The sequence below is a fragment of the Eleutherodactylus coqui genome, chromosome 13 (genome assembly GCF_035609145.1).
Source record: "Eleutherodactylus coqui strain aEleCoq1 chromosome 13, aEleCoq1.hap1, whole genome shotgun sequence".
Classification (NCBI taxonomy): domain Eukaryota; kingdom Metazoa; phylum Chordata; class Amphibia; order Anura; family Eleutherodactylidae; genus Eleutherodactylus; species Eleutherodactylus coqui.
In genome coordinates this window covers 85,770,700-85,914,878 of record NC_089849.1, presented here as the reverse complement: position 1 = coordinate 85,914,878, position 144,179 = coordinate 85,770,700, and the positions used below count along the sequence as shown (strand labels likewise).

Here is a 144,179-nt window from a genome sequence, read left to right as displayed (position 1 = left end):
ATTCAGCAGGGGCGCGTCACCAGCATAGACTGCTGACTGACACTGCCCCAGCCCCCTGCATGATCCCTGAACACTAGACAGGCCGGTATTTTGTCAACGCCTGCCGCAGTCCCCGGGGCCCGACAAAAATACCGGTCTGTAATAGGGCCGGTAAAATAAAAATACCAGCACCGGCCTGGGCGGTAAGAATACCGGCCAGGCCAGTGATTTACCGGTCGGGTGGCAACCCTAGCTCCCATAGCAGCCTATTGCAGGGTCCGTTGTCGGACCAGGAAGATAGTTTCCTGCCCGCTTTTACACCGTGGGAATACGCCTGTGTGATCTGATGCATTGGAATCCAATGCATCAGATGGTGGCGTATATCGGCCAGCTGTGAAAACGGTAGCTGATATACGCTCGTGTAAATAAGCCCTCGGTGTATTTACAGGGACGAGTGCGATATCACTGTAATATTTACCTGTGAGTACAATGCGACTTTTTCAAATTTTTTTTTTTTGTCTGCCATAGAGAATAATGGGCGACTCTTAAACAGAATCTCCCCAAAACAGGACATGCAGCAACTTTTCTATCTTGAATACGGCCATCAACAGTGATAATTCGCTCACTAGTTGTTTTTGTTCAGACCAACTAAAAAATAGTCACTAAATGACTTGTGGACACGTTTGCCTGTACACCTCCCCCATGGATGATATCTCGGCGAACAGCTAATAAACAATCACCGCTGGTTGTAAAAGCTTTTGAACAACTGTCGTTTGCACGCCTCAGCGAATTTCCTGAGTGACTGAACGATAGTTACTCCATGTAAAGGTGCCATAAAGTCTTCTATCTTATCTATATTTGCTTTGCAATAGAAAGCTGGCTATTTTTCCCTGTTATCGGCCATTTAGCCTGGGGCAAGGCTGACTATTATGTAATTATCGGCCTGCATGATCCCTGCTTTATCTCACATATTCCAAGTGTCTCAACAGCTCCTCTTATAAAGGTACCTTCAGGGCTGGCTTCTGGACGACTGTCTCAGTGGGCCCCTTTGCAGTGTGTCACAACACATGCAGCGGTGCATACAGTGGCCATATAGTGATAGATACTAGCTCTACATCGGTGGTTTGCAGACCATATAAGTGATTACAGTACTGTTATATCCAGAGATCACAGGTGACGTCCTCTCTGACTGGAGTCATTCAGTTCCGCTTTTCTTCTCTACCCGCTCCAGACCGCCATGATGAATTCTCATAACCACAATGTCTCTGTGGAATTTGACACAGACCTTTTTGGTGCCTTGCTTTTCCATCACCCACCCTACGTAATATACACCTTTTACGTAATACCTTCTATTGTACCCAAGATGGTAATAATTCCCCCTGTTGTGGGGCAATTCATTGATATGTCCATCCAGCTTCTCACATCCCAATAATGCTCCCCTCTCAGACTCTGGTAATTTGGCGAAGTCTCTTCTCTGTGTTGTAGAGGCGTCTAGTGGTCAACAAGCTCTACATAAGCAGAAGAGGTCTCTACACACCAGGAGCTTCCGGATGCTGTTTAAACTGAGCGATGAGCTCATTGCTGATCTTTTATGCTGCATAAACGATGGCCGAACAGTTAATTGCTCATCATTCAGTTTAAACAGCGTTGTGCTATGTCAATGGAGAGGGGCGGGGGAGTGAGAGGAGAGAAATCTCCTGCACTGCCCCGCCCCCCTGCTGGCCGCTCCGTGAGCGAGCCAGCTATACTAGCTCCTGTGTGTCAGCACGGGAGCAAGGAAACATGGATGAGTGTCAGGCATCGTTTGCCCGACAGTCGTCCCGTGTAAATGGACCTTTATACCTAGCCAATTGCTACAATTATACAGAATTTTGTACAGGAATGGAAAGTGCCTGCAAAAATCTTATTTTTATTTATTTCTTTTATTGCGTAAGTCGATAGGACTTCCTATTGTTAAAATCGCAGTGCATCGTAACTCAAGTCTTTGCATTTCGATGCGATAAAAAGGAGGCTCCATAGGGAAACATGGGAGATAAAGAATCGCACATCGCTGAAAAATAGTTTGCTGTGATATATATTTTTTTCTTTCTGGCAACACCGCATCAGTAAAAAAATCGCTAATAGGAAGGAAACCATTGAAAATCATTGCTTTCATAAATCTGCTTTTACTCACTCTCGCATCACGCACAAATCCTGCATGTGTTTTTTTTGTTGTTTTTTTTAAATGCCCATGTGAAGCCACCCTAAGGCCTCATGCCCACGGCCGGGTTGGATTCTGCCAGCAAAATATTGCAGCGGAATCAGACCCAGTGCCCCCCCAGAGACCCTATACTCACCTCTCTGTATCTGCCGCGAGTGTCTCGCTGCGCAGCGCGTGACGTGGATTCTCGTGGTATTTCCATAGTGCTCGCAGCGGAAGTATCGCGGGACGGACGGCTTTCACTGACTGCAATGGAAGCCGTCCACATGATTTTCCGCACAGAATAGAACATCCTGCGATTCTCTCCCGCGAGTGGAAAATCAGTTTATTTCTACTCCTGAGCATGGGAGAAGCGTTTACCACAGCATGTCTATGGATGGACATTGCTGCTGGAATTCGCGCCGGGTGTTTGACCGCAAATTCCGTAGCGATAATCCGTTCGTGGGCATTAGCCCAAAGGCAGTGACTTAGCAGCCAGGCTCCTGCTCTAACTGCCATGGGTGGAGAAACCTCAGATCCTGGCAATTTACCTCCTTAGATGCCACAATCAGTAGCAACGGCAGCATGTAGGCAGATGACAGGAGGTGAGGGGGCAGGCCCTTTCTGTCAACAATCGGCAACCCGCAGTCTGATTGCAAGGTACCAAACTGGTTCCCATGGTACCCAGAAGCTTGACAAAAGCCTCCATGTCTGCCATGTAGCTCAACCTATTAGACCCCGCCTCCAGTAGAGTCTAACAGGCTGTCATAGGCTTAGTAGAATGCACTACATACGTAATGCAGTGTACTATTCAATCAATCACATGTTCAAGCCCCCTTCAAGGAGCCTAATGAAAGCTCCCAGGGTTGCCTATCCAGGAAAAACATGGCTGCTTTATCCCGCCGCAGAATTTCCGCCCATGTGCAGCGGGCCTAAAGTATTGCAGTACAAGCGATCTAACTACTGCAAAGTTAAGTCCCCTACAGGGACTAAATAAAACATGTAGAAAGTGGTTTAATAACCCTATTAAACTGTAAAAAATGTATGTACATAGTTAAAAATAACTTTTCCAATGGAAGAAAAACACATATTTGGTATCAGTGTTCGTAAAAAAAAAAAGTCCAAACTTTTAAAATATCACAATATTTATCTTGCATGGTTAATGCCTTTTATAAAAAGTCAGATTTGCAGTGTTTTCGGTTACCCTGGCTTTAAAAAAAAAATACAAAATTGAAGGAAAAAGTGATCAAAAAGAGTAAAGTATCCCAATAAGAAAAAATACAGCTGTCCCCACAAGACTAGACACTAAGGATTGAGGCACATAAATGGGGACTTTCCTTATACCTCATTGGGTCGTATGAATGTCCAAGGGAGTCCCTTGCTCGGGATCCCCTCTGAGCCGAAACTGAGAGCTGCTCTTAAGTGTGCCTCCTGTTTTGGTGAATTTGAGTTGCCTTTGTATTACATGGACAGTATGGTTAGGACTTTAACTTTTTTCAAAATATTCGTTTTCCTGATGTTACATTTCATGAACTTTTGCCTATATGTTTTCCGGTGTTTTCTTTTGGTCACGTAAAAACCTCCCGCACCCAATATGTCATTTTTGACATATCCGGCAAATAACAAATGGGAGTTTATAAGTTGTAAAACATATTAAAGAAAAGAAGCCTGTCCACTTGGAAAGGGTTAACAAGCTTGAATACAAGAATTTCTGCCGGCAAGGTTACTAGGTGCAAAGTTTAAATGAGTCCCAGAGGACAGGTTTTAATATTGTTAGCATCATCAATTCACAATTCTCCTGTCTAATGGGATGTATTTTATCTTCAGATTTCATGCTTCAGGCTAAAACATCTCGTTAGGTGTAGAGGTCTTTTTTACAACGTAACATTTTTGAGAGTTATATGCTAAGTCATCGTTTGCCACCACAGGCTTTCAAATTTGAAAAAAGTCATAACCCTAACGGACAGTCATTAATGTGAATGGCCGCCATGTAATATTTCCCCTGTCAAAACAGTTGTGTGTTTTTTTTGGGGGGGTGGAAAGTGTGGGACACGATGAGGTCAGCTGATTAATGCAGTGGCAACATTCGCATGGGGGCTGTTTCTGATGAGACTGCTGCTCTTTAATATTACAATTTTACACATTAAACTAAGGATCACATGTGTCAAATGTGTCCTGTGCACCAAATCTGGCCCACCATGTCATTTTATGCAGCCCTTAATATCTGGATACAAAGAGCCACTTCCAGATCAGAGGGTCCTGAGCTGTGCCAGGAAGACCCTCTGGCACACTGTGGACTTGTTTGTGGCCTGACGCTAGGTACCAGATCACGGCTGCGATTTTGGTCCTACATTACAATGTTGAGTGCATGCAGACTGAGCGTTGTAGTTGTTAAAGCAGCCCATGGACACTCTGGTATCTGCTTCCCTGTTTGCTTCTACCAATGCGCTTATCCTGTAATACAGCGCTGTTTTATGGGGCTTAGACCATGAGGCGGCTTATACATCCTGGCTGGTCCTCGATACAATCCTGCAGAGGAGTCTGTTCCAGCCCGCCTGGCTGTACCATGAGAGCCTGCTGCACGGATCGGAGAGGGCATTGTGTTATAATGCTGCCTAACCCAGTGAGTAAGGGCTCTGTTTTTCGGGAACCTCATACCAGGTTCTGTTAACGCCCATCTTTCCTTTTCTAAGACTCCCTGGAAGTCTAGAGTCAAGTGTTTGTGTTGGGTGAGTTGTGCTGCTGTTCATGGCAGTCCGCATTCTGTAAATGATGCCATAAACACCATGCAGACTGAGTGGTCTCAAGGAAATACTAATTCTCCAATGCTGTAGTCTAGTATCAAACAAATATCTTAATCTAATTGCCTGGTGAGCGAAAATATTTCGATTTCCAATGGCTGTTGGATGAAGTCTGGATGCAGAACCTGGTTTCATGATGCTGGTAGAAAATGTTGTACTTTTTATATAGAGCTCCCTTTAAATACTTAATTGTTCCATCCCATTCAACAGACCATCAAGAATGGCCCACCAGTTCCCAGCACTCACTTGTGAGCAGAAGAAGGAGCTCTCAGAGATTGCTCAGCGTATTGTCAAAGATGGCAGAGGAATTTTGGCAGCAGATGAGTCTGTGGGTAAGTATATATGTTATACTGTACATAGTATAGTGGGGCACCATATAAACGATGGGCCTACCCATTAAGAACTGGGCTTTACACCCAAAACAATAGTCCCTGATAATTGTTTCCTTCTCCTTGAACCTTGGGTCAATTTCCTACCTCTTGTTTGTTAACCATATATCTCCTCTGGAGTCTTGCACAGGTTGTCACCAATTGGTAATAAAGGGGATTGGACCAATCAGGTCTGGGCCCACAAGGGACCCTTTTAAAAGTCCATTTAAACTAGTGGGGTAATCAGCACTGAGCAATAATAATGTAGAGTATCATGAATACTCTAATGGTCCATTCCTCTGTCCACCTCCTTCTGTGTCTTTAGTGCAATATTCACTAGCTGGAATACATCTTATAGGGAGTCTTGTTTCCAGTACATTCTGTTCTATGACTTGATTTAATGACATGAAGAGATTCTCTAAGAGTGAGCTGTTTCTTCATTGGAGATATCTGCCCTGTTTAGATTGAAGTGATCCTGTTAAGATACAAGTAACCAATCTTTCCCCTCAGGAACCATGGGCAGCCGCCTAAAGCGCATCAATGTGGAGAACACAGAAGAACACAGACGGCTGTTCCGCAATCTTCTCTTCACATCTGATGTCAATCTGAATAAAAGCATTGGTGGGGTCATTCTTTTCCATGAAACACTGTACCAAAAGTCCAACAGTGGTGTCCCATTCCCAAAACTTCTCAAAGATCTTGGAATTGTAGTAGGAATGAAGGTCAGTCTTCTATCGTTTGATTTCACTTCTAGAGCGATCAACAGTGGCCTCTCTCGGCAATCTTTCATCTGCTCTGTCTTCCACAGGTAGATAAAGGCACAGCTGCTCTTGCTGGCACTGATGGAGAGACTACCACTCAAGGTTAGTACCTACAATAAATGGCCACTCCATTAGAGACCCCCATACTATGTAGTAGTGTGATGGACCTTCTCTGGCCTTCAGAACCACAGTGGTTCGTTGTGGCGTAGATCCCACTAGGTGTCGAAATCATTCTGCAGAAATAATGGCCTACGCAGATGGGCGAGCTTCCTGCTATTGTCACAAATTAGATGGGGGTGCTGGCATGCTATGAACAGCTGACAGAATGATTCTTAATCTTTAATACTGACCCATTTCACCAGTGACTTGTTTAAATCCACATTATCCTCTTTCGCTGGATGGCTTTCCTCACTCTCACTAGTCTTTGTTGACACCGAAAGAACCCACAAGGTTGGCATTTTTTGAGATGCCGGCCCAGCTAGTTTTGTACTGATGACATGCCTCATTTGACGTTGCCCAAACTGCTCGATCTTCCCATCTGATGTGGATTTTGTTGTACTATGGGGTCATGTATCTAATATCCATACAGGGAGGCTTGAATCGTGAAAGGGAAGGTGTCTAAATAATTGGCCATTCAGAGTAGGTTTCTAAGGAACTGGTCCTCACCAACAACCTTCTTGGTTTCTTGTAATCCTTCTAAACATTTGGTTGCTAAACTTTCAGGACTGGATGGACTTGCAGAGAGATGCGCTCATTATAAAAAGGATGGTGCTGACTTTGCCAAGTGGCGCTGCGTGCTGAAGATCTCGGACCATGCACCATCAAGCCTTGCTATTTACGAGAATGCCAATGTGTTGGCAAGATATGCAAGCATATGCCAACAGGTAATTAGCAACTTCTTTCTTTCACATCTGTCTGTTTTCTAGTTGCTCTATAGCTTGGCTTTTGGTCATATGTCTTTCATTTGGCACGACTAAAATATCACTTTTCTTGAATTCTGGTGCTAATGATCTGTTTACAAGGAAAAGAGCTGATTCACTGCATTTACCTAGAAGCAGCGAATGCCACCACCCCACCAGACCTTGTATTAAAGATATAAAAAGTAGCCTGGTCAAGACTGAAGTAGAGCTAGCATAGCTATTGTATCAGTATATTGTATTATGGTCTAACTTTTTTTTATTGGCAGCAATGTTTGTGTAGACTATGTGCAGCCATTGTTGCACCTTCACTCACCACCTTCACTCACCATTTTTATCATAAAGGAGTTCTATGCTTTGAATAATCCCTTTTTGTTAAGGATCTCAATGATGAGCTGATCACACGGTGTATCACTGCCCAAACTTGTTTGGAGGACCCTAGCAGCAAGTTTTCAGTTCCCTACATTAGCACCACTACAGGGGAAATAAAATGGCCTCTTCTATTAAACCACGTCTGTCAACTTAATGTGCTGTACTGCCTAAGCATATTGCAGCTACAGGTCCATATTCTCACTTGCCTAAATGGCAAAAAATATTTTGTGCCGTTTTTGGCTAACAGGGCCCCTGAAAGAATATAGCAGTCATGTTTATCTTCCTCCCCCTAGGGCAGTGATGGGCAACCTTTTGAGCTTGGTGTGTCAAAATTCGCCAAAAAACGGAGCATAACTCGGCTGGTGTGTCACTTCGAGAAAAGATCCATAAATTCGTGATATTCATAGTTTAAATAACAAATGTATAATTATAATTGTAATGTATAACTGTATTTAATAAACCCAAAACACCCATAGCACAGGCCCTCCCTCTCCCAGCCTCCCCCTCACTTATCTCAGTAATCATGAGCCCCCAGCAGGGACAGCGGCCCCCAGCAGGGACAGCGCCCCCTTACAGTGCCCCTTCCCCCCCCCCCCCCCCCGTGGTGACTGCCCCCTTACAGTGGGCCTCTCCGGGGTGACTGCCCCCCACGAGACCCACATACTTACCTCGTGGATGCTCCGCTTCTCCTGTGCCCGGCGCGCTACCAACAGCGATTATCACCGGTGCACACAGTGTCGTCAGTGTGTTGCAGGATGCCTCCTCCCCCGGACGTAGAACCAACAGGTAGGAGACGTCGGGGGACGGGGCGAGGAGGATCCTGGCTACACACTGACATCAGTGTGCGCCGGGCTCAGCGCTGCTAGTAGAGCTGGTTAGTGAATACCAGCAGGGGAGTCACTGCCCCTGCCGGTATTCATTAACGGGGTGAGCGGCCGCGTGTCAGCGACTATGGCTATGCGTGTCATAGGTTCGCCATCACGGCCCTAGGGCGATGACTGACAAGCTACTGCCCATAGTCACTTCAATGGATATAGCCCATGGACCGGTGGCACCAGATGAAAGCGGGCACATTTTTGTATTTATTCACAACGCCTTTAATCCCCAAATATGCCATTTTTTTTCGAATGGGTGTCAATAACTGGGTTTATTGTGATGTATCGAAGCTTGGTACAGGTGGTCTGTAACGGGTATAGTAGATACTCAGCTGTCTAATAACCGCTGGGCTCTCATCGCAAGCCCCAGGATCAGAGCTAGCTGAACAATCATGGTAGCCCTGGCGCCCCCAGACTGACATGTTACCTGCATGGCACACCTGGGGCTGTTTGGAATACGCTGCTCAAAAACTTGTAAGGATGGGAAGACTAAAGGTGCTGCTGTCCTAGTTACACTACAGAGCCAGCGGGCAATACTAGTTACAGGTGCAAGAAGAAGCTCTAACAAGTTTGCGCCAAAAGCCTAATTCTTTGATCTGCTTCATTTAAACTCAGCTGTCAGAACTGGTGGCAGAATTTAAAGGGTTAACAGTTGCAATCTGAGCCACCTCTGAACTCAGCAGTTGCAGGTGAGGGTTGACTGTCAGACTGGGAATTACCTGCTGTGTATGGAGTGGGTTCGGCTCCTGAGCCCGCTCCATACACAGCATATGCAGTGGATGGCTATATATGTTCCAACTGCACAGGATATATGCAGATAGGACACATATAGCCGTAAGTGTCACAAAGGGGTTAAACTATATTAAAATCTGTCAATGATCAGGATGATCCTGCTTATCTGCCATTACGCCATGTCTTTACTAGTTTCTGCTGTTCCAAGGTAGAGAGGGGTTTAATGAACCGTAGGTTGGGTCTTTATGCTATCTATCTGACTTTCAGAATGGTTTGGTGCCAATTGTTGAACCCGAAATTTTGTCTGATGGGTCCCATGATCTTCAGAGGTGCCAATATGAGACCGAAAAGGTAAGTCTGACCAACACTTTCTGTAAAGCATGTTGGGTGTTGTAGTTCATGAGCGGCCTACATCCCTGTTAAACATTAACATTTGTGTATTTTGCATGCTCAAGCTTATGATTACTGTAAGGGTAACGATGCCAAGTGGAACATGGACCCAGAGATAATGTGTAGTCTGGGGATACTGTCTGTTCTAGCCATTTATACGCCGTAACCTCCTGTCCCCTGTAGATAAAATCTCAACAATAATGTAACTTGTAGGCCGGGTTCCCACGGGACAGAAATCTCGCGGCTTGGCCGCACCGAAAAGCCACGAGATCTCCGCAGGAGAGCCGCAGCTTCAAAACCCGCGGCACTTCGCCACGGGTTTTGGATTGGTTCAGCCTCCAGCATTCCGTTGTGGCTTTCTCTCCCCATAGAGGAGTGAGGCCGTAACGGGGGAAAAAAAAGAATTAACATGCTGCGGCTGTCAATTTCGCGCCGGTTCTGCCTGGCTTTGCTGTGACGGATTGGCCACCCCGCGTGGATGAGATTTTTGTAAAATCTCGTCCACATGGCTGGCTACTCCATGGATTAGGAGCCGTGGGTGGACTTGCCGCACGGAATTTCCACTGCAAATCCGTCCTGTGTGAACCTAGCCATACAGTCAGTGATATAACATGTGATATTGTATTGTACAAAGCCATTCAGGCTGCACAAGTACTCCTTGATCGAGTAGAAGATGGGAGAGATCTCTGTATTGACCCCTGATATATTTATACATGATTAGGTCGCCCCTTAGTTGTGTTTCTTTTTTTTTTTTCTAAACTAAATAACCCCAATTTTGATAACCTCGCTGGGTATTGTAGTCCACCCATTCCGTTTATTACTTTGTACCCACTCAAGCTCTGATATGTCCTTCTGGAGTACCGGTGCCCAAAACTGTCCACAATATTCCATGTGTGGTCTGACCGGTGACTTGTAAAGAGGAAGAACCATGTTCTCATTGACCCCTTCTGATGCCCCCCATGATCCTATTTTCCTTGGCAGCAGCTGCCTGACACTGGTTGCTCCAGTTAAGGTTACAGTTAACTAACACCCCCCCCCCACCCACCCCCAGTCCTTTTCCATGTCAGTGTCCCCAGTGGTTTCCCATTTAGTGTGTAATGGTGACATGTATTCCCTGCTCATGTGCAGAACCTTACATTTATCAGTGTTAACTCCTTGAGAGGCACGCCTGGAAATTTTCCGTGAGGAGCTCCACTGCCCATAGCGATATAGCCCGGAAGATTTCTGGGCTATGTATCACTATGGGAGCTGCAGAGCACAATGCCACAAGCAGTGGCATTGTGCTCTGCCTGCACAGTCCCCCAGAGAACCAGTGCAGGACTTTGAAATAATCAATATTGCCGATCTGCTGGCAATCTCCTGCTTTTTATTTCAAACTCCTGCACTAGTTTGTTTACAGGTTGCCATAGAGACCATCGGCTTGTCAGAAGCAAGCCAATGGTCTCTGTGGCAGGCAGAGCTGGTGCTTGGCTGTCAGAGGACAGCCAGGCACCAGCTCTTACAGCAGAGATCATAGAAAACCTCTGATCTCTGCTGTGTTAACCATTTTTAAATGCTGCAGTCTGTGACTGCAGCATGTAAAGGGCTGTCACTGCAGCATGTAAAGGGCTGTCACCATTTGACCCCCGGAATGTGATAAAGTAAAAAAATTAAATAAAAAAAAAGTATTAAAAAATAAACAAACACTTGTCTCCCTTTACTTTGTAAAAAATGAAAAATAAAATCACACATGTGGTATCCCTGTGTCATAATGAGCCAGAGAAAGTTAGTACATTATTTAACCCCTTAATGACACGGACCCTTTTTTTTTTTTCCACACTACATTCACCGTGCGGGAAAAATAATGCACTACTTTGATCGGACTTTTATGGACGTGGTGATACTAAATATGTATTTCTTTTGATTTAGATTTTTTGATTTTTTATTATAGATATGGCAAAGGGAGGGTGAATTAAACTTTTGTTTATTTTTTTTAAGTGGGAAAAAGTCGTGAAAGGAAAAAACGATTACAATTTGGTATTGGCATAATCGTACCAGCCTGTAGAATTACTTTAATATATTATTTATACTGCTCAGAGAATATAGTGAAAAATAAAAATAACAAACATGCCAGAATTACAGATTTTGATAATCTTGCCACTAGAAAAAATGGAATAAAAAGCGATCAAAATGTTACATGTTCCAAAAAATTAGATAAATGAAGACTGGCGTTCATCCCGCAAAAAACAAGGCCCTTTAGGGCGCCAGCAATGGAAATCAAATTAACGTGACACAAAAGCAAACCTTTAAGAAAAAAAATGTTTTAAATGTACAAAAATAGCAAAACATAAAAAAACTGTATAAACTTGGTATCACTGGGATCATGTGACTCAGAGAATGTCATCACACTATTTATTCTGCCTGCTGAACGCCGTAAAAATGAAATCTAAAAAACAAATGGCAGAATTTCTTCACCCTTCCCCCCCCCCCCCCACACACACACAATCTCCCTACAAATTGTTTTACAAAAGTTATACAATACATTATATATACTCAATGATGCCATCAAAAAGTACAACTTGTCCCGCAAAAAACAAGCCCCCATATGGTCGTGTCAATGGAAAAATGAAAAAGTTATGGCTCTGGGAACGCGACTGGAAAATTAGTTGAAATTAAATGATTAGACCATTTAAAAAAACCTGCCCTGGTGGGTATGACAGGGTGGTAAGAAACCCGCCACTCAAGGGGTTAAACCTCATTTGCCACTTTCCTGCATCAACTTATCCAGATCCATTGGTAACCGCACATGGATTGGGTCTGATATTGCTGCCCAGTCCCATTAAAGGGCTTTTCCAGGACCCCAATATTGATGATCTATCCTAAGGCTGTTATCACTATTGTAGTCCTGGAGTACCCTAAGTGGAGCTGAACTGTAATGTCAGACACAACCCATGGGCAGGTGTGGCACTGTTACTGAAAGTAGCCATTTTTCTTGTAATTCTGCGCAACCTCTTCAAGGGTTTTGATTGTGTGATGAGAAAAATGGCAAGATCTTTCTGCTTGCTTGATTTGAAATTTTTTTTTTTTTTGTCTAGGATTGAAAACCCACCCTAATTGAAGCCTACTCACAAAGCTGTTTGTTACATTGTATCGATGTAAGGAATAGTCTGGTTTAGGCCAGCATGAACCTCTATCCTGCTCTGCACTTTATGCTACACTTTTTCCTACAAAGATACATTGTAACAGATTGCAACTGAATCAGCAAGACAAGAATGTGATGAAGTGCTATTAACTGACAGCAAGCAGGGATCTTGAAAATGAGAAATTGAACTCATTATCCAAAGATTAGACTTTTTGTATAAAAGCTGTAATATATTGATTGATTTGAAATGGTAAACATGCTGTATGCATGTGCGTCTCTTGCCACAGGTCCTGTCCGCAGTCTACGCTGCTCTCATCCAACATCACGTATACCTTGAGGGAACACTCTTAAAACCAAATATGGTTACAGGCGGACAGTCCTGTCCCAAAAAATTTACCCCAGAGCAGGTCGCTATGGCAACTGTTACAGCTCTGAGACGAACCGTTCCTGCTGCAGTACCTGGTAACAAAGCCCCTCTCTGCTTTTTGCTGAGCTTTGTGGGATATACTATCCGGCTGTCTTCCAAATTCCATCTTTTTCTCTTAAAAACAATAGTCCAGTGACAAGGGGTCTTCTCTGGTGACCTTCAGGACACTGCTTTCTGGTCAATGTACTTTAAATGCTGCCATGCCTTTGATGAATCTACCCTAACATCCTACAAAAGAGATTGCATAAACCTAAACCTATTTGATAAACCTATTTAGGTCCCATTGTTGGCATTGCTTTCTTTAGAGGTCCTGTATCAGAAGCAATGTGGACTCTTCGTTTGGGTCTGCTGTGCCAGATTACAGGCGGACATGCAGATCCTAGCCAGGTTACACCGAAGTGAATCAGGAAAGGGTTGTCTGCTAACTAGAAGAGTCCTTCATTCTAAGTGGGTTACAGGTTGTCCTGCTGGTAGGACCCCTCAAATCAGCTGTAAGCCGTGGAAGAACTTGGCTGCAAGTCTTCTATTTGCTTACAGTGCCACCACAAAAATGAAACCTGTTCCTGACCCACATCACAGGCCCCTCGCTAGCTAAGCCAGAAACCTACTGCACACTGAAGTGCAAAAACCCTGAAACGGCTGTCTGTGTATGGATTCTGGCTTCGCTTTCAATTCCCAGTTATTTTTACAAGGCTTGTATAAAGAGTTTAACACTTACTTGTAGGAATGCTGCCTTCCAATAGGTGGTGCTGCAGAGCTATTTTCATCTCCCTTATTTGCTGTTCTCATTGAAATCAATGAGCTGTATATGCAATTTATGGTCGTGTGAGGTCCTCCAGTGAAAGACGCTCTTTGTAACGCTCCATGACATACATTATTACATCATAGATGCTCGAAGTTTGTATGAAGGGGGATCGGGGGCTAATTCTGCTCCATACATGTCTTTAAGAGGTTAAATAGTGCATTCTCTATGGGAGACCTATAGTCCTAGAAAGAAAGCTGGACTTACAGGACACTGCTTTCATCTTCTTCCTTCTCTTGATCTTAATCTCCTTTCCTTTTATATAAAACTCCATATATTTCTCTCAAAGCAATCTGTGTGATTCTATTTTGCAATGGACTTTTCTAGGTATTTGCTTCTTGTCCGGAGGACAGAGTGAAGAAGAGGCATCCCTCAACCTGAATGCTATGAACCGCTGCGATCTTCTACGTCCTTGGCGCGTGTCATTCTCTTATGGCCGTGCTCTGCAGGCTTCAGCACTCTCTGCCTGGGTCGGAAAGGTAGATAATGAGAAAGCTGCCCAGGAGGCGTTCCTCAAGAGGGCTAAGGTCAGTACGGATGTGACGACTACAGATGCTCTTACTCTGGAAATAGAAAATGTTCTTCAGATCTGTCACTATGTAAATGAATATTGTAGGTACCTCATTGACTTGCCCATACACCACAATATTACCACCTCTATTGGGGCAAGTTATCAAGCTCTGGTGCTTGCTTTTGGCAAATTCTTGTCTTGGTCAAATAATTTTCTCGTGATCATCTGAGATGGTGCCAATAAGGGACTTCAATACTTGGCTGAACTATATGATCATCTAGATGTACCAGTGTATGACTATTTGCTTGTGTATTGCAGATTAACGGCCTGGCATCTCTTGGAAAGTATGTTCCATCTGGATCTTCTGACTCTGCTTCTTCTGCGTCCCTCTTCCAACCAAGCTACACCTATTAAGTTGTTCTCCACTACCCTAACGAGCTGTCTTTATCCAAAGGGCATGCTCCAAGTTCGTACACTGAGCCATTAATATAGGTTGCCCCAAGGAATCGCATCCTCTTCAGTAGAAAACGTTCAGGTGGTTGGTCTTTAAACTTTAAAATTCCATATGGAAATGGTATTTGGTGCTGTGGGGTAATGACTCCTGCTGGAAGAAATGATAGCATCTGTACAAGTGAGAGGTATATGAAAGGCCGTGTGCCTGAAGATATTGGATATTAGACCATCAGACTCTTGTCTTGCAGCTATCTAAAGAATGACAAATGTTCGAAAACACGACAAAATTAAACACTTTCTATTAAAAAACACTTGTTCGTTTTTTTGTTTTTCATTGAAATAGGATACTCCTTGGAATCGTATAATACACACACTGAATAATGCATAAAACTCTTGATTAATGGAAGGGTCTGTTCTTTCTATGTGATGGCATTTCAAATGCTGCAACATACAGACCTTTGCCACTATTGTCAGGCAGATACTTTACAAAAACACCAACAAACAGGCCCATTTTCCCAATACTGACTTCAGTCAAAGTAATGTTTCTTGAATGCAGTAATTTAAGGAAATTACCTGATTTTATTTTCGAGCATGGCTAAGGCTCTGCTTACATTGCGTTACGAGTCTTCTGTTGGAGATATATGTACAGAGCCACAATGTATACCCTTGACTGGAGGCTGCAAAGTATTCCACTGTATAGGCGTATAGTAGGATAAATCACCCATTCAGCTGCTCTCGCTCTCACCCCACTTCGTTGATTTATGCTGCATCAGAAAGTAATAGGGGCTTAACTGTATAGCGTCCATGTAGTCGGGGGTCTCTTCCTGCACTGCACAGTTTTGTGTTCGGGCAGACAAGTGTTTAGCACGCTCTACGGGCCTCTCTAGCTTGGAATCCAACAGTTCCCACTCTCTATAGCATCAGACTCAACTATGAAGGGGTCACTTACAAAAACTCTGACTCTGAATGCTCTTTCGGGGACTTCAGCTGCTTTTGAAGGTCAGTTGGATTCTGTATAGGCAGGTAAATGTTAATGTAGTGATCTGATCACTGAGGATCAGCTCTATAGGATGACTGTCCATCAATGGACAATTATGTCACTGAAGCTTTACCTGGGACATGGATGTCTGACAGAGGCCTGTGATGGATGCAACCATAGCCCATAGATTGAGTTTTCTCCTGGATACTGTTGTACGGGAATAGTGGAGTCTACTATGTTAGTCCATACTTGATGTATATCAGCCAGAAAGGGACAAAAAGGACACTCCTTCTGGCCTTCGTATGGCTAACGTAGCCCTATAGACACATACTGCATGTACGGCAGAAGGCTTTCCAGTGCAAGCTCAACACGTGGACAGGGCCTTGGCTGAAACATCGTACGTAAACTGTGAAGCAGATGTACATCGGTATGTTTAGGGTCTACTTTCAGATCCATTTTAAGGCCTCATGTCCACGGCTATATTAATATTTAAAATCCGCAGCGGTTTTCCTGCACGCGGATCCGCGCCCCATAGGGATGCATTGGACATCTGCAGGTAGTTAAATACCTGCAGATGTCATTTTTTCCTGCAGGCGCGGATCCGCGTGCGGGGAAAAAAAGCCACACGCTCCATTTGAGGCCTCATGTCCACGGGGAAAATCGGGCCCGCCGCGGATTCTTCATGGAGAATCCATAGCGGGTCCCTCCTGCCCCGCGGACATGAGGCCTAAAATCAGAATAAACTCACCTGCTCCGGACGATGCGGATCTTCCTTCCTTCCATCGTCCGGAGCAGGTGAGTTTATTCTGATTTTAGGTTTCCCGCGGATCCGGACTGCTTCCATAGGCTTCAATAGAAGCCTGCGGGAGACCCGCACGAAAATGGAGCATGTCGTTTTTTTTTTTGGTTTTTTTTTTTAATGCTCCAGAAATTTTTTTCATTCACTTTTATTGACCATCTGCAGGTATTGAAGCCTATGGAAGCCATCCGGATCCGCGGAACACCCATACCAGAATTAAAACTCACCTGTCCGGACGCTGCGGATCTTCCCTCCGTCGCGGCCAGATCTTCTTTCTTCGGCCCAGCGGATGTGCCAGGCGCATGCGCACGGCATGCTGCCGGCACGCTGAGCACATCCACCGGGCCAAAGAAAGATCTGCAGCGTCCGGACAGGTGAATTTATTATATTTAGCCTCATGTCTGCAGGGCAGGAGGGACCCGGTGCGGGATTCTCAATGAAGAATCCACGGCGGGCCTGATTTTCCCCGTGGACATGAGGCCTAATTCTTCTAGATGCTCTTCCCCCTTCTTGAGGAGAGCACACTGTTCCACAAGTCATAAGTTTTAGGGTACATTCACATCTAGCTATAACATCAATGGTCCCCTCTAATCAATGGCAAGTTGTGCTCCAGTTTCCACATTGATTATTCCCAATGGTACAATTTGTCCACTCACACTTTTGCAACAGCAGCAGAAACTGCTCAAAATTGTGATTCCCTGCCACCCATAGTGGTATGCCAGTAGTTGTGCACTCTATAATCACTCATATTGACAAAGTGGAAACAATCTTGAAAATTTTGTAACTTAGTTTTTCATTTTTCAAAAAAATATATATTTTTGCTTTCTGGTTACCCAAGCTAACAAAATTAAATAAAAAGTGATCTACCCTAAGATGGTACTAATAAAAACTACAGCTTGCCCCATAAAAAATAACCCTTCACACAATCAAAGTTATGGGTCCCAGAATATGGTGACTTAACCCCTTGAGTGGCACGCCCGGAAATTTTCCGGGACGAGCTCCACTGCTCGTAGTGACATAGCCCGGAAGATTTCCGGGCTATGTATCACTATGGGAGCTGCAGAGCACAATGCCACAAGCTGTGACAGTGTGCTCTGCCTGCACAGACCCACACAGAGCAGTGCAAGGGCTTTGAAAAAGCAGCAGAAGATATTGCCGATATGTCGATATGCCGGCAACCTCCTGCTTTGTTTACAGGTTGCCATAGAGACCATCGGCTTGTCAGAAGCAAGCAGATGGTCTCTGTGGCAGGGAGAGCTGGTTGTTAGCTGTCAGAGGACAGCTAGGTACTAGCTCTTACAGCAGAGATCACAGAAAACCTCCGATCTCTGCTGTTAACCCTTTACAAGCTGCAGTCTATGTGACTGCAGCATGGAAAGGGCTGTCACTGCAGCATGTAAAGGGCTGTCACCATCGGACCCCTGGAATGTGATCAGGGGTCCTGATGAGTCCCTGTGGAAGTCCCCTAAAGGGACAAAAAATAAATAAAAAAATAAAAAAAAGGTAAAAAATTGTTAAAAAAAATTATAAAAACACTTGTCTCCCTTTACTTTGTAAAAAATCAAAAATACAATCACACATGTGGTATCCGTGTGCGTCGTAATGACCCAGAGAAGGAAGTTAATACATTATTTAACCCCTTAATGACATGGCCCCTTTTTTTCTTTTTTCCCCATTTCTTTTTTTCCTCCCCCCTGTTTAAAAAAAATCACAACTTGTCCCGCAAAAAACAAGCCCTTATATGGCCATGTCAATGGAAAAATGAAAAAGTTATGGCTCTTGAGACGCAACTGCAAAATTTGTTGAAATTCAATGATTAGACCATTTTAAAAAACCTGCCCTGGTGGGCACGACAGGGTGGTAGGAAACCCGCCACTCAAGGGGTTAAAGCAATTTTTGTTTGCTAAAAAAAAAACACCTTAAATCGAATACACATTTGCTATCACCGTACCAAACCACAGAATAATGTCCATGTCATTATTACTGGATTGTGGATGCTCTAAAAACTAGCCCCCCCCCCCAACCCCCTAAAGCAGGGGTCCCCAACTCTAGTCCTCAGGGCCCCCCAACAGGTCATGTTTTCAGGATATCCTATAGTAAGAACACCTGTGGCAATGTCTGAGGCACCAACAATAATTACATCACCTGTAATACTGAGGAAATCCTGAACACATGACCTGTTGGCGCCCTGAGGACTGGAGGTGGGGAGCCCTGCCTTAAAGAATGGTGTAATTGCACTTGTTCACTTAACCCCATGGTATAAGTAAAATTACAACTCATCCTGCAAAAAACAAACTCTCATACAGTTTTATATACTAAAAAATAAGGTTATAGCTGTTGGAAAGTAGAGACAAAAAAAGGAAAAATTTCTTAGCTTGAAGGGGCTAGCCATGTGTGGGTGTAGGGGGAACCTCCTGTAAGAAGGCGGAGCGCTCGCCAACATGGCACAATACAGGTGAGCAGTAACATTGTAATGGCTAACGGCACTGGATTCGGCAACTGACGCAGCTCTGCAGGGAAAATCCTGAGGGCGGGTTCACACTAGCGTCTTTGTGTGAGCGATATGCAGTGACTAGAACCCATTGATTTCGGTAGGTTAGTTCACAAGTGTATTTTGGGTGTGCGCAATTCTGTTGTGCACATAACATGCAGCATATCCATTTTCCTGCGTATTTGCACAGGGAAATGGAACATATCAAACTAATCAGCCATTTCAGTGTACGGGACAGTGGCTGCGGATTTTTTGCACATATAAAGTACAATAAAAACCCAATTGCGTGTCCAAATGCACAATAACCGATGCGCAAAAACGTGGTGTAAATCCGGCCTTAGGCTAGATGCATATGGATGGTTTTTAAGTCTGCTTTTCGCAACAATTTTTTTTTTTTTTTAATCCAAAATCTGATGGAAATGGTATGCACAGCGGCTTTTGTTTTACTCGACTATTCTGTCTGCTGCCGCCAGCCCCACTGAAGTCAATGGGTGATATCGCAAGAAGAATGGACATGCTGGGATGTGTTTCCTGCATCGCAACACAGTGCCATGCAGGGAAACATCGCAAGTGTGAATGAACCCATTCAACAGAACGGCGTACATATTTCTGTGAGATTTGTGCGTCTCGCAATGCACAATTATCGCCATTATGAAGGTGTCTTAAGACGCGCTGGATGATAAGACATCCCACGTCTTAGAGGAGGGAAATAGGGGAAAATATTTTGAATTCAACCAGGGACAGTGCAGGGGACAGTTCCGGGCGCCGGAGCAGAAGAGATCTGAAATACCGAAGTTCCATGTCACAGCGTCGCTTGTGTGCAGCAGGAGAAAGGTAGGAAGCCGATTGGTAGGGGCGGGGAAGCAGCAGTTCCCGCTGGCACTCACCACCAATCAGCGGTACATAAGGGGCGGCAGTGCAGACCCATGAGATCCAGTAAATGATGGTATGTTTGTTCACATGACAGCAATCTAGTTTGCTCAATCGCACGTTGAACCCTCAATCACGACTGCCAGCTTGAATCGCGGAAGGTTCGTTCACCCCCACTATGGGCGGAAGGAAAGTGCGTCTTATAGGGCGAAAAATATGGGATGTGTATATGAGGTTTAGAAAAACCTTTCCTGTTTTTAACATTAAAAAAATCTAAACACCCCATTTCCAGAAAAAATACATATACGAGGTGCTCAAAAAGTTGTCTGTAACCCAAAATGGTACCAACAGATGACAGGCAGGGCTTAATAGTGGGAAATATACAGCTGCCTTCCGAAGACCCCAGGCTGCCATGGCAACCGAATGGCACCTTGCTTTGGACCATTGACAGATCGCTCTGTCAGGCCATTTAAATGCCACTGACAATCCTGGCAGCAGCATCTAAGTAGTGAAACGGTGTGCCGTGGCGGCTGAGCGTGCGCTGTACCTCGACACCCACCATCGGTGGTACATGTATGCAGATGTCCTGAAGGGGTTAATTTAGTCTGGGATTTGCTTTTGTTTTGTGGGTCCCTATGTATTAAGGGGGTCAGTGGAGACTTTTAGGTGTTTGCAGGGTCTAGAGATTCATTATTTTGTAAGGTCTGATCTGCGGTATCGGGGCTCATTCACACAAACGCAAATACGCGGACCAGATTCTCGCGCGAGATTTGTGCATTATACAAATATGAACCTCGTTCTTTTGGGTGGGGTCATACACGTGCCCGTACATCGCCGGCGGCAGCATCGCGCCACGTGCTAGTGGCGTGCTATCCCTGAAGTGATACAAAAACGCCTAGCATCCACAGGGATATTGTATGTTGCGAGCACGATATCGCACTCGCTCGTGTGAAGTTAGCCTTACACATGCGCCTGATACGCCATGAATAGAGACCATTGATTTCAATGGGATCATTCACAGCTGTGCATGTTGCATGTGATTTTCGGTTGTATGAACCCCCACCACCCCCAGAAGAAAAAAAAACACGGCATGCGCTATATTGGTGGATATTATGCATCGAAATAGCCCACTGAAATCAAGAGGTGTGGAAGTCCGCAGTAACACAGGAAACCGGCATATTTGTTGCGATTTCCATACAAAATTGATGCACTTTTGTGTGTTTTTATTTTTACATACGTAACAAAACTGTTCGGCAAAAACATGCAGGGAATCGGCGAGACTGCCTGTATGAGAGCGGCTTAGGGTGCAGGTTTTTGGTGTATTATTAGGCGGCTGTACGTGTGCTTACGGGGGTCTGCTGATGGTGGGAGCTGTATTACAGGGCAGGGATGGGCTGTAGCACACAGTACAGGTTTTGCCTGGTCGGCACTGATGTGATATCTGCCACACCAGCTTATATATGAAATACTACTGAGAAGTCCAGAAAGATTCCCCATGACTGTTTTTACAGGGGTCAGGAACGAAAATGCTGCCTTCCAGTAGGTGGCGCTGCAGAGGTAATGTTCCATCTCCCTTAGTTGTTTTTACATGTGAACAGCCATGGCCGCTGATAGTAGAGCTAAAACTACATCTCCCAGCATGCAACGCACTCAGCATACCACTTACTTCCTGTTCCGCCGGATGTCGCTGTGCTCAGCAGCTGTCGCTGTAGAGCTTGGCAGAGAGAGGTAAGAAGTGTGAGAAGGTCCCGGCAGTGTGTGCCATGTCCACCCCGCACCCCCGCCGGCTCGGGGAATCTTCTTAACCCCTTAAGGACGGGATGGTTTTTTGCATGATGATCTGTAGTTATTATTGGTACCACTTTGGGTATATATTCTGTATTGTAAAACTTTTATTAACTTTTTTTGAGAGCAATGAGAAAAACCCCTCAATTATTTTTGTATAGCGTTATTCAGGCAACATAAATGACATAACCTCTTTTTCTGCGGTCGGTGCAATTTACAGCGATACCAAAATTATGTATATATTAGGATTTTCGATTTTTGTACAATAAAAGCACTTTTTTGGGGAAATACATTTTTTTCTACATCGCTGTATTCAAAGTCCCAGAACTTTTTTTTTTTCCATGGGCGGAGCTCTGCAAGGGCTTGTGCTTTTTTTATTTTTACTTAAAGGGGTTGTCCCGCGCCGAAACGGGGTTTTTTTTTTTTCAACCCCCCCCCCCCGTTCGGCGCGAGACAACCCCGATGCAGGGAAGTAAAGGAAGTTTACCGGAGCGCTTACCTTAATCCCCGCGCTCCGGTGACTTCAATACTTACCGCTGAAGATGGCCGCCGGGATCCTCTGTCTTCGTGGACCGCAGCTCTTCTGTGCGGTCCACTGCCGATTCCAGCCTCCTGATTGGCTGGAATCGGCACGTGACGGGGCGGAGCTACACGGAGCCGCTCTCTGGCACGAGCGGCTCCATAGAAGATTACAGAAGACCCGGACTGCGCAAGCGCGGCTAATTTGGCCATCGGAGGCCGAAAATTAGTCGGGCTCCATGGGAGCGAGGACGCCAGCAACGGAGCAGGTAAGTATAAAACTTTTTATAACTTCTGTATGGCTCATAATTAATGCACAATGTATATTACAAAGTGCATTATTATGGCCATACAGAAGTGTATAACCCCACTTGCTGCCTCGGGACAACCCCTTTAACGAGTTGGTTGTTTTTTATTGGTACCGTTGGTACACGTGTGTCTCTTAAGTCCATTAAAAAATGCCCATGCGCGCCGCTCATTGCATAAATACTCTTACGCCTGTGTGACACCGACCTTAGGAATTAAAAGGGTTTTCCAGTGAAATACTATTGATGACGTATTATAAGGATCGGTCATCAATAGTTGATCGGCTGGGGTCCGTCGTATGGGACCCGACCGATCAGCTGAGCGGGTGCAGGCTGTCCGCACCGCAATAACACAGAGGTCGGAGCGGAAGTCTCTGCGCCGACCTTAGTGTAGTGTCCAGTGCTTGTAACTGCAGTATGCCTCTCATTGAAATCAATAGGACCGCTACCTGCAGTTACAAGCACTGGCCACTACACAGGAGACGGAGCAGCAGCAGCTTTCACTCCAACCCCGCTGTATCCCGGCACTGACAGCCGCTGCTGCCTGGAACATCCCTTTCCGTTTATTCTACACACTGCAGTTACATCATCTTATCCTCTCATGTTTATACCAATAATAAAGAAGTCAATTTGGCGCATCTCAGAGTGATCCTGGCAGGATCCTTCTCTATGGTGGAGCTGCTCATAAATGCCACACGTTATGTCAGTTCTCGGCGTTTCATGGCAATTGTTGATCAAGTAGATATGACATACAGATGTCACATTTTATGGTAAAACACGTTTAACTGGGTAGAATATAATCCGTCCCGGCAGAACATGCGGGCTGCTGGGGGAGCCTCCAGGAGGCACTCGCCACGTGCGATGCGAGCGGACAAGAAGAGATAGCAGTATTCACCGCAGTGTTACAGGCCTTACGGAGGTCATGTGATGCGGCAGTACCGTCTACTAGTGACCCCGTATACACATCGCTCCGCCTTTAGGGCTTCTACACACGGTTGTTTTGCGCACGTAAAATATAAACCGAGAATAGATACGTTTTTCTCGTTAGCGCGTTTTGTGAGATTGGAAATAATGTAGAACCTGCTCTATCGCTCTGCATTTGTGCAGCAAAGGCTTCTATAAAAGTCTATTGGAGGTCCGCGAGGAATGTGTGAAACGCTGCGCAAAACCGTAAAAAACACATCTGGGCCTTGTTAAGCGAACAGCCTTGTAATCTACGGAATGGGTGTGTTATGCGCAAAAGAGTGCCGGACTATCCACAGACACGCGTGCAAATCCACCCCATCCAACCTCGCACATGCGCAAAAAATGTGCAACGGCAGGCGGTTTTGTGCATACGCCCGTATGAAGAAGCCCGTGCAGTTACCCAATTCACACAGTAGTCTAGGGGATGTGGCTGCATCACGTGGGCCCCCGCTAGTAGTGACAAGGGCCAGGGGTCTGGCCGGGACACTGGAGCATCAGTGCAGGATACAATGGTGGGCTGCAGGCCGTCCTGGACGCCTTCTCTCTCGCCTACAAGTGCCGCTGTGTAATGGGAGAGGCGGAGGGGCTTTGTCCTTCTACCTCCGCAGAGTCTGGTGCCCTCCAGTTTGACATTGTACAATACTTTTGTTCCAGGGAGTCAGAGGGAGACCTCCACTACCTGTCGGGAGACCTGTGGATGAGGGGGCGACACTCGTGAGGGCCGTGATGGAGCTGTGGAGCCTCGCCAGAAGCTGATACTGCTGCAGCGATGGTGAGTATTGGGGCTCATTCACACAAATGTAAATACGCAGCCTATCGCTGTTTTTTAGTTCCATTAGCTGTTGGGAACGCTGGGTGACGGCCGCTATCCCCTGCGCTCCAGCTCTCACACAGGTTGTCATCGCCATGACCTGGTTTTATACTAGAGCGGTCTCGATGACAGCCTTCTGAGTACTGAGCTTCCATAACAGCCGGGACACGGGAGCGTATTCTTGCATGCTGGCCATTCAGAGAGACGCGCCTGGTACGCCATAGCGAGAGACTCACTGAGTCATTGCTGCCTTCTGTAGCTAATTGAGGGGGTTAGGCCTGGCTCACACGGGCAGGTTTGATATGCGGAACCTGCGGGAGATCTGTAAATCAAGCCGCCCGCAGGGATGTATGGGCACCTGCATAGCAGCTTTTTAGCATGCGGATGTGATTTATTTTTTCTGGAGTGCGGGTTGATATCGCAGCATGCTTTATCTTCCTGTAGATCCAGGCGTGCCCGTATACATGCGCTGTGCTGAAGAAAGAAGATCTGGCCGCCACGGAGGAGACCCGCGCTGGATCCGGAGAGGTAAGAAGCTGCCTTTTAATGTCTATTTCTGCGGGCATGCACAGATTCGGCTGTGGGAATCAGCAGCCGAATCCGTGTGAGACTGGCCTTAATCTTCCCCTACGACATCCTTTTAGGACTTGCTCTTCGGGCTTTGTGTTATTAAATAACTCCTTTTTTCATCTGAAATATTTTTTTTTATTACTTATTTTTTTTACCCAAACTCTCCTTCCCCGAAACCTTTATCCACCCCCCCATATAATGCTGAGCAGCCGGAGAGATCATCATCACAATGAAAGAGACTGAAAGAGAAAAAGGCGTCTGTCGTGATTTGTGTTCACAACCACCAAATATACAAAAATCCATATAAATAGACCTGAAAAACCAACACGGGTTTTTTCACCAACATCCAAATCTAAGAACAGGCCCAGCGTTTCCTGTTAGGCTGGGTTCACACTGGGCAGATTTGCCGCGAAAATTCCATCCTGCGGCTGCTAATCCCGGGATTGGCCAGCCATCTGGACGAGATTTCTCAGAAATCTCGTCCACACGGGATGGCGAATCCGCCGGCCGCAGCATGTTCATTTTTTTTACGTCTTCCGCTGCGGCCGGCGCTCCAATAGAGGAGCTCAGTGCCGCAGGTTTTGAAGCAGCGCTTCTCCCGGCGGAAATCTTGCAGCTTTTCGCTGCGGCCACACCGCGAGATTTCCTCCGGGAATTCGGCATGTGAGAACCCAGGCTAAGTATGACATCCAGGACAACAATGTATCAGGTGCGGCTACTAATAATGTCTAAAGCCGGGCTTATTCTGCTTCTAATGACATGTAGAGCTGCCGGCCCTGACATATTCAGTCACTGTGCCCCTAGTTCTTCCAACCTTGCTTTTCAAATGGATTCCTTTTTTTACTGATATTTAAAGGAGTTTTCCACCGAGATATTCTTGATGACCTATCAGGATAGGTCATCAATAGTTGATCGGCCGGGGCCCGCCGCTCTGAACCCCGACCAATCAGCTGTGCGGGCGCATTCTGTCAGTGCCGCAATAACACAGAGGTCATGGCCGGCGCTTGTAACTGCAGGCACAGCTCTTATTGAAATAAACACAAGCTGTACCTGCAGTTGCAAGCGCCGGCCTCTACATGGGAGGTTGGCGCGGAGGCTTCCAGTCTGACCTCTGTGTATTTGAAGCGGAAGCCTCTGCGCTGACCTCCTAGTTGCAGCTCCACCGGTAAAGGTGAATGGTCTGTGCGAGGAATAAGTATCCTAGAGACTGTCCGATAAGTCCTTACCCACCACCAGATCTATCCGTGATAGTGCTGCCAAATATCCACGTATTTGGCCCTCCCAGGAAGAGGACATACTTTGCTGGGGGGGAGTGGCCTATACTGTCTTCAATGAGATTCAATGAAGGAAAGTACACTAAGTAGGGTTGTGAAGTAACACATGTAGGAAAGCAATCCACCCATATCCAGCATAAATCTATACTCAAAAAGATTATTAAACAACTGAGAAGGGAGAAAAGAATCCAAGCCGTATGAATGACCAAAGCTGTATAGCTGAGAACAGGTTGGGGCACCAGTCCTCCATGGAACTCTATTCACGGCATGTCATAGTAATGGTCATGTACCGCTCTGGCCACCTCAATCATCAACTTTCCGGAGAAGATGTATCCAGACTGGTTGAAGGAAGGTGAGCGCGGACGTTCTTTAGTTGGCAGGTCTCTGCAAACGCCTCTCATGGTGATCGTCCACCTCATCTCCCCTTCCAGTTTCTCAAAGAAGTGTCTCTTCATTCGTAAATACCCGTAATTTGGCAGGATACAACAGAGGGGATGTTTACATCCTATAGTCTGTTTAACATCGTGGAAGGCTGCCGTTCACTTTGTAAGTAGAGGGGGAAAAATTCCCCTTACCTTATCACACCCACCCTTCTTATGCGGCGCACATCTGGATTGGCAGATCTTCCATAGAATCCCCATGAAAGTGTTTGCTACCAGACATTGTGGCCCTGCACATCCAGTTTCCAGGGTAGCTCCACCAACTTTCTTGCACCATTTCTGTCCTTAATTTTTAGTTTTCTACAGGAAAAATGGACACTCTGTTCCCATCCACAAGGAGCTCTTTTATATCATGAGCTTTGTGCAATATAGTGTCGCTATCCTTAAAATGTAAGAGTTTAACCAGAACTGAAAGTGGCGAAGCCCCTGGAGGAGGTGGTCTCGTAGGGATCCTGTGGGCTTTTTCCACTTCACATAGGGGTGACAAAGACTCCTGGGAGTCCCGCCATCTTGGGAGTCCCGTTCCTCCTCACCTCCAATGTTCCAGAGGGATCTGTGTGGCAGATCATGGCACAGCTGATTTCTGAGGACACGACCATAACGCTCTTATCAGATGTCGATCACTGCTTATAAACCCTAGAAGAAAGAGAGTCCCAGCAGCACTTGTAGTGCACCACCCTTGTGGTTGGATCAATTTAAGTGGATGCAACAGCCTTACCAGAGCCAGACCACCTCTGTCAGGAATCTTCAACCAATAAAGAATGTGGCAGCATCCATAGGTGTAGAAATGATAATAAATGTATTCCCCCATATTTTTTCCGAATAGTGGACTTATATTTTACAGTCCGAGAACAAACGTCTGTAGTGGTTTCCCCTACATATGCAAGGCCACTTGCCCATGTAGCCTTGCATATGTAGGGGAAACCAAAATAGTTTTGTTTCGTTTTGTGTTGTAGATATTGGAGTACATATGGTCGATCACGCTCACCCAGGCACCTGGTTTCAATTTGCATACATTTAATTACTCACATGGGACGCCGCAGTGTTACGCTATGAAACCGGAGGTTGCCATGAAACCGGAGGTTGCCAGGATGGAAGCGGTTCGACCATACTTTGTAACTATGTATATTGATGTATTGTCTTGATGTGTCCAGGGAATTTTTATGAATGGGATTATGGGACGCCTGGAAGTTGAGGGGCACGTCCTTTTCTATATGGTATGCTATTTAAACACTGCTTGTGATGGATTCAGGTATGCTTGACAAAGGTCTAATTACTGACCGAAACGTCGCTATTTGTTACTATGGGGGAATACATTTATTATTTCTACTCCTATGGATGCTGCCACATTCTTTATTGCTCATAGACCCTGTGACCAGGATATATCCCAAGTAAGAACTGGAGCTTTTATGAGTTGCAGCTGCTCAGATCCCTGGCCAAGCCTTTTCCTCCATAACCCCTTAATAAGGGAGGTCCACAGTCACGACATCCATCTGCTGGCGACGGCATCAAACTGCTATGCAGAGCATCTCTCTATGATGGTCCCCTATGGTGATGCCACAGAGTCCTTCAGCACTTGCTGCCGGGTTCTCTCAGATTACCACTGATTGCTGGTGACCGTATGATCAACATATATTTGGGAAGAACACCTTTGCATGTTACCTATAACATGCCATAGAAGGGGTACCACTTTCCGAACGCTCTCTTAGCACTCTAAGCATGTATATGTTGGGTATACCCAATATTTGTGCGTGCCGTGTGGTGGTAAACGCGGTGAGTATGGATTTACCCTGGCGGGCCGCTACATGTTGAGCCCGGACTCATTTGGTCTTTTCACTTTTGTAGTTATTGACAAACGATCTGCAATCAGAAGATGGAGACGCCGGGAAAAGAGCGTGAGTCTGCAAAGGGGGAGCCCAAACGATTCATCATTCCTTCTCTGGAACCAGAGGAAGTCCCGGTGAGAAGAGTTTATCACTGTTGTTTAACCCCTTAAGGACATGGGATGTACAGTTATGTCTTCTGCGTTCGGGGTTTGTATGGAGGGGGATCAGGAGTCAATCCCGCTCCATACAATGCGGGTGCTGGCTATTGCTCACAGCTGATGCCCATCAGCAACCATAACTATTCTGTGGGTCAGTCTGATTATGATGATACAAAGTTTTTCATATATTGTTTTATTTTTATTTTTTGCTGTAACTATTTTCTGCTGTCAGAACTCCTATATAATTCCATTAACATAATTGTATGAGTGCTGTTTTTTTGTGAGACACCCTGAAGCTTCTATTGGCTCCATTTTGGAGTGCGTACAACTTTTTCATCGCTTTTTATACCATTTTTTTCTGGAGTGAGCAACAAAGCACAATTCCGGCGCTGTGTGTTTTTCTTCCAACAATGTTCACTGTGCAGGACAAATAATGCGTTTCTTTGATAGACCGGGCAAGAACTTGTGATTGTTTGATTGCTTATGCATTATAATGTAATATCATAGTGACTGGCATTCTACCAAGCCACGCCACAGGCATGCCTTTGATAGTCAGTCAGCCATGGCAGCGCCCCAATGACTGTTAGAACAGAGGGATATAGTCCACTTGGGCTCCTGTTAGCTTTACTTTGCAGTGCTTGTGGAGAGATGAAGATGGGCTGTCTGATAGTATACCATTCCAGTGATCGGAGGTCTCGCGGCCCGTTCCCCAACTGATCACAACTAACTTGTGTCTATAGTAGTATAGTTAAATGGTAGGTTCACTTTAAAACCCATCATGACCCTTCTGGGGTAAATGCCCTTCCTGCCATGTTGTGGACCTTGACGGTTCCTGTAGGATCTTTGCCCCTCTCCCTTCTATCTAAGGGTCCTTTTAGACGAGCAGATTCTCGTTTGAACCAGTGAGTGACGTCACCATTCAAACGGGAATCTTCAGTCTTTCACATTTGCTGTAAAAGAGAACGACTGAACAATCGCTGTTTAAACCAAACTATAACCGAATGAGCCAGCGATGATTTTATGCCTGCAGAAACTGGAATGATTCTCGCTCGTCATACAGTCGTTGGCTCGCGTTTAGACAAAATGAATATCGCTCACTTTCACTCGTTTGAACAATTTTTTTGGAACAATATCTTTCCGTCTAAACGCGGCGTAACGCACTGGATTTTGAGAGCTTGGGATGGGTCTCCTTAGCCTCAAACTCCCTCATATGACTGGGAGTAAAATATGGAATGACTTGGAGTATAACTCAATGCCAGATGGCTTCTCCGCTTGCTTTGGGCTTCAGAAGATGCGTTCAAAGAAAGGTTATAAGGGTTCTTGATGAAATGTGTGACAATCCTGAGACTTTGTGTTTTGGTGCTAGGTACGGTCCCTGTTCCAAGCCCCAGCAGCCGGTCAGCCGTCCAGCGTGGGGTCCACTGGAAGTTACGCAGATTACATTATTCAGGAGACCAAGGTTCCTGGATGGAAACGTCCGTGCCAGAAGCCAGATGTGGGCTCCGGCCAGAAGCCAGATGTGGGCTCCGGACAGAAACCTCAGAGCGAGAAGTTGTCCTCGAGCCTAGAAGTAAATGTCCAGCATCAGGAGACACATTTGGGCCCAGAATCAAAATCTCAAAGGGAGAACACAGCCTTGGCCCCAAATGTAAGTGAGGAGGAGAGTCCCAAAACTGTCAGCAGCTCATCTGCAGGACTACCAGCTATTCCAACTCTGAGGCCTGGAGGCGGGAGGAGCTGCATTGTGGTCAGCCCTCGACAGGTAATGCAAACCAACAAAGCCCATTAAGGGCTGCTTAGCATTTCCTTTCATTTAAAGGGGTTTTCTCGGCAGCGTCAGCTGTCACAGCCAGGATGCATCGGGGGCAGGGTGGAAGTTGCTGCTCCAACCCCTGTGTAGTGGCCAGCGCTTGTAATTGCAGGTGCAGCTCCCATCACTGGCACTGACGGTCAGCGCTGCCTGGGAAACCCCTTTAATCAAAACTGATGCACAATATATCATTATAAGGCCTTATTCAAATGGGTGTTTTTCTTCTGTTCAAATACAGTATGATTTTTTTTTTTTTTTAATTTGGTTAAACTTGCAAAGAAATAGAACACATTGATTTCAATAACTATTTCAATGTCCTTTCTTGGTCCAGTTCTTCAACGAAAATCGCCCATTCAAGTCAAGGGTTGTGTTTTTAAAAATAAAAAAAAAGCATGATGTGAGTGTGATCCATTTTTAATGCAGGCAAATAAGGGGACTTTGCAAATAGCACACAGCATGAAAATCGCACAAAAAATCGTCCCATTTTCCACAGATCGCACTCGCCCGTGTTAGTAACACCTTGGGGTGCAGGCGCAGGTTCTCTGATCTACAGCTGTAAGTCTGCTGCTTCCCTTCTCACAGATATGAATGGCAAAGTTCTGATTACCTATAGTCGTCTCCAGGGGCGCCTAGACATGTTGATCTGTTCCATATCCATTTATGTTACAAAGGTTTCCCAGGACTTTGATACTGATGGGCTATCCTCAGGATGGTTCAGCAGTAATCATACGGGTCTGACTCCTGGCACCCCTGCTCAACTGAATGAAAATCCCACAACGCCCCGACTGCTGGTCCTCATCATTATCAGGCACGTTGCTGTACATTTAGTTCTTGGATTGCAAGTCTGTTACATTTACTTGAATGGGACTGGACTGCAATACCAGGCACAGCCACTACAAAACGTATGGCACTGTGTGGTAAACATTGAAGGGGACACCACGCTTCCTAGAGCACCACGTCTACATTGGTCATCTCATCAGTGGGGATGCTGGGAGCCGAAATACCACCTATCTGATACTGATGGCCCGTCTCCTTGAAATAAAATTATAGTTGCATTTTAAATGGCTGAACTTTGTTTCCACATTGCTTTACTTCTCTTGTACTGACAAGGTGTTTACAGTGCACTGCGCTCTGCGCCATTCACGTTCTGGCTTGCTTGCTGATAACCCAGTGAGCCCCGTGCTCCCTCCAGTGTCGCCTTCTCCCTATGACCATGCAGCATGGCTCCACGATTTCGCCTTTGGCTCCTTAGTCCATGTATGTAGGAGACAAATGATATTTTTTGGTCGCAGTGGCCACCGCTTTAGCTCAGGTGTTCAGTTCTGCAAGTGTTTCAGCACTTTGTTAGTTTCCAACAGCTGCAGTGGTCTTTGGTGTCTGCATTGAGTACGAGGGGCCGTGGGGGACACAGCGGAGACTTATCAAACTCTCTAAAACAAAAATTGTCTTTGGTTCCTACAGCAGCCAATCACAGCCCAGCTTAGTGACGAAGCTTGTTTGCACCTTAATGACCAACTAGTTTTTTTCTGGGGGGGTTTTCATCGTCGCATTTCAGGAATCGTCACTTTTTAATTTTTCCAGCGACGCAGCCGTATGAGGGCTTGTTTCTTGCAGGACAAGTTGTATTTTTTTGTATGGCATCATTTTGGGTATAATGTGCTGTATAGATCTTCTAATAAGCTTTTTAGGGGGACAAAAGAAATTCCGCCATTTGTTTTTTGCTTCGCATTTCTACAGTGTTCAGCATGCAGAATAAATCCTGAGATCACCTTACTCTCCGGGTCGGCACGGTTCCGGCGACACCAAGTTTATACAGTTTTGTATGTTTCGCTATTTTTGTTCACAATGTGTCGCCACATTCCAAGAGCCGGAGCATCTTTATTTGTCTATCGATGAAGCTCTATGGGGGCTTGTGGTTTTTTGCGTGATGAACGCTAATCTTCATTTATCCCATTTTTGGGAACATTTTAATTGCTTTTCATTAAATTTTTTTTTCTAGGGACAAGATGAACAAAACCTGCATTTATGGCATGTTTTTTTTAAATTTCTAACAGTGTACATCAAATTTATATTGTTTTTTTTCTTAGGGGGATTTTTTTTTACAACTTTTTCACGCTTAAAAAAAAAAGAAAAATGTCTGTATGTATTTTTTATCTCTGCAATCAAGACCTTTTTTGTTAACGCTGCTGCACAAAGCTTTTTTTGCGGCATGAGTCTTATATTGTAATGATACGATTCATTGATTCATATGATGTTTTGATGTTTTCTATTCCATTTTTGGTAACAGGCAATTTTTTTCCGCCATTTTTTTCTTGTATTTTTTATGTCACCCATATTATGGGTTAAATAATGAACTACCCATTTTCTGTGGGTTATAATGAATGCGGTGATACCAGATTTGTGTTTTTGTCCTTTTTTTTTTCCCTTTTCCACATAGCAAAGGGGGTGTGCGTGCGTGCGTGCGTTTTTGTTTTTTTTTTAATTCTTTTTTTTAACTTTTTTATGTTTGTCCCACTAGGGGACTTAAATATCACCATCTTTTATCAATCTTATAATACACTGCTGTATTTCAGTATAACAGTGTATTATCAAGCCTATGAAGTGTATTATCAGTCTGAGGCTGAACTTCATAGGCCACCGTAGCTGGCAGACCCAAAGAGCATATCGAAGTCTCCTAACGGCTGCCGTTAAGGCCTCCTTCACACGGGCGAAAACGTCGTGTGATTTTGCTACAAATCGCATGTAAGAGAAGCCCATGCTTTCATATGGGTTCCTTCACACATAGGATGTTTTATAGCATGCGACAACCCGACACAAAAACCTCACCGGTCTGGCGATATCCCCGCGACTCGTGAGGTTTTGTAGGCCATGTTTCCCTATGAGGCCTTCCTCTCTGTTGCATCGCATGACAACCGTGCGATGCAATGCAACTTTGACAGTAGCAAATGCTACTGTCAAAGCTATAATCTAAGCCCTAACTGCAGGAAAAAAAACACACATACATCACCTTAGATGCGCTGTCAGCCCGGCCGCAGCTTCTCCCCAGGTCCCGACCCTGATCTTCTCTTCTGGTTGGGGTTTCAAAAATCCCCACCTCCTGGAAGCACTGGCTGTGATTGGCTGACACTTAGCCAATCACAGCAAGTGCTCGATGAATGGCAGTGATTGAACTAATCACAGCCATTCTTTGAGCACTGGCTGTGATTGGCTAGGCGGCAGCCAATCACAGCCAGCGCTTCCAGCAGCCGGGGATTTTTCAATCCCCGGCCAGAAGATGAAGATGATGATCAGTGCCGGGACCTGGGGAGAAGCTGCAGCAGCGCCCAGGACAGTGCAGGAGAGGTGATGCATACTTTTTTTTTCCCCTTTAGTTACAGCTTATTTTCAGGGTAGGGCTTATATTTCAAGGACCCCTACCTCCCCCCCCCCCCCCGAAAATCCTCGCATGTTATGCTACAAAGTTGTGCTACGGGATTGCCGCAAGAATACGCAGCGATATCGCACGGTGCAGCGACGCTATATCGCTGTGATTTTCTTGTGGCGGTGCTGTGTCGCCTGTGTGAAGGAGGCTAAAAAGGGATATGGGCTGTCATGAGGTGTTAAAAATGAAATCTATGCTCTGATTGATTGCTCTAGGCAACAAAGCCAGTTTTAGTTTTTTACACCGTTAGTGAGTCACATGCAGCTTTGTCCGAACCGCATTCATGTTACCATATTAAACGCAGAGGAATCCAAATAACCCCCCTGCAGCAGTCGTAGATCACACAGCAGGAGCCTGGGGACAGCTTCCCTTTAAATGCAGGGAAGACGAGATGTACCTGAAGTTCAGTACAAGATAAGTCAATCAAAGTTTCTCGTCTGTTATCATTGGGGGACACAGCTCTGACCTTGGGTATAGCTTCTGCCACTAGGAGGCGACACTAAGCACAAAAGTGTGAACTCCTCTCACTAGCTATACCCCTCCTGCAAGCAGCATGCTAGCTCAGTTTTTTGCTTAGTGTCTAGGAGGCAGGACTGTCTCTCCTGCTGAGACTATTTTTTATTTATTTTCATCAGTTTTTTCCCCGGAAGGCCAGGGCATAACGAGGAGGCAGGACTCTCCCCGTTAACCCACCGAGGGCGGCGAACAGAGGTGATATGTAGCCCTTTGTTGTCTGCCGGGCCCCCTCTGAAGAAAAGGAGGCACACTCGGCCACCAAACTGAGTGTGACCCGCCAGCCATAGAGCCCCCCTTATTTATGGTCTGGCATCCACTGCCCCACCAAAGGCAGGTAATGATGGGAGAAGCTCTGCTGGAGCCCGGGAGCCACCCCACCTCAGGAAGGAGGTAAGTATGTGGGTTTGTTTTGTTGTTGCCGCCCAATGTGCGTTGCGCTGCTTGCTATGCCGCCTGCTGCGCTACTTGTTTTCCATTGCGCTGCTACTTATGCCGCCTGCTGCGCTGTTACAGGGCGGCTGCAGCTTATGCACCCGCAGCACCGATGTTTAAGCTGCGCCCGCGGCTGTTTTTTGTCGGCCGCGGCTTGCGCTGCCGGCCGCCTGCGGCTGAGGTTGCCGCGGACCCGGCGTGTGCCTGCTGCTCTTTTCGTGCCGGGGCTCCTCGCGCCGTCGGCCCGGCATGCAGACGTTGGAATTTTGCCGCCATGCAGACGTTGGAATTTTGCCGCCTAGCAGACGTTGGAATTTTGCCGCCTAGCGGACGTTGGAATTTTCCCACCGTGCGGGCGCCTGTATTTTACCGCCGAGCGGGCGCTTGATTTTCCCGCCAAGCGGGCGACTACCCTGTGGCGCCCCGCGTCCCTCTTTCCGTAGCGCCGCCCGGTGTACGCATAGCGCCTTACAGCCGGTTTGCCGGCCCCACTCTCCGTGTTGGCGCAGGGACATTTTAAAATCGCCTCCAAAGCGGCCACGCGCAGCAGAACAGGCCACGCGATTTTTAGTGGTTTTGCACCAGCATCGCCCCCTACAGCAGCGTTTGTCACGTTTCCTGCGTGCGTTGCCGCCAGTCAGGACTGGTGGTGGATAACCGTGTCGCACGGCCACCATTGCCTTGCTGCTGAACAGATTGCGTAGCTCGCAACGTTCGGGCGTTTGATTGCCATAGGCTGGCATATAATGCTACTGTGCGACCCGCTTTGCCCGCAGGCAGCAGCTGACCACTCCTTACGCAATCCTCTCAGCGAAACTGAGGTCGCTGGGACCCCTTCCGTACTACACACAGACTATCGGTGGCTCCCTGGTCGCTGATAGCGCCCCTATTACCCCTTCCATACAGAAGGAGTACCACACAGCTACCCATATCTGCTACGGACCGGGTTGAGCGTTGCCTGACTAAAGCTCCCCCATTGCCCCCCTGCAGTTCCCTGCAGCCAGCAGTACCGCGGTGTCTAAGTCCAGGATGACACGCGGACAGGGCGGCCAGAGCCACATGCCAGATGCGCTCTCGCTACAGCTCTATATATACTGACAACAGTGTGCGAACTCTTGTCAGCATTACTCGGGGCTCGTTGACTGGATTCATCGTTCCCCATGTCGGCTCCGCACCGGGTTGAGCCTTACATGTCGGCAGCTCCCCTGTGGTTCCCCCCGCGGTCACATGCACCACAGTGTCCGCGTCCAGGAGGACATGCAGGCGGGGCGCCCAGAGCCAAATACCAAGTGCGCTCGCGCTGTAGTTCGAGATTAAGCAGAGAGAATCTCGTCTTACAGATAACAGTATGCGATCTCTTGTCAGTACTCACACAGGGAGGCTCTGGACTCATTTTTCCTCATGTCTGTCCCGAATACGGTTGAACTCCTCTACAGACAATCGCACCACAGTGTCCGTGTCCAGGAGGACACGATGACAGCGGCCGGCAAGGGTCACATACTATGTGCGCGCTCGTTAAGGAACGAGACTACATCCAGCCGGAGAATATCTTGCCCTACGTACAACAGGGTTCAAGCTGCTTGTTGGCGGTACCCTAGGCGGCTGAGACCGGTGGTACTTCAATGCCCGAAGCAGCGCATAGACTGGTTTGAGCAGGCGTCAGCTTTGTCCCCTCAGTAGTTTCCTGCACCCTGAGTCGCAGTTCGGGACAGAGCCGCATATCAAGTGCGCTCCCTGCTGCCGTACTGGTCTACAAGCTGATTATCAGCGGTACCCCGGCCTTGATGTTAGGTCTGACCGGGTTGCCCTGGCTTTACAGCTAGCCCCCTGCTTTTCCCTGCAGGCAACAAGACTGCTAGGTCCGATGCCGGGATAGCACACGGACAGGGTCCGGCTAGTACCACATCGGTATGGGGTCTCGCTATTGGACGAGAGTTGCATTCCCCCCCAAAATTAGTCACCTTATGGACAACATGTATTGGGCCTTGTGTGGAGCAAGGTGTTAAGGCAGCAGTATGCAGGCCAAAACTCTTAAGGAAGTCAAACAGCCGTCGGGCTTCCTTCGGTCTGGCCAAGTCTTGTGGTACCCTGCTGAGGAATATACTATTCTCAGGAATTCTGTGAACACGTCGTATTCGCCTCTACCCCACAGAAGCTTACGCTCCAGACGTTTTTCATAACGGCTAGCCTCCCTGGAGTTCCCACCTGCAGCTTAGGGCGATCTACGATGACAGGAGAGCCGCATACTATTATGCCCCCGCCACAGACAGAAGTGACGCGGGGCGCCCCTCTGGCGGCGCTTTGTAGTGCCGAGTTCGTTTCTTTCGGGCGTTCTCTGAACCACAAGGCATGTGTGTACTTTCTAGGAATGATTGACTGCTAGTTCTACAGCCGTGTCAGTAGGACGTGGATAGCTCTCTGCAGGAGACAGAGCTCCTGCGGACCCTGGTGGGGTACAGAACAGGCCACGTTCCTCCCATTGGGGATGGGGAGACTGACCGTAGGAGTGCTCGGTATTCTAAATGGTCACTAGTGTCGGTTCAGGTGTAGAGCGCTGATCCTCAGCAAACTAGGCCCTCCTAGTCGCTTGCGAGACTGATTGTATAGGAAGGTAAAACGTCCAATGGAGTTAGGGCGGACAGATCCAGCAACTCGCTGCGACCTTCCTGCATTGTTCTCCCTGCATTATGACTTGCAGGACAGCGTAAGACAGTCCATACTTGTACTGTCTGCAATTTTAGGGTTCCTCCATCCCTACTGTGGAGGTTTCCTCAAAGGGATCAGTGAGTCTCGGACCAGTGTACCCTTGCTGCCTTGTGCGGTCAATTTTTCTGTACCCAGTGGAGTCACACGGTTACATTGCATCCCAGCACGGGGCCAGCCCTAGTTGATCACGAAATGGGCAGAAGTCCTCGCTAGCCCATGGGGCCATGCAGAGGCGGACGCCGTGGGCATTGTTGCAGAATCATGGAACCAAACTTTTTCCTCTCACGACCCTTTTTCAAGTTACAGCTAATCAGACAGCCGACGCCATGGACGGAGGCTGTCAGCATATACAGCATCAAGGTCATACGGCAGGCCTTCCAACCGTGGTCAACACGGGACTCCAGCATGAGACGGTTGCATATCTCAACAGGTCGTTTCTCCACTGGCGGCTGGAGTCGAATGTCCCTTTATCACGGAGGGACGGTGAAGGTGAGATCGAATACCTGGAGGTATACGGGACCTGACTTTACAACTAAGTCTCCTGGTAGAAGGCCCACAACCCTGATGTTTCGGCGCCTATGGCTTCACAGCTCCATCTTCGGATGCCTATTGGGTACGGATGGTACAGGAAACGGTCGTTATCTACCCGCTGTATGGCCTACCGGCGGTATCAGGATCCACTTCGGTGAGGTATCGGTGGGCACCTTCTCGGTAGTTCCAAGGAACGCTCCAGGGCAGGTTTCTCGGTTGACTACGCCAGAGTACCTGGCGCGCTGCCGGTAATCCCGGCAACTCCGACTGGATCCCTGCGTTTCCAGAGTAGACTCCTTACAATGACTTTGCCTTGCAGCAATTCAGGGCGACTATGCCAGCAAGGTCATATTCCCAGGCTGTATTATTTGGAAGGCGTATGCCTCGTCGGCAGCCCCTTGTCTGGGTTCTGTTTTTTTCGTCCCTCAGAGGGTGGATGGGGCTGTTATTTAGGCCCCTTTAGGCTCTGTCTGAGCATGCGGGATACCTAGCCATCCATCAACGCCGGTCGCAGTTGAAGGACAGATTACTTCCTTACACATGCGACTCCTTATATTTTCCCGCCCCCTTGGGTACTGCTCTAGAACGTCCCAAGGTCAGAGCTGTGTCCCCCAATGATAACAGACGAGAAAACAAGATTTGGTAAGAACTTACCGTAAAATCTCTTTCTCATCTTGTTCATTGGGGGACACAGCACCCACCCAGTCTAGTATTGGAACTGTGACGTATACTCCCTAGGGGAGGGTCCTCGGTGCAGTCGCACAAGGTGTTGGAATGAGTTACAGTTCGTGAGTATTGTTGTTTATTATCTATGTTGTATCCTACTGGCTGCTCCTACTGCTTGCACACAAACTGAGCTAGCATGCTGCTTGCAGGAGGGGTATAGCTAGTGGGAGGAGTTCACACTTTTGTGCTTAGTGTCACCTCCTAGTGGCAGAAGCTATACCCAAGGTCAGAGCTGTGTCCCCCAATGAACAAGACGAGAAAGAGATTTTACGGTAAGTTCTTACCAAATCTTGTTTTTCAGTTGCCTAATATTATATGTTGCCTGCATGTCTCATTCCAAGCAGCACTCAGAAGTTCAGTTTTATACAAAGTACTGCTGCTTCCTCTGTCCTGCGGTCTACGTCCGTTCTGGACGGTGTCGCTTGCGCCATGATCTCTGATTTCCCATTTTTCCAGCAGCACCTGAGGCAGTTTTTGAGAGCTCTTCATGTGATGTAGTAGAGACCATGATGGTGCTGGAGCATTACCTGCTTGTGTGAGACGTCTTTAAAGGGGTTTTCATGGAATTTTAATTTTTTTTAAACGGTTGGCCATGCTAAAACATAAGGATACACTCACCATCCTGAGTCCCTACAGCTCGTGCGCCGCTTCTGCCCTTCTCCCTACTGGGTCTGTGCTTACATCCTCCAGTCAGTTTGTGGACGGGACATTAGATTGCTGCAGCAGCTGAGCACTAGGGTCTGTGATCGGCTGCAGCAGCTGAGCACTGGGGTCTGTGATCGGCTGCAGCAGCTGAGCACTGGGGTCTGTGATCGGCTGCAGCAGCTGAGCACTGGGGTCTGTGATCGGCTGCAGCAGCTGAGCACTGGGGTCTGTGATCGGCTGCAGCAGCTGAGCACTGGGGTCTGTGATCGGCTGCAGCAGCTGAGCACTGGAGTCTGTGATTGGCTGCAGCAGTCTGTGACCTCCCATTCAGGATGTTAACAGACCCTGCGGGGAGAAGGACCGGTGCAGCGCTGGAGCTGTGGGGGTTCCGGTCGGGTCACTATAGTCTTATGTATGGCCAGCTGGTTTTTGAACACAAATCTCGGAAGCTTCCTTTAAGTGCTGCTCTATTCAGATCTTATTGCCTTGTTTCTCTGCAGAGGGGGAACCCACTTCTTAAACATATTCGAAATATACCCTGGGAGTTTGGAGAAATTGTGCCAGATTATCTCCTGGGGGAGACGTGCTGTGCCTTTTTTCTTAGGTGAGTCACTTTGTAAAGTACATTTATGTATCTGTATATGATCTTTGCATATAAGCCTATTCTATCTTCTCTGGGTCCTATCTGGATACCCCTATATGATGTGTGTTGTCGGATTCTCAGAGCCAGCGGTTCTATTGCAATTGCAAACAGGAGGGGGGAAAGTGGGCAGCCCTGTCGGGTTCCTCTGTGGAGTGAGATGGAGGTGGAGGTCAGGCCGTTTACTACTACTCTGGCTGTCGGAGACTTATATAGAATAGAGATCCACTTGATAAATGAGTCTCCGAATCCAAATCTCCGTAGGACCTCCATCAAATATGGCCATTCAACTGCATTGAATGCCTTAGCCGCATCTAGTGAGGCCAAGGCCCAGTCCGATCTCCACCTCCATCCCACCTGTGTAATCACCTGCGTCCTTCTGATGTTGTCTGATGTAGACATTCCTGGGATAAAGCCAGATTGATCAGGCTGTATAATTTTCTTAATGGCTTGGTTTAAACGAGAGGCCAATATTTTAGTGAGGATTTTGTAGTCTGTATTTAATAAGGAAATTGGTCTATACGAACCGCAATCTTCTGGGTTTTTATCTGGTTTTAAAATGAGGACTATATTGGCTTCTAACATTGATTCTGGGAGATGGTTTTTATCGAATATGTATTCATATAGGGAGAGCAGGTGCGGCATTACTTCCTTTTTATAGTGCAAATAGACCTCCACTGGGAGTCCATCCGGGCCCGGAGTCTTGTTTTTTGCCATGTCATTTATTGCCTCTTCTATCTCTTCCTCTGTAATGGGAGAATCTAATGAGGACTTATGAGTGTCTTGCAATACTGGGAATATTTCTGTATATGATCTTTTCGTCTAAGTATTGGAGTCAATAGATGGCATCCGTAAAAAAATGACAGATGTAGCAAAGTTTAACTTGACTCTTAAAAATATTCTGTACAGGTTTAACCCATTATTTGCCCTTCCAGTAGCTTTTAAATGGGTTTTCTTGTGTTATAATAACACTTTTTAATGGCGTAAGATAGGAAGACTTGTTATAGAAAGTGACGGCTGTCCAGGTAAACCTCGCTACATCTGTATGCAGAGCAGTAAGCATACTTATGCTGCAGTACGGGAGCCCGTGGTTGACGACTGGTATCGGTGGGACATATACTTTTGTTTTGCCGTGTTTTGTGGAACGCCCCGGGGTATTTCGGAGACACGTCTGTTCCTGCAGTTTGTATCCAGTGGTACAATGTCCTTTCTCTGCTTACCTAGTTTGCGGTATCACAACCTGAACCCTGAATACATACACACGCGGCTGCGGTCTCTGGGCCAGTCCTTCGCACTCCGTGTTCTGTTAGTGCTGGTGGACGTGGTAAGTATGACGGTCCAGGCGTTACTTAGGACCGGCAGCTCAGACCTCTGAATTTTAATTCTATTATTTTGCACACTTTTTTTTGCAGAAAGACCCACATTTTACACTAAAAGAGCTGGCAAAGATCTGCATCCTATCAGACTGCACTCTGATACTGAGCTGGAGGTAAGAGCAACAATCCTAGAGGTCTGACCTCTGATAGTCCCGAAATGCTTGCATTATTTAATGTGCTTAGAGTATTTATTGTAGGTATGTATACCTCTGATAGTCAATGTATTTTGACTGCTGTTGCCAGTTTTTGGTTTCAGCTGAGACAATGTAATCAGCGCTCCCCGGGCAGAACACAGCATGTGGTCCCTCTTATAAGCTGTTCTGCCGAATGATGGATTTCATGCCGAACTGAAAATCCTCATTTGGCAGAAAAGTGAAAGATAAGCACATTTACACCAAACGGTTATCACTCAAAATTTGGCTTTTGAGCAATAATCGTTGTGTGTAAATGGGCCTTTAGGATGGATCTCTACTTACCCCAGGGACACTTAGGCTACCTACACACAGGTGAGCGCAATCTTAGGCCGAGAAACTTGGCCCGATATTGCTCTCCTCAACGTGCGTTTTCATGCCAATGCGAGACGTTTTTCTTGTGCGGCTTTCAGGCGCATTAGAGGATCAGCAAGTGTTTTCCATGGGAAACCTCGCATCACACTCATGTGCACATTGCCTGATGTCTTTTACTGTCCCCTTGAGAACAATGGGCGATGGGGTCCGAGGAATGTGAAAAGAAAGGGCATGCCACGATTTTTTCCTGCACTGCAGCACTCTTGTGTGTGTCTCCATTCAAAAGAATGCGGTTCATATTCGCAAAAATTTGGTGAGTCTCGCAACACACCAAACTCGCGCAAGATTCTCAGCCGCATGAAACCGGCCTTATGGGCTCACTCACACGGGCGTTTTTTGGGACAAATTTTTTGTGCGCATAACTGATGCAGTCAAAAAATCACATGACCGAAGCCAGCAGCATGGTGGAAAAAACCGCTGCTAGCAACGTTTATTCTCCAAAAAGGCTTGGTTACACGGGCGTTTGTACGCTCAAAAAGAGCGCTGCCCGCTATCCCATTGAATTCAATGCAGCCGGCAATACAGCCAGCTCCATTGAAAGCAGTGGGCTGCCGGCAAGCGCTGTATTAATTTTCAGGGAAGGACTTCAAATATAAGCCCTTCCCTGAAAACCATCCTAAAAAAGTGTAAAAAATAAAAATCTATACTCACCTCTCTGCAGCTGCCAGGGCTCAGACACTTCAAGCCAGCTCTTCTCCTGAACTGCTTTCAGTAGTATTCAGCAGGCGGGGATTTAAAATCCCTGCCTGATGAATGGGCTGCCTCTGATTGGCTGAGCACTGTAACCAATCAGAGGCAGCTCTCTGCTATTGAATGAGAGCTGCCTTTGATTTGGTCCCAGCACTCAGGCAATCAGAGGCAGCACTCAGCCAATCAGAGGCAGCACTCAGCCAATCAGAGGCAGCACTCACTCACCCATTCATTGTGTCCTATAATTTTCGCCACATGCGTTTGTGTGCATGAAAAAGTCGCACATGTGACCGCTCCCATTGCAAAGCATTGGGTCTATATAGATGCGGAACACAAACGCAGCTGTCATACGGGCGTACAAACGCCCGTGTGACTGAGCCCTTAGGTTGCCCTCACACAGGCACTTTTTACGGGGTTTACTAAACTCTGTGTCAGGAATGCTATCTTTTTTCCTTAGGGAGAACACACAGAAGGTGAGTGGGGAGACTTATAGGGCCATTCATACTCCTATGGTTAATATGCAAATAAGGGAGATGGAACGATACCTCTGCAGCGCCACCTATTGGAAGGCAGTGTTCCTGCAAATCATTGTTAAGACTCTTTATACAAGCCTTGTAACGATGACTGGGAATTGAAAGCCAAGCCATAATTCATACGTTTTTAATTCCCAGTGGCTGTTTTATTGGTGTCCCTCACAGGTGTAATCAGCTCCCTCATTTGGTAGTCTGCTAGCTGCATGTTGAGGGGATGCAGCTATCTGCCCTCCTTAGTCAGTAAGTATATGGCCATTTTCTGTGATTGCATTCCAAAGAATGGGGTTCATATTTGCGCAAGATTTATGCGTATCGCCATGCACAAATCTGGCACGTTTTTCTTGCCCATGTGAGGCCGGCCTTACTGTTGATTCTCCAACCACGTCTGCTGGCAGTTTGTTCCCAGCACCCACCACTCTTTCAATATGCTGTTTTCTGACATTGCTTCTGCTTCTCCTTACAGTCCAGAGGAGGCCGCACGGTATTTGGAGACCTACAGATGCTATGAACAAAAACCAGCTGATGCCCTCAAAGAGAGGACAGAGAGCGACTTCATGTCCAAGGTGGGCAGAGTGGTAGACCCCACATGGTGATGGATATTAAGGGGCTGCATGTCTGTGTATGTCGGGTATTACGCCGTTATCTCCCTGATTGTATTACAGATCACAGACTGCCTCACCACCATCAAGTCCGTCAACAAGACAGACAGCTGCACTTTACTCACTACATTTGGGGTTAGTTTTCTTCCACTTTCTGCATAGTGTATGAGACCACTGACTCCATGGAAGTGGAGATGACATTTACCATAAGGAGGACATTGCTCAGGTTCTCCTAGTTATACCTGTTTCTCAGACAGATGGGAGACAGCATGGTGGTTTTTATCCCCCGAGACAGAGATTATTAAGCTGCTTCCCTAAAGTTCTGATTGGCAACTGAGCCTCGCCACCATACAGGAGCTGGGCAGGTATCCACGCAGAACTAAACAGAAGCCTCAGCAAGCTGGATCATAACTCAAGGATCGAGATTTATCATGATTTAACCCCTTAGTGACACGGCCTATCGTGGCCCAAAGAACACAACAATTTTTTTAGGGATTTTCATCTCCACTTTTCAAAAGCCATAACTTTTTTTTCCTGTCGTCACGGCCGTATGAAAGCTTTCTTTTTTGTGTTGCAAACTACTTCTTATTGGTATCATTTTTGGGTGCATATAATGTGTTGTGAAACTTTTCGTATTTTTTTAAGAGCAGTGAGAAAAACATCAATTCTGCCATTGTTTGTTTTTTTTTTGTTTTTTTTACATAGTTGATCTTGCAGCATAAATCACATGGTAGATGTTTTTCTCTTTTGCACAATAAAACCCTTTTGTTTGAAATTATTCTACATCACTACTTTCAAAGTCCCGTAACTTTTTTTATTTTTCCGTGGACGGAGCTCTGTGAGGGCTTGTTTTTTGTGTGATGAGCTGTAGTTTTTATTGTTACCAATTTGGGATACATAGGGCTCTTTTGATCACTTTTATTGCATTTTTTTGAGGAGGCAAAACAAACAATAAGTATGTTGTTTTTGTTTTGTTTTTTTCTTTAGTTTTTGCCGTGCAGGATAAGGGCTCCTGTCTACGGATGATAGTGCATTGCGTTACTCCAGATGATAATCCGCCCTCGAGTAACGCAGTGCACGCTTTTCATAGTGTTGCTATGGAAAGCACAGCCCCCTGTCCATGAGTGGAGAATCATAGCGATTCTCCGCGGTGAGCCTATCTAGCAAAAAGTTTTTTTCTTTTTACACTACATTTTTAATATCTCTGTAGGGAACTTGAACCATAACCACTATAATAATGCATTGCAGTACTTCTGTACTGCAATGCCTTAGAACTTACAATAGCGATCATAGGCAAGGGAAAGCCGAGACACCAGTATCTGGTGTCCTGTTGCCGTAACAGCCCTTCCCGATTACATCTGATCCCGCGCCCTATAGAGGACCTAAGTTTATGGCCTATTGCGTTCAGTACGTCTTGTAGTGTTAAGGGGTTGTCCCGCGAAACAAAGTGGGTCTATACACTTCTGTATGGCCATATTAATGCACTTTGTAATATACATTGTGCATTAAATATGAGCCATACAGAAGTTATTCACTTACCTGTTCCGTTGCTGGCGTCCTCGTCTCCATGGTGCCGTCTAATTTTCAGCATCTAATCGCCGGATTAGACGCGCTTGCGCAGTCCGGTCTTCTTCTTTTCTGAATGGGGCCGCTCGTGCCGGAGAGCGGCTCCTCGTAGCTCCGCCCCGTCACGTGCCGATTCCAGCCAATCAGGAGGCTGGAATCGGCAATGGACCGCACAGAAGACCTGCGGTCCACCGAGGGTGAAGATCCCGGCGGCCATCTTCGCAAGGTAAGTAAGAAGTCACCGGAGCGCGGGGATTCAGGTAAGCACTATCCGGTTTTTTTTTTTAACCCCTGCATCGGGTTTGTCTCGCGCCAAACGGGGGGGGGCTATTGAAAAAAAAAAAACCCCGTTTCGGCGCGGGACAACCCCTTTAATGGTTTTTACCCCGTTGGCCCACGTTTGATCAGCTGCCAGCCCGACAATCATCACAGCTTCAGTGTCACCCACAGCTGCACCTATCTGTCTGGATAAAACTAGAAGGCCCAGAGGCCCAGTCATACTGACGATGAGCTGCCCCTTACCCATCAAACATTCATGGCCTACTTAAGGATGTCTTTGTATTAGTAGAGGCATATAGTGATCTTCCAACACTAATCATGGGTTTTAGTCAGACTATTTAAACATGTGCCTTACATTTACTGTAGATTCTGTCACCTCCAATGAGCCAAGCGCCATAAAGGATTGGGCGCACAGTAGAGGGGTTCCCAGGCTCCAAGTTGTAATTGTTATACTTTGTTCACGTGCTCAATAGTCCACCCTATGCTGCACGCTTGGGAGAGAATGTAACGATAAGGTATGTTCTGTGCCCTTGCTACTATGCAGCCAATACTTTAGTTTCGAGGGCTCATTGGAGGCGACAGTTCATTTAAAGGGAACCTGTCACATCCTATAAGCACCATGAACTAAGGGTCCTTCTACACGAGCCGATTCTCAATGAATGAGCGAACAATGTCAGAGTTCAGTCGTGCATCCTGTTCATACAGGCAGATACATTGTTGGTGCCTTACTCGAGCGAGTACCACACTGAGTTCAACCCTTCACCCTATTACTACTTCCTGCTGTGACGTGTCAGCGTCCACATCTCCACAGCAGAGAGAGAGAGAGAGCGCGCGCTCAGCACCAGGCTGGTCAAAATGCTCTGGTCTCCCATTGACTTCAATGGCGTTCGTTACTCGAAACGAGCTCTCGAATATCACGAAAAGCTTGACTCGACTAACGAGCTCCCGAGCATTTTGGTACTTGCTCATCTCTAATGCTTATAAAACATGGCAGGTTCCCATTAAGACCTGTAACATGTTAAACCATCCTATTACGCCATTTACAGTATGTATGTAGTGTTGAATGAACTTGTCTCCTTGCAGACTCTCGCTGACCTTGCAAATGCATCTCGAGAAGATCTGTCTCTATGTCCAGGACTTGGACCCCAAAAAGTAAGTCTGATATTGGATGGACCTTGACTATGGGCCAATGGAGAAACTGTTTGGGTGGGGATAGCCTTTATTTATATGTCTAGAGAAACATGTCTCCTCCCTGTATAGGAGGAGTATTACATACTTGGCCTATTCTTATCTTAAGAGACACTTTCTGCCTTGTTAGGCCATATTGACATCTTAGAGGGGGGGTGCCCTCACTTGGGGTCTACCACTGAGCCAGAATAGAGTCACTAATATAGAGCAACGCACGCTGTCGAACCTAACCATGTAATGCATTTAATGGCCATGGCAGGGGGCAAAAAAGCCCATAGACCCCTGCCAAAATCAGCTGGGATGTGAGGAGTTGGACCTGCAACAGTCAGCTGCGCACAGCCAGGAGTCTCATATTAAAGGGACTGTCCTGATGACTTCCATGAACATTGATGTTTTTCTCGTGAACTTCATTTGTATTGTCGTAGGCCAAGAGACTGTTCGATGCTCTACATGAGCCATTCCTGAAAGCTAAAAAGTAAGGTTCACCTGCAGCGACCCAGAAAACGAAAGACGAACACAGTTTGTGGATGCAGCCATTCCCTGAAGTGACGGACACAAAAATAACACTGGCCAGTTTTTCAGAATTTTTTTTTTATTGTGTACCAAATATAAATGGGATATAATAAAGGTTCTATTACTGCTGAATAATAAAGGAGTTTTAATCACAGTAGTTCGGAGTGTTTAGACAGGAAACTGAGAACACTGCTGGTACAGCCATCAACATAGAGTCGGGTACATCATCTATATACATACAATATACTTCACAGCTTGGTACTAACACAGATCCACAGGGTAGAAGTCAGAGTAGCGGGCAGAAGCCCCTGATCCTCACCATGCTGTTTCCAGGTATTGCTTGATGACACATACAGATTTGGGTTACACGATGACACTACTGGACCTTCCAGACTGGAAACTGCAGTGACTCAAGGGTTTAGTGACAATGGCGCGGCATTACTGTGATGGAACTGCTGCAGAACCACATGTTTTAGATGTGGTTTTCTTGCTGTAATGGTAAAGCTATGGTACCACTACCATAATACTCCTTGCTGGGCAAAGCTGGCAGCCATCCATGAGGCTACATGCATACGGGCGTGTTGTGGGCGTTGTGAGCCACACAAATGTGAACTCCATTTGCTTGAATGTACTTATTCACATGAGCGTTTGTTGCTGTGAGGATAAAAATTGCAGCAGGTTCTCCTTTGGTGTTCCCCATTGTTTTAAATGGGAGCTTAAAAGATATCGCATTGGCACTTGCATACCGTGCGAGGTTTCCCTTTGAAACCAATGGGAAACACTTGTGATCCTCTGCTGCATGTGAATTACATGCCTGATGATTGCAGCTTCACAGACGTAATGCATGTTGTTTGAATGAAAAACCCGTTGGTAAGCTCTCGCCCGTGTGAATGTAGCCTAAGGATAGGGCCCTGCCATGGTTTGGTAGCTCTACTTCCTTCCACTAATCAGTAAAGCTGATGTCGTTTAGTTCTACATAGTACATGATAGGTATACAAACTAAAAATAAATAAAAAGGGACTCCGCACCAAAGATGTCATTTTTTAATGCTGCAACCGTGTAAAGGCTGCTACCCTGCCTATAGATAGTATCAGTGACGGAGATCACTAAAGCGAATGGTGCGCAAAAAAACCCTATTGTTGGGACTGTACAGAACAGGACAAATGAAAGTTATGTTGTTAAGGGAGAAGTGAAAGAACAGAACCTACACTAATAAGTCACAAAGCACCCCAATCTTAAATGTTAGATAAAATTATATATACATATATATATATATATATACATACACATGATCAGCAACTAGCGGACTGAAAGCACTCACCATAAATGCACGGAAGCCCGTTACTCAATAGGGGGATACCTTCCAGAAAAGTCCTGTATAGTGGTGTTACCCCAATTTACAGCGTCTGGTGTGGGCTGATCAAACTCAAAATGCCGCAGATTCTTTTCCGTGACCCCTACAGGCAATCCTCTGGCACTGGACGCACTGTCCCAGGCATGGGATATGAATTTGGTATATACACCCCACCCCCTTCTGTTGATTTCCTGGGTTCTTCAAAAGAGCCAGAACTGTCAAGCCAGGGTTATTTTCATCACCCCTGTGTGGCCAAAAAGACCCTGGTTCCCGTTGTTGACCTCTTTGGCAATAGATGCCAATTACGCTGCCCCTTAGGGAGGACCTTCTATCCCAAGGTCCGGTCTTCTGCCAGGAGATCCGTCGGATGAAGCTTAGGGCTTGGCTACTGAGCAGCACAGATTGAGAGACCAAGGACTATCGTCCAAGTTAATAAACACACTCTTAAAGAGTCCTAAGGAGACTACCTCCATTATATACTCTGGGGTATGGAGGAAATTCAGCCACCGATGAAGATTAGATCGGAATAATCCTGACTTTACGAGGATCTTAAAGTTCTTGCAAGGAGGTCTAGATAAGAGACTTAGCTCTAGCACCCTGGGGGTGCAGATGGCGTCTCTTATTTCTGTTCTTGACGTCCAACTGATAGAAAACAGATGGATATGCATGCTTTTACAGGGGGGAGCAGATAGGCTTAAACCATTTATTAGGAAATCAGTTCCCGCTTGGGAGAGTACTGTGGTTTTAGATAGTCTCTGTGAACCTCCATTCGAACCCATACTTTCACTATGGACACACCTGTCTATTAAAGTAGCTTTTCTAATAGCCATTACAAACGCTAGCTAGATTGGTGAGATATGGGCTTATCTTGTAGGAAACCGTACTGGAAGATAGAATAGATGAGACTAGATCCCTCCTTTCTTCCCAAAGTGATGTCCACATTCCATACAGAACAAGAAATAATTCTGCCCTCCTTTTGTCAGAATTTTAAAAAATAAAGACCAGCGCCTCCCTAATCTAGACGTTAGACTGCAGTCTTACCTAGTTACAGGTCTCACAGACCTTTAGGAAGTCTGATAACATGTTTATCAAATTCCAGGGTCAAAATAAGGGAAAAGCAGCATCAAAAGATACCATCACCAGATGGATCAAAACAGCAAACATAAATCCAGAAATCTATCGGCCCCGGAGGGGATAAGAACTCATTCTAGGAGGGCTCTTGTCTACTCGTGGGCTGAACACTTAGCATCCACATATTGCCTAAGCATTATCGCTTGGATCTACGTTGTGGTAGGGAGCTGGCCTTTGGACATGGGCCATGTGATGATAATTTGAAGCCACTGGAGAATGGCAGTGGGCGGTCGCCTTAAGAACTCTCCTCTTCCTGTCCCAATATACTCGAGTATTAGCCCACCCAAGTATAAGCCGAGTCAATAAGTTTTACCACAAAAAAAACTGGTAAAATTTATTGACTTGAGTATAAGCCGAGCTAGACTCGAGTATATACTGGGTAAAAAAAAAAAACCCCTCCATACTCACCTCCCAGCCAGCGTCTGTGCCCAGCGCTGATGCGGAAAGCTGCTTCAATTTGTGTTCCCGGTGGCGGTGCCGCAAGCTGCTGGAATTCTCCCCGCGGTCATCTGTGCTCGGCTCTGTCATCCTCCGCCGTCAGGCTGTGACTGGCTGGCGCTCGATCTAATCACACCGCTTACTTACACAGCGCTGATGGCAGGGGATTTGAAAGCTGAGCGGGGAGAATTCTAGCTGCTTGCCGCACCGCCACCGGGAACACAGAAATTGAAGCAGCTTTCGCACCACCGCCGGGCACAGACGCCGGCTGGGAGGTGAGTATGGAGGGTTTTTGTTTTTTTTAAACTCTTTCCTGACTCGAGTATGAGCCAAAGGGGGCTTTTTCAGCACAAAAAAAATGTGCTAAAAAACATGGCTTATACTCGAGTATATACGGTAACTTTCATTTGTCCCGGTGTGTACAGTTCTACCAATGGCGCACCGTTCTCTTATGATCTCACTCACAGGTATACAAACTAATCAACTTCGAGCTATTGGGTGCTATACAGTAAACTATTGCGCCATTGGATTGCACTTCATAAGCGCTACTTGTACATCTTGCCTAATGCATCTTAAATGAAAAGTGAAGCAAATAGTCTTTGTTAAAAATCTGATACATTTTTGTGTTTACAACTGCTATAGTGACTTCTATCTCCATGGTAACAGACTACAACCCCTGGTCTAACCCCGCAGTCATATTCTTCCAGCAATCTTGAACTTGTAGCCATCTATACTAAATTGCAAAATGAAAGTTAGAGGTAGGGGAAATGAAAGGCAGCATAACTGTAGGATCAGACTACAAGCTTTGTTACCATGGAGACACGTAGTTCTGTATAGGAGCTGTACACAATTGGTAACATAATTAAGATTTGCAAAGTTGTTTTATTTTAAGATTCCCTTCAAGTCACATTTATCAACTTTTTATAAAGAGACGATCAAAAGACGCTACGGCTATATAACAGATGTTACGTACAGGGTAAATTATAAATAAGACCTAGGTGTAAACATCAAACTATTTATTCTCCACTGCAACAGTGCCCCTAGTGGTCAAAGAAAGAAGTGGAAGGGAACGTGAGAAAATGGTGCACAAAGAGATAGCTAAAGAGATAAAACAGTGCGTTCTCGATAGCCCTCATCAGCTATGGTGCCTTTATACACAGTAGCTATTGCTGCACCAAGGTTCCCACCGTTAGCCCCGTGCTCCCTTTATCTTCAGCTCCTGCACTCCCGACTTGCATACACAGGGCTATGAATTCGGGACTTTTCCCCCCTTCTGATAGACCACGGTCCTATGCATTACACAGTCGGGTGCGGGGCATAGGCTGCCATTGTGCTTACATTGGTAAATCTCATTACACCCAACTAGCCGACAATCGTGAGAGCAAAGCCGTCAGGTCAACGGCTACAGTGGATTCCGGCTACCTGCACCATCCTGCGTTGGGTTAATAAGTGTAGATCTTCTTTTAAGTATTACTTTCCATTTTATTCCTACACTATATACAATCCGCTTGCACGCACTTCTCTACTTAACATTCAACATGTTATACTGTGGTCTGAGGATGTCCGCTGTGGATTGTGTGCTCATGTTAATGGTTGCAGCACAAAGCTGTAAGCGTAAAGAGGTGGAGCAGAAGTTATGCCTCGCTTGTGGGGGCACCCTCTAAGGCCGGTTTACCATCAGCGTCGGATCTTCCGGTCAGAGGCTCCGTCACAGATTCGTCTCCAACCACTGGGAGAAAGAACGCTGCATGCAGCGCTGCTTCTTCCGTCAAAAGCTGGGCCGCAAGCAGACGGATCCCATTATAGTTCCGTTCTGTCCTAAGACTGGGCAGCTTGCCTGCAGGGATTCTCCCTTCCTACTTCCCCAACGGAGCAGGACATCAGAACCCCCGATGCAGATGTGAGACCACCCTGACTGTGAGAACTACACTGAGCAGCTGTAACTCTTAGCTGCTTAGCAGCTTCCTAGTTGTTGATTCAAACCACAAGGAGATACAATAAATGAAACAACATAAAACACACAAACAGTATAAATTAAAAAAGCCATTAAAAAAGTTATTAAAAGTCCAGTATGGGAGTGTCCAACTTATAATCATACCTCACATATCCGGAATCTAGATCAGTAATACCTCCGGCACAACTAGACATATGTCCACCATAAAGATCTCCAACTCCTATAATTCTCCTAGCCATTTCTTAGTTCTAGGAGTTTTGTGGCAAGCTGGGTGACAAACAAGATGGCGGCCATGACACCCAGCAGAGCGTTTCGCCAAATGGTGACAACTATAGTAATGCCTGAATGCCTCCAGGACTAGTGCACACTGGGGATGCTTTACATCTTGGAGTAAGCATACTTTAAAAGGTGTTGTACCAGAATTATAGGTTATCCCTAATCCACAGGATAGGGGATAACTTAATGATGGAGACCCTCACTGATCCAGAGGAGGGGGGGGTCCCGTGTCTGCTTCTTCTCATCACCAGAGATGCTTCTCTCACCCGCAGTGAATGAAGCACTGGCCAAGCACACACGGTCAGTATGCCATTAATTTCAATGGGGTGATGGAAATACTCGAGCACTTGCCCCTCTGTTATCTTCGCAGTCCTGCTGAAAATGAATGGAGCGGCAGCATGCTTGGGTTACTGTTGCTCCATTCATTTTACTCACTGCAGTGAAGACGACAGCAGAAATGGGACCCCTGTTCTTGTGATTAGTGGGGGGGGGGGGGGGGGTCTAAGCAATCAGACCCTATTCTTTGGATCGGGGCTAACTGATAATTTGGGTCCCACCCATTAAAGATGTTGCCCAAGCCTACTCTCCCAATATGGCATTGGGCACAGAGACACGTAACTGCATGTTGGTCAACAATCCGATGCCCAAAGAATATAATGCACATTACTCAGTGGGCATCACAGTTTCCAAGGCAACCCAATCACTCAGCATGCAGTTGCATCTGTCCACACCCTATGTCGAATCGGGTCAGAGAGCAGGCTTAGTCAACCCTTTCAAGTTTCTGTTCAGCTCTATCCATCATTATGCTGGCTAGAAACGCTCTAAATGCCCCACGCCATTGTGTGTGATGTCTTGGGCAGGTACAAAGAAATCTGGGTGGAGCCAAGATCTAGAATACCCCCAAGTATTACCCACACATTCAATTTCTCTCATTTTTCCTATCAGTGTAGTGATTCACTTGTCCTAGTCTAGATGACCATATATCAGATAACCGTATACACATAACGGAGGGCATGATGGGGCGGGGCATAACTCGGGTTTAAAGGGCACCAAGCCTTGTTCTACCCCATCAGGCCCTGCAGTTTATAACAATGGATTCCTAAGAAAGCTACATTTATCTCTAAACTATACTAGATATGGTAGATAAACCTAAAATACTGGAACCAGATATTAGCTGCGATCCATCAGACCGGGTGTACGAGGATCATTAGCTACAGGGAGGGCATCTTTGGATCAACTGATATAGCATACACTGTGTGCATGTCATGGGACATCGGAACCTGCTGACCCCTCTGGATCACCCTCCCTGAAAGTAGCTGATGTTAGTAATAATAGCTTGTGTGGCTAAACTGTTAAGAAAAGGGCAGCATCCTATAAGATGGAGCTGGGATCAATGCCACCTCTAAGCCGCCCCCGTTGTAGATGGTATGGCCCTAAATTCACGAATAAAAGCGTATATTCCTTAAAATACTGGAGAATGAGGCGAGTGTTATGTAGACCTCTAATCCTGGTGCTCCAAGCCTGATCTGGGTGGGGGTTCTGTGAAAAAATAAAATGTAAAAAAATACCGAACGTCAGGTAAGATTTCAGATGGACTCTTATGACCTGCATTTGAATCCTGGCACCACGCCGCCTGCCAGTGCGAGTAGTCCTTTTCACGTCAGTTCCATTACGCCACACGATAAGCCTTCATCAAGGAATACTCCTTCCGACTGGCGCGAGATGCCCAAAGAAACAAGGCTCCAGCCATGATCTGCAGAGGTGAAGAGACACAAGCCAAGCAGAAGGACCAACCATATTCTCCCCGGACCCCCGGTGGAGGGGGCAGACTCTTCTGCAGCATATACATCCCACTGGAGAAACAGAGAACTGCTCCCATTGTGCACACACCTGCAAGGCAGCAGCATGGTGGAAAGGAAAGAAACAGTGAGGCACCCGGTGAGGACGGAGACAGCAGAGAGGAGCCATAGTGTGCGTTACCTACCTGCCAGGAGATGCAAGGCCCCAGTCCCCAGAGCTGGATACAGACTGCGGCACACACAGCCGGCCAGACCGACAATGGCTCCAAAAAATATCAGCCCGAGTGCGACCAACGGGAGCAGGAACTGACAACGCCACAGATCTGAAAGAGAATATCCACGAGATTACACAAAGCTGACTAGTGCCAGAATAATGTGTCTACAGACCTCCTAAGATCCCACTTTTGGGAACCCAGCAGGAGATATCATCGAAGGTAAAGCGGTTCTTTACTGAGGTTCTTGATCCACCTCAACACCAAGTGCATTTTTTGTGAAAGCCCCTCTCACTGGGGTGGTAACTCGCCCTCTCAATGGAGTCGTAGATCTGCGATTACCAATAAAGTAGGGTAAATAAGCCGCAGCATTTCTCTGCCGCAAAACACAGATGAAGCTCGCTGATTGCAGTCGGCACCTATACTCGTCACATGCCGGCCACAAACAGAGAGCTTCACCTGCGTTTTGTGGCAGAGACGCTGCAGTGGACCAACACCGGTGAGGTGCAGACTAGCAGTGACTGAGTTGTGCCTAAGAGACTTGGTTAGGCACAACTCTTACCAGACCGCAATCAGTCCACGCACTGTCCAATATACATGGGGACAGCACATACCCATGCATTGGCATGTCCTATTTCTTTTTTGTGAAATTGACAGGAATAGGGCGTTTTCACATGGACCATCGATCCGTGTAAATAAAACGTCCATGTGTCTAGACGCATAGGCTATAATGGGCTGTCCACGTAATTACACGGACAGCCCAAGGCCTCAAAACACGCAAGCATGCCGGAGTCTCAGTCTGATTTCAATCAAGTAAAGACGTTTGCTGCACAGGATAAGTCTTAGGTAGGTCTAGATGCCTGCAAGTTAGGACACAAGTAATGACATGTTGTAGAGATCTCTGCACGGAGCCCGGAAGAGAACGCTGAAACACAGAATTAAAAATATTCTGCAGCTGTGTTTCCCATTCACAGGTAGTAGTGAAAGTTATGACCCCTCCCAATTGACAAAGCAGGCGGCCAGCAACTTACACCGTAGTCCCTGCAGATCCCTTGCTCCTTCCTAATAGCATATTGACGATACTTCATGTGTGAACTCATACCAACACCATGCAGATGCTACCCTATGGTTTGGACATGCAAGAGGTGAACAGCTCGAGATAGGTAAATGTAGCATACGCCATGTCCTGTGACACGTTATCAGATGTAAGCTTGGATAAAGCCTTCTAGACCAGATCTGCTCATGGCATTATTCAAAATACCAACCCCATTGGCCCTGTACACACAGCCGAACATTTGCAGAGGACACCGCGACCCATTACTTTGAATGGGAATCTGTGCCGTAATCTATATGGTGTGGATTCTGCGCCATTTCTGCATGAGGATTTGCCCACTGTAAGGAGCTAAATCCATATGCATATCCACGGTCATACATTTGCAGAGCTGCAGAGTCCTACCGTGGTTTATAGAGGTGGAATCCAGAAAATTTTGCATCAGATTCCGTTGTGTATACCTATAGCGATGCCATAATGTCACAGCAGTCCCTTAGAGTCAGTCTTACAATAGACTCCAGGGTGTCCAGAGACCTTGCCAACAAACTGGTTGCATCGACTTCTTCCATATTGCTACAGGAGGATCAAGAGGACCCAAGGGCAATGCTGCCCCCTGCAGTCAGGAAAGGGCAATGCCTGATAGGCTAACCTTGCCTCATGGTCCACTCTAGTATAACAAGAGATACTTGAAGAGTCAGTTAATAGTTTCTGGTCACGGTGATCCGGTCAGGTGGGGTTTACTTACATGTACGGATCAGGTCAATCTCAGTGTTGTGGTTTCCGGGCTGCGAATATTTTTCTAAGAACTGATCCGAAAAAGAAAGCGAGACGCAATGCAACTTGGAGGAGGAATCTGGTAAAACAATGGAGAGAAAAAGACAAGTTCAGAAGAATAGTTAAACAGATTAACCAAGGGGTGCAATACTCCCCAGGAATGACCGGCAAATCCCAAATCATAAGGAATGATCTCTGTGCGCACTATCTTTCTCAGTAATCTTAGCTAATGACCCCCAGATGACAAATTATGGGTTGCTCTGTATTATTAGAGTGCCTTGACTTAAAGTACTCTGTCTTAGGGCCCTTTTACATGGCTGATCATTGCTAGTGGGAATCCGAAGGTGCAAATGTCCTGACTGAAAGACGAACGAGAAATCATTGGCTTCTCGTTCAGTCTCTACATGCATAAAACCTAATGACGGACGGTAAACAGGCAGTTATCACTTATGACCGACTGCCTGCTCACTGTGAATAGAGGCGGAACGATCCCCGCCCGTCCCATCTCCATTCACCGAGCGATGCACTGGGATGACTCGTCGGGCATTTGCGCCTGATAGATCGGCCTTCCCCATAGAGGCCCCCGAGACTGCGAGGAACAGAAAGACATCACTAGATATCAGATCCGGCACAACATAGCCATGTGGATAATGGCAGGTGACCTTTACCAACCACTGTAGTTGGGACAGACACCTCTGCGGGGCTCCAGGGTAAAAAAAATATATATATTAATTGGATGCCAAAAATCGAGAAACATTTAGGAGCCAAATTAGATTTTTTGGTTGCCCAAATAAAATCAACATTACTACATGCATGTGAAAAAAGTAACCGCTCACACTGGGCTGCGGACTGATTGAGGGTACTTTTACACGTAGCGATGGCAAACGATGATGCAGTTTGTTCGTTCGCTCAGGCGGTCAATTAAACACGAAGAGAAGTCCTTCATCTTTTTCCAGGATGGGTCAGTTCGCTGCACCAGTGATTAGAGGGTCTGAACGGTCCGTAATTAAACCAAACGATGAGCAAATGAGCCACGGATGATTTGTGTGGCTGCATGAAATGAGCTTTAAGCCAGTGAATTATCGCTCACCGCCGGCCATATTTACACTGAACGATTAGCGTTCCATGTAAAAACACCTTAACAGAAGTGCTTACAGAAAACTACGGCGCATCCCATAATATTTACGTATCGAGCGGCCAGTCTAACAACGCATCGCAGAAGGGGAAATATAAAAACAGTCACAGAAAATGGCCGTTACTGACTGAGGAGTGCATATAGATGCATCCTCCTCTCACCATGCAGGTAGCTGACTACCAAATGGAGGAGCCAATAACACCTGTGAGGACACCGATAAGACAACCACTCACACTGCCTCCTGATAATGAGGGGGGTGGATGCTTGGCGTACACTCCCACACATAGTGGATACAGGGTGCCAGACCATTCTGATATATGTAGTTCACCATGCAGACCAGCAACCTATTAATGACGCCATGATAATTCGGCGGGTTGCCCTGCATATCCATCAGTGAACCATTCGCTCCCTCATTTGGTAGTCCGCTACCTGCATGGTGAGAGGAGGATGCATCTATATGCACTCCTCACCCAGTAAGTAACGGCCATTTTCTGTGATTGCCAGATTCTCCCAGCAGGGCGCTCTGTGATAGATGTTGCTGCGTACTTGACATTTTTCTGCCATTTACACCAACTCATACTTGGCTTATTTTAGACCATCATTTTGTGGCAAAGAACTGCCGCGTGCCAGCAATAAGCCAGGCGCAATTTACAATTCGACAGGCCCGCGCTCGCTTTTCAAGATGCTTCAGAAGTCTTCAGCAAGGTGCGAACATCCGTTCTTTTCAACAAAAATCAATTAATACATTTGTCTAAAGTGATTTGCAACAAAAAGAAGATGCAACTTAGGGTGCATTCCCACGAACGTATATCGGCTCGGTTTTCACGCTGAGCCGATATACGCTGTCCTCGTGTGCAGGGGGGGATGGAAGAGCCAGGAGCAGGAACTGAGCTCCCGCCCCCTCTCCGCCCCTCCGCACTATTTACAATGGGGAGAGGTGGGGCGGGGCTAATTCGGCGTACTTAGCCCCGCCTCCTTTCAGTGCAAATAGTGCAGAGGGGCGGAGAGGAGGCAGAGAGGGGGCGGGAGCTCAGTTCCTGCTCCTGGCTCTTCCATCCTCCCCCCCCCCCCTGCACACGAGGACAACGTATATCGGCTCGGCGTGAAAACCGAGCCGATATACGTTCGTGGGAATGCAGCCTTACAGCCGAACTCTGCAGGATAGTAAATGTGGGGCTACCTGTAGCTACCACTAGGGGGAGCGGGCTTCTAGGTCTAAGAAAAAAGAAGAGCTCCCTCGTGTGCCTTTTGCTTCGAAGTCTAAAAATTTGAGCGCCAAATACTAGTCTTTGGCCACGATTGTAGTCGCCATCTGGAGCCACTTCTCTCTAGCAAACAAAGGACCTAAAGGGTTAAATCTAGGGGACATATAACTGCCTCCTCTTTTTCAAGGACCCCACTGCTTGGAAGGATTATACATGTCTGTCAGCGGCATACTGACCGTCGGGGTCATAGTGCTGCTGGGTGACGGTGATGCACTGCTGCCACAGTCCCAGGCTGCCGTTGCAGTGGTACAGCGCGTCCGTGTACGCCTTCTCATTGGCCTTCTCTGGTTCATTTTTGAATTCATGCTCAGCCGTGTCACTGACGTTGGCAAGGACAGGAGAGGTGGCATAGTGGTACCAGGAGACGGTGCCCACTGCTGCGGACAGGTAAATCACCGACAGGAGGGATAAGACGCTGCCAATCACCAGCGCTGTGGCAAAGCGGTTATCCATGGTGGCTGCCTCCTGGTCAACGAGCTGGAGGGGGCATCTGTAAAACATCAGCAGGGAAAGGGTTACTGTAATGCAGTCATCTCAACAGTCTCTAACATCTCTGCTTGCAGTCAGTGACTAGAGCACAGGTACAGAGCTTGTTACAAGTATTAGGGCCTGACGGACCCCTTAGACTGCAGTCACACCTGCCTTAAGGTAGGATCTGCATGGTTTGGTTCTAGTATAGGGGCAGAGCAACAAAAACACTGGAAGCAACAGGTGGAGCCCAAGCCGGACCCCCGCGGCTAGACAGACCCTGCTGACTAATCAGTCATCCGCCTGCAGGTGAGCTGCCCAGCATTATGGCGTCCTCTGCATCGGATGCTCCGACCAACCAGAGCCGCCCATGTGGACTTTGACGAGAGTCAGGTTTGTGTTTGCAGAGAATGATCTGACTACGATCTGTGCGCCCGCCTGCGACCATCGGTATGGGCTGCACATGTAGGGCCGGGGGCACAACGGTGTATTGTGGAGTCCGGAGCCGTCCGTGTAATTAATGGCCATCACACGGCCCCATAACAGCCTGCAAGGTTATAAACATGGAGGCATTTCACATAGACTGATGGTCTGCATGGTGCGTCCTGTTCACAGACGAGAGATAGGTCATGCCAGAGTACGTAAATGTGGTGAGGAGGGTGGCAGCGAAGGTACTGGTGCAGTATGCCTCCACCAGAAGTATGGGTGGGTACATGGGTTGGCCGGGTGACGATACAGGGAACGAACACAGCTGGTGATTGGCTACCTTGCGGCGGCTGACACCCACGACTGAACTAATTCCATCTTTCCACATGGACGGTGAGAGTGGGGTCAGCAGCGGCGGACAGCAGGGGAGCCCGGTGGGGAGATGTGCGAGCTGTATGCGGAATGGCCAATACATGTATGTGTGGGGAGGTGTGTGCGGCAGCAACCTGCCCAGACACTTACTGCATTAGTGCCAGGGGCAAGGATGGTGGTAAGGGCAGCGGAGGTGAGGGTCACGGGGAGGCCAGCAGCACGTGCCGCCACATCTGTACACACAACATACTCGTGGCTCTAGATGAAGCCATCTTGGCTCATGAGACCAAATTCAGGTCTTGGCGCCACAGAGCAGCTGCTGCCATGCTGGTACTTGTAGTTCCCCGCCAGCTGCACGGTTACAACAGCAGCACCTCCTTATACCGAGGCACGCACGCCGCGGACGGGCCCTCACGGAGCTCCCAGAGGACGGAGGAGTGCAGGGCTTATAAACACAGGCTCACCCTCAGAAGCGGCTTGTCGACGGGCTTCTTCCGGGTCGCCTGGCGCAATGCATTTTGGGAATGCTAGTCCTGTCAACGACCAAGAAGGCCGCATGCGCAGAGAGCGTAGACAGCAGCGGCGCTCTGGAAGGTATGTACGCAGCGCCATCTGCTGGCGGGAGGTGAAAGTGGTAGTGTAGTGATGGCTGTCAGCGGCTCCGGAGGGAAATCTGGGGGCTTGGACAATATTTACTGGAGTCTCCAAGCAATTCTATAAATGACTCATATCTGCTTTTGTTTGAAAAATTTTCAGATGTAAGCTCCGCCTCTTAAAGTATAGGCCACACCCAATATGGCCATACACTTAACCCCTTAATGACGGGCGCATTTTAAGCGCCAACGACCAACCAATTTCATTTATTTTCATTGTTGCCTTCCAGGGGTTTCTTTTTTTTAATGGCATCATTTTGGGGTACATATAATGTTTGTTACTTTTACTGTTTGTTTTGGGGGGGTTTGTAAAAAATAAATTCCGCCGTTGGTTTTTGGATTTCATTTTTACGTCCTAAGGCTGGGTTCAAACAGGGCGAAATTGCCGCGGTTTTGCCGCAGCAGATCCGCCCGCGGCCGCTAATCTCGGGATTAGCCAGCCATGTGGACGAGGTTTCTGAGAAACCTCGTCCACACGGGACGGCTAATCCGCTGCGGTAAATCCGGTTGAAACCGCGGCTGCGGCAGCCGTGGTTTCAAAAGAAGCGGCATGTCTGTTTACTTTTGTTTTTTTGTTTATTTATGTTACGGCCGCGCTCTCCTCTATGGGAGCGCCGGCCGCAACGGAAAAGCATGCAGCCGGGCCGCTTCAAAGCCGCCGCGGCTTAAACCGCGGCGGTTCTCCTGGCGGAAATCTCGCGTTTTTTGCTGTGGCCAAACCGCAAGATTTCCGACGGGAATCCGCCCTGTGTGAACCCTGCCTAAAGCCATAAAATGTTTAGTTTCTCGACGGCGGAACTCTATAAGGTCTTGTTTGTGGCAGGATGAACTCTAGTCTTCATTTACCACATTTTTGGAAACTCATAACATTTTAATCAATTTTCGCCATTTTTTTTAGAAGGAAGCTAAAATTTGCAATTCTGACATGACTTTTTTTTCAGCGTAAATAATAAATATGGTCAATTAATTCTGCGTCTCAGTACCATTATGTCCTTACCAAGTTTAGGGCTTATACCGACGCCCGTATGTCGGTCAGGTTTTCACGCCCGGCCAATATACGCTGTCTCTCTCTGCAGTGCACTGAGCTCCCGCCCCCTCTCCGCCCCTCGCCACTAGTCGCAATGGGAGGGGGTGGGGAAAACAGGACTTAGCACCGCCCCCATCCCTCCCATTGCAAACAATGGCGAGGGGCAGAGAGGGGGCGGGAGCTCAGTGCACTGCTCCCTACCCCGTACAAAGCAGACCTGTACGGGGAGCATATTAGCCTATTACTCCCCACTTCTACATGAGACAACCTAAACAACCAATTACCGTGAACCAGCCAAACCAAATAACCAATCACCGGGAAAGAGTAAATCCAAACAACCAATCAGGTGGTGAATGGTGTGCATTTGGGGAGTAATATAGATATATGCCTACGGGAATGGCTTGATAGGCATTCTGCCATGACAACCCTGGGGCCTTTCAGAAGGCCCCTGACTGCCATGGGGGGGGGCGTACAGGTCCCCCGAACATCATGCAGGAGATTTAAATGCCATTGTCAGAATTGACATTGGCATTTAACGTGTTAACAGCACCGATGAGCCGCGCGGCTTATCGGAGCTGTTGCCGCTGGGTGTCGGCTGTAAGAAACGCGATCTCCCTTCCTACATGTCGTGCAGCTGCAGGTCGTCAGAAGGCGTATCGTGGTCGTTAAAGGGTTAAGAGGGGACTGGACGCCTTTCTTGAGTGATACAATATATGTTATAATCATGGTCTGGGGACTATACCGATTGCCAAATTGGAGTCAGGAAGGAATTTTTCCCTTAAATGTGTAAAATTGGCTTCTACCTTATTGTGTTTTTCTTACTTCCTCTGGATCAACATTGGGGTAGGGGTGGGGTAATAGGCTATTGCTGTCAGGTGTCAGCTGTAAGAAACAGCTGGCAGCCAAAATATATGGAGGGAGATTGCCAGGCGATCTCTCTTCATACATATGCTGCCAATACAGGCCGTCAAACGGCGTATCGACGGTCGTTAAGCGGTTAAAAAAAATCTGTTCTACAAATAATAGTACAATGCAATACCAGCGTAACCGTGAATCATAACGCCCTGTTCCAGGAGAGTCCAACCTTTTGGCATATCTGGGCCACATTGGAAGAAGAAGAAGAGTTGTCTTTGGCCACACATTAAATACATTCTAATAAACCGTGTCTGAATCCCGTACGTGGATTTTGCTCCTTGCTATATCCACATGTGGATCCACGGCAACATCTGCGGCAGAGAGCCAGAGATTTTGCCACAGTGTTCAGAGGTGGAATTCATAGATATGAAAATCCTGCCATGTGAACATACCCTTAGGGCTCAAATGATCCCCACCTGAGACACAGAGGCAGGACTGAACTGAGGACTTCTAAATGCATGCACTTTGGGTGGCTTACCTGGCTAGTTAGCTAATAGAGATGAGCGAGCACCCAAATGCTCGGGTCGGCGTTATTCGAGTCGAGCTTTTCGTAAAATTCGAGAGCTCTACTCGAGTAACGAACCCCATTGACTACAATCGGAGACTCGAGCATTTTTGTATGTGGGACGCCGAGTCCTGAGCTTTTTTTTTTTTTCTCAGTTCGTGTTCTTCCCCTCTCCCCCTCTCTCCCCCCTCCCCCTCTCCCTCTCCCCCCTCCCTCTCTCCCCCCTCCCCCTCTCCCTCTCTCCCCCTCTCCCTCTCTCCCCCCTCCCCCTCTCCCCCTCTCTCTCCCTCCCCAAAAATTTGCCATTGACCAGCACGCTGTGGCGACGAGGGGCCAAAACAGGCATGTCACAGCAGGGAGGGGCCAAAAACTGGGGCGGGGTGGAACATGGCGTGATGCTCGTTCGAGTAACAAGCACCATCGAGTACGCTAATACTCGAACGAGCATCAAGCTCGGCAGAGTACTTCGCTCAACTCTATTAGCTAACTACTTTCTGACAGTCTTGCTACAGGGCATTTGGCGCTGGCCTAGCTGCAACCCAAGAGAGCATCAGAGAGGGGGAGGAAGAGGCGGGGCTAACAACGGCGCCAGGTGACTTAACACTACTTTGCTAAATATGTTCCAAAACACCCCCAGGCCAGAAGCGTGTCCCGTGATCAGCAGGCCTGGAGGCGGGACTACTGAGTGTTGGACAAATGAAGGGGCTTGTTGGTTTAGACTCGGCCAGCTCCCCATTGGTTCTCCTATTCACAGTGACTTTCCTACAACTTGGAGCAGTAACAGCAGCGGCTGACCTGTAAGTGCCCACCCTCAGGCTCCCTCCGTTTGCGTGCCAGTATGTCCGTACTCTATTACTTCACAGTCACACATAGTAGTAGTTGGGCAGGCGAGCCACTGCAGTTCTTATACACAGGGCCAGCCGCATGAAGTTGTCACTGACAGAAGCCAGCCCTTTTATAATGAAGAGCAATGGCCGGCCCACCGGGAATTTTCCCAATGCAGTTTGGGCTGCATTCATAGCCAACCTGGAATAACAGTGGAATAAATCACGGAGCTCTGTTATTGGCTGCCGCCCGGGTGACGTCCCATTTACTGGGTGGTACTGCAGCTGTCAACAGGGACCGGGGCAGGAAGCCAACCACCGTGGCGGGACACACCGAGAGTGGGGAGAGGTGGGTAGATGACGTCACTGCGGGGGGAAGGGGGTTGCTCAGAGATGTACAACTCGCATAACTCCTCTGATAGATTGCACAAGTCATAAGTGATGTGAATAAATTATACTGTTACAAAAAAATGTTTTATTTTTTTCTGGACAAAACCTTTGTGTTTCTTCCAGTTTCGGGTGCCAATTCCAGATTTGTGCTCAGAGTTAGACAAAAACAGATTTCTAGACGATAACCTTAACAATAGGATAAAGAAGTGTAGATAGAATGTTACGTCAAACACCCACCAAACTGACGAACTCAGACAGAACCGCAGAACTGCCAAACGGACTCCATACTTGCCGACAGGCAAACTCAGATGGAACTGCATCACTACGGACTGGACTCCATACTCGCAGACAGACATAAAGCAACAACCGACAAGCGCTCAAAACACTCACCTGCATACCTGCACCCATAACCAGATGGAATAACTTCAGAATGTATGAGGTATTCATTCCTATTTTGGCCAAGATTCTTAAGCCCACAAGCTAAACATGACTGTTTGCACTTCATGTCCGGCCACTTGCACAGACACGCAGGAGCACAACACTGTTCACACTGAACAAACAGAGGAAAGGCCAGCAGCTAGAGATGAGCGAGCGTACTCGTTTAGGGTGTTTTTGCACTCGAGCACCGCTTTTTCCGAGTAACTGACTACTCGAACAAAAAGATTCGGGGGGCGCCGGGGGTGAGTGGGGGGTTGCAGAGGGGAGTGTGGGGAGAGAGAGAGCTCCCCCTGTTCCCCACTGCTACCCCCCGCTCCACCACGCCGCCCCCTGGCGCCCGCCGAATCTTTTCGTCCAAGTAGTCAGTTACTCGGAAAAAGCGGTGCTCGAGTGCAAAAACACCCGAACCGAGTACGCTCGCTCATCTCTACCAGCAGCCTCTAGCAGAGGAGCTGGTATATATGAGCAGCAGACCAGGGGGATTGGCTGGCTGGAGCAATCCGCACCCAGCCAGCTCAATCAACCACCACCCATGGAGTTGTGCTGCTGGAAACCATGTAGTACAACAGATCCCAGCAGAAAGCTCTAACAGAATTGCCATTAATATGTTTTATAAATGTCCTTATAAACAGTAAATCCTAAATGGGGTCGCAAACATTTATAAGCAGGACATAAGATCACCGGATGGCAGATGTGTAATAACAGAGAACTTTCAGAAGTGGCATGAAAGTATGGGAGTTGAGGCCCATTTACACGGAGTGATGATCGCTCAAAGGTCGCTCAAATGACAGTTTGAGTGACAGCTTTGAGTGATCATCTTGCATAAACTATCAAGTAGCTACTCAGCTACTTAGGAGCAATTAAGTGTGCAAATGAAGCCTTAGCTGAAAGCAGTTAGTAGCCTGAGGGCTCTTATCTGCTTTCAGTTCTTTTGTTCTCAACAATGCTACCAGCACTACCCGCGGAGAACTGCTGATAAGGCTGAAGGACGATTTTTAGGTTGGACTAAATTTAACGATCAGCTAGCAGTCCCCGAAAAGTGGCTGCGCATTTAGACGCAACGATTATTGCTGAAATGATCATTTTTAGCGATTTTTGAGCGATCATCACTCCATGTAAATGGGCCTTTAGATGCAATGTTTGCTGAAGTCATTTGTTTCCTGTCTGTCATTGTTCTCCCGTGGAATATTCCTGCAGTAATCAGTCCTGGTGAAATTGTTCACCCTGCTTATCTCATGAGTCACTGCATCTCTCCTGGAAATACAGTAATGACCCTTTTAAGGCCCATTTAGACGCAACGATTATCGCTCAAAATTCATAATCGTTGTGTGTAACTGCACTGACATTGTGCAGTTTTTGTTCTCCCATCGCTCATCGTCGTCTTCCAGCATGCTGAAAGACAACAATGAGCCTTATCAGGGATTCACAGTGGGGTACAGCTGATACTATTGTTTCAGCTGTATCCCGCTCCCTGATAACAAGCTAGGTATGAAGAACAGAGCGGTCCAGCTCTGTTTTCCATACCCGTCACGGAGCGCTCGGCTGTATAACAGCCGGGCGCTCCATGCAGAGAACATCTGGATGCAGAAGACAATCGAGGACACCCCGCTTGTCTTCTGCATCCTCTGCTCAGAGCGCTCGGCTGTATAACAACCGGGCACTCGGAGTGGGGAAACAGCTGGATGCAAAAGACAATCGGGGACACCCCGCTTGTCTTCTGCATCCTCCGCTGGCAGCGCAAGGTGATCTTGAGCGATCATCTTGCGTTGTAAATGACACAACGATGATCGCTCAAAAGTCGCCTGAGCAACATCTTTTGAGCAATTATCGTTGTGTCTAAATTGGCCTTTACATGGGACAATTATCATTCAAATTCCCACGCCTCTGCCGAAATTTGAACAATAGTCATCCCGTGTAAATGCATGCAGAAAACTGAATAATGCGCCATTCAGTGTAAACAGCAGTTGTTCACACTGCTGACTTCTGAATGACTGTCTGCTTACCACGAATAGAGACGGGTGGGGAGACAATGCTGTCAGCCGCCTGCATTCAAGCAGCGCTGTGAGCAATGCCTGCGATATTCGCTCCTGTGTAACAGCATTACTGGGGCGAGCTGCTGGGCCTTGTTTGCCCGACACTCATTCTGTGTAAATGGGGCATTAGACAGTTGTGATAAATGAGGTCCTTGGTTTAACCCTTTGTAATCCCATTTTTAGATTTAGGGTTTCCTAGGGGGCTTTCTCTTTCTGCTATTACACAATGGCGCCATCTGCTGACTAGAGCCAGTACTGTGGTATGGGACATGCTGGAGAGGCCCCCCGACAACAGAGCGGCCAGTAATCTACAGTAAGAATACCCTGCCGGATGTCTTCCAACATCGGAGCTGTACAGCCTTCAATCAGAATGTCTTTAGACGTCAGACAGTGGATTGGAAAGGGTTAATGGTGACTATTCTGTAATAAAATGGTTCAATATTGAATTCTTATGATGTCTATAACTTCATTATCTTGCCTGACAGACAATTCTGTTTGCTGTATTTGGATTCAACACCCTGATTATAGATAAGGGTGGTTTCACACCTGCACTGGGGATTCAGCTTTCCTGCTCCTTTCGGGAAGCAGGAGAGGAGAATCCGCACGGCCAAACAGTTCTGTCTCTGGACGAAACTGAACAGCATCAGGCAAACCCCATTGACTATAATGGGGTCCATCCACTTTATGCCCAGCTGGCTGGCTTTTAGATGGAAGAAAAAGCGCTGCATGTGCTTGGATACAAGATGTGATACGGGCGGGGAGGGAGGCATACAGGTTCCATATGATATCCTGCGATATGTCACTCCACATTTGCTGTAGCTGAGCCGCCTCTAGATCGTGCAAACCTATAGGCTGGTGAAGTTGGCCTCCCAGATGGTCCCATACATTTTCTATTGGTGATAAATCTGACGACCGGGCAGCCACAGAAGTGTGACAATGTTGTGGGGGCTTCCTGTGACCCCCTTGTGTGTACGGCCGAGCATTATCCTGCTGGAAGCCGCCATGAGAGGAACACATGTGGCTGCAGGATCTCCTGAACATATCGCTGAGCTGTCGTCCCTCATACCACTACTAGGGGTGACCAATTGTTGTATGTGATGGTCCTCAGACCATCACACCAGCAGGGGGCAGTGTGCCGCTCCACAGCAAAGGCAGGATTGAGGCGCTCACCCTGAGGTCTCCAGACCTGAACATGGCCATCAATGCCCAAGCTATACTTGGATTCATCGCTGAATACAACCCGGTTCCACTCCGTTGCAGTCCAGTTTCGTAGTGCACAACACCCCTACAAGTGGAGGTAATGGTGGATGTCAAAGAAAGTGGACATAATGGGCACCGTGAGACCAAATGTTCTTCAGCTAAGTGCCTGAAAAAAACGTTCTGACGGAAACAGGGACCTGTATCGATGGCGCCACCTGTATGTGGATGGCGGTCAATGAAAGAGTGGGAGCTGCGCTGCTGTGAAACGCGGGCATAGAAAGGCATGGACTTTCAATTTCTCCTTCACACTCGTATTGCGTATTCCGCAAGTGGAAGAAAAAACGCGGCATGCTCTATTTTGCCGCGGAATCCATGCTGTTGGCTTCCATTGACGTCAGTGGAGGCATCTGACCCGCAGTCCATGCATAAATAATATTACCTGCATCATCGCTAAGCGACGGCACGGGAAATACAAACAAAGGAGAAAAATGTACTGTGCATGACCGCCTGCGAGTTTCCACGGTCATCTGCAGCAGTGTTCCCCAACTCCAGTCCTCAGGGACCGCCAACAGGTCGTGTTTTCAGGATTTCCTCAGTGTTGCCCAGGTGATGTAATTATCATCAGCGCCTCAGAAATTGCCACAGGTGCTCTTACCATAGGATATCCAGAAAACATGACCTGTTGGTGGTCCCTGAGTACTGGAGTTGGGGACCCCTGATCTGCAGTACAGTTTAATGAGCTCTGCAGGATCACCGGCCGGGCTCACAGCTGGAATCTGCTGCGGGCCTCCTGCCTGTGGAATCCAACCTGTTCATGTGAGCCCGACCTAAGGGATTGCAAGAAATGTTTGTTTAAGCCTTTTCTTTGGGCCAGTAAGTGCTCCTTACTAGTGACAAGGAGTTGGGGTCCGAGGAGCAATAAGGAGAGGCCATGCATCCCCAAGACAAAACGAAGTGTGTGGTGGTGATGGTGATGGGGCACCCCATCCGTGTGCCGTGCGATGTCCGGGAGACCGCACATTGGCATATTCTATTCTTGTACTAGATTCGTACGAAAATAGAACGTGCTGCGATTTTTCCCATCTGCGAGAAAAAAAAAAGTACCAATTGTAAATAATGTGTTGCGTTTTTGCATGAGTTCAGTGCATCTTGTAACGCACAAAACTCGCACGGTTTTCTTGCCGATGTGATTGCACCCTGTAGAATCTTCTCCATAAGGAAAGGAGGCCCCTACGCAGATAGCTTTTGGGGGTTTTGCCCCTCATCAGTACAGGGCAGACTCACATTTGCGCAGGTGCTTTCACGTATCGGGAGTGGATACTAAAGAGAACGATTCAATTTTAATCCACTGCTAGTTTTTGCTTCAAAATTTGCATTAAAATGGCATAAGTAACAGTATTTTCCTTCTCATATCCTATTACCGTCCCCATGAGTTGGGCTCATTGTCTATCTGCAGATACCTAGCAGACTGCATGCTCCGCCCTCTTGCCGCTGGCAGGGGGGGTAGAGGGATTCTGTTACCTGTCAGCCTGGAAGGTAAAAAGTTTCCCTTTGCCTTCCTGTTGTGCTTTGCATGCAGCCTGCGGCTTTCCCTCATGCTCTTGAGTCATACTGTACCCTCCCCATTTCCTACCTCGCAACAAAAAGGCAAAGACAAAAATCAAGCTCTGAAGACGGAACAGGGTGTGGTGAGTGGAGGCTCCGCTGACAAGAGCAAGGAGGAAAGAGGTAAGAGCTAGAGGGACGTAAAAACCTGCCTTTGGGGGGAAATATAGCACCATGCAAGAAACTTTTAAGGGGGTGATCCTTAGAGGGGTATAGTATTCTATGTGCACATACCCTGCGCATGGACACTTGGGGCAAACAAGCCGCTCTGCCCCCCCGGGACTCCAGGACCAGTTTGCAGCAACTAATACAGATATGACATTTTGCAAAAAAAAAAGTTGATAGTTGTTTACTGAACTTTCTCTCTTTTAACAGACTCAAGATGTACGGCGGTCCAAGTGCAAAGTAAGAGCTCAGCCTGCACAAAGTGTGTGTGTGAGACAGTCACCCGATACCTGCAGAGCCACTGATATACAGGTTACCAGGGCATACCTGCTGCAGAGACAAGTAGACAGGTCATGTTGTATTTGCAGGCTCGTCAGACACTTTGGTAGTTCTTTAGATCTTTATGAAAAACGTTTGGTACCGTGTAAGCCAGTAGAGCAAAATGTGATTGTTCCCAGCAAGGGAAACCAAGTAATCTTGTAGATATGATACCTTTTATCCCTTTCCAATCCACTGTCTGACGTCTAAAGACATTCTGATTGAAGGCTGTACAGCTTCCGATGTTGGAAGACGTCCGACAGGGTATTCTTACTGTATATTACTGGTTGCTCTGTTGTCGGGGGGCCTCTCCAGCATGTCCAATACCGCAGTACTGGCTCTCGCCAGCAGGTAGCAGCATTGTATAATGGCAGAAAGAGAAACCCCCCCCCCCCCTAGGAAACCCTGAATCCAAAATTGGATGGCAAAGGGTTAATGGCTAACAAAAAAACATGATGTTATAGCGATCTTTCGAAGCTCCCAGGACTCTTCCTCAGGCATAATGAAATAGATGTATGTGTGTATATATATGCATGCCTCTTCGGATCTATTTCATTATGCCTGAGGAAGAGTCCTGAGTAGGTTCAAAAGCTTGCTGTAACATCATGTATTTTTGTTAGTCATTAAAAGGTATCATATTTACAGGATTACGTGATTTCTCTTGCTGGGAACAATTCAGATCTTTAGAAATGGGCTTGAAAATGCTGTGGTCTCCTCCTTTGTAACGTTAATACAGCCCAACCTTCAGTTTCTAGGCATCGTGGGGAAGAGTTACTAAGGGGTGCTTTTACACAGGACGACTTGTTGGGCGCAGATGTCCGACAAGTCATCCCAGCGATAACTGTTCTTGTGCTTTTACATGAAAACTATCATGGCTAGTGAATGGAGGTGGAGTGGCCGGGGATCGTTTCAGACCGCCACCCTCCATTCACAGTAAGGGTGACTACCCACTACAGTTTTTTTTTTCACTGCGAAATTCGCTGTAAATTGCGATTTTGCGCAATCTCGATTTTAACATTACAAGTCCCATAGACCCCTGCAGAAAAAAACACTGCGAATTTCGCAGTGAAAAAAAAACTGTAGTGGGTAGTCACCCTTAGTTGTCAGTTGTTCATAAGTGATACTGCCTGTTTACGCGGCTGATCCATCATGCAGTTATCTGAAAACTGAACGACAAACAAGATGCAAACTAATTCTTGCTTGTCGTTCAGTCGGGGTATGCCTTTACACTGAACGATAAGGCCGCCTGCAGACGGCCGGGTCGGATACGGCTGCGAGAATTCTCACCTGCGTGACACTCACCTGCTCCCGCGGCCCCGACTCTTTCATGTGCCCCGCTGCCCCGGAGATTTCTCTCACACACCCCCCCCCCCCCCCCCCCCGTTCCCCCATGCTCTCCACCACCGCCCCCCGCCGGCACCTGAATCTTTTCTCACGAGCGGGCAGGTACTCGCTATGGACATTACTCGCTCGAGTATTTGCCCTTAGCGAGTATGCTCGCTCGTCTCTACTGAAAACCTTTGTTTCCTGTCTGGTGGTGTTCAGTGTTCTGTCCGGCTGCATCTGTTACTTAATCTCAGTTCTTTTGGCTTTCCTCCCCTGATTCTTCCGTTCCCCTTACCGCCTGTTTGCTTCCTTTTCACGGTGTAGCTTCATCCTGTCTCTTACCGCAACCAAGATCTTAAATCACATTTCTTCCACTTGCACCCTTCATGTCCCCTCCGATGACTTCACATGTTACTCAATCTGATGATGAAAGGCTTTATAGGACCTAGGAGGAAAGAAGGGAGAGGGAGACATGATGGCAACGTGTATATATGCAAATAATGTCCAGGAGGGAAGTGTCTTATTAGGAACTAAACACTAGAGCAAGGGGGCACACTCTGAGATTAGTGGGGGGACATCAGAAGCAACGGCAGGAAATATTCAGGGGCCGGCGGGGGGGGGGGGGTGTTGGGGAATGGAGGGGAGATCTCTCTCTCCCGCCTGCTCCCCCCCCCCCCCCCACAACTCACCTGTCACCTGCGCCAGCCCCCGAATCTTTAGAGACGAGCGGGGAGATACTCGGCTAAGGCACTACTCGCTCGAGTAATGTGCCTTAGCGAGTATACTCGCTCATCTCTAGAAATGACCTATCATATAAATTACTTTTTTGTAAATGTAATTTTTTAAAGATTTTTTTTTTTTAATTTTGTCACAATCGATATTTAAAAAATAAAATAAAATTCACACTGAGCACAGAGACTAATACTCGTCTGTTATTTCCTGATCTGTAGAGAAATCTTTGTAGCAGTCATCTCACTAACATCACGGACAGAATTACACTGAGACTTAACACCTACCGCATTTCCCAGAAAATAAGCCCTACCCCGATAATAAGTATTACCCTGATTTTCATCACCCCTCCACCCCCCCCCCCCAAAAAAAAAATAAGCCCTAGCTACACTATGTTGAAAAAAACCAAAATGCAATACTCACCTTGCAGCTGGCGTCAGAGTCCCCCGCTTTTGTCTCCCCGGCGGTGTGGCAGGCTGCTGGACCCACAAGGTGTTCTGCTAAAGCTACTATTAATATACCATACAGTAGGCACAATGCTGACAACATATTGTCCAACATATTGGCAAAATTCAATGATGGCACAAAACAGTATAAGATAACAAGGTATAGACACCGCTTCGATCCCCTGCTGGGCAAGTTGCATCTTTTACTAGCGCCACTTTTTGGGGGGTGGAGGCTGGAAGAAAAAAATTCCAGCATTGCTTATTAGGTTTTGTTTTTATGGCGTTTTTACGACAATTTACGACCATGCCAAGTTGAGATTTTTTTTTAATGTATTACTACTTTTGCACGCTGGATTACAAGATCCATTACTTTATTTTTTTATTGACAGAGTTGTAAACGGCCACTCTCACACAAGAGGTTTTTTTTATCACTTATTACTTGCGTTTTTCGTAGCACTAAGGCTCCATGCATTTCAATGGGTCCTCTCACACTGGTGTTTTTGCACTGTGTATTTTCCGCGCACACAATCGCACACAGCATGTCCCAATTTCAGCCTGTATTTCACGCACTGAATCGCCCATTGAAATGAATGGGGTGCATAAAACACAGTAAATACGTAATTGCATGCGTAATGCGGTGTTTTTTTACGCAGGCTACTATGCCACTGGGAGGGCGGGAAAAAAAGTTGTGACCTCATCAGTGTCCTTGCCCGCATGGTTACTGCACAAAAACAGGCAGTGCGAATTCCGGCAAAAACACACAACAACGTATAAAAACGCATTTCTGCACGCAGTAAATTGGTGCGCAAAAAAACCGCAATGTATTTACAAACGCTTGTTAGAGAGTAGTTATTTTTGTGGGACAACTGGTAATTTTCTGTGGAACGATTTTGGGGTGCGGGTGACTTGTAGATTTGTTTTTTAATCTTTCTTTTGGAAGATCGGATGAACAAAAACCAACATTTTGGCATTTTTTTCCTTTTTATCTGTTAAGCAGCATTCACCGTGTGGCATAAATGACGTGTTCACTTCATTCTGTGGGTCAATACAAATTAGGGGTTTCCAAATACAAAAAACTTTTTAAAGCAAAAAACTGAATTTGCATAATCACCTTCCAGGACATAGAGCTTTTTCATGTCCTTTCTTAGAGCTGTCTTGTTAATTCTTATTGGTACCATTTTGGGGTATAGGTGACTTTCGGATTATTTTTTTTTGGGTGTTTTTTTTGGGAAGCAAACTAAAGAAAAATAGCAATTCTGGTATCATTTGTTTTTATCTTTATTCATTAACCATAATATTTTCAGAGTTCAGGTTTTTACGAATGTGGGGATACCTATACGTATTATTTATTTGCTATTTTTTTATGTTTATCTCATGTAACCCGTTAGTGGCAAACCCTGTTTGCGCCTCACTGAAAAACTAATTTCCCAATTTTTTTCATTGTCTCATTCCAGTTGCCTTAACTTTTTCATTTTTCAGTCAACATAGCCATATAAGGGACAAGTTGTATTTTTTAAATGGCATAGTTTTAGGGTACATATAATGTATTGTATAAGTTTTATATATATATATATATGTATATATATATATACATACACACATACACATACACATATTTTTGTTTGTTTTTGAGATTGGGGGAAAAATTAAATTCTGCCACTTGTTTTTTGGATTTAACTTCTACGGTGCTCAGCATGCAGAATAAATCATGTGATATTATTCTCTGGGTCAGCACGATTCTGGCATCGCCAAGTTTATACAGCTTTTATGTTTTGCTTTTTTGTCTACACTACAAACATTTTTTTTTATAATTTGCTTTTATGTTGCTGCACCCCAAGAGCCAGAACATTTTTAGTTTTTTTCCGACGGAGCTCTATGAGGAATTGTTTGTGGGGTAAACTCTAGTCTTTATTTATACCATTATTGGGAGCATATAACATTTTGATTGCTGTTTATTCCATCTTTTTGTAGAAGCAAGATGGACAAAATCTGTAATTCTGGCATGTTTTTTTAAAATCTTTTACAGCATTCACCTTAATTCTGAAGGCCAGTACATTTAGATCAATGCCAAATTAATATAATTTTTTTCGTAACTTTTTTCACACTTTTTTCAAAAAAAAGAAAAAAACCCCTAACATTTATCATTTTTTTTGTCAGTGGTGCTGAGTTGTACTTTTTATTGGTACCATATGTTGATCCATATGACATTTTAATTGCTTTCTCTTCCATTTTTTTGTAAGGTGAGATTTACAAAATTAACTATTTTTTTTCTTCTTTTTTCATGACATGTACCATACTAGTTAAATAATGTACTAACTTTCTTCTCTAAATCATTACACACACAGCCATACCAGATTTGTGATTTTTCTTCTTTTTTTTTTTTACTTGGACGTATTTAACTTACTTATGTCTTAGGGACCTTGAATATTCCCAAATGTAATCATTCCTATTAGAGATGAGTGAGTGTACTTGCTAAGGCAAACTACTCGAGCGAGTAGTGCCTTATGCGAGTACTTGCCCGCTCGTCTCTAAAGATTCGGCTGCTGGCGGGGAGCGTCGGGGGAGAGCAGGGAGGAACGGGGGGGAGATCTCTCTCTCACTCTCTCCCTCTCTCCCCCCTGCTCCTCCCTGCTAACTCCCGCAACTCACTGCTCTCCTCCGCCGGCACCCGAATCTTTAGAGACGAGCGGGCAGGTACTCGAATAAGGCACTACTCGCTCGAGTAGTTTGCCTTAGCGAGTATACTCACTCATCTCTAATTCCTAAACTACACTGCTATACTTTTAGTATAGCAGTGTATTATAAAGTCTATGAGTCTCATAGTCCAGTGTAGCTGGCAGACTCACAGACCATATTCAAGTCTCTGGTTGCTACAGAAAAACCATCAGGACCCCGCAATCACAACATGGGGGTGCGATGGGTGACAGAGGAAGCTCCCTCCCACTGTCAACATTTAGCATGCTGTGGTTATATTACCTGCAGCATGTAAAGAGTTAAACAGCGGCGGTTGCAGGTTTCTACTTATGTAATACAGTGTACTATGCCTAAGGCAGCATGCTATTAGACCCTGCCTAAAGCGGAGTCTAATAGGTTAGGTTACATGGCAGAGATGGAAGCCTTTGTCAGGGATTGCATGAAGGGGTACCAATGGGTGACTGAGGGAGCACTCTTCCCCCGTCAAAGGTTTATAAGCCACGGTTACTATTGACGGCTGCACTAAAGCCCATTAGTGACCACTCTAAAAAGATGTACGGGGAGTCAATAATGGGCCACACCTTTCCATGGACTGTGTCTATTACAGGCAATGGAATTGCAATACCAGTACTGCTGCACATGGACAATCATGGGCGCTGCTCCTGGAAATTAACAGAAGTTTTTTTTTTCTCTCTAGTCCTGGATGTAGACCTTTAGCTTTCTACCATTAATTAAGTTGACTTTTCTTCCAAGCTTTAATACTAGTCTATTCGCTGATGTACCGCATATCTCATATATAGTCTACATTTCTTTTTCCCCAATCATAGGGATCTGAGATTTTCCTCATCAATTTCTGAATCAGGACTCCACATTTTTCGTATTGAAAAGATGAAGTTAATTCCTGTGCCAACGGAGAGCCATGGTGTGTTTCACTCTGGAGACACCTACCTCCTAGTCTTTAACTCACCCGAAGGCAACCACATCTACGTCTGGAATGGTGAGGATTAGGGAGCACGCCGTTCTAAGGGTTTGTTCTTGTGCCCCTTCCAAAGAGCAGAATGCCATATCATAAATGTAACGCAAAGGTCATGAAATTGGTAGTGGTATATTAACGTGAGAAGGAACCAAAAATTAATTTCCTTCTTATTTACTTTTACTATTCTAAAGGGAAATTAACCCCTTCAGCGGCAGGTTTATTATTACCATGTCAGCGAAGCAAGCCCTGGAGATTTTCCTGAGGTAATTCGAAGTGGCAAACGTGTACAGTGGCACAATAACTGTGTCTTGGCCACCATTTCAGCACTAGAGCTGTCCATGGAAATCTTCCAGGGTTTAACTGCATGGTCAGTGCAGCAAGCCCCGGAGATTTTCTGGGCATGCCACTAAAGCACTGCGAAATAAGTTGGCGCCATACAAATAAAGATTATTATTATAAAGGGCTTAATAGGTTAAGATAAGGCTTGAACTGGCCCACAGGGGTCAAGTGATTCCCCTGGCAGGCTCCCTGCCCCCCATCAGAGTGGGGCAATACACTTGCTGCACTCCAAACAGATGGTTCGCATCTCAGCCAGCCCATACATCCATACTAGGTAGTTTATTTATGACACCTAGGCACATTGTAAGCTAGCTATTATCTTCCCTCTCTGGGCTTCACCTTCATGAAGTTGCCATGGGGGCCCCATCACCAGTCATCATGCAGCCTCCACTGCTCTCTGTGGCCTGACGCATGTATGCCTGGCTCACAGAGTGCCTCTAGTCCAAGGCGAGAGCCAGGCAGCAGTCTCTGGAGAGTGCCCCCAGGAGAGAAGCAGTCCAAGGCCAAGTCCAGAAAGCAGGCTACTACAGAAGTGTCGGTCCCCACTCCCACCAGATAAATTAATTTTCCTGTCCCGGCCATCCTTTTTCCTGCAATGGGAAACAACTCCCAGCATGCCCTGACAACTGCAGGCCTTCACGACCTGATGGAAGTCATAGTTTTCCAGATTGTATTCTAGAAGAAACCTTCTTGAGGAGGAGGTCATATGAAAACCACTCAGTTGACATAGTTTTGGATTTGAATTCTTAAGCCGGGAGAGGTGAGTACAATCTGAGTTGTTGCTTTTACCCATGGAGAGTCTATTTACAATAAAATTGTAAACTTGGACAACCCTTTTAATAGTCTTTTTTTGCAGGTAAAACTGCTGTTAATCAGCAAAACGGAACAGATATTAAAAATCAATTTGAAAATTGTGCTGTTTTGCGGTAAAATTGTATGCCCGCACCTGTATAGGATATGCCATAAGTGCCACCTCTGGGATTCTAACCTATCTGGTGAACCAGCATCCATCAATTCCCACCCGCCATGTTCACTATGTATTTCAGTGGAGATGGGCTGCACGCAAATGCAGACACCTCTCTATTGAAGTGTATGGAGAATGTAGCGGCTGAGACTCTGTGAACGGTGATCAGGTGAAATTTGCATGTAGGTGTACAGTGGGCCCCCCGAGTGAATTTTACTGGGGATCCCTGGGCACTCTAGCCCGACATTAATTGAGAAGAGCAATGTCTAGTAGAACAGAAAAACCTATTACTGTTGACTTCAGAGCTGCAGTGCCCCCAATTTTTTGACCAAGGCAAATTTTACAATTCTGTAGTCTGTATAGTCAACCTGTTAAGGCTTTCCTCTTACAGTTCGAATCCATACTTGTATTGTTCATACCCACATGTATAGGGAATACAGATGTTACATATTGGTATCCCCTTAACTTGCCAATCTAAAAGAGGGGCTCAGTTACGGGAGAGGTAAGATGTGTCTTCTCACTTTCTTGTCTTGCTCTATGGCAGGGAATGGAACCTCAGTGGATGAGAGGGCTGCTGGTGCCATCTACAGTTCTCAACTCCACATGCACATGGGTGAAAAACCTACTCAGAACCGTGAGACACAGGGTCTCGAGAGTGCAGAGTTCATGTCTTTTTTTCCAAGGGGAGTCACCTATTTGGTAAGTGAGGTGTACTGAGCAAATCGGTTCATAAGCAGTCTTACCCTGACGTGTTAGATCTGCGAATTGTATGAAATGGTATATTAGTAGTACTGCCCACTAATGCGGGAGGGAGCTGTAATAGTTGTCATTGAACTTTCCTAAAAAAAATTTCACTTGGCTGGTTAGAGACAGGTGTCTTGTTCACGGCTGGTGGAGGCAGGAGCAGAATGCGGGCACAAGGCTCTGTGCAGACTGCTGGTGTACCTGGTGATTTTATAGCTCAGTGGATTTATGTGGCCGGTGGTGAATGTTACATATATTGTGTGTATGTACAGGGGGTGGACAAAAATATGGAAACCCTTTACAAAATGCATGGGATTTTAATCATTAGTACTGAGCTGCCCTTTTGACCCCTGCTTGGCTGAGAGCTTTCCCACCAAATTTGTGATTCACCTCTTTCCCATGTAATAGTTCGAACTTCCAGACTTCAGTAACAAGAAAATGTTGTTTTTGAAAAGTACATTTCTATAACACTGGGTCACAGAAAAAAATGTGTCTGCTACTGGGGTTATCTCACGTGTCCTGTACTAAACCGAGTGTAGAGTCCAAATCTGTAGTTAGATATTGGCAGGGATGTCGGGTTCTGATGTTCTACACTGTGTCATTTGCTATTCATACAGTAGAGAAGCAAATGGCAGCATCAATGGTGTAGCAAAAGAATATAAAGTTTTATTGCTCCATACAGCGGGCAACGTTTCAACTTTAGCAGTCTTTATCAAGCCTGGCTTGATAAAGACTGCTAAAGTTGAAACGTTGCCTGCTGCATGGAGCAATAAAATTTTATATTTTTTTGCTACACCATTGATGCTGCCATTTGCTTCTCTTCTGGACGTATTACACTGGGGACTAAGCATCCGTGGTCCCTTAACCCCTTGAGTGGCAGGTTTCCTACCACCCTGTCGTGCCCACCAGGGCAGGTTTTTTAAAATGGTCTAATCATTGAATTTCAACTAGTTTTGCAGTTGCGTCTCAAGAGCCATAACTTTTTCATTTTTCCATTGACATGGCCATATGAGGGCTTGTTTTTTGCGGGACAAGTTGTGATTTTTTAAACAGGGGGGAGGAAAAAAAGAAATGGGGAAAAAAGAAAAAAAGGGGCCATGTCATTAAGGGGTTAAATAATGTATTAACTTCCTTCTCTGGGTCATTACGACGCATGGATACCACATGTGTGATTGTATTTTTGATTTCTTACAAAGTAAAGGGAGACAAGTGTTTTTTAAATTTTTTTTAATAATTTTTTTACTTTTTTTTTTTTAAATTTAAATTTTTTTTTTTTTTTTGTCCCTTTAGGGGACTTCCACAGGGACCCATCAGGACCTCTGATCACATTCCGGGGGTCCGATGGTGACAGCCCTTTACATGCTGCAGTGACAGCCCTTTACATGCTGCAGTCACGTAGACTGCAGCATGTAAAGGGTTAACACAGCAGAGATCGGAGGTTTTCTCTGATCTCTGCTGTAAGAGCAGGTACCTAGCTGTCCTCTGACAGCCAAGCACCAAGCTCTCCCTGCCACAGAGACCATCGGCTTGCTTCTGACAAGCCGATGGTCTCTATGGCAACCTGTAAACAAACCAGTGCAGGAGATTGCCGACAGATCTGCAATATCTTCTGCTGGTTTTTCAAAGCCCTTGCACTGCTCTGTGTGGGTCTGTGCAGGCAGAGCACACTGTCACAGCTTGTGGCATTGTGCTCTGCAGCTCCCATAGTGATACATAGCCCGGAAATCTTCCGGGCTGTATCGCTATGAGCAGTGGAGCTCGTCCCCGGAAATTTTCCGGGCGTGCCACTCAAGGGGTTAAGTGGCTGTTGCATCACATATCTACCGTGGCCTCTGCACTTTTTTGTGCATACAGAGGTGTGCTGTGGGACTTTCCATTTGCTATTCATAGAGACACGAGAAACTGATTTTATGCTCGTTATCCAGCCTCTGTGCATAACTTCATTGTACTTCAAACCTGAGAGATTACAAAAAGTTGTGTACAAACATATGAATAAAAAGTTCACTTGAGTCCTTACGCAATGCCCATACACGGTTCACAAGGGCTTTAGGCACTGGCTTTTGCGCTTGTGAGCGTTTGTTGTTGACCGCTGCATAAACCAGCAGTAGTCGCCCATCATGTAGGGGTTGAAGTGGCCTTGATATTTTTTTCCACGGTGGAAATGTCCTGCTGGACTCTTTCCCCATGTTCATCACTCACGTCACCCAAAAAATCCAGATGAGAATGTAAGAAATCAGTTTTGAACAACATTCAGCAGCCGAGTTGCTGCTTACAAGTTCAGCATGGTTGTCTGCCCGATGGTTGCCAAGAAAGTTTTGCACATCTAGCAAAAAATGCATCCCAAGTGGAGAGTTCAAGTGTGCTCAGTTTTGGATCTGAATCAGTAGTAGTGGAAAGTGAGATGGGTAGATGCTAGAGATGAGCGAGTATACTCGCTAAGGCACATTACTCGAGTGAGTAGTGCCTTGGCCAAGTATCTCCCCGCTCGTCTCTAAAGATTCATGGGCCGCGGGGGTGACAGGTGAGTTTCAGCGGGGAGCAGGGGGGAGCGTGGGAGAGAGAGATCTCCCCTCCGTTCCTCCCCGCTCCCCCCCCCCCCCGAATCTTTAGAGATGAGCGGGGAGATACTCGGCTAAGGCACTACTCGCTCGAGTAATGTGCCCTAGCGAGTACGCTCGCTCATCTCTAGTAGGGACCCATTTACTGGGAGCAAGTACAACAGGAGGGAGATATCGACTCTTAGATGTTAAATGATCAGTATCTTCTCAAACAACTTGAGCTTAAATGACAGTCAGTGTGATAGCTAGCACAATTGCCATTTAGTTTATTTACCTAAAATGACGTTTTTCTGCTGAAAAATCCATCTAAAGTGCATGCTGCTAGGGGGCTTCCTTCCTCCTAACTTGTTGCACACTGCCTGTTGCGTGATGTTATCGGTTTCTGGAGACAGCAGGATGGGAGAACAGGAAGTGTACGAGGGGGATGAGTGATCCTGTTTATTGAAGTCTATGAGAGCAGAGTGGAGGGGGAGGTGGGAGATATACACAGATGTGCAGTTAGAGCTAAGGGTGAATGATTTACTGCTATTTGGTAACATCTCCACTGTCTCCAACTGTACGCTATCCTACGTGATAGGTTTCTGTTTTACAGACAGAAAGCTGAGTCGTCAGTTCTCTGTGCACAGCATAACATCTAAGACTCCTCCCACCAGTTCTGAAAAAACTGAGAATCAGATATACACACTGCAGAGGGGCACAATGGCTAGAAATAGTGTTATTCCTCGTTTACACACAGCAGCTTATACTGTGAAGGCATCTGAGAAGTTAGGTATGCTGTAATGTGCCAGGTGACTTGTGCCAAGGAATCCAGTTTTAAGTAGTATGATTTTTTTCCCCCCACATTTTCAGTCATTCAAACCTGGGTGCGTTCTATAGCCAGATGCATCTTATAGGCAGGAGAATCCGGCACATGATTGTGTATGATACTCCAATGCCTGTAGGGTCCCATAAAATTTCCAAACGGAACATTGGTAGGATTAGCAATACCAGATTCTAGAATACCAGATTAAAGGAAATTTACTGACTGAGTCCTTTTTTTATCCATTTCTGTATGATTTAGGAAGGAGGAGTTTCTTCAGGTTTTCAGCAAGCACAAAAGGACCAAGCTGCCCCCGCTCATTATCTCTACCATGTGAGAGGACGGAAACATATAAGGGCTGCCGAGACCGACCTGACATGGGAAAGTTTCAATACTGGAGATTGCTTTATTCTGGACACCGGAAAGGTAATGACGATAACTGCATGCAGTGATCATAGTATTCCATGTAATGGACAGGACGTTACGATGATGTTTAAACACTACAATCACAGTAATTCGATAAACCTTTCTGGCAGATGAGACCGATTCCAGTCAGATCTCTAGACTGTTTTACACCAACCGATCCATCTTTTTTGCATAGTGTTAGGGCAGCAGTATGCAGTCCTAAGCTCTCCATCACAACCTGAAGGTTGCAAGTTCAATCGCTGCTTGGTTCAGGTAGCCGGCTCAAGGTTGACTCAGCCTTCCAAGGTCAGTAAAATGAGTACCCAGCTTGCTGGGGGGTAAAAGATGCCTGGGAAAGGCAATGGCAAACCATCCTGCAAAAACAGTCTGCCAAGAAAACGTCACGATGTGACATCACCCGAGGGGTCGGTCATGAGTTGGTGCTTGTACCAGGGGACTTTACCTTACCTACCAGTGAAATGAATGAGATTATTCTCAGAAAGCACAATAGTCCTGATGTATTAACATGTCTCTCTGACCTAATAACTATGTAATATAATGTTTGGCGACTTTATTTTTTTTTTTAAAGGAACGTTTATTTAGTCAAAATAGATACATATACAAAAACAGCGGACACCAAAGAGAATGCACATCTTGTTGATACATCACAGTATATGAGAATTGAGAGAAAAAGAGGACAAAAGTAAAAACACTAAGTGTCTAGCATATTTGTGTGCATTTCTCATAAAACATAGTATTTGGCTGTTCATTTTCGCATTTATTTATCAACTGCTCATAATAAAACAAACCCAAACTAGGTTAGGGCTCCAAGCCTCGGAGTCCCAAAATATCAGGAGAGAAAGAAGGAGAAGAAAAAGAGAACGGGAGGACCCCCGACCCCCAACCCCCCAGGTCAAAATAAACAAAGGGACATAAAAAAGATTAGAGAGAACACCCCCCCCCCCCAGAAAGAATTTTAACCCTCCCCCCTTAATCCCTTAAACAACAAACCTGCACGACTCTTAAAGAAAAAAAAAAAAAGGATTAGCCTAAACAGTAGATCGGTTCAAGCGGGTGTACCTTATTTTATCCCTTGTTTGGCGACTTTATTACAGACACCCATCTAGTAGCACGTTGGACCTACTTTGACCTTTAGAACCACAGCAGTTTATTGTGGTGCCCATCTATAGCCATCATAGAACCTTCAGGCTGTGCCAAGAAAGTTTCCCAACACCATTACTGCACCTCCACTAGCTGGAAATGTTGACGGCTGACAGGAAGGGTTCGTCAATTTATGTTGCTTGCACCTAATTCTAACCTTCCATCAGCATGGTGCAACAGACATCTGCATTCATCTGAGCAGGTGACGATTTTTCACTGCTCAGTGATCCAATTTTTGCTCACTTTTACCTACTGAAGACTTATATTTCTGTTTCACTTAGGCTAGGGCTACTCTGCAATATTGGCCACACAGACATCGCACAACCAAAGATCACTGTGTAGTAGTGCAACATTGCATTGGCATTAAACACAATGGAGTCGCAATGCAAGTCGCAGGTTCCTGTGATGTTGCAGCTGCAAAACATTCAACCAGATAAAAAAAATTTTGAGGCCGCGGCTAACTGCAACTTTCCCTCTGACTGCATAGAGTTCAATGGCGATGAGGTGCTGCAATGCTACAGAGCGATGTCTGTTCATGCAACCCTTTTCATGGCCAAAATCGCTGAGTAGCCCCTGGTTTTAGAAAGCAGTGGCCCTCCAACTGATTGTTTGCTATTATAGGCTATGTTAAGGAAAGTTGAGTTGTGCATTGAGACACATTAGTTGAATCACTAGTGGGTTTTTAAAAAATTCTTTATTTATAGGTTTTCCATATAAAACTGCAATTCAACATTTACTGAGTACAAAAACAAAATATATGTGTACATACATCTTTAACCCTTTCCAATCCAATGTCAGGCCTGCCCCGACATCATAATTTACCTCCACAGCTCCGATGTCGGGGCAGGCCCGACACTGCAGTGCGGGAGTGCATCTGCACCCAATCATCAGACACATCGGGTGCAGATGCACTCCTGCACTGGTCCTCATTGAGGACCCCCGAGGAGAAGGCAGAAAGGGTGTTTAACCATTTCTGCCTTCTCCTTTACACATTACATAGCGCTCAATTAGCGCTATGTAATGCATAGATTCCGGCCGGCGATCATGTGACCGCCGGTGTTAGCTGACCCCTGGCGGTCACATGAATGCCGATCCTGGAGCCTGCACTGTGGGAGGACCTGCTTACCTGATCGGTGTTTTCCGCATTCTCCTTCTGTCTCCCGGCCCAGCGATCATGTGACCGCCAGGTGCCACCTGACCCCAGCGGCCACATGATCGCCGAGCCGGGAGGGAGAAGACGCCGGACAGGTAAGCAAGTCTCTCCACGGTGCAGTGAACACCTGCACCCTCCTGAACTCTGTCAGTTCAGGAGGGTGCAGGGAAAATGTATTTTTTCTCACCCATTCTCCCCAGCTCCAATTTATTTGGAGCTGGGGCGAATGGGTGAGAAAAAATAAATGGATTGGAAAGGGTTAACATTCCAAAATATCAGTCACAATATGGGACCAGGTAGGTCCGGACAGTGTACCTTAACTTGCAACACGGGTAAGGAAAGGGAACATAGACGGTTTGAGGGGGAGGGAAAAGCAACAAGACAAAGACTGACAAGACAAAAAAAAAGGGGGGGAGGGGGGAGAAGAACAAATACAGGTCCCTATGTTCCGTAAGAGAAGGCATATAAGGCGTGGAAGTGAGGGAATTAATAACTGGCTGAAAACCCCTGTTGGGGAAGCTACCTAGTGATCTGTCCAGAAAGATTCTTATAGTCAGAGTTTTGGAACTCCAGCCAATGATGCCACGTTTTGGCAAATTGTTCATGAGCGTCTTTGAATGATGCTGTGAGCTCTTCCATCTCTCTGATGGATCACTAGTGTTGTATTCAGTTGCAGTTTGCTTGACTGTGCACTACTCCTTCATCAGAATTATTATTGACAGTTTCTTTTGACCCCTTTCATTGACCAAGTTGTTCATATCCAGAGGACCTACTTTTGCTGGACATTTTTTTTTTCGATAGGACCATTCCCCGTATAAGGTGTAGCTAAAATCTCATTGACCCTGGTTGCCCCCCCTCATCTCCCCTTGCCACCTCAACTACGCCTTATGGCTACCAACTGTGGTCCAATCAAGAATTTGCCGCTCAGAAGTTTAAACAAAAACACTTTCTCAGGGTGCATTCAGACCACCGTATATCGGCTCGGTTTTCACACCGAGCCGATATACGATGTCCTTGTCTGCAGAGGGGGGAGGATGGAAGAGCCAGGAGCAGGAACTGAGCTCCCACCCCCTCTCTGCACTATTTGCAATGAAAGGAGGCTGGGTGGGGGCGGGGCTAAGTTCTGTGAATTAGCCCCGCCCCATCCAGCTGTCAGCATAATTTCTGCGTACAGCACCAATCGGGCCCACCCCAATGTCCCGCTGTCGACGGTAAAGAAGAAAACACCACACACTGAAGTCTGGTATAGCTCCTCACATGGGAAAAAACAACTGTGCACTTTATTACAGATTACATGGGATCTTATACCCTTTGGTCTCATCACTAGGAATGGGTGATGGGCTCATTGGCTCAAATTCACCACATAACCATATATGGGAAGTCCGGATTTCCGGCCTGAGACAGTGAAAGTTATATACGTAGTTGAACAGTCGTTATCTAGATATGGCGCTTCTGGGAAAACAGCCAAGTACGCGGCCTTTGTCCGATTCTTCTTTGCTGTGTTTAAAATACATTTTGTCTTCGCCTTGCAAGGCCTTTGGAATATCTGGTATAAGGCGAAGTATTAAGTTTTTCATAGAGTTAGTACATATGAGAATAAAGTTAGTATACATATAAAAAGAAAGGCACATAACTATATCTATATAAATGTATATATTCCAGTGTTTTCTTTTCTACCTACAAGGATATATATGTATCCTTCTCACAGCCTCTCACTGAAAATAGTGCAGAGGGGCGGAGAGGAGGCAGAGAGGGGGCTGGAGCTCAGTTCCTGCTCCCGGCTCTTCCAGCCTCCCCCCTGCAGAGAGGGAACCCGTATATCGGCTGGGCATGAAAACCCAGCCGATATACGGTGGTCTGAATGCAGCCTCAGTGATACAAAATATATATTGTGAATATTATTTAAAAAATGAAACGTGCATTACCAACACACTGGATATGCCCTACACATGCACCATTCACACTGTGCACATATGTTACATCACGTCACTGTCCATTACCAAACATTGGAGACCCATTGCTAACATAGATGGACTTTTAGTCCAATAGCACAACAATGTACTGCCTGTTCCTGGGTCTAGCTACTGTTGGGTCCTTGGTTGTGGGCCTATGCATACTGAATTACCATCCTCATTGCTGGCCTTAGTTCTGTACAACCCGGGCTGTTGCACAGAGCACTGGCTGCAAGCTTGTAGGGAGACAACAGCAGATTTGAGATGAGGGCAATCGCTCCCTTAGGTTCGTCTGCCCTGATGATCTTCTGACTGTGTTAAGTTCCTCAGCATCTTGTGGAGCTGCACAAATCATCCACATCCTGGTTCTTTCCTTGGACAGTCAGGAGGAGGCTATAATAATGTAGTATGTTAGACTGAAAAACAACACCTATCCATCCAGTTCAGCCTATTACCCCCCCAATGTTGATCCAGAGGAAGGCAAAAAGAAAAAAAAAAACCCAATGAGGTAGAGGCCAATTTTCATCATTTAAAAAGAAACAAAAATTCCTTCCTGACTCCAATCTGGCAATCAGAATAATCCCTGGATCACCGCCCCTTCTGGATTAATCAGTGATAGGACATCCAGGCCCGTTATACTCTTTTATCGAGTTCCCCATCACCACGTCCTCTGGCAGAGAGTTCCATAGTCTCACTGCTCTTACAGTAAAGAACTGCCTTCTATGTCGGTGCAGAAACCTTCTTTCCTCTTGATGTAGAGGATGCCCCTTCTTACAGTGCTGGCTATAAATAGATGATGGGAGAGATCTCTGTACTGACCCCTGATATATCATACATAGTTATTAGCACGCCCCCTTCTTACACTCCTGGATATAAACAGATGATGGGAGATATCTCTGTACTGACCCCTGATATATTTATACATAGTTATTAGGTCACTTCTCAGTCATCTTTTTTTTTAACTAAATAACCCCAAATTTGATAATTTCTGGGTATTGTAGTCCATTTATTACTTTAGTTGCCACTCAAGCTCTGATATGTCCTTATTGAGTAGTGGTGCCAAAAACTGTCCACAATATTCCATTTGTGTTCTGACCAGTGACTTGTAAAGAGGAAGAACAAGGTTCTCGTTATGCGCCTCTAAACTTCCTTTGATTCATCCCATGACTTTACTTCCTTTGGCAGCAGCTGCCTGACACTGGTTGCTCCAGTTAAGCTAACAGTAAAACCCCTAAGTCCTTTTCCATGTCAGTGTTTCCCAGTCGTTTCCCATTTAGTGTGTAATGCTGACACGTATTTCCCTGCCCATGTGCAGAACCTTAGATTTATCAGTGTTAAAACTAATTTGCCATTTTCCTGCCCTCAATTTATCCAGATCCATTTGCAGCTGCATTCTGTCTTCTTATGTTTATTACTTTACATAGTTTTGTATCATCTGTAAATAATGCTATTTTACGGTGCAATCTATGTACTGCGTCATTATTAAATATATAAGATTAGAGCCCAATACTGCCCCCTGTGATACCCCACTAGTAATAGTGCCCTGTCCAATCCTGCCCCTTGTGGTACCCCACTAGTAATGGTTACCTGTCCAATACTGCCGCCTATAGTACCCCACTAGTAACTGTGACCCAGAGTATGTACCATTTATAACCCCCCTCTGCTTTCTATCACTGACCAGTTACTTACCCACTTACACACATTCTCGCCCAGACCAAGCAATCTCACTTTATAGACCAAACTTTTATGCAGCACAGTATAAAACGTGTTGGAAACTTCAGATACCCAAGATCCAATGACTCTCCCTGGTCCAGTCTAGAACCTACCTCCTCGTAGAAGTTGATCAGGTTGGTTTGACATATCAGACAATACACTGGAGAAAAAAAGTATTTAATATTTGCTTTCTCATCAGCCTCTACAATTTCTCTTACATTATTTATTAAAGGGCCAACCCTTTCAGTATTAACCTTTTTTTACTATTTACATAGCTAAAGACCAGTGAAGGGTTAGTTTGTCAATAAGTCTCTGTCTCCAACTTTGCTGCTTTTTTACATTTTTTTCCCTTATAGGTTTTTAGTGCTTCTTCGCTGCCTTCTTGTTTTAATAGTTTAAACACTTTATTTTTGCTGTTTTATTGCTCACTTTCCATCTTTAGGCTGAGTGTCCACGGGCAGGACGGAAGATCAGGAGTGATATTCCGCCGCGGGGGAGCACTAATGTCACTGCGATTTTCCACGATGAACCTATCTTAATGATAGGTTCATCACAGCGGATCCCGGCACGCCGCGATTTATAGATGCGAGTGATTTTTCCGCTCGTATACATTGGGCTGTGCTTTCCGTAGTCATCCTATGGAAAGCGTGTCATGCGTGCTCCGCGTGCGATTTATTGCCACGGATCACGTTCTGACAAGTCCCCCGTGGACCCTCTGCCTTATTAAGTTGGTTTTCTCCTACTGCTAAGGCTTTTATTACTGTAAGGTATGAATCTCTCACAGTAAGTAATTTAAAGTTTTTAAACCTTTCCCATTTATTGTTTGCACTCTTATGTTTGAGGACCTTATCCCTATCGATAAAGTTTAGGGCATCTCTGAGCTGATAGAACTTGGCCTTCCTAAAGTTTAGCATTTTGTAGCTCTCTGATAAATCAACCAATTGAAAGACAAGTGGAATTTTAATATATTCTAGCCACTATTTCCCAGCTGCCCTCATGTTATTCTGTTAGGTCTTTTGGTTAATATTAAGTCCAAAATAGCAATCCCTCTACTTGGGTCCTGTACAACATGGGTAAGGTAATTATCTTTAGTCATTGACAGAAACTTGTTCCTTTATGAGATCCAAGGGTTTCGGCTTTCCAATTTATATCAATTACCTCATTGTGATTTGCTGCTTCATCTATTTGCTTCAGTAAGATATTCAGTAGCTTCTGTTATATTTGGTGGCCTACAGAAAACCCCTATGAGGATTTTATTGTTTTTCCCTCCATGTATTTCCACCCATAGAGCCTCCACAGGTTCATCTCCCTCCCAGATATCTTGCCCTAGTATAGGCTTTAAACAGGATTTTACATAAAGACAAACCCCTCCCTCTTTCCATTTTTTATGATCCTTTCTGAACAGACCCTGTAAGTTCACTGCCTAATCACAGCTTTCATCCAACCAGGTCTCTGTTATTCCCACTATGTCATAATTTTCCTTAGACGTTATGACTTCCAATTCGTCAACCTTATTGGTCAGACTTCTAGCATTAGTCACCATATGGTTTAGAAGGTTTTGGTTATTCTTTTTTTATTTTAAGTGTATCTTTATTAGCTATTCTGCTAGTTCTCACTCTACTAACCCCTCTCACTGCTTCACCCCATTTCCATTAGTCCCAGGTCACTGTCAACACTGTCTACCCCTCAATCTCTGTAAATGTTCCCCCCTCCCCCCCAATTTCTTTTTTTTTTTTTTTTTTTAATTAAAGTATTTTTTATTAAACTTTTTCACCTTTTGCATATTTTAAAACATTTTTTTTTTAACAAATCTTTGGTTTCCCCTCCCTCCCTCCCCCTCTCACCCACCCCCTTCCCCTCACCCCCCTCCCTCCCCCATCCCCCCTAAGATCTCTCTCTCAACGTTCTGTTCTTTGGGTAAACTGTCTCTGAATGAACACAGTGTTGTGTCGTAAACAATAATAACAGTTCTTGTAACGTATATTTGTTTTCTTCTTTGGTCTTCGTGTTGCTTATCTTCTTGCTGTTTTCTTTTATTGATTCAGGGTTAGATTTTTTGTTGCATTCGAGGGGGGGGGGTCATATTTCTTTTGCCCGTTGCCCGGTCTCTCTCTCTCCAATCCCTCCTTTCTTAACTTTTCCCTATTACTCCTTACCACTTTATTTTATTGTATATCGAGTCTGTAATTTGTTCTACATTTCCCAATAAACTTTATATATATCCATTACATACGTTGTTATGTCTTAGTAAATCCCCGGTTTACTGGTGCCTCCCCACACGGCTCACCACTCCCTATGTATTTGATCCAACATTACTGCTCTGGGCGTGTATCCATCTCAGCCATATGTCCTGATATTTTTGACTGGTCTTACGCTTAGTGTAAATACTCCTTTCCCACGGTAAAATTTGGTTGACCTTATTTTTGAATTCTCCCAGCGTGGATGGTTCTCCCCCCCAATTTCTAGTTTAAACACTCCTTTAAACATCTTCTCCCCCCTCCCCATCGAGATGCAGCCTGTCTTTATGGTAGAACCTGTAACTGACAGCAAAGTCAGCCCAGTTCTCCAGGAACCCAAATTCCTCCTTCCTACACCAACTCTTGAGTCACTTGTTTACCTCACTACCCTCCTGCTAACTTTCTGATGTGGCTTGTAGTGCAGGTAGTATTTCGAAAATACTACTTTAGAGTTCCCTGCCCTAAATTTACATCCTAGCTCCCTGAAATTGTTAAGGACCTTTCACCTACCTCTAACTTTGTTATGGGTGCCAATGTGTACCATGACCGCTGTGTTCTCACCAGCCCCTCCCAGCAATCTGTCAACCCAACCCATGATGTGTTGAACTCCACCGTCAGGAAGACAACACACCATTCGATGATCCCAGTCTTTGTGGCAGATTGCCATGTCTGTCTCAATAATTGAGTCCCTCATTACCAGGACCTGTCTAGCCTGCCTTGGCAATCTTCCTTCTACCCCTTCTTCTAACTGTCACCCAGCTAGCTGCCTGCTCATCCTGCTCTCCCATACTACCCTCCTCCCCCACATCTACCCCGGCAAGTGCAGCTCCGTGAGCAGCAAACTCCTTTCCATGTCAATCGATCTCAGTGTTGTGCATTTGGATCCAGGATCGGAGCTTCAAAATACACAACGCGCTTGCATCTCATAGAGCAGTATGCACCCTTGAGGGTCGTTTAAGAACTACATGCATTGCACAAAATGTACACTGGACGGCATTATCAATCATGGAGCGCATTCTAAATAGGGATCGTACAGATTAGATGAAAATATATATGCAAAAATTGAAATACATAAGAAGTAGAGTTGAGCGAACATACTCTGCTGAGCTTGATGCTCGTTCGAGTATTAGCGTACTCGATGGTGCTCATTACTCGAACGAGCATGCCGTGTTCGACCCCGCCCACGTTTTTGGCTTCTCCCCATAGTGACATGCCTGTTTTGGCCCCTCCCCACCGCGACGCACGTCAATGGCAAATTTTGAGGGAGAGGGGAGGGAGAGAGAGGGAGCACGATCCAAGAAAGAAAAAAAAAAACAAAAAAAACTGAACTCGGCGACCCACATACAAAAATGCTCGAGTCTCCCATTGTAGTCAATGGGGTTCGTTACTCGAGTAGAGCTCTCTAATTTTACGAAAAGCTCGACTTGAATAAAGCGGACCCGAGCATTTGGGTGCTTGCTCATCTCTAAAAAGCAGTAATTAAATAGAAATGACTCTTCCAAAGTCCCTGAATCCAAAGTCACTAATCTCAAGTCACGTGCTTAGGAAGCAGCACACTTAGGGCCCATTTACACTGAAAGATGATCGCTCAAACTACAGTTTGAGTGACAGTTTTGAGTAATCATCTTTGCATAACTCTAAGTAGCTAATTAACTACTCAAGAGTTAATACATGCGGAGCGGGATGACGCAGCGATTCCTAAGAGAACAATGCAGCTGGTTTGCATATGCAAAAACCAGCATTGTTCTCCGCACTTTCAGCTGGTGTCCCGCTGAAAACTGCCAGCGGGATACCAGCTGAGAGAATCTTATCAGCGCTGCTGACTGAGATATCAGCCTGCACCTCTGATAAGAGTCATCGCTCATTTCTAGAAAACTAGAAGTGAGCAATGAATGAACAGTGCAGGATGGGCGGGCATTTAGATGGAACGATTATCGCTGAAAAGACGGCTTTTGAGCGAATTTTGAGCTATAATCGTTGTGTCTAAATGGGCCTTTAGAATACAGAAAAAAGTTTGGTACCGTGTCAGCCAGTAGAGCAAAATGTGATTGTTCTCAGCAAGAGAACTAAAGCCATATGGAAAGATACACTCACCAATTCCACTTATCCCCAGTTACACACTTAGGCCTCATGTCCACGGGCAAAATATGATTTTAAATCCGCAGCGGATCACCCGCATGCGGATCCGCACCCCATAGGGATGCATTGACCACCCGCGGGTAGATAAATACCCGCGGATGGTCAATAAAAGGGAATTTAAAAAAAAAAATGGAGCATGAAAAAAAAGTGACATGCTCCATTTTCGTGCGGGTCTCCCACGCGGACGGCTCCCACAGGCTTCTATTGAAGCCTATGGAAGCCGTCCGGATCTGCAGGAGACCTACAATAAGAATAACTTACCCGCAGCGGACCGGGCAGGTCTTCTCTTCTTCACGGCCGGATCTTTTTCTTAGGCCCGGCGAATGTGCTAAATTCCTAAAGAGGCCACTATTACCTTATGAGAGTTACAAAGAAGGCACTATGACTTTGTTGGGGGTACTATTACCTTATGGAACACAAGGGGAACTAGTTTCCTGTGGAAACACTAACTGTGGGGCATAAGAGGGTTCAAAAGGGTCAGTAAATGGCTAAAGAGCTACTGAAAAGAAATACACTGCAGGAGCAATAAATGACAGATGGGCACAGAAGTGCCTCCCTAATGCCTCTTTTATGATTGAGTGGCTTTTTAATCCCTATCAATTTCACATGAATGATCCACGCTTATTGTCTATGCCAGGAAAAACGCCCAATGTGAATGCTAAGTGTAACTCCAAGACAAAAGATTTCTTCCAGCACTCAAATATTAAACTTGACTTATTTCAAGTTCCTTAAAGCATCATGTAGCAGCAGACAAAAAACAAACACTTTTACTCGCACTGGGCTCTTAAGCCCCATTTACACACAAAGATGATTGCTCAAAAGACAGTTTGAGGGATCATTTTGCATAAACTACTATTGGGCACTAATGCCTAGTAGTAGCTTATTAGCTTTATTTGCATTTAAATGAAGCTGCCTTCACTGTATGCAGATAACAGGTGGTCTGTTATCTGCATGCAGCTCCATTGTTCTCCAAAGGGACAGCAGCTGAAAACAATGTCATCAGCGCTCCCACAGAGAATCATAGTGTGTGGTCCCTGCTATCCTCTGTTGTGCAAAAAATTATGTGGCATGCTCTATCTTCCTGCGTAAAGGCCCATTTAGACACAACGATTATTGCTCAAAAGATGTCTTGAGTGACTTTTGAGCGATAATCGTTGTGTCATTTACAGCGCAAGATGATCGCTTAAACATTGAGCAATGACCTTGCGCTCCAGCTGTTCCCCGCTCAGAGCGCTCGGCGGTATAAACAGGTGGGCCCCAGGATGGCCCCGCTTGTCTTCTGCATACAGTTATACACCCTAGCGCTCCGTACTGGGTATGGAGAACAGAGACAGCTCTGTTCTTCATACCCAGTCTATCAGGGAGCGGGATACAGCTGAAGCAATAGTATCAGCTGTATCCTGCTGTGAATCCTCGATAACACTCATCGTTGTCTTTCAGCACGCTGAAAGACAACGATGAGTGACGGGAAAACGAAAACTGCACGATGTCAGTGCAGTTACGCACAACGATTATCGCTCAAAAGACGGCTGTCATTTGGAAGTCAGGAAGCTAATTGGCCATTTCAATGCTGAGAGCATCTTTTTGCAATTTTTTAGTGTGAGCAAAAAATATAGTAAAAACGCAGTTGCGCACACATATGCGATGCTTGTAGATATGCAGGGCAAATATGTATACACTGATGTGAATCTGGCCTGACTGTATGCACAACACAGGGAGACTGGGCTCCGACCACCCTGACAGACCACTAGTAGGGAGGATCATCTGATTGACAAGCACGAGCAGCTCCAACTGTTTTGTTATCCCCCATCCAGAGACGGGTGCCGCCATTGTTACACCCGTCTGTCGGAACCATTTCCAGGTGCTTGGCTGAAGGACATTTGGTCTCACGGCACCCATTACATGTACGGCCTTTGACAACCACCATCACCTCCATTTGCAGTGGTGTTGTGAACGATGAAACTGGACGCTACGGAGTGGAACTGGGTTGTCTTCAGTGGTGAAACCAGATTTAGTTTGGGCACAGACAAGGCGTGTCTGGAGACCTCGGCTTGAGCGGCTCAATCCTGCCTTTGCTGTGGAGCGGCGCACTGCCCCCTGCTGTTGTGATGGGCTGGGGGGCCATCCCATATGACAGTTGGTCCCCCCTAGTAGTGGTATGAGGGACAATGACCACTCAGCAATATGTTCAGGACATCCTGCAGCCACGTGTTCCTCTCATGGCGGCTTCCAGCAGGATAATGCTCGGCCGCACACACAAGGTGGTCACAGGAATGCCTTCACAACATTGTCACACTTCCGTGGCTAACTGGTCGCCATATTAATTGCCAACAGAAAATGTATGGGACCATCTGGGACGCCAACTTCACCAGGATGAGAGTTTGCACAAACTAGAGCCTCAATTACAGCAAATTTGGAGCGATATGCGCCAGGATATCATACGGAACCCGTATGCTGCCACGCCTACCCGTATTGACTTTTGTATCCAAGCTAAAGGAGATACAACCGGGTATTAGAGCCTCCATGCTCCCCTGTATTACATCTTGTATCCAAGCTAGAGGTGGAACAACAGGGTACTAGAGCCTCCATGCCTGCCCATATCACATCTTGTATCCAAGCTAGAGGCGGTACAACAGGGTACTAGAGCCTCCATGCTCACCCATATCACATCTTGTATCCAAGCTAGAGGTGGAACAACAGGGTACTAGAGCCTCCATGCCCGTCCGTATCACATCTTGTATCCAAGCTAGAGGCGGTACAACAGGGTACTAGAGCCTCCATGACCAACCACATCACATCTTGTATCCAAGCTAGAGGCGGTACAACAGGGTACTAGAGCCTCCATGCCTGCCTGTATCACATCTTGTATCCAAGCTAGAGGCGGTACAACAGGGTACTAGAGCCTCCATGCCTGCCTGTATCACATCTTGTATCCAAGCTAGATATGGTACAACAAGGTACTAGAGCCTCCATGCTTGCCTGTATCACATCTTGTATCCAAGTTAGATATGGTACAACAGGGTACTAGAGCCTCCATGCTTGCCTGTATCACATCTTGTATCCAAGCTAGAGGTGGTACAATAGGGTACTAGAGCCTTCATGCCCGTCCGTATCTTGAACCCAAACTATAGTCTGTTACCACCTTTGTTTATTAACCTTTTATGAGCCTGTTCTGTACTGAGCAGCAATCTGGTGTGTGCCCTGTCAGGATTACTCAAGTTCCAAGGTCTTCCACCAGGCATAGTAACTGCCTGCCTCCTCTCAAACCCTTCCCTTCAACTTGTGGGTCCTGTTTTTGCTTTGTGACTAATTTAAAACACACATAAAAAGGAGGTAAAGTTATCCTTCACTTGTTTATAAAGGTCTCCCCATCATATATTGACTGTCCACATAATTGCTGGGGACTGACTAATAAAATTGAAAGCAATGACAAGAACAGCGGTCGCCGAGTCTCCTATGTGATTGGAGCAGTAAGTCAGGAAAGGTATTGCTTCCCCTTAAGGAGAGCACCTAGAAGGTGAGGGAGATGACTTACAAGGCCATTCATGCTTCCCTGAGAAATATGTAAATGAGAAGCTGGAACAATACCTCTGCAGCGCCACCTATTGGAAGGCAGGATTTGTGTAAGTCAAGGTCAGACTTTTTAAACATGCCTTATAACAATGACTGGAAAATGTGAGCCAAAGCCAGAACAAAAAATATGAAATGTGAGCCAAAGCCAGAATACACAACCAGCAGTTTCAGACGATTGCCTCATGTGTGCAGTGGGATTCTGGCTTGACTAGTGAGAGGACCATAGACATGGGTCAGGAAGGTTATCATTTCTCCTTAAGGAGAGCACGTAGGTGAGTGTGGAGACTCATAAGGCCATGCATGCTCCCTCTGGGAAATATGCAAATGGGAAGGTTAAACAATACCTCTCCAGCACCCGTCATGCATAGTGTCACCCTATTCATTGTAGTGGGATCACCAGAGATGGCAGAGTTCATGTACGATCGCCTCTGCAATGAAGAGGCTCCATCTATACTGGCCACCTCCCACTTTTTTAATGCGTGGGAAAATAGATGACACTTGTGTGTGATAAAGCAAAAACACATGAAAAGTGCAATCAGCCGTGTGAATTAGTCACATGTTTTCATGGTCATTCCTCCTGACTCTGTATGACCACAGGCTTAGTCACATGTGCAAGACACACAGCTCATGAATATGAACTCCTTTTAAATGGACTTATTCATGAGCGATTTCCCCTCCCACCCCCCGCAGCCATGATGCAAAGATAAAAACGCAGCATGTTCTCTCTTTTGGTATTCCCTCGAAATGCCTTGCCCTTTTTTTTTTTGCAATGGGACCTTAAAAGACATCGCATTTCAGTCCGTGAGTATGCTGTGTATTTACGGACTGAAATACACAATACGGCCGTGTGAAAGAGCCCTATCGCTGACTCTCCACTGCCATCATTGCTGTGACTTACCAAAACTAAACAGTCATACTTTTGTCATCCATCCCAGATTATTTACGTCTGGTCAGGGTCTCAATCAAACATGCTGGAGAGGAATCGGGCACGGGATCTGGCCAATCAGATAAGAGACAGCGACAGACGTGGAGCTGCAAAGGTCGAAATTATACAAGAGGGGGAGGAGCCAGAAGAAATGATTCAGGTATCACCTGCGGCTGCCCTACAATGGCAGGAGCCCGAGATTGTTGGTAAAGGGAAGGTTCAGAAAAACAAAGTTTGTGGGAGGCAAATTTAATTGAAATGGATGAGATTCGTTATATATTTGTGCAAAAGCTACATTTGGGGATCTCCTTCACCTGGGTCCCTTTTATACCGGAGTCACATCACGAGAACAGGGAGCGACACAACAGCATCCCCGCTGCCGTAATCCTGGACCTCCACTGATCTAAACACATTAAATACCTCTTCGTGTGGCTCTGCACACTAGGCAACATTTTCGATTGATAGTGCATGCGGGGGCTTGGAAAGTCTGCCACCATATTTTAAAGTCTGCACCGATTATCTTCTGTGCCTTTCGCATGGAATTGTGAAAACTATCAGGAGGAACGTTAAAGAGACTGTCACCATTTTTTTGCAGCCCTCAGAGAGCATCATATTGTAGTGACTGTCACACTGATTACAGCAAAGTATCTTCTGTCTAAATCTGTGCAGTAGTTTTGGAGAAACTTGTATTTTATTAGTAGCAGACAGACACAGAACTACTCCTGCATATTTATTAGCCATAGGCTAGCCACACCCATCTTACCTCCCAGCCAATGATTGGCAGCGCTCTATGCACAGTAATAGACAGCCATCAATCAATGGCTGAAGGGTGGGGTGGGTGTAGCTACTGTAGCTAGCGCTCATGAAAATCCAGGACTACTTTAATTCTCTATGCATGTGCTGCTGATAAAATGCAAGTTTCTTCAAAACTACTGCACAGATCCACACAGCAGACATGTCACTATTCAGTGTGGCAGGAACTACCTTATGGCAACAGATTCTTGAACTTCACCCAAAAACAGACGGTAGTTTTTAGAAATCTCAAGCTCCCCAAAATGTAATCAAGCTCCATCCCAAGGGTGGTAAAAGGTTCTAGCCTGCTTAGTGCATGAGCGGCATGTACCCCGGCAGGAAAGGAATATTCTCTTGTACTTTTCAAGCTGATGTTCAGATCTTTTATGCACAATTCCTAGATCCTGGGAAAGAGACCAGAATCCCTGAAGGAAGGCTGCGCCGAGGACGATAAGGAAGCGGATAAGATGCATACAAGGGGAGCCGTACTTTATCAGGTATTAGCACCAATCTGACTTCTGTAAGGTGGCACCACATGCTCGATAGTCTCACCAGCATTATCAAATGACAGGTCTCGAATGCCAGCGGCAAGATGCAGGTCTCTCGAGTGGCAGATGGGGCCGTGTTCCGGAAAGAGCAGCTGATATCAGATGACTGCTTCATCCTGGACACTGTGGGGAGACTCTACGTTTGGAAAGGTATCGGTGGCTTATTAGAAGTAGCAACCATCCTTAATCTACTGTTATGGTGCTCCGCATAAGGCAGGCTAGTTACTCCACTCATTAGACCAAGCTACAGCTGGACTGAGTCTTTAATAATAAAAAATTAAAAAAAAAAAAATCACATTGTACCTGCATGCAAATCACAACATGAGTGCAATGTGATTTTTTTTTTTTTAAGTCCTAGGAAATAGTCGATCCTTACGAAGAATCACCCAAAAATAGGACAGGCGGCAATTTTTCATTTCCCAGCACTGCTGCAAGCGGTTAATCACTCATGCCAATAAAACACATTGAAATCCATTCAATGTGTAATCCACAGGCACGCGTTCCATCCATCGCCATCTGTGAGACTCGCCCATGTGAATACAAACTGACACGGATGAAACCGGCCAAGCACAGCGCTTAACTACTGATCAAGTGGTATTCTGGGCAGAAGCAATTTATTCCAAATATTTCCAGATAATCTTTTATATAAAAGTGGCCCAACACCCTCCTAGTCAGTAAAGTGGTCCGAATGGCCAGCAGCCAAAACTGAGGAGCCAAAAGGAAACGTCACAAAATAAACTGCAGTATGATTTTTGTAGGCAAAAAAGCAAACAAAGAAGAGCGGGAGCAATCACTGGAGATCGCCAATGAGTTCCTGTCGCTCATGAAATATTCTCCAAAAACTCAGGTAAGTCCTCTTAACCCCTTCCATTAGTCCAGTCAGCTTCAAAACAGCACAAGTTTTGCCCAGCGACACAACACACGTGCATCATGTATACTATGGATCCATCAATAGTGCTGAAAGTCTGTTTTATGGATGATGTAGAATGTAGCACTTCATACCTATACTACAGCTTCAACTATGGAGGAAGGGGACACTTGTGTAGCAAGGACCCCCATACTAAAAACAGACCAGGCTGCTGCTATATGATGCCTCTCTGGTTGCTCCCATCCTCCGTTATGGGGTGGTGTGACCTTGTACAGGACTTCTCTTGCCAGAGGAACTGCATTGATAGATAAGGCGGGAATTGGGTTATGAAAAAAAAAAATGTTCTGGGATCAAACAAGTTGTCCATCTAGCCTGGATAGCAAAACCCATTCCCATAATGGAGGCCCCATTGTTATAATTCTAGTTTAATGTCCTCTATGTAAGCCAATGTTGTGTAGGTTCCCTTCAAAAGCCATGACCATTTTCTTCTATCCGCAGGTCCAAGTAGTGTCTGAGGGCAACGAGTCACCACTCTTCAAACAATTCTTCATCGACTGGATGTGACCATAATGTCACCTAGAAGTGTCCATGCTATTTCCTACTAAAACAGTATAAGCAGTAGCCTCGCTACATACTATACCAGCATCGCATTGGTAGTGATTGAAATAGACGGGAACTGCTTATTCTGCAAATTAAACAACATTCATTGTAATCTTCACGGCTTGGAGCTGAATGTGCAGAACGTACCAGAGTATCCCACATCAGTAATGGTGCATGAAAGCTACCAGCCTCCCACACGGCTTATGGTACCTTTACACGGGACATTTGTCATTAGTCATTCAGTGAATAGAGGCAAAACACACCAAGATCTCTTCTGGGCACCTGCCTCCATACTGTGAACAGGTAGTCAAAGGTGAGCGACTGCCTGTTTTTATGGACCAATAGCCCACTTAACAACCCCCCCCAAAAAAAAAAAGTAAGACCATGTGACTCAGACAAGTGAGCGATTTCTCACTCACTGCCCCGTTGGTGGCTGTGTGTACATGGGCCAATAATAGCAAAAAAAATTGTATTTTTTAATCAGTTTGCAGCAATTATTTGGGCAATAATTGCCCCGTGTAAAGGTATTTTACCCAGCATTCATAGCCCAGCCCTTCTAATTCCTAATAGGAGGGTGGAACAAACATTGGATTCTCACATAGACCACTCATTTGTATAATTCATCTTTATTTCAAAAAACAAAGAAATCATAAAACATTTTCTGGACAGACTTTTTAGTCAGTATTTAAAGGGGAAATACATTCTCCAGTGGGAAAACCAAAGCATTAAAAGAACACCAAGTTATGCCAAGTGCAAGGCTTAAGGAGGCAGTGCGTGACTCAGGTTCAAAGACACTAGACACGCAGCACCCCTTAGGCCCTGCACTAGACAGACAGATTTAACAGCTCTGCTTGACATTTGCCTTTAAGAGCAATGTCCAGCGACATTCAAAATAAAGTTAAAGCTGAACTGTGAGCACATTTGGCTACATTAGGCCAGTGGTCTCCAACCTCCGGCACGAATCCCACAATGCTGAGCACTATAGTTCTGCAGCAACTGAAGTGCCGCGCGTTGGAGACCACTGCGTTAGGCAATCTGTTGAGTGGCTACCCCTACAAAGGAAGGCAATATGAAATTGCTTAAAGGGATTTTCCAGGCAGCGCCTGCTGTCACAGCCGATACACTCCGGGGCGGAGCAGAAGCCGCTGCTCCGACCCGTATAGTGGCCAGCAGTGGTAATTGCAGGCACCTCCCATCTATTTAAATGAGAGCCGCACCTGACCCTGCTGTATCCTGGCTGCGACAGTGGGCGCTGCCTGGAAAACCCCTTTAAGAGCAAGTCAAGTGAAGGCTATGATATTCAAGTTAACAGGGTGGCCTCCAACTTGCTTGGCAAAAGAATTAAAAACTAAATAAAATCTTAGAAGGAACACCAAGCTAAACAGATGCTGCATTATGCCAAGTGCAGGGCCTGAGAGAGCGATGCACTAGGCAAATCCGTGTCCCAGTTTTGCTCGGAGTGTTCCTTTAGGTCTCTGCAATGGTGTTAATAGGTAGAGGCCACCGCCATATTTATATATACAAGAGCAAAGAAACTTTATAGACAAGTGTGCACGCAGACTGAAGCTGGACACGATGTTGAAGGCATTAGCGGTCCTCCCCATATTTGTCTTTGGAAGAAGCTTAGTCGGTGCTTCTACCAATTAAAATGTATTTCATTCATTTTCCGCTTGGTAAGAGCACTTAACTGTAAGAATACAGGCTAGAAGCAACGCTAGTATGAGGAATATGACAGCAAAGACTATTCCTGGGAAAGTGGAGGTCAGGTGCTCGAAACTGGCCAGTCCTAAGGAAACAGCGTGTCAGAAACATGGCAGCATTTTAATAGGAGGCAATCTGTCTGCTACAATTAGGTGCCCAAACTGCAGGCATGATGTTATAGAACCGGAGGAGCTGAGCAGACTGATATATAGTTTTATGGGGAAAGATTCAGTAGAACTTGTGTTCTATTCATTTATATCTCTGCTCACTTTGAGCTGAATAGTCCAATGGGTGGAGCCATCAGTGATTCATACAGCTGTCACTCATAGCTCCCCCCACTGGACTGTTCAGCTCAGAATGAGCAGAGATATAGATGAATAAAACACAAGTTCTACTGAATCTTTCTCCATAAAACTATATATGTATCTGCTCAACTCCTCCGGCTCTATAACACGATGCCTGCAGGGTGGACAACATGTTCTGGCTGACAGGTTCCCTTTAAATAATGGTCGGCCTGGGTCAAAGTTTTGTTACCTAATTCATTCGACCGTTGAAAAACCACGGGTCCAGTGGTTCCCACAAAGTACAGAGAAGTATCAGACTCGGCCCGTCGACCTTGGAGAGAGAGAAACCACGTTGAGAGGAAAGCCAAGGATGAAGTTAAGCATAGAATTAACTCATAGGGACATTTGGGGAAATGCATAAAATCTGGTGCCATCATGAAATTACCACTTTTCTATAGTTGGGCTCGGATTGTAGGGATGTGTTAATGAAGATCAGCCATGTATCTAGTGGCAGGAATGTTTTTCAATGGTGGGCTGCCACGGCACCAGCATTATCTGCTTCCACAATCCTAGCTGGATGCTACTAGCAGTGCTTGGCATTCATGGATGATGTTACAGTAAGACTAATACAGGACCGAACAGAAAAAGGTGCATGAGAAGCAATGACTTAAAGGGGTTGTCCAGGATTAGAAAAACATGGCTGCTTCCTTCCAGAAATAGCGCCACACTAGTCCACGAGTGTTTGGTGTTGTAATTCATCTCCTTTGATGTAATATCAAATCGACAGATATGGCATCGTTTTGGGAATAAAGCAGCCATGTTCTGGATAACCCCTTAAATGCAAAAACTTACTGCGTGTGAGATTAGCACAATCTGACGTACAGCTTTCAGATAAGGAAGGCAGACACACCGAGACACTACAGAAGAAATAAACCTAGAAGATAAGGATTGCAGTGGTCATTGAAGATACAGTAATGGTAAACTTAAAGAAAGTCGGGCAATATCTTAAGGTCCCTTTACATGCGACTGTCAGGCGCATAAGCACCCAACCACAGTCTGTCAGGACGATTAATCTCCAGTGAGAATTCGGGCGATAATCGCCTCATGTAAAGGTACCTTTAGTGCCATTTCACAGGGCTATTCGTAGTGTTTTAAGGAGTCCCAATCAAGATAAGTTCTCGTTTAACTGGCTTTCACACAGACCAATCAGATTGATGTTCGATTGTTGGCTGATGTAAAAGGGTTTACAGGTAGGGATGAGCGAGTATACTCGCTAAGGCACTACTCGCTCGAGTAATGTGCCTTAGCCGAGTATCTCCCTGCTCGTCCCTAAAGATTCGGGGGCCGCCGCAGCTGACAGGTGAGTTGCGGCGGGGAGCAGGGGAGAGCGGGCGGGAGAGAGAGATCTCCCCTCCGTTCCTCCCCGCTCTCCCCCGCAGCTCCCCGCCCCGCGGCGGCACCCGAATCTTTCGGGACGAGCAGGGAGATACTCGGCTAAGGCACATTACTCGAGCGAGTAGTGCCTTAGCGAGTATACTCGCTCATCCCTATTTACAGACGATAAGCGTAGGTCATGGAATATTCTACTCTACCTTTACACCACTGTTGGGTGCGTTAGTGCCCAGCAGCCATGCCAGCGTCTGTCGCTCCTGAGCTTTATATGTGTGTGATCGTCATTAAAATGAATGGAGATGGAGTGGGGCGGCATCGTTCCAGCCCGCCGCCTCTATTCACAGTAAGCAGGCACCTAGTTTACATGGGCCAATACCTCGTTCAGATTTCTGCATGCAGAAATTGGACAAATGAGAAGTGAATGAATTCTCATTCGATGTTCAGTTGGTACATTTACACAGAACCTTAATCAGAATCCCGCGATCTGGTGAATGAACGATTTATCGGCCCATGTAAACGGGCCCAAGACCACCTTTACCCATTTGTAACGTCCACTTCATCAGCAGTTGTACCTCTGTGTTGTATGGAAAGCCAACGAAGGTAAAGGCAGACACCGCAAATCTCTGATAGCTCGAGGGGATGGAGCCCGGCAGAATCTTTGTCACAGTGTCGTCGTCGGAATATGGACATCTGCAAGACCAGAGTATCTAATAAACTTATCGTCTGAGTGGAAACCGAGCCGAATAAAACAAACCCTGATAAGGTTACAGTGAAAGATCATCCAAACTCACTGCCTGAGGAAACAGGGCAACTAAAGGGCAGAGAGAACAAGCTATGAAAATATACCCCAAACCAGGCAAAACAGATAAACCATTAACCCTTTCCAATCCACTGTCTGACGGCTGAAGACATTCTGATTGATGGCTGTACAGCTCTGATGTCGGAAGACGTCCAGCAGGGTATTCTTACTGTATATTACTGGCCAGTCTGTTGTCGGGGGGCCTCTCCAGCATGTCACATACCGCAGTATTGGCTCTAGCCAACAGATGGCGCCATTGTATAATGGCAGAATGAGAGAGCCCCCTAGGAAACCCTAAATCCAAAATTGGATTGCAAAGGGTTAAGGTGCATTTACATGGGTGTATGCAGCATATTTACATGTGTAAATGGGAAGATGGAATAATACCTCTGCAGATGGAATGTGTCCAATTCTATATGTTGGTCGGCTTCCACTCCGACCCCGGTGTATCCCAACACAACCGGCGCTGCCTGGAAAATCTCCAACTCCCATTAGCATCCCTCACTAAACTAGGCACTACATCTACCACCTAGTACCTCCAAACCATGTACAAGGTGAGTCTTAAATTTGAGGTGCACCATAGTCACTGCTATACAGCTCTGCCCGTTTCTTTTCCCGGGCTCGAGCCATTACTGAGAGGCCATTACTCAGGTGGAGTCTAGTTGGCCTAACTGGCCAGCTCCAAAGCAGAAGAAAAAAAACAAAAACACAAAAAAAAAAAAAAACACCTTTCACTGCTGAACTTTTTCCTGACATCAGGCCACTTTGTAGGGTTAACCGTAGAATTAACTTTCAGATTACTTCATATTGAAAATGAACGCCTGTCCTGCCCCGGGGCATCAGCAGTGTCAGGACCAAGTCAATGCGGGATTGGTGTTGGGAGATTGCAGCAGGCAAGGCAGCAGAGATGTTCCCATTCAGCAGCTGGACCTGCATAGTCTGTTGGCCTGCGCAACCAAGGACTAAAGAGCAGAATATGGACTATCGCTGAGCCGCTGCTTCCTAGGTCATCATTTTACCCCATTAATGTTCACACTTTATTCTGTGTGCATGTTCAGTGTAGGTCATAAGAGAAGCTCCTGGCGTATATGTAGAGTTGATCAATACACTCAGAGATCCAACGGATGACTAGAGTCTTTTCCACATCCACTGGGCTGGTTTAACGTGTAAAGGAAAGCAAAACCTGCTCTGTTAGGATACTATATGTTCATTCACTTTGCTATGGTCCATAACCTAAGCGTTATATGGGTTTAAAGGGGTTGTTCTACTTTTAGCTGTTTGGCTGCAGGAAGCCGACAGCTCCGTACAGTGCAGTGGGCCGGGCTGGAACTGCAGGAGTCGTCCTATTAAAATGAATGGAACTCTGCCTGCAGTACCAACCCAGGCCACCGTGCAATGTACGGAGCCGTCTACTCCCTGCAGCCAAACAGCTAGGAGTGAAATCACTTTAAAAAGAAATCAGTACTCTATTATATAAAGTTAAATTTTACTAGCTATGGAAATAAGTCATCTCACCACAGATGTTTATACTGTAAAATGGTGATATACAGCTTTTGTGCCAAAAGTGGCTGACATTTAAGCTGTATGGGGGCACACTATCACTATGGGGCGCCGAAGGGGATCATTATTACATTCTGGGGCACTATGCAGTGTTTGTGTAGAGGTGGGGAAATCTGAAGGGATGTGTTATGGTGGTGGTGGTGGGGGGGGGGGGGGGGAATCAAGGAGCCAAAGAGGTCTGTCTGACAGAATATTGGTCTGGGCTAGAAGGAAAAAAAGTGAGAGATGACGTTACGAGTGAGTCATTGCACTAACTGTACTACTAAGAGCCGACGGCTAGAAAAAAAATTACATATTGTATTTCCCATTTTATACATGAGTAGCAGAAAAAATCCTGGTTACAGTTTGGTGACTCACCCATCATATACGACGGGCCACCCCAAAGTAGATGCAGGATTCATGCTCGGGGCTCCCCAACAGTGGTGGAGGCGGAGATGCAGCCTTCGATCAGAGGGTTGTAGAAGTCTAGCCTCCAAGAAGACGAGCTCCCGAAGAAGAACCTCTAATGGAAAATCCTCCGATGCGTAGAACGAAGAATATGATGAACCTGCACCAAAATATTAAATACTAGGGTTTCTACTCTTGCACATCCTAATTTGAAGGGGCCATATATATCTAGGTTATACAGCCTTTATAGCAGAGGCGTAACTTGAAGTTTCTGGGCCCCAATGCAAAAACTGGAACGGGGCCCCTCAACTATAATGCTTTATTCATAGTACTGGGCTCCCTATATGGAGAAGAGGGGCCTTATGGGCCCCCTAAGGCTCCTGGGCCCGGGTGCAACGGCATCCCCTGCATCCCCTATAGTTACGCCCCTGCTTTATAGTAATTGCTGCAATAAATTGTAGTTGAACTTCCATATAAAGGCTTTCATATTGCAAAGGGTTAGGGAAACAATTAGGGCAACATCAGATTATCATTTCTGAGATTGAAGACGTCATCTTGAGGTCAGCGTAGGGTCCCGAGCTCTGGAGGACTCGGACCATCTACATAATGCATTGCTACTGCAGAGGAATGCTGGAGCTTCCCGCCGGTGGGGTAGTTCTTTCGAGAAGGGATCATCTTCAAGAGGAAACCCCTTTAAACTACAGCTAAGACATTTAGTGAATAAAGTGATCCATGTAATATTTTATCGAAAGTCTCGTCACCTTTAGATATGCGCAGCTCCACACTCAGAACGCCAGTACTTGTCACCGTAGGAGGCTTTGGGGCCAATACCACCAGAGACACATTCGTCAGGGTGTTATACAGACATCGAGACAAAACCCTGGAAAGGGGTGAGGGGGTCACAAGAGTAAGATTTTTAAAAGTGTACAGCAGAAACCAGCATATTGCTGAGAATCTTGAAAAAAAAAGAAAATTTTCTGTAAATCTAGGGAAAGTTAAGCAAAAGTGACTAAGTGCTATAATGGTGACCTTATAGGCTAGTAGATAGGAAAAGATTCAAGATTTTAGGGGAACATGCACTTAAAGGGATTTTTAAAGTAAAACATGGCAGCTTTCTTCCAAGAGCTGCACCACTGCTGTCCATGGGCTGTGCCTGTATTGCTGCTCAGGTCCATTGAGGTGCATGGAGCTGCATCATCATGCTCAAGTTTTGCGCTGCTGCTGTAAGAAAGTGGCCATTTCTTTTCTGGACAACCCTCCAGCCCACCATCAAGACCGCAGAGTTACCAGTCTATAGTTGCTACCCTTATTTGCAGCAGGATGCTGTGTGGCCTACACGGGACATGCTCAGAGATGCAGGCTGGGGTGTAGCTATAGGGGTGCAGAGGTAGCAGTCGCTACCAGGCCCTGGAGATTTAAGGGGCCCAGAGGCCCCTCTATCATACAAGAAAGCGCCAGTATTACATATGGCACATAGATGGTTGGGGGGGGGGGGGCACATTATACATTTTGCATTGGGGCCCCCAACATTTAGCCTCTACCTAATCTTTTAAGATTCTAACAATGTCCCCCCTGGCTGCCAGTGTTGAATCGACGGGCTTTTTAAAAGACCCAACGATGTAGAGTACAGTTGTGGGGGGGGCCTCCATGCTGAATTTTGCATCTGCGCCCGAGTCTTTAGCTATGCCTCTGTCCACAGCTTCTACCTCCGCTCAGCGGCAGCCTGGTGGTTGGTTTAAAGGTGAATGGCCACGCAGTTTTGTTGTGCACCATTTTACAGCTTGTGCGAATTTGTAAATTGAGGAGATTACTGCGAGTTAAAGGCGAGTGGTCCTTGGACTGTAATGACCACATGGTGCTCTGAGATCATACTTCTGGTGCTCAGAGTTTGCAACAGAGACTAGTTGGGGACAATTCTGTGAAAGGTAGCAACTTTAGTCAACAGGACTCAAGGATGTGCAGGGCAGACTCGACGAGTGAGGTTTGCACCCCACAGGCTTGTTATAGGGCCTGTACATGGCTCCGAGCAAAGCCAGAAACCGCAGAACAAGCACAGCGCTCACATGCCCATTTGTTTTAGCGATCGGTGGGGGTCCCAGCAGCCAGGCCCCACCAACCAAAGCTTCTGACAAGTCAGAATGGTAGAAAAAAAATAGTTCTACTTTAACTTCTACGTCAGCAGCTGTTCTTTAAAGGTAACCCTGAAAGCACTCCTCACATGTAACCATTTTTTCCAATGTATCCAAAATGGAAGATGTAACAACTTTGCAACGAATTTCCTGTTGCAGCCATTTTTAATGATTATTTTTTCCAAAACTTATCATTGAATTTTCTGTTGCTGCGTAAAGGCTTTTTTTGGAGGGGAAAAAAAAAGAAAAATCTGGAAAATTGCAATGCGTTTTCTTGGGCTTTATTTTTACAGCATCCATTGCACAGTAGAATCTACATGTTAACATTATTCCGCAGGTCAGTAATGACGGCAATGCCAAGATTACATACCGGTAGTTCATATTTTACTACCGGTACAGACGCATTTTTATCACTTTCTATTCCATTTGTTTGGATTGTAAAGTGACAAGACAAAAAAGAAAGAAATAGCAATTTTTTTTTAACCGCATGCACTAATTTTTAGAATTTTTTATTTTTCTTTAGAGAACTAATGTAATTTTTTTCTAAACTTTAATATTTAAAAAAAAAAAAAGGTTCACTTTTTTATTCTTTAGTCCCACTGGGGGACTTCAGCATGCAATTACTTGTATAATACATATCAATACTCTTGCATTGTAGTTTGTTGTGCTGCCTACACTATCCTATTACACCATGCCTTTGGCAGCACTAACTTCGGAGACCTTGGGGCTTTCCTTAGACCCCAGCTGTCATGATAAACCCTTGGCACCCTGAGATTGCATTACAGAGGACTGATTGGGTGGCAGAGTTCCCAGTGTAAGCTGTAAGTGCCACTGTTCCTAACGGTAATTGCAGGGGAGTGTCAGCTGTATAACAAAGCTGGCAACCGCTACATATGAAGTGGGCTCAGCAACTCCCACATATTATCATGGAAGCTGACTACAAGCACCCTGGGTAACCTGGTCTGGTAAACTCCCTCCCATCTGTTCCCCAATGGTTACTAATTTACATTTGGCAGTTAGCAAAAAATAGGGGACATATGGATGAAAGTGAGACCACGCTGAATCCTGTGGGATTTAACCCTTTCTAATCCATTGTCTGACGTCTAAAGACATTCTGATTGAAGCCTGTACAGCTCCGATGTCGGAAGACGTCTGGCAGGATATTCTTACTGTAGATTACTGACCATTCTATTGTTGAGGGCCTCTCCAGCATGTCCCATACTGCAGTACTGGTTTTAGCCAGCAGATGGTGCCCTTGTATAAGGGCAGAAAGAGAAAGTCCCCTAGGAAACCCTGAATCCAAAATTGGATTGCAAAGGGTTAAGCTGTAAAACTAAGTTAGAATACTTAGGCTAAATCATGCCCAACTGCGGTTGCCAGCAGCCACATGATTACTAAGCACAATCATGCAGCCATTGACTGTGTGCAGCCAGCCAGAGCATACCCTCACCTTAGGGTTGTACGGCTTTCAAGGAGTTGTACAGTTCTACTGATGAGACGAGTTGGGTATACAGACCAGACTTTACTGTCTTATGTGATTGCCAAAGGCATTAAAAGTCATAATTGAAGCCCAAGAACATTGTAAAACACTTACGTGAGGCTGCTGTCACGGGTGATAGACCCCAAGGGTGAAACTCGAACATGTGGCTTTGCAGTTAGAGACAACTGATATACCAGGCGTCCTTGGAGAAACTGAAAAAAGAGACAGCCTGATTCAACAGTCTTAATGTGAGATGACTTATAAAGGACATACATAATATCTTCTTACCCGGCTGCTGCTACATGTGGATAAGTGTCCTTTAAATTCTAAGAAATCCCCCAAGATTGTAGCGGAGGGACAAGTGCCAGGCCCAAGAACTACTGAAGATAATCGTAGTGGAGGGGTGGTTACATAGCGAGACAGGATCAGTCGGAAAAGTCCATCGGGGAAGCAGTGAACCGTTACTGAAGGAAGCAAGGTGGATGCAAAAGTCACATTCTAGTCATTTCTAGAGTGTTAAGGCTAGAAACTGCAACAGTCCGATATTTAGGAGGCTATGCCTAGTTGGTTTAGGTCACCCATATGTACAGTAGGCACAAATAATTCTATGTTCTCCTTCTCTGCATGTATACAAGTCTAAAACAACAGAAAGGAACTCTTCATACACCATGGCAACTAACAATGCATACTTCCTTTTGGGTCTCAAGTTATTTCGGTGGTGCCAACTGCTGGGTACAGCGGCTATGAAAGATGGTCAGTTGCTTAGGAGCAACCTGAAATGCCACACTACATATTATAAGGCTGTTGGCTGTAGTCAAGACTACTTTAGAAGAAGCAGCTCTCATAACTCACCCGTATGTCCATAATGGCAAGGACTGATGGCGTCTACAGGGTCATGGCAGCAACGGTAACCCAAACACGTGTCACGCGGGACTGTAGAATTCAGACATGTTATCCTTCCTTTTGGAACTAGACACTGTGAAGGAGTCAACTTATCTGTAGGGGAAAAAAACATGTCAAGAGAAGATAGTAGCAATAGGAAGACAAGAGTCCAGTGAGGTGAACACTACCAGAAGACTCTGTGGTTGGCATGAAGTCCGTTGGTCTTACTGATGGCAATTTTTCAGTCTGGCGGAAAACGGTATCGTTGGCTGTACGCATCACCATGGTTATAAGGTTTTCCGTTCGTTTTGTTGTGACTTTGTACTCATTGGTTAGACTGGTTTTAATTGTAGGTCTGTCAGATGGTAACTTTTTTACGGTAGGACTTTCCGTTCTATACTGTGTGGTTTTCCAAGGATGACTAGTAGTAGGTGCAGATGTTTTTGGACTTCGAGGTCTGGGTGTATGATGCATTATTCTTGGTTGAAAAGTTTTTGGCTTAGGGCAAATTAGATCCAGATCTTCGGATTTTGCACGGCCAACCAGTCTCACACGAAGAAGCCACGCTCCGTCCTACAAAGGGACCAAATGCCAAACCTTTAAAAGGGCTTGAGCCAACTATATTCTGAAAAAAAATGTTTAAAGTAGTGTTTCTCCATTCCAGTCCTAAAGCCCCCAACAGGTCATGTTTTCAGGATATCCTAAGTATTGCACAAGTGATGGAATTATCAGTCCTCGGATGTTGGGTCTCTATAGGAGATTTTCAAATCATGATCTGCTAGGGGCAGACGAGGACTGAAGTTCAGAAACACTGCTTCAGGCCCAATGCACTCAGGCGGATTTTTACTGCCAAATCCCCAGCAATGTCTGTCCATAGCATGCAATGTAAAAGGATTCTTCAACCCACGTGAGCGAAAATCACTTGCGATTTCTGCTTGTAGAGGAAGAATCGCAGCATGCTCTATTTTCGTGCGGGACTTGCACTGATGATTTCCATTGCAGTCAATGGAAGCCATCCGACCAGCGGTGATTCCGAAATGTCAATTTCGAAATCGCCATGGATCCGTGTATTTGTGGCATTCTCTGCATTGCACATGTGTGCTGGCACATCCGCTGCACATAGAAGACCAATCCAGACAGGTACACGTAGGCGTGCGGATTTGGTCGCAGTGCCAACCGTTTGCTATAGGATTATGAAGCTGGCTATTAGAGTTTAACCCACCTTCTGAACCGCTAAACATATTATGTAAGGAGTGTAAAATATACTTCCTCCATCTGGACTTTGCGTTGAGAGAAGACATTTTGATAGACAACCGAGTATGTCGTACCCCATATCAAACTCATCTGTGGAGAGAAAAAAAATGAAGGATATGATTGTGTCATCTAGGAGCATATCCCTGGATATTACCATCTGCAGTCCTAAAGACAGAGCAGATTCAGAGATATTACCATCTAAGTGTTGGCAATGAAGAGCGGATTCCCTGCCATCATGTGCCCTTAAATAGAGCAGTCCAAACCAAGAGCATATCCCCAGCAAGGTCATCACAGTGTCCCAAGTGTTGAGCACAGCCTTGACATCGCCATCAATGTGCCCTTCACTTGGTGCATACACCCCAACATTGCCATCTTAGTGTGTCCATACCCCGTATGTCCCTGCCATGGGCAGCGCATGACTTACCGCCAATTGCTAGGCTGCAGCTGTACTTGCAACTGGGAACATCATCAAGTATGGGTGCATCCGGCAATTAGCAGTAATAAGCGAGTTTTAGGGCTCATTCACACAAATATGAAATCAATTCTTTTGAATAGATTAATTCACATGAGCAACATGTTCTATTTCTCAGCGTTCCCACGAAGAATCGCCTGTTTCCTATGGGCCCTTGCAAAAAAAATTGCATGGCGCTCGCATGCCCTTGCGATGTGCATGTGAGTCTGGTACGATTTTTCCTTATTGAAGTCTATGGGAAACACTTGTGATCCTATCTTGGCATGAAAAAGCACAATTTCACAGAAGTGATGCAATTTTTAATCCAAAACGTCTCATTGTGAAAAAAAAAACAAAACACGCACGTTGCCAAGTGCAATATCTGACAGGTTCTTGAGCCAATATTGCGCTCACCCGTGTGAATGTAGCCTTACCCAAAGCTTGGCGTTCACCAGTGGATTCTGGGGTGCACTGACAGTGCCATGTATGCTGAGGTAAGGGGAATCGATGTAGTTACCAAAATCAGCTGCGGTACGGCTTCTGATGCAGGTTTTTTTTTGCAAATGCTGCGGAATTTGCAACAGAAATTCCACAGCATTTCTGCGCCGTCTGAACGTATCCATAGCCTATGTTCACACGGGCGAGCGCGATATCAGGCAGAGAACTCCGGCCTGATCTCATGCTTGTCAACATGCGTTTGACCTGCGGGTGTGAGGCATTTTTCATGCAAACACATCTCGCATCACTTCTGTGAAGTTGTGATCCTCCGGCGCTTGTTTCACGCGCATTAGGATGATCGGCAACTGTTTCTTATTTATGTCACGGCATGCGATGTGTTTGATTGCCCCAATGAAAACTATGGGCGATGCATTCTGAAGGACACAAAAAAACTGGATTTTTTGACTTTGCGGCATCATGGTGAGGGGGAAAAATAAATAAAAAGCCATCGCTCATGTCTAGGGCTCCATTCAGAAGAATGGCATCCATACTCGTGCGAGTTCTGTGCTTCTCGCAACACACAAAACTCGTGGAAGCTTCGTACTCGTAGCCCGAAATCAAGGCCATACGTAGTGTTAACTATGCAGACTTTCTGCAGTTGAATGTCCTGCAGAAAATCCATAGCATTCTACAGCACAAGCAACGTGAAAAACCACCAATGCAGACGCCTGCGCTCCGACTGCTTAAATCTGCTTCAGATTTTCGGCGCAGAGATCACGCTCTGTAATATCGAGTGAAATCTGCTGCGGATCCAGAGCAAAATCAGAGACAATAACACCATTTGGTGCAGATTTTTGTGGATTAGCTTCCTCGTGTCACCATACCCTTGCGCAAATTTCCACCGCAAATTTTCCATTGTGGATTCCAGTGTAGATTTGAACCAAAGCAGGTCGAGATGTGCGAGTACTACATGCAAACTGAGGATTTTGGCGTGGAGTCGTCCGGGATTTCACTCCCTCATTTGAAGAGGTGAAGTCCACAGTGACTATCCAGAGTCCCGCGACTTCCATATTGGGGCCACAGGACAATTTACTCTATGGAGTTTTTCTGCAGTGTGTGGATGAGTTGTCTTCTAAATTGCGTCCAGTTCGCCGCACTGTAACAAGCTGCGTATTCCCCACGTGTAAACCCACCGCTGAGTATATGTAGCACGTGGACTGCAAGTGGAAATACCCCTGATTGTATTCAGACTGGGAGGCTCAGGTCGTAAAACCGTACTGGAAGAGTCATGGCCGTCTGAAAAATCAGGACAAAAATGCATGATTTTCCAATTCCGCTTTTGTGGCTTTAACTGCATCATCTGAATTGAGTCGAAGGATATATAGTCATACAATAACCTCATGTATCCGAACCCCCCACTCACCGGCAACGGACACACGATCCTGCCAATAATGCTGGTCAAACCACGTGGCTGCCGCAGGTGGGCACAGTTTCGGCCACATGCCGTTACTACATTGTGGGACCGTACCGTAAATGGAAGAAAAAACAATTTGGAATTCCCATCACCCATCTCTCCCAGGGGCAATAAAAATGAAGTATATCCCAGGATTGTATCTTTTAGACGTCATACACAAAATATTTCAGTAGCTATCATTTCACATGGCAAATACCATAACATTATGTGACTGCAACATGCGAGTGTGCATCTGCGTATAATCCACAAATCCTCATTAAAGGAGATGTCCCGAGGCAGCAAGTGGGTCTATACACTTCTGTATGGCCATAATAATGCACTTTGTAATGTACATTGTGCATTAATTATGAGCCATACAGAAGTTATAAAAAGTTTTATACTTACCTGCTCCGTTGCTGGCGTCCTCGTCTCCATGGTGCCGACTAATTTTTGGCCTCCGATGGCCAAATTAGCCGCGCTTGCGCAGTCCGGGTCTTCTGCAGTCTTCTATGGGGCTCCGTGTAGCTCCGCCCCGTCACGTGCCGATTCCAGCCAATCAGGAGGCTGGAATCGGCAGTGGACCGCACAGAAGAGCTGCGGTCCACGGAGGAAGAGGCCATCTTCAGCGGTGAGTAGAGAAGTCACCGGAGCGCGGGGATTAAGGTAAGCGCTCCGGTGAGCTTTCTTTACCTCCCTGCATCGGGGTTGTCTCGCGCCGAGCGGGGGGGGGGTTGAAAAAAAAAAAAACCCGTTTCGGCGCGGGACAACCCCTTTAAGACACTCAAGAAATCTATCGTTAACCTTCACCTGAGTACTATAAACAGTGTCCTGAATTTCATCTAGAAGTACTGAATATTAAAAGGGGGTGCTACAGTCTCCGGAAAATAAGGCCACAGTAGGAACATTGCTCTGTATGAGGTGTCTGGGAGGACAGAAACATCTGAGTGTGGCAGTGCCATTTCCAGAACTCCTGTAGAAGTCAATGGCAGTTACACACAGAGCAGCTCACTGTGCCGCAGCGTTTCCATAACTCGGCAGTTACACACAGAGCAGCTCCCTGTGCCGCAGCGTTTCCATAACTCGGCAGTTACACACAGAGCAGCTCCCTGTGCCGCACCGTTTCCATAACTCGGCAGTTACACACAGAGCAGCTCCCTGTGCCGCACCGTTTCCATAACTCGGCAGTTACACACAGAGCAGCTCACTGTGCCGCACCGTTTCCATAACTCGGCAGTTACACACAGAGCAGCTCCCTGTGCCGCAGCGTTTCCATAACTCGGCAGTTACACACAGAGCAGCTCCCTGTGCCGCACCGTTTCCATAACTCGGCAGTTACACACAGAGCAGCTCCCTGTGCCGCACCGTTTCCATAACTCGGCAGTTACACACAGAGCAGCTCCCTGTGCCGCACCGTTTCCATAACTCGGCAGTTACACACAGAGCAGCTCCCTGTGCCGCACCGTTTCCATAACTCGGCAGTTACACACAGAGCAGCTCCCTGTGCCGCACCGTTTCCATAACTCGGCAGTTACACACAGAGCAGCTCACTGTGCTACACTGTCTGTAACTCAAATTGACTTTTATGCTCGAGTGTTTCAGTTCTTTGTGCCACATAATACAGTTAGGCGGGGCTGGTGGGGGCCATAACGAGAGAAGGAACCTACACCTGGCATAGCCTGTGGATATGCTGTAAAAGTGAGATGGGATACCCCTTTTAATATATCCTTTGATAATATCTAAATATAACATGCATAGCATATCACCCCGTACTGAACTTTTCTAGGTACAATGAACACATCTAGCCTATGGGTGTATTCAGACCACATGCACAATTGCCATGGTTTCCGATGTAGTTTTTGATGTGAAAAAAAAACAAGTCCCAGTAAAGCCGTACGCAGCTTTTCCGAAGAGTATTTAAAGGCACTGTCTGAATACAACCTTTGAATATCTCTAGATAGAATATTCATTGCTCACGGCGTGCTAATAATCTCATCGCCCCATAACGGCAGAGGCCCGCTGGCAGGGGCTGAAACATTGTTGGATTGTTGCTGTGATGCAGCCAAGTGCCCTACCGCCACGCAAATGGTTCCAGCTAGCAATTAGATTCAGTGTTAACGGTCTGTAGGCTAATGGCCACATGTAGCAGTCGGGACAACCTACAGTTAATCTGCCCGCATTATAGCTGTAATGTGGGACCCTGCTGAAGTATGGCAGATATCTCTACAGATGTAGCAGAGCTCAATTTTAGGCCGATCTCACGACCGGAAAGGAATTGCGGATCAATCAAATGCACTGGATTACACAATTCCGGGTAGAACGCAGCGGGTTCTATTTTACCGTAGATATCCAATAAAGAGCCCACTGTTCTCTATGGTCGCGGATATACCCACGTCACTGCTAGAGCCTCATGTGACGCAAAGTGTTAAGGCAGCAGTATGCAGTCCTAAGCTCTTGCTCACATCCTGAAGGTTGTAAGTTCAATCCCCGCGTGGTTCAGGTAGCCGGCTCAAGGTTAACTGACTCTTATCCTTCAGAGGTCGGTAAAAGGAGCACCCAGCTTGCTGGGGGTAATCATTTACCTGAAAGCGCTGCGGAATAAACTGGCGCTATACAAATACGATTTTTATTTATTTAAGCAACGGCATGAGAAATTTACACAAACACAAAGGTCTACTGCTTATGGCCGCCAGCGTGAGGATGCAATAGTTAGTTATACGCAGTATATTACGTGGCCGTATGCAGGGTCACAGCCAGGATAAAGACTGGCCTCAGCAAGCGGATTCTGCATACGGTCGTGTAAGCCCGGCCTTAGGGTTGCTTCACACAAGCGCATGGTCACAGCGTATTAAGCACACAGGTTTTGCGCGTTCAACATGTTCCATGTTGCTTCTCACAGACACATTGTTTGACCTATGCACACAATTGCACGACAGTATATTCTTTCTGTACTTGTGGCCATAAACATCACCTGCACCTCCTCATCTAAAAAGTAAAGAGGTCCAAAAACTCACCTCGAATTTGGAAAGAGAGTTCTTCCCCCAAGTACTCTGGGGACACCTGGAGCTGCACCCCCTCCTTGCCGCACCTATAGTCTAACCCAGTGGTGTTACTACATAGACCAAGTGGGGGCCACATGGCCAAGAGGAGCAACCACAAACCACCCAAAGACCTCCAGACCAACATTCTGCAGAGGGAACAGCAGAACAACTTTCAAGAGGGGGATTCTACAGTTGGGAAGTAGGCACCATGTGATGCCTGTGTATAGTAGGAGTGAGCCCCACCGATGGGCGGTATATATAGAGTAAGGTGTCACGCAGGTAGGATACTAGTAGCAGGGGAACTTTTCACTTAATTAACCCACCATCAATTAACCTGATCATATCTACCATTCTTTAACTCACCTGCAGTTAGTCAGATGAAGAAGTGGCACGCCCTTGTGGTCACCTTGGGGTACTGCATATTGACAATGTTTTTTACAGCTCTCTTTATTGATTGAACCTAATAGCTGAATGTTCACACTGCGGAAATTCAGCAGCGTGAAATAACCCCCGGCATGTCCTATTTGCCGTGGGAATATGCATGGCCGGCTTCCATTGTGGTCAATGGAAGCTGGCCGTCACGCTATACTTCCGCTGTAGCACAAGCTGTAGCTGAAACGTAAAATCGGACAGCCGGAAAAGATAGCGCATATGGTGCGCGTTCCGGTCGGACGATTTTACGCACACCCGGAAAAGATAGGACTTGTCCTATCTTTTGCGGGAATACGCGCGGCCGTTCCCATAGACTCCTATGGGAGCCTCCAAGGAAGGGGTAGGGTGTTTAGGAGTGGCTCGCATTGCTTAAGTCCCTTCCCGTTCCCTTTGCTCCCATAGGCTGGGGCAGAGAGGGGGAAGGAAGTTTAGCGCACTAACACTGGCAAGAGGCGCAGGGACGGGGGAGGGAGTATTCTGGGCTGCGGCATATGTAATGCGCAGTCCATCTGTCTAAATGGGCGAGAAAACAAAAGATGCCGCCGCGACTTGTACGTGGCTGCCTCTCATTCATGCGATTTTTCGTTCCAACGAAAATCACAGCGCCCGTGTGAAAGAGCCCTGCCATGAATTTCCCACGTACGTTCCATCCAACAGCGGTGTGGACATATTAATAACAGATTCATTTCAATGTGTTTATTCACATGAGCGATGCTGCGAGATAGAAAAATCGCTGCCCGTCTTATTTTTGGGCGATTCCTCGTGTGGAATCCCATCATTTCCTATGGGATCTTAAAAACCCCTCGCACGTTTTTACCCTTAAAAACTACTTGAAGCGCTTGTGTTTTTTCCACACGTGTGAAAAATGCACCTAAAAGGCTTTTTTTAAAGCAAGAATTCTTCATGCATCATCCAGAAACGCAATTTTAACAGCAGAATATCGTTCCCCGTTTCATGGACGACTGCCCGCTTAGGCTAATTTCCCCTGGGTGAGTGCGATATCAGGGCGTGATGGGCGCTTGCCAACATGTGGTTTTCCCCGCTGATGCGATGCGTCTTTATATCAGTAGCGCCTCACATCACTTCGGGGAAGTAGCGATCCTCCGCTGTGGCTGATCATGGAGTTCTTTTAATGGGCAAACCTTGCATCGTGTGAGAACAACGGGCGATGCGATGCGGGAGCACGCACCAGACAGGACCTGCCATGATTCGTTTCCTGCATCGCACAGCAAAAGCTGCTCCTATGTACGACCCCATTCACAGGAATGGATACAGTCATGCAAGATTTGTGCGTCTCGCAATGTATAAATCTCACACCATTTTCTTGACCAGGTGCAAACGTCTTTATGGATGCGTGGTTTTGCAGGTAAACAGCAGCCATTGTTGGCGCAGTTTTGGACTGAAGCCTCAGCCTGGTCGTACTGCGATCTGTCCTTACCCAATGGGGCACATTTATTACCGAGGTTTCCCCACAATTGCTCCTTTTTTGGCACACACATTACCTTCAGCACGTCCGACACGCACCTGAACGCTCCAACTCACTGCGGCTTACAAATGATTTAAGTGGTTGCCGACGGTTTATGGTTTTAGCCGTAGGGACCACGGACGCAGGACGGAATGTCTCGTTACAATGCTGCAGAATCTGCCATCCATGTATTTCACACCGCCTCATGTGCGGAATTTGGCGCGGCTTTGTCGGCAGGATTCTGCTATTTTCAGAAGCAGTGTGTACTTTGGCGCTGCATATTCCACAGGAGGGCGTAATCTGAAGCGTTGCTGCAGAATATTTCGTGTTGTGTGGAAGGTCCCAAAGGGTGCTTCAGCTGATGATCGTCCAGTTGGGCAGGCTGCGGATTTAAATTGATTGGCTCATAATGACAGCCCCTTTTTTTTGTGAGGGCTCCATGGTGTTAGGCCTGTGGCACACGGGGGGACAGCGATATTGCAAATGTGTTTCCACAATTTTTGTGCGATATCGCTGCCTTTTCTCACAGCGATACCCCAATTTTCTGATTGGCTCTCATAAGAAGCAAGAGGGCTGTGATTGGTCCATCGAACGCTTCACTAACTGGCTGAGTTGCGGGGCTCAAGAGCCAATCAAGGCCCTTGCTTTCTGGAGGTGGGATTTATGAACCCCAGTGTGCGTGTACATTTTATTTTTAAAGTAATGCAGCTGGGGGTTATTTTCAGGGTAGGGCTTATGCTTTAAGCGACCCTGAAAATCCATTAGGGTAGGCGTTTCAACTGCAATTTCGTGTGATGCAATGCTACTAAAACAAATGCTCCATAGAAAGACATGGGCGACAAAAACACAAAACCAAAACCGCAAATTGCGGCTGTATAGAATATGCTACAATTTTTTTGTCACAATGTAGCAGCCTATAAAACACCGCAAATGTGAAGGAACCCATAGGAAAGCATGGGCTTCACATACATGCGATTGGTAGTGCTGTTACATCGCGAGAAAATCGCGCAATTTTGTCACCCGTGTGAAAGCAGGCTTAGAAGCAGCTCAACGTCCTGTGGCTTACCCATGGTGCCTTTGTGCTCGAGTTTGGAGAATGCTGAGCAGCTTTTGGAAGGGGGGGGGGGGGGGGGGGGGAAGACAAGTCCGGGACAACCAAACCACCCTTTACCGCTCTCTTCCCAAAGAGGGGGAGTCCGAAAGATGATGCTCCGGTCTGAACAATGTAATAGATAATATCCAACAGCCCTGGCTAAGGCGAGTCGCACAGCGGCAGTATAGCAATTTTGCTCAAGACATGTCTGAGCGTCGGCTCCGCTTTTTCTCGCTGCCACTTGCAATTTTCTCACAAGAAAGACAATAGGACTTTCTCTTGTTAAAAAACACATCGCACAAAAAGCACAAGTTGGTGCGTTGCGATAAGACAAAGGCTGCATAGGAAATCATGGGTGATTAAAAAGGGCAAAACGCAAAAAGATAAAACAAAAATAATTGCAGCATGTTCACAACATCACAAATGTGAAGGAATCCATTGACAAGTACGGGGTTCATAATTCTGTATTTATGCGCGATTTGTAGTGGGTGCTCGAGAGAGAAGCGGTGAGCGGCGGGACCCCCTATGGCAGCCGCTTTGTCTGCAGTGGAGTCCGTGCAGCGGGAGAGCTGCAGCTACGTACAAAGGTCATCGGTCAAGGCCTCTTTCACACCAGTGTTGCGAGCTTCAGCCGCAATGCCCATACGCAAATGTTAATTGAGGACGTCTGCACGGTAAAATGGAGCATGTTGCGATTTTTCTTCCGCTTGTGGAATATGGAATGAAGGAAAATTCGAAAAGCATGGCTGCCAATGTCCATGTTTTACCGTGTGGTGTGTCTCATTGCATCAGATAGCAACATAATATGACAGAAACAGTCTTTTCTTCCCCACGGGGTTCTGGCCAGCAGGGGGCGTGCTATAGAGAAGCCATTGGCCATAGCAGTAGCTGTATTCAGCTGAATACAGAATTTACTTAAGGGGGAGCAGCTGAATGACTTAATAAGTTGGGGCGGCCACTGAAAACGGATTTTCATAAGAGCATCCTCAATTTTAGGCTGCCTGTCCACGGGCGCTTTTGAATGTCGTTCCCCGCGACGATAGTCCGGCCACGGAAACGGAATGCACCCTTTCCATTGCGCTGCTATGGAAAGCGCAGCCCCTGTCCATGAGTGGGGAATCATAGCGATTCTCCACCTGTGGCCAGCAATTCAGAGCATGCTGCGATTCTCTGTGGTCAGCCTACGTGTCAGATAGGCTGACAGCGGAGATCCGTCTGCAGGCTCCTACTCCCAGGCAGCGAGATATGGCAACGCTCGTGGGCAGGTAGCCTTCACACTTATGATTTAAAAAAAAAACCAAAAAAACTGCGCAATGAGAGAGTGAGAACATGGATGACTTTCAGTTGTTTTATTCCCATTTGTGATGTTTTCACTCATACGATGTGGTGTAAAAAAAAAAATTGTGGCATGTCCCATCTTTCTGCATTTTCCTTTTTTTTCTTAGCCCATGTTTCCTATGGAGCCTCCGTTTTATTGTGTCACGATGCACGAACATGGGATTTCCACGCAATGCGTTACATTAGAGACTCCTGTTGACTTCCGTCCTGAAAAAAATCACGGTCGGCAGTGATGCGATTTTTCACAATAAAAAGCATCACCAACGCTCAAAAGCTGCATTTTGCCGCGATTTTCTGGCAGCGATATCCTGATTACCAGTGTAAAGGAGCCCTTATACTTAAATATATTGAGAAAAATCAAAAAAACAGGATCCTCACAATTAAAGGAAGAACAAACAATAAGATACAGTTGAATTCAGTAAGAGCGCCACCATCAGCAACTACCTGGGCAGCCTGACGAGGCGTCTGTGGATGCCAACCTACAGGAGCAATTCAAAGCAACAATGAGCAAGTAAGGAAAGTCTGCCCAGCGGCGCCTGTAGGGTAGAGTGATCTCACCACCACTAGAGTTAAACCCTGGATGCAATAAGGCTACACCCCTGTTAGAATGCCAGGATTGTCATGTTACAAAGACGAATCATTTCAGATATATGCGGTAAATCAGAATCCCTGTAAACAATGGCAGCGAAGTACTGACTACTACTAGGAGGGGGTTAAATGTGATTAGCCAATTCTGAACACAACCCCATCCACAAATATAAGAGGCTGTGAAAACATTGTAATTTTGCTATTTTTCCACCCTAAAAGATTTCAGTTTTGTTTTTAACATGACAAACCTGGCATTTTAACAGGGGTGTGGAGGCTTCACATATACAGTGATCTGTAATCTCCCTATATGCGATGTATATTGTATAGTCATATGGTGACTTTGTTGCAGATTGTCAGCGTGCATTCCGATCTTCTTAAGATCACCGTGTCTGCAACACGAATGCATGGTCTTCCCTTACGATGCAAAGTTGAGAGTTACACTGTGGTTTTTGGCTGCATAAGTTGGGGGCGCAGCCAGTCGCCATGCAGCCCCTTAACCCTTTCCAATCCAATTTTGGATTCAGGGTTTCCTAAAAGGCTCTTTTGCTGTTATACAATAGTGCCATCTGCTGGCTAAAGCCAGTATGTGTGTGCGCCAGTGAGGCTTCGACAGCGGAGTGGCTGGCAATAGATGGTAAGAGTACCCTGTTGGACATCATCTGACATTGGAGCTGTACAAGCTTCAATCCGACAGTGGATTGAAAAGGGTTAAGTTCACATTGCACAACCAGCCTAAACATCTGTAGCAAAATCTACATGCAACTGCAGTGATTTCACTCTTTGCTGAAACTCCCAGCACTTCCACAAGAGGGCACGCCACAGATATGAAACTGCATAGAATTCACTGCCGCTTCCTTTATATTATGAGAGGATGGGAATTATAAGGCCGGTTTCACATCTGCGTCGGAACCTCCAGTAAAGATCCAGCTGAAGATATCGGAACACACTACAAGCAGCTCCTTTTCTTCCATCCAACAGCCGTCCAGCTGGGTGGAGAGCGGGCGGAATCCATTGTAGTCAATGGGTTCCATCTGGTGCTGTTTGGCTGTGGGATTCCCCTTCCCCGAACGGAACAGAAAAGCAGAATCCCTGCGCAGAAGTGGAGCCGCCCCGACAGGGTACCAGACTTTTAATAAAAACACACATCGCAACAGTATCTGTTTCATGTAAAGAACTGGCTATAATAGAGTTGGGAGAGCGGAAACGTCTCTGTTCCACAGGAAGCCGTGACAAGGACATTAGACTCTGCAGGGCCTCCCCTTCTTGTTGTACAAGATGGCTGCTCAGCACCCGGCTGTGGAATAGACTTCTGTCCGTCCCCGAAAGCCTCGAGCTTCCTTCATCTGGCCTCCTCTTTTGTTGCCTTGGCCTTCTTCTGCGCCGTCTTCTTGCCAGCCTGTGACATGGTCAACGTGTCCCTCTTCTCTATGGTGCGCAGCTGCTTCTTGCGGGCCCGCTTAATTTTAGCAGGATTTCGGATCTAATGCAAGTGAAGAGATATATGCGGTTAGTAATTAAGTACAGGCAGAGTATTCACTACAACGAGAAAGTAGTAATCGCGGCTCCAGAGGAAATTCTACAGGAGAATCGCTGGGACGGGTCGATTTCCCTCATTGCTATCCATAAACGAGGATCCTACAAGTAGCGCAGCAGCGCTGGTGGGGATACATGTTAAAGGAACAATAAATGTAGAAAATACACAAGATATCCCAGCAATCCAGCCTTTAACGTGTTAATGACCCCTCCGCCATACATTTAAAGCAGGGGACGGAAGCCGCCCCCACACCATATCCAGTGGGTCTCAGCTGTTTTGTTGGATTCTTAAAGGGGTATTCCGGAGACCAGGCAAAATGTCTAAACTCCCCTAACATTTCCACTTATTGCCATTATTCCAAACACTCATTTAACTCATCAGATTGCACTCTAGTACATTTTGTTTTGCCACTAGGGAGTGCAAAAAGTACATCTCCCACAATGCCCCACTGTCCGTTACTGATGACTACGCATTTAAAACTGTGCAAACTGCGTCGTCATTACCGAATTTGAAGACACGGAGCATGCCTGACCAGTAAACAGCGGCACATACAGGACGTAACTGTTAGATACCAATGGTGAATTAGGCAGGGGGAGACCACAGGGAAAGGGATATCTCTGCAGCTTTCACAGAACGCATATTAGCCTCTTACTCCCCACTTCTACACGAGCCAACCTAAATAACCAATCACCATGAACCAGCCAACCTAAATAACCAATCACCATGAACCAGCCAACCCAAATAACCAATCACCAGGAATGAGTAAATCCAAACAACCAATCAGGTTGCGAATGGTGTGGAGTTGCGGAGTATTATAGATCTATGCTCACAGAACATGTTATATATTATATTGCAAAATTATATGTGAATCTCCAGAATACCCCTTCCATACAGCACTAGCAGCTGAAGGCATTTCTGGAGCCTCATGTCTTATGTCCCCCCCCAAATAAGTTCTATTTAAATCAGAGAGACAGCGCAAGCCAACTATTCGAACATGATGTGCTCAGATACAGCAGTTCAGCTCTAGTAGAATTCTAGTCAGATACCGCTTCTACATAGTGATAGTAATTGCTAGTTACTTCCACTGATCGCAGGTGACATCTAAGTGGTGACGTCTGCTTTTGTTTTAATTCTCTATCTGGGCCCAGACCACCATGAAGACTCCTTCCAGCCATGACTTATCTTTGCAGCCTCTCCCATTCCTGACACTACTCCTACTGCTCCCTCTTAGTCAGAACCTTTTGATCCCCACAAAGTAATAGTGCCTCCAAAATTAATTTCCTCAATGTGTCCACCACAAAATAATGCCCCCTTACTGCTCCAGTGATAATGCCTTTTTTGTGCCCTCTACAAAGTGCCCTTCAACTTACTAATGCCTCCTTAGTGCCCTTACATGGTAATAGTGACCCCTTACGGCCTCCTACAAAGTAGTAGTGCCCAGGTGCCTCTCAGAAAATAATAATGCTCCCTCAGTTCCCACAGTGGCAATAATGTCCCTTTAGTAGCTCAGTGATGTAATATTGCCCCTTATTGCACGGCTTGTGCCCCAACAGGTTATAGGGCCCTCTTTGTGCCCCCCTAGTAATGCCCTCTGATTGAGCTCCACAACTTCCTCCCACTATGCCACTAGGAGAAGTTGTTGCTAGAGGAATCTGTGTTCACCCAATGGCATAGCTGAGCGGAGAGCTCCCGTGTGTGCTGTGCCTGCACTGGTATCTGTAGTGCAGGCACAGCAGCTTATATAGTCGATAGAAGAGCATTAATAAATGGCTGCCTTTTAATTTAGATATATATGTTTTAAGTCTCCCAATCTCAGTTTCATCTAGAACGCTCCTGCCTCAGTACAACTTTCTTCTCTTCACAGTGTCAGACAGCTTTTCGTCTTCACAGCGCGCCTGTTCCCTACCAGATCCCCGTGCAGGGTCAGTCTGCCAGTGCATCAGGCTGTGACATACATTATATCACAGCATGTCACAAGCCGATGCATGAAACGGGCACACTGCAAAAAGAAGGAACTGCAAGGCCGCCTGCACACAGCCAGACTTGCATTGCGAAATCCAGAATGGGTGTTCGCCTTCGGATCCTGCAGCAAATACGTTCCATAGCTTGCTGTGGAAAAGCGTTTTTTCCTGCCCACAAACGGAAATCAATTGCAATCATCATTGCAGAAAGGTTGCAGGATCCGCGCCATCGCCTAGTGACGATGCAGCATTATATGTACTGCGCAGGCCGGGTACAGCCGCACTACAGAATAAGAAGAATCCGGACAGGTACTGGCCGGGTCCCGCATTCGGAATCCGACCCGGTCGTGTGCAGCCGGCCCAACACAGTACAGCTTCTTCGCCTCACATCACTGGGGCAGGAACGTTATATAAAAACTGCTATAAAAGTCCCGACACCTATCGGGGGGAAAATATATACAAATTTACCAAAGAGCCAGCCATCTATTAATCTGATCTTCTATGGTCTGTATGAGCTGCAGGCACGGAGCTCCATGTTCAGCTATGCAGTTAGCTGAAGACAGACTTCTCCAGTAACAGCAGATTAGGGATTCTTCGTGAGAAATGTCCAGAATAGGCTGATTAAACACACTGCAAAAATGCCTGTAATGAGGTATTCTGTAAGTTTTAGAAATTTTAAAAAAAATGTAAATTGCGGTTACACTTTAATATTGGGTTGCTTACTTCTACTCTGATGTGCAAACGACATACTGTCGCCTGCATGTCAAAGAGTAGAAGTAAGCAGTGCAGGAAGTGTCACTGAGGTGAGGGGGGCCTGTAGGCCCCCCTGAATATGAGCTCAGCTGTAAAGTATGACCTCTGTGACTGCTATAGCTACACTCACAGCATATAACCAATTAGACCGCGTTCAGATGCATCGGATCAGATCAGCACCAAGGAGGTCAGCGTATTCCAATGCCAAAATCCGCAGTACGCTGTCAGTTCCATAGGGACCTTTTCTGGGACATGTGGATGACGTTTTGAAAACCCCTTCTTTTACTGTATTGTGAATGGTCGATGGTTTGCAGTACAGAATCTGACGCATCTGGACGCAGCTTTAGGGCATATAAACATCACAAGTCAGGGTCCTCTGCTGAAGACTATTCAGTTACAAGCATAGCTCCCATGGACTTCTGTGAGAACCGCATCTACAATTCCGAGCGTTGGCCACTACATAAGGGTTGGAACAGCGGCTTCCATCCGACCCCAGTGTATGCTGGCACTGACAGACGGAGATGCCTGGAAAACCCCTTTAATACTTGAAATGCCCAGGGCTGTGGGTATAAAACCATTGTGATGCCAGAGCAGATGGTGCCACGACAACAGAAGTCAGCAGCATAATTAAATGGCCGGAATCAGAGTTTGCTCCAATCTCGGCGGTTAGAACAAGTGGACAACAGAGGGCAGAGTTTATGAAAAAATTGATAGCTCAGAAAGAAAAAGTCAGAGAGGAGATAGAGAATTCAGAATCCTGATATAATGGCTGTAGCCACAAGACCCCGGAAGATGCCACATCAGCGGCTTAGCCCATTGAGCTGCGCCAGGACTGCAGTGACGGTGAAGCTCCAACGCTCTCTTCTGCAGTATCGGCAGGTATAATGAATACAGACATCTAATCTCATGAAGCAGTCACTGTTACTCTTAAGCCGGTATAGTGTGGGGTGCTTTAGATTGTTACTTTGTAGCTAAACAAGTATTAAAGGTTAGTTTGTAGGCTGGATTCACATGAACGTATAGCGGCTGGGTTTTCACGCCCAGCCGATATAAGTCGTCTCTCTCTGAAGGAGGAGGGGGGGGGGGGGGGGGAGAAGGGGGGCTGGAAGAGCCAGGAGCAGTGCTCTGAGCTCCCACCCCCTCTCTGCCTCCTCTGCACTATTTGCAATGGGGAGAGGCGGGATGGGGCGGGGCTAATTCTCAGCACTTGGCCCCACCCCTTTCATTGCAAATAGTGCAGAGGGGCGGAGAGGAGGCAGAGAGTGGGCGGGAGCTCAGTTGCTGCTCCTGGCTCTTCCACCCTCCCCCCCCCCCCCCACAGATGAGGACGCTGTATATCGGCTCGGTTTGAAAACCGAGCTGATATACGGTCGTCTGAATCCACCCTTAGGTTGTGGAAAAAGGAGATTTTCCACCTATGGAGTTTTGCAAATTAGTTGACAGTACTCAATCACAACTTTAATTCCACTTTTGGTCGGTCCCGCCCCGCCGGCAGTCTCAGAGAGTCTACTTACCACTTGCACCACCTCAGCTCTCCTCTCGTTTTCCAGCCTACGTCTCAGGTTCTCTTCTCTACGTTTCCTTTTCTCCTACAAACAAAGGAAGTTTTAAAACATGAAAATGCTCCAACTTTCTCATCAACAGACTACATCAGTGCAGCGGCCCTGTTCTATGTTGGCGAGTGAAACTATACATAGGGTATGACTAAAATTACTAGGAAAACTTATATGGTGGGACTAACAGCCTTCGAGCGACCCTCCGGTCCTGGAGAAACAAAGATGGCCACAGCAGCTTCTCAGATACCTGATGCACACGAGTATTAGTAGTACAAGATACTATATGCCGCTCTGACCCTCCCCAAGCTTCTCGTGGGCAGCACTGCTTATTAAAAGCAGGCCCAGTGTATTACGGGTCATTTACACGGGATGATTAAAAATGCAAAAATGTGCGATAATCGTTGCGTCTAAATGCAAAGCCATCGTTTAGTTTTCATTTCTTGCTCATCGCTGATCGCTGACTTCTCACTGTGTGTAAACGCTCCCGCACATAGAATGTAAAACACAGAGCGAGACGTGAGCGATACTCAGTGCTGATCTGTCAGTCTAAACGCTCTGCACGAGCGCGGCCAACTAGCGGCAACGTCAGCCACTGGTGCAGATCGTTTAGCCGACAGTCGGCCTGTGTAAATGGGGTATTAGACTGACATACAGTGTGCATCATACAGTGTGCATCAGGCAGTCAGAGAAGCTGGTGTGGCCATCTTTGTTTCTCCAGGGCTGGAGATTCGCTTCCATCGGGGTCCATACCACTACATACACAGTAAAACCAAAACTTCTGACACACCTGCTGATTGTTTTCAGGGGTTTCAGCTACACAGCCATGCAATCTCCACAAGTATGGGTCATACTAGGGGGCTCAGTGATCCTACACATGGCACTGTTGTAGGAGGCCACTTTTGTCCCAAGTCAGTTTGTAAAACTGCTGATCTACCTCCATCGGCTGTAAGTGCTATTATTGCTCTAGGATCTACATATCGGTAACAACACAATTTGTGAGCCAAGTGCCAAGTACGCGGCGTGTAAAGAGCGGCCTTGTTGTGTGCCCAACTGCCTTAGTGCAAGATAAGCCATGTGCCAGGAGCTTCACGAAATGGTCTCCATTATGTAACAGTTGCGCACAAGTCTATGATCACCATGTCAAGTACTGGCCTGTGGAACAGAGGACATACGCCCTCCGGAGGACTGATGACACGTTTCACCATCTGATGGAAAAATCTGGGTTTAGCTTCCCAACGGCATTCCCATGCTCAGGATGTGGAAGCTGGTGTGCACGTACAATGTCATCCAGTGTGCATCTTGTGCCATGTATGAAGTCCTTGCCCAGCCGTTGGAGGGTGCATACTGTTATACAAGATGTGAGCGTGTTGGGCATTTGGAAGCTCAGATCTTGGATCTAAATGAGCTGCTTGTAACACTGAGATCCATTGATAACATAGAAAGGAGTTCGCTGCTCACTGAGCTGCACCCGCTGGGGTAGATGGTACTATGGGAGAGCAGGCAGCTAGCTGGGTGACAGGAGGAGGGGGAGAGGGAGGCTGGTCCTGAACTGGCACACCCCCAACAAGTTTGTGCATGAGGGGAATGTCACTAGCACTGCAGCAGCACGACATGCTCTGGCCAGGAATTATTCCAATTCCCAAATTAGAGTCCGGAATATTTTTTTTTTACTGTAATGGGGAAAAGTGTCTTCTACCTCAATGGGGGTTTTGCCTTCCTCTGGATCAATATTGCAGTATTATAGGCTGAACTGGATGGACACGGGTCTTTCTTCAGCTTTACAAACCGTCACTATATGGTCAGATGTTTCTCTTGGCATCTTCCATTCCACCACTGAAGGACACCCCGCACCTTGCAGCAGCCAGGAGTCTTTATTAGTCCATTTGTATTTCCATCTTGGATTTGTATGGCGTACGTGGAAGATATGCCATAGAATCCAGATAGCTGTCTCATTTCTGCCCCCCAGCCCAGATGCATGCTGCGTCCAGAGATGTCAGGAATAGAGGATCAGCCGAGAATGCTATTCTACACCTTTTCTTTAACTCCCATAGACAGTGAGGCGCAGTGACCTGTGCCATTTCTGCAGTTCCCAAGTTATATAAGTAGCGCAGCTTGCTGTCCATGCAGCAGTTTCGTTACTTGCAACCCCATCATCAAAAAACATGGCCTCTTTCTTCCAGAAACAGCGCCACACCTGTCTTTGCGTGGAGCTGGAATACAAGACAACCCTATGGAAGTGAATGGGGCTTCCACACCGCACAGTCTGCAGAGAGATGGGCACTGTGTCTTGAAGAAGTCAGCCATGTTTTTCTAATCTCAGTTAAATCCATTAAACAACCCTAAAACTTCTGCGCCAGCCGCCTGACGTTTCTCTAATCCTGTATTGGGCGGTCTTACCTCTTTCTCTTGCTGCTTCGTATCCTTTAATTGTTGGGCTAAACTCTTGAGTAGCTTTTTCTCCTGTCTTTGCTTCATCTTGACCTCCCAAGAGGTGCAGAGGGGGCGATCCCGAACCATGTTGGAGAACCTGGGAGGGGAAACCATATAAAGAACACAAGTTAGCCTCTTCCCCTCTTATAAAAGGCTGTAGTGCATCATTGCCCCCCTCATGGGTAACATCTACAGAGGACTGCCATGTAGCGTGTCGCCAGGTGGCAGCTGTACTCTCTCAACCCATGACATGCAAATTCAGAAACACGCAATGCAGAGTAATCCCAGGGCTACATGGCGGTTTTGGTCACATGACATGAAGATCGCAGTAACACACCGCAGCACCGCATCCAACGGGGTTATGGGGAGATCTAATGCCATAAATGCTGAAAATAAAACCTGTTGGCTTTACTATCACAGACTGAAGGCAGGTCACGGGCGGCTGCCATTGGACGGTTTTTAAATAGACAGATTGCAGCTCTAAAACAGTCACATGACAGCAAGTTGCATAAGTTTTTTGGCTGTGCGTCTTTTCTGAGACTTGATGTCACATGACTAAAGTCACCACTTGGTCCTCCAATAGAACGTTGCAGCAGCACATCTGAAGCTGACCCCTTTGTGACCATAATACGCCTCTTTACTGACCTCACTAATAGACATTAACCCCTTCATGACGCGGCTTCCCCCCCCCCCCTAAAAAAAAATCATAACTCCTTTATTTATCCATGGACGTCATTGTATGAGGGCTTGTTGTTTTTTGCGGGACGAGTTGTATTTTTCAATGGTAATCTTTAATGTACCATATAATGTACTGAAAAACTTCTAAAAAATTTTCAGTGGAGTAAAATGAAAAAAAAACAAACAAAAGAAAAAACGACATTCCACCATCTTTTAGTGCGTCTTGTTTCTATGGCGCACAAACTGCAACAAAAAGGACATGATAACTTTATTCTATGGGTCGGTACGATTATCACGATACCAAACTTGTATAGTTTTTTTTTTTAACTGTACTATTTTTTTTCCAGACATTACTTTTTTCAATTATTCTCTGCCGTCATCTTGTGCGCGCAATAACTTTTTTATTTTTCCGTCGACGTAGTTCAGCATTGCTCAGTTTTTGCGGGATGTCCTGTAGTTTTCATTAGTACTAATTCGGAATATGTACGACTTTTTGAACGCTTTTTATTACGTTTTTTTCTGGGAGACAGGGTGACTGAAAAAGTGTATTTCTGGCGTTCTTTATTTTTTTTTTTTGGACGACATTCACCGTGCGGGGTAAATAATGTGCTACTTTGATAGATCGAACTTTTACGGAGGCGGCGATACCAAATATGGATTTTTATTTGATTATTTAGACTTTTTAATTATAGATATGGCAAAAGGAGGGCGATTTAAACATTTATTACTCTTTTTTTTTTTACAATTAAGAAAAACTTTATTGCTCTTTTTTTCCCCACTTTACTTTTATGTCCCCCTGGGGGACTACAATATGCGATACTTTGATAGCTCCTGCAGTATGACGTAATGCTATAGCATTACGTCATACTGCATTCTGACAGGCAGCCCATCAAGCCACCCCATGGGGATGGCTTGATAGGCAGTCTCTCAAGGGAGCCCTAAAGCCTTTCAGAAGGCCCCTGGCAGCCATGACACTTGCACGACTTCCCCGATCTCACCGCTGGGGCCAGTACGGGACCCCCAAACAGCATTCGGGGGCTTTAAATGCCGCTGTTGACAGCGGCATTTAAAGGGTTAATAGCCACGGTTTGGTGCCATCTATCTGTGGGGATTCCCCTTTCCTCAACCCCGACCAGAACGGGAGATGTGAATCCACCCTAAAGCCTGCGGTACCCATCGGGGCGAGCGTGGGAGGAGGGGTGGTCCTAACGTAAAGAGGTCGGCTAGTGACAGGGTCGCTGCAAATGCCGATGTAGCCTGTTATTGGTACATCAGCCCTGACGGGGCACCGGGCGAGACGGGTACGCCTTCTATGAGGGTGGATTCACTCGGACGAGTTTCATGTGACAAGTCCATCCCCTGAAAACTATTAGGCCTCATGTCCACGGGGAAAATCAGATCCGCTGCAGATTCTACATGTAGAATCTGCAGCGGGTCCCTCCTGCCCCGCGGACATGAGGGCTGAAAATAGAAATTTAAAAGCATTTACCTTTCCGTAGCGGACGGCGAAGATCAGCTGTTCCTCACGGCCGGATCTTCATTTTCGGCCGGCGGATGAATTCCTGACGCCGGCGGCACATCGCCGGCACGTCGTCGACGTGCCGCGCGCATGCGCCGGGCACATCCGCCGAGCCGAAGCAAGGGAGATGCAGCCGTGAGGAAGAGCAGAGCTTCGCGGTCCGCTGCGGGTGAGTAAATGCTTTTAATTCCTATTTTAGGTCTCCCGCGGATCCGGACGGCTTCCATAGGCTTCAATAGAGGCCCGCGGGAGCCGTCCCCGCGGGAGACCCGCATGAAAATGGAGCATGGTCCAGATTTTTTCATGCTCCATTTTTTTTTAAATCACTTTTATTGACGATCCGCGGGTATTTATGTACCCGCGGGTGGTCAATGCATCCCTATGGGGTGCGGATCCGCGCGCGGGAGATCCGCTGCGGATTTTAAATGTCATTTTGCCCGTGGACATGAGCCCTTAGAAGCACTTGCGATTTTTTTCTCACTTGTGGGGAAAAAAAATAAAATGGCAAATACACAGACAAGATGCGATGTGTTTGGGGAAATACTTATCGCACCCATATAGAGAGACTACTACCTCACAAGACCAATATCTATGCGGCTTCGCGAGCTTCTGGGATGGATATGGCGCAGGTCCCGGTGAATAGCCATCATACAGTGCTGAGCCCCGCCCACATGACACTGCCCCACCAGCCCACATGACACTGCCCCACCAGCCCACATGACACTGCCCCACCAGCCCACATGACACTGCCCCACCAGCCCACATGGCACTGCCCCACCAGCCCACATGGCACTGCCCCACCAGCCCACATGGCACTGCCCCACCAGCCCACATCACTTCACCGGTCGCACACCTCTTCTTGTTCTCCTTCCACACTCGGCCAGACTTCGGCTTCCCCTGCGGTATCTCCTGCTGAGCCTCGGCCGGCCTCTTCCTCTTTCCTCCCCCTCCGGCCCGCTGCTCCGGTGACTCCTGCCGCTCTCCCTGCACGGCCTCCTTCTCCGGAGCTCCGTCGGCCATGTCCTCCCGCAGATGGTGTCACTGTCCGCTCACACGAGCTGCAACTTCCGCTTACAAACTCCACGTGCGGCGTTCTAGTTGGCGCAGCGAGATGACGTCACACGGCGCAGCGGAAGCCTGTTACCATAGCAACTGACGATCCCGTCCTGTGAACGGCCGAGCAGCGCGTGCTTGGTTCTTTCAGCTAAGAAATCGCGCACGAATAGGAGCCTTATTAATTTGCAAGGGATCATAAACGTGTGCGATTGTGTATTCTGGGGTGGGAAGAAAAATCGCAGCAGTCCTATCTTTGGCCATTCCCTCTTATTGCCTATTGTTTTCAATGGGGTTGGGAAAAGCATCGCACTGCGTGTGAGGAGCAGTCGATGCAATGCGAGGTTTCCCATAACACCTGCTGATCCTCCGATCATCCGCACTGGAGGATCACAACCTCACGGATGTGATTGACACAAAAACTGTTTGCATCGCGGGTACATCACATGTTCCCGAGTGCGATATTGGGGCGAGATTCTGAAGGCCTCATTTTTACGGGGTCGGATTCCACATATGGAATCCTGCACAGAATCCATCCTCAGCTGGAGACCCTACGTACCTGCAGGCGGTGGCGTCCGCGCGGACAGCTCTTCCGGGTTATCTGTACTGCGGATGGTCCGCACAGCGCATTGTCGGACATGCACGATATAGATTTTTTTTCACGGCCCGTCTGCAATGTCATTTGTGGACGGGCCGCAGATTGGACGGCTTTCATTGACCTCAATGTAAGCCGTCCGTGAGAGATCCGCACTAACATGGAGCATGCTGCGATTTGTTTAAAGACTGAAAGGTCCGCAAATCAAATCTGCATGCTTTAATTCAGCTGCGGACGTCCATGTCTCCCTATGGGCGGCTTGAACTGCGGACCATCCGCTCGGGTGACTCCCTGCGTATTCTGCAATTCAAATCCACCCGCGGACATTGAACCATAGGCTGCCTGCACACAACCAGATTTGAATTGCGTAATCCGGGGCGGCACACGAGCGGAGGAAAAATTGTAGCATGTTCTATTTTTGCACAGACGGCTTCCATTGAGGTCAATGGAAGCCGGCCGACATGCTGCTCTTCCTCAATTAACAGAGAGGGAGGCGCACAGACTACATGGGAGGTCGGCGCGGAGACTTCCAACCCAAATACACAGAGGTCGGAGCAGAAGCTTCCGCACCGACCTTCAGGTAGTGGCTGGCGCTTGTAACTGCAGGCACGGCTCTCATTGAAATCGATGCATGCTGTGACTGCAGTTACAAGTATCGGCCACCATACAGAGGTCAACGGAGGCTTCCTCTCCGACCTCTGTGTATTTGTGGCACTGACAGCATGCGCCCGCTCAGCTGATCAATTGGCGTCCCGAGCGACAGACCCCAGCCGATCAACTAAGGATAGGTCATCAATAGTATTTACCTGGAAAACCCCTTTAACCCCTTCCCATCATAAACAGATTGAGTTTCGTCGTCATTTTTCATCCTCGTATAACTTTGTATCTTCCATCGATGTAGCCACATGATGTCTTGTTTTTTGCGGGACGGCTTGTATTTTACAATGTTACCATTTATTGTAGCATATATTGTAAACGTAAAGATTTCTAAGGGGGGTGAAAAACAAAAAACAAAACACAATTGTGCTCCCTTTTTGGTGTTTTGCTTTTATAGTATTTACTGTGCAGTAAACCTCCAAGGTAAAGCTGGTGTCACACGGCCGGATCTGTATTGCGGATCCCAGAATCGGCGTGGAGTTTCCGCAGTAATTTAAAGGCATGCATTTTCAATCTTTCCTTCATCCCACGTATACGAATTGCGGATTCCGCGAGCAGAAGAAAAATCGGAGCATGCTGTATTGTACTGCAGAATTTGCGTAGACGGCCTCCAATCAATGGAGTCTTTTCGACCCGCAGCCCATGTGCAATGAACATTGCTAATAGGTTGTGGATACCCGCGTCATCGCTAAGCAACGGTGTGGGAAGTACAAGCAAAGAGAAGATAAACTGTACAATAAAGTGCCGCACGCGGGGTCGTCGACCGGGCTCACAGCTGGAATACGCTGCAGTGTGAGTTTAAGGGGGTCCTGTGGATGTAAATAACTCAGGGGTCAGAGGAGGATGTCAAAATTGTTGTTGCTCTCAGTACAAGAAAACAAAATAGAGTACGATTCCTTTTATGGTTAGATGATGGATGTCAGAAATTTGGAATTGGCACCCACTTACCCCTCGAGCAAGAATATTTTACAGCCCCATGTAAAAGTTGAGTTAGGGTGCCTTCACACTTGCAATCATCACATCGCTGTGTTTTTTTTAACGCAAATGTCAATAGGACTTTCTAATGTTAAAAACGCAGCGCAGAAAAGTGCAAGTTTGTGCTTTGCGATGTGTTTTTAACATTAGAAAGTCCTATTGACATTTGCGTTAAAAAAAACGCAGCGATGTCGCGATCGCAAGTGTGAGGGCGCTCTTAGAGATACATTTTCATTCCGAGTTGCACTTGGAAAAGAGACCCACCGAGTCCATTAAGTGCGCCCTTCCCCTTACAGACTAAGGCCAGTCTCACGCCCGGATGTGAATTGCGGGTTACGTGCTCGCCGTCCGTGTGGACGATCTGTAGTAAATGCAGGGATTGAAAGGCATGTACTGTCGATTTTTCCTCCACACTCGCGGATACAAATTGTGTATTCTGCGAGCAGAAGAAAAATTGCAGCATGCTCTATTTTGCAGCGGAATCCCTGTGGACAGCCTCCACGTCAAAGGAGGCATCACATCTTGTATTCGAACTAGAGGCAGCCCAACACGGTACTACAGCCTCCATGCCTGCCTGTATCACGTCTTGTGTCTATGCTAGAGGCGGTACAACAGGGTACTAGAGCCTCCATGCCAGCCTGTATCACATCTTGTGTCTATGCTAGAGGCGGTACAACAGGGTACTAGAGCCTCCATGCCAGCCTGTATCACATCTTGTATCCAAGCTAGAGGTGCTACAAGAGGGTACTAGAGCCTCTATGCCCGCCTGTATGACATCTTGTTTCCAAGCTAGAGGCGGTACAACAGCATACTAGAGCCTCCATGCCCACCTGTATCACATCTTGTATCCAAGCTAATGGTGGTACAAGAGGGTACTAGAGCCTCTATGCCAGCCGTATCCCATCTTGTATCTAAGTTAGAGGCGGTAAAACAGGGTACTAGAGCCTCCATGCCCGCCCGTATCACATCTTGTATCCAAGCTAGAGGCGGTACAACAGGGTACTAGAGCCTCCATGCCCGCCCATATCACATCTTGTATCCAAGCTAGAGGCGGTACAACAGGGTACTAGAGCCTCTATGCCAGCCGTATCACATCTTGTATCCAAGCGGCTCAGCTCTAGTAAACTTCTAAATAATGCAGTCAACATTTAGTCAGGCACCAGCTCTACACAATTATAGTGATTACATTGCAGTCACAGGTTACGCTTCCTCTGATTGGTGATGTCCGTTTAAATTTTTGGGGGCCCAGATCGCCATAAAAACATCTTGCAGTCATGACTCCAACCTCTGTATCCTGCTGCTACCCACAATAAAGTTCTCAGTAATTGCCCCTTAGTATTTATTAACCCTCTGTAACCCCATAAAGTTATATATAGTGCCAAGTACTGTGTTTCCCCCCCAAATAAGAACCTGTCTTATATTAATTTTGCCCCAAAAGCGATCTTCTATGGCCGAATAAGGACTGCAGGATGCCTGGCAGAGCTCCGGACAGCAGCAGGAGGACCCGAACTGAGCCTGCTAGGTAAGTATTCATTTTTTAAATGTAGTACAGCTAGAGCTTATTTTTGGGGTAGGGCTTACATTTCAAGCCTCCCCTAAAATCCTACAAAAATCAGGGTAGGTCCTATTTTTGGGGAAACAGGGTAGTAATAGAGCTTCCAACTAATAATAGTGTTCCCTTGTGGCCCAAACTAGTTAATAGTGCTCTCAATAGTACAAGTGGTTGTAATAGTAATAGTGCTCCCTCTCAGTAGCCCTAATAGAAAAGGTACTCCCTTAGTGGCCGCAATAATAATAGTTCCCCTCTTAGTGTCCCCAATAGTAATCGTGCCCCCACATTTCCTGTAGATTGAGCTGTTTATCACACTTACACTGTCTGGACTCTGTATCTTGCTATCCGAAGAGCTCTCTCTCTATAAAGTATCAGTTCACTCCTCCTTCCTCGGCACTTGCTCTCACAATGTGCTGGTGGGGGAGGTTTGCCACCTGGCCATAACATAATAATTTTTTACAGGCAATTAACATTGCCAGTAATAGATTCTTACTGTTACTGGCCTCTAGATGTAATTACAGCCCAGGCTGGTCATTTACCGGAACCCTGGGCACAGCCACCATTTTGCTCATAAACATAAATACAGCACCAGAACCAAGCTGTTAACATAAGCTAGCAAAACTAAGTAATCGTGATACAGGGGTGCCGATGGACTGAAAGAGGGAGCCCTCCTCCTTAAGCCTCGTTCACATGAGCTCTGTTTTAGTGTAGTATAGGAGCGTGAAAAGATCGGGGCTATACTGCACTAAAGATCGCGTGAACGGGTGATTTCCAGCTATTTTAATTAGTCGTGAAATTGCCCGTTCACACGATCGGAAGTGCGTGTAATCCAGCTTCCATAGGAGTTTATGGAAAACACGCAGCAAAGATTGGTCAGGTCTAGAGATGAGCGAGTATACTCGCTAAGGCACATTACTCGAGCGAGTAGTGCCTTAGCCGAGTATGTCCCTGCTCGTCTCTAAAGATTCGGGGGCCGGCGCGGGTGACAGGTAAGTTGCGGGGGGGGGAGAGAGGGAGAGAGAGATCTCCCCTCCATTCCCCCCCGCTCTCCCCCGCCGCTCCCCGCCCCCCGAATCTTTAGAGACGAGCGGGGAGATACTCGGCTAAGGCACTACTCGCTCGAGTAATGTGCCTTAGTGAGTATACTCGCTCATCTCTAGTCAGGTCCTATCTCTTCATGCACCATGGAACTTAGATGCGAGCATTGCAGTCGCATGTCCTATCTTTGATTGGTGCGAGTATTTATTATGTAGTCTAAAATTCCTCTATGTGAACACTTCTGTAGGAAACCATGGGTTCTAAAAGATGCGATCTTTTCACACGCCTCTAATGTGCGAAAACAGAGCTTGTGTGAACGAGGCCTAATTGTTAAGATGCCAATCTTTGTATATAGATTTTTTTTTGGAACAACAAGGTTTTCTACGTTATTCCTTAAGATAAAAAGGTATCCCGAGCTAACTGGTGAACAACAGTTTTTTGGTTTTCCTTGGCTGAATAGAGCTCTAAGGGGACATGCCTAGCATTTACTTTGGGCGCTTGTCCTGCCACAGATGCTAAGCACAGATCATTAAAGGGGTTTGAGCCCCATGTGGTGCACAGTGTTAACCCTTTCCAATACATTTATTTTTTTCTCATCCATTCTCCCAAGCTCCAAATAAATTGGAGCTGGGGAGAATGGATGAGAAAAAATACATTTTCCCTGCACCCTCCTGATCTGACAGAGTTCAGGAGGGTGCAGGTGCTCACTGTACAGTGGGGGGAATGCGGAAGTAATACTGCATTCTCCCTTCAGCCTCCCGGCTCGGTGATCATGTGACCGCTGGGGTCAGGTGGCACCCAGTGGTCACATGATCGCCAGGCAGAATTCGGAAGTATTACTTCTGCATTCTCCCTTCAGGCTCCCGGCTCGGCGTTCATGTGACCGCTGGGGGTCAGGTAACACCGGCGGTCACATGATCGCCGTCCGGAATCTCTCTGCATTACATAGCGCTAATTGAGCGCTATGTAATGTGTAAAGGAGAAGGCAGAAAGGGTTAAAAACCCTTTCTGCCTTCTCCTCGGGGGTCCTTGATGAGGATCAGTGCAGGAATGCATCTGCACCCGATGTGTCTGATGATCTGGTGCAGATGCACTCCTGCACTGCAGTGTCAGACCTGTCCCGACATCGGAGCTGTGGAGGGAAATGATGATGTCGGGGCAGGCCCGACATTGGATTGGTAAGGGTTAAGGCAGCAGAAATGCAGTCCTAAGCTCTCGCTTACGACCTGAAGGTTGAGAGTTCAATGGTTCAGGTAGCTGGCACAAGGTTGATTCAGCCTTCCATCCTTCTAAGGTCGGTAAAATGAGTACCCAGCTTGAAATTAAAGAAATTACCTGAAAGTACTGCAGAATAAGTTGGTGCTATACAAACAGCAAGATTTATTTATTTTCTAGGCACAAATACTATTGACGACTTATCCTAAGGATAGGTCATCAGTAGTTGATTGGCTGGCGTCCACGGTTCGTGAACCCAGCTGATTATCTGAGTGGGTGCCTGTTGCCAGCACTGCTATACACAGAGGTTGACATGTAAGCCGCTGCTCTGACCCCTGTGTAATGGCCAGCGCAGCTCTCATTGATTTCAGCGAGACCCCAGCCTGCAGTTACAAGCGCCGACCACTACACAGGGGTCAGAGCAGCAGCTTCCCCTTAGTCTTTTGTATATAGTGGTGCTGTCAGCATGCTCAGCTGATCGGCTGGGTTCCGGTAGGTGGACCCCGTCTCATCAACTATTGATGACCTATCCTGAAGATAGGTCATTAATAGTATATGCGCCTGGAAAACCCCTTTAGGCCGCTTCCACACAGGCGATATGATATGGACACGAGAAAATCGCAGCAATATTGCATCGGTGGTCCGTGTGATATCGCTGCATTTCTCGCGGCGATAATGCGGTTTTGTATCGCTACAAAGTTGCGCAACTTTGTACACCACATCCAAGGATTTTCGGGGGTAAAAGGAGGCTTAAAATATGAGCCCTACCCCAAAAATAAGCCTTAGTTGCAGTAAAAAAAAACAAAAAAACATCACCTAAGAGGCGCTGTCATCTCTGGCGTGTCTTCCCCCATGGAACTCCCTGACACTTACTTGAAGTCTTCTGCCAGCCCTTCCTGGATTGAAAGATCAAAATCCCCGCCCCCAGGAAGCTCTGCCTCTGACTGATTTTCCGAGCATGCAGCTTAGCCAATGAGAAGCAGCGCTTGAGGAACCAATCACAGCCAGAAAGGCTGTGATTGGTTCCTTAAGCGCTGGCTGATTGGCTGAGCCGTGCGCTCAGGAACCAGTCAGAGGCAGAGCTTCCTGGAGGCGCGTATTTTCAAAGTCTGGACCAGGAAGCTCTGCAGGAGAACTTCAAGCAACTGCCGGCAAGCTTCAGGGAAGATGTGCGGGGAGCTGACAGTGCCGGAGAGGTGATGTATTCTTTTTTTTTTTATTTTTAATGCAGCTAGGGCTAAAAAAAAATACTCGTGATACTATAAAGTCGCGTGAATTTGTAACAACACAATATCGTAATACCGCAGCGATATTGCACACAACACCGATGCGATTTTCTCTCGATGATATCACATTGTCAGTGTGGAAGAGGCCTAATACGTAATTTACAAGAAGCCCCGGGAACGCTCACCTTCCTGCAGTTCCAGGAGCAGCTTGTGGAGCGCCTTCTGTGTGAGACCTCCGCACCTCAGCGAGATTACAAAGCCTCACATAGCGCCACTTTTTATACTCCATCCCTGCCACTGAGGTCAAGAAATACCCCCCAAAAAGTGTAGGGTTTGCAGCAAGTATGGGAGGAGGAGGTTCTATTTCCCCATGTTCCCATCACAACCAGACCTCTGTAGGGGGGGGGAATTATTTTTAGGGAGTCAATTATTTCTGCACGTGTGAAATGGGGCCTGGAATTTATTCAGCTGTGCCCTGAAATCCAATGCGTGTTCCCCCCATTATAGGCCTTGCCATGTGTCCTATAATTAGATTGGGGCTACAATGGGGGTATTGCTGAATACAGAACAACTAGTGCTATACAATTTGGTGTGCGTCTCTACAGTTTTTCTTGAAACAAAGAAAAGTATCATGAAAGTGTTATTTATGAAAAAAATTATATTTTATTTATTTTTCATATGCTTTATAACAATTTTTGCAAATAACTGTGGGGTCAGAATGCTCAGTGCACACCTAGATAAATGGGCTAAGGGGTCTAGATTTCAAAATGGAGTCACTTGTGGGGGGTGTTGTATCGTTTTGTCACCTTAATGGCTCTACAAAGGAGCAATGGAGCCTGAAATGTATTCAGTTGTGTCCTGAAAGCTAAAGGGAGTTCCCTCCATTGCAGGCCCAGCCATGTGTCCAGTAAACAGATTGGGGCCAAAACGCGTATGTTTCTTAACATAGGACAAACGGGGATCCATTTTGGGGTGCAAGTCTTCATTTATATGTATGCTGAAAAAAAATTGTCTTTACATATTTTCAAAAATATGACATTTTATTTTTTCTCCTCTAAATTGCATTAACTCCTGAAATAAAAAACCTGTGGGGTCAAAATACTCATGACCCCTCTCAGCGAAAACATGAAGGGGTATTTTTTTTTAAATGGGTTAATTTGTGGGGGTATCTATCATTCTGAAACCTATGAACCTTTGCATTCTTGGCTTGGGTATGAAAACAAAATTTTCCTCAAAATGTTAATAGTTAATGTTAAATTTGCATGTCTCCTAAGGCTGCATGTCCACCGGTGTGAATCCGCCGGCGATTGATCACGCTGTGTGAAGCTCTCCATAGTGTTGCTATGGAAAGCACAGTCGCGGCGTCCACGAACGGAGAACCATAGCGATTCTTCGCTCGCGAGATCTAAATCGCGGTATCCTGCTATTTTCCTATCTGTCAGATAGGCTCACTGTTGAGACATGTCAGCACTTCCCCCTCGTTCCCCGCGGGGGAATATCGCTGACGATATTCCACAACGGCTGTGGACAGAGGGCCTAAATGATTAAAATAAAACAACTAAAGTTTTTCAAATGTGCTTCCAGAATAAAGAAACAGATGGAAATATATATTTTATCAAAAACGTGTACAGTGTGTTTGCACATATTTGACATATTGCAGTTGCAAATAAAAAAAAATGACAATTTTGGTGCTTTTAACATATATACACAAATTCTATCTATCTACTTTTACCACCTAAATGAAGTACAATATGTGGTGAAAAACAATGTCAGAATTACTTGGATATGCAAAATCTTTACAGAGTTATTCTATGCTAAAGTGACACATGTCAAATTAAACTAGAACAATATTGGAAAGGAAGTGAAAGGCCAGGTAAAAATATACAGCTAATTAATACATTCGAGAACCTCGCTATTAGAAGTGGAAATTAAGAACAAAAATAAAAAATTAAGAAGGGAATTAGAGGAGCAAGAGACACCGATCACAAACTAAAAATCTTTTTACACAAGTGCACAGACATGGTAAACAAACAAGGAGAATTAGAGCTCCTAAAGCCCCATTTAGACGGGACGACTGTCAGGCAAATGATGCCGGACACTTGCCCCCGCATGTACTAGGTCACGTGCCTTTGCACAGCAAAAGCGAGTATCGTTGCTTCACAGAGGGGCGGCTGTAGGAGATTTCTCTCCTCTCTCTTCCCTGCCCCTGTCCATTCACTTAACTCAGCCGCCGTTCAGTACTGAAACGGCTAATATTTACATTACACTATCATTGTTCAGACTTTTAAGTACTGAACGGTGGCTGTGTTAAGTGACTGGAGAGGGGCGGGGAAAGCAGGGAGAGAAATCTCCTGCAGCCCTCCCCGCTGTCAAGCAATGATACTTGCTCCTGTGCTTAAGCACAGGAGCGAGTACTTGCGGGGACGAGTCCTGTCTAAATGGGGCTTAACACAGGAAGAGAAATATGATGTCATAGGCATCATGGAAACCTGGTGGGATTCTACATATGATTGTAATACAAGGCTTGAAGGTTACAACTTTTTTATAAGAAACAGACCTAATAAAAGGGGAGGAGGTATTACGTTGTATGTTAGGAAAGCATACATCTCCACCGAGATTCAAGCTTCAGGGCATGGTAGTTCTGTAGAAACCGTTTGGGTAAGAATACAAGGAGAGAACAACAGAAAGGACACCATTGTGGGCATTTATTATAGGCCTCCTGGACAAGCAGAAGATATGGATGAACTCTTTATACATCAGATGGCCAACCTATCACAAAGGCACAACATAGTGATCATGGGAGATTTTACCTATCCAGGCATCTGTTGGGAATCTCTCTCAGGTAAATTCTTATCCGCTCTTGCTGACAACTTTATCTTCCAAAAAGTAGAAGATAAAACAAGGCGATCTGCTATCTTGGGTCTAATTCTTACCAACAGGGAGGATATGGTTAAGGAAGAACGGTTGGCTGGGACCTTAGGAAGCAGTAATCATGCTATCCTTGAATGTTGGATAAAAAGAGGAGGAAAACCTAAGAAAACTCATTAAAAAAAAACAAAAGATGACTGCTTTACCGTGAAAACATCTTTAGTAGAGATGAGCGAGCATACTCGTCCGAGCTTGATGCCCGCTGCTGCCGGCGGCTCCATTGAAAACAATGGCCTGCTGGCTCCCTGCATTCCTTTTCAGGGAAGGACTTTACATATAAGCCCTTCCGTGAAAAAGAAAGATTTTAGTGTAAAAAAGAATAAAAATGCAGGCATTCTCTTCAATGGAGCCGCTGCTGCTGCCGGCGACTCCATTGAAGACAATGGTCCGCTGGCACACCTGAATTCTTTTTCAGGGAAGGGCTTTACATATAAGCCATTCCCTGGAAATGAATTAATAGTGATTTAAAAAACAAAAAAATAGATACTCACCTCCCTTCAGCTGCCGGGCCACAGCCGTGTCTTCTCCTGCTGTCCCCTGCACTGTGGTGCTGAACTGCTGATCTATCACCAACCGGGGATTTAAAATCTCCCAGAATGAATGACAGGTGAGAGCTGCCTGTGATTGGCTGAGCACCTCAGCCAATTACATTCAGCTCTTTCAGCAGGCGGGGATTTTAAATCCCCGGCTGGTGATAGATCAGCAGTTCAGCAACACAGTGCAGGGGACAGCAGGAGAAGACTCAGCTGTCCCTGGCA

At 46.3% G+C, this 144,179-nt stretch overlaps 5 protein-coding genes across 7 annotated transcripts in view; 3 read left to right on the top strand and 2 right to left on the bottom strand.

Moving 5' to 3' along the window:
* LOC136588555 (fructose-bisphosphate aldolase B-like) overlaps positions 1-14,999 on the top strand; it is an 18,220-nt gene extending 3,221 nt beyond the window's left edge. The window contains exons 2-9 of the mRNA XM_066587890.1: positions 5,170-5,291; positions 5,838-6,049; positions 6,136-6,190; positions 6,812-6,972; positions 9,252-9,335; positions 12,783-12,957; positions 14,052-14,251; positions 14,554-14,999. Of these exons, the coding sequence (XP_066443987.1) occupies positions 5,180-5,291; positions 5,838-6,049; positions 6,136-6,190; positions 6,812-6,972; positions 9,252-9,335; positions 12,783-12,957; positions 14,052-14,251; positions 14,554-14,649 (1,095 nt within the window). The 5' untranslated portion in view covers positions 5,170-5,179 and the 3' untranslated portion in view covers positions 14,650-14,999. The remainder of the gene's footprint in view (positions 1-5,169; positions 5,292-5,837; positions 6,050-6,135; positions 6,191-6,811; positions 6,973-9,251; positions 9,336-12,782; positions 12,958-14,051; positions 14,252-14,553) is intronic.
* Positions 15,000-21,503: 6,504 nt separating this feature from the next.
* ERCC1 (ERCC excision repair 1, endonuclease non-catalytic subunit) lies at positions 21,504-47,372 on the top strand. The gene is made up of 11 exons (XM_066586754.1): positions 21,504-21,555; positions 24,057-24,174; positions 28,343-28,457; positions 29,848-30,243; positions 39,769-39,872; positions 41,133-41,232; positions 41,321-41,397; positions 43,537-43,636; positions 43,736-43,807; positions 46,601-46,669; positions 47,131-47,372. The coding sequence occupies exons 3-11, from the start codon at positions 28,371-28,373 to the stop codon at positions 47,182-47,184; spliced, it is 1,059 nt and encodes a 352-aa protein (XP_066442851.1). The 5' UTR covers positions 21,504-21,555; positions 24,057-24,174; positions 28,343-28,370; the 3' UTR covers positions 47,185-47,372.
* Positions 47,373-52,861: 5,489 nt separating this feature from the next.
* CLDND1 (claudin domain containing 1) lies at positions 52,862-60,383 on the bottom strand. 3 transcript variants are annotated; one of them, XM_066586756.1, is made up of 5 exons: positions 60,338-60,383; positions 58,784-59,097; positions 56,179-56,286; positions 54,356-54,493; positions 52,862-54,261 (listed from the first exon to the last, which is right to left on the bottom strand). In XM_066586756.1, exons 2-5 carry the CDS (start codon positions 59,058-59,060, stop codon positions 54,041-54,043), a joined length of 744 nt encoding a protein of 247 aa, XP_066442853.1. In that variant the 5' UTR covers positions 59,061-59,097; positions 60,338-60,383; the 3' UTR covers positions 52,862-54,040. The 3 variants fall into 3 exon arrangements, with proteins under 3 accessions (XP_066442853.1, XP_066442854.1, XP_066442852.1); XM_066586757.1 differs by lacking the exon at positions 60,338-60,383 and adding an exon at positions 60,124-60,291; XM_066586755.1 differs by lacking the exon at positions 60,338-60,383 and adding an exon at positions 60,024-60,148.
* Positions 60,384-69,381: 8,998 nt separating this feature from the next.
* On the top strand, positions 69,382-99,699 carry CAPG (capping actin protein, gelsolin like). Its single transcript, XM_066586028.1, has 10 exons — positions 69,382-69,586; positions 69,839-69,868; positions 75,969-76,138; positions 77,965-78,119; positions 81,783-81,947; positions 96,790-96,939; positions 97,973-98,068; positions 98,143-98,269; positions 98,878-98,966; positions 99,486-99,699. Exons 2-10 carry the CDS (start codon positions 69,846-69,848, stop codon positions 99,549-99,551), a joined length of 1,041 nt encoding a protein of 346 aa, XP_066442125.1. The 5' UTR covers positions 69,382-69,586; positions 69,839-69,845; the 3' UTR covers positions 99,552-99,699.
* A 23,152-nt stretch (positions 99,700-122,851) lies between these two features.
* On the bottom strand, positions 122,852-133,279 carry CCDC86 (coiled-coil domain containing 86). Its single transcript, XM_066586743.1, has 4 exons — positions 133,036-133,279; positions 129,953-130,082; positions 127,514-127,588; positions 122,852-123,231 (listed from the first exon to the last, which is right to left on the bottom strand). Exons 1-4 carry the CDS (start codon positions 133,200-133,202, stop codon positions 123,091-123,093), a joined length of 513 nt encoding a protein of 170 aa, XP_066442840.1. The 5' UTR covers positions 133,203-133,279; the 3' UTR covers positions 122,852-123,090.
* Between the last annotated feature and the right edge of the window lie 10,900 nt (positions 133,280-144,179).

Coding starts and splice junctions, on each gene's coding strand:
- CCDC86 (XM_066586743.1), bottom strand. CDS start 133,202: ATGGCCGACGGAGCTCCGGAGAAGGAGGCCGTGCAGGGAGAGCGGCAG. Junction 127,589..129,952: donor CGAAGCAGCAAGAGAAAGAG/GTAAGACCGCCC, acceptor CTTTGTTTGTAG/GAGAAAAGGAAACGTAGAGA. Junction 123,232..127,513: donor GAGCTGAGGTGGTGCAAGTG/GTAAGTAGACTC, acceptor CACTTGCATTAG/ATCCGAAATCCTGCTAAAAT.
- CAPG (XM_066586028.1), top strand. CDS start 69,846: ATGTACGGCGGTCCAAGTGCAAA. Junction 69,869..75,968: donor TACGGCGGTCCAAGTGCAAA/GTAAGAGCTCAG, acceptor CCCCAATCATAG/GGATCTGAGATTTTCCTCAT. Junction 96,940..97,972: donor AGCCAGAAGAAATGATTCAG/GTATCACCTGCG, acceptor CACAATTCCTAG/ATCCTGGGAAAGAGACCAGA.
- ERCC1 (XM_066586754.1), top strand. CDS start 28,371: ATGGAGACGCCGGGAAAAGAGCGTGAGTCTGCAAAGGGGGAGCCCAAA. Junction 43,637..43,735: donor AGAGCGACTTCATGTCCAAG/GTGGGCAGAGTG, acceptor ATTGTATTACAG/ATCACAGACTGCCTCACCAC. Junction 46,670..47,130: donor CAGGACTTGGACCCCAAAAA/GTAAGTCTGATA, acceptor GTATTGTCGTAG/GCCAAGAGACTGTTCGATGC.
- CLDND1 (XM_066586755.1), bottom strand. Junction 56,287..58,783: donor GCAGCACTATGACCCCGACG/GTCAGTATGCCG, acceptor TTGTTTTACCAG/ATTCCTCCTCCAAGTTGCAT. Junction 54,262..54,355: donor GGCCTTGCATCTCCTGGCAG/GTAGGTAACGCA, acceptor GCTGCCTTGCAG/GTGTGTGCACAATGGGAGCA.